Below are 111,985 nucleotides of genomic sequence, written 5' to 3'. Positions count from 1 at the left end.
ATGAGCACCTCAGACCCCACTGTTGTGGAGGATACTCTCCCAGGTTCATTGGCTTTGCTCCTTGTGGCAGGAAGACACAACAAGTGCCATGAATGTTTCAGGGTGACATGTTTCTAAACAAAGATGCCATTCCCTTTCAAAAAAATAAGGAGTGAGCCGGACGTGCTGGCGCACGCCTTTAATCCCAGCACTCGGGGGGCAGAGGTAGGAGGACCGCCATGAGTTCGAGGGCATCCTGAGACTCCATAGCGAATTCCAGCTCAGCTTGAACTAGAGCGAGACCCTACCTCGAAAATCCAAAAAAAAAAAAAAAAAAAAAGGAGTGCAACACAGGTTCCTGCATTCATAAATACTTCATACAGTACAAAAGTACTGGGGCCTTGACCTCCGGAGCCTGTGACTGCTCCATCCATAACAAATGCATCTTTGTAAACTAAGGACCCTGTTGTGGGGCAATTCTTCAGTGGACCCTAAATGTAATCATGGATGTCGTGATTAGAGGCCAGCACAGGAAGATAATTGTATTTTAGAAGACAGTGATGGGGATTGGAGATTTAGCTCAGTGGCCCTGGGTTCAGTCCTCAGCACCTGGAAAAATAATCACAAAAAGACCAAAAAAAATAAAAAGAAAGAAAGAAAGGAAAACAAGGGAACTAGAAAAGAGTGATGGAGACATTGGAGCAGAAGTGTAGTAACTCTTGGAGGATGGCAGGAGGGGCCACGAACTAAGGAATAGACAGGCAGCCACTGGTGGCTAAAAAGGCAAAGAGATGAGTTGGGACCTTCAAGTGGCAGCTCAATCCTGCTGGCACCTTGGTTTCAGCCGATTAAAATCCATTCAAATTTCTGCCCTCCAGAACTAAAGAGAATACATTTAGTATTTAAACCAGCAAATGGGATTAATCAATTAATAGTAGTTCTGAAAACACAGGGAGGGAGGGGTGGCCATAAACACCAGCCAGCCTCTACCTCTTAAGGAAGCACCAGGCATCGCCTAGGGAGGAGTGCTAACATTAGTCCCTTTAGATTCCCACAAAGAAAACACATCCCTTTTCAACAGCTAGACATAAATCCTCTCTGATCTCAAAGAGTAAAGTTCAAACGAAGCAGCTTTGCTACTTATGGCCCTTGGGGAGGAAGTTCAAAGAGAAAGTAAATATAAGACAGAAAGATCTGAGTGAGGAAGCAAAGAAAGTGTGGGGTCCAGAAAGAGCCCAAAGCCAGAAGCATGTCCCCAGTCCCACTCTCCATGCAGGGAAGACGCAAGGCTACCCTTTATGTAGGTACCTGTGACATGAGAATTTAAACAACTTGATTCCCAAAGTCTCGACCAACTCCAGGGTTTGGCTGATGCTGAGAACTCTGCCTGGGTTTTGAGTTAGTAACGTAGAGCAACTCCTGGGGCTCTGGAAGTTGACATTTCTACACTTTGACACTGGAGATATTTAACATGGAAGATTAGACAACTAGGAGCACACAGAACAAAACAGAAAACCATGAACTCGGGATTATTCAGTAAGAAAAAGAACAAAACACATCAACAACCTTTCCACGCCCCTTGGGTCAGCCCAGGAAATCCCTTCTCCTTGACTACCAACAGCTTCTAAAGGTGCAGGTGACCATTTCTACAGCAATCTGAAGACAGGCCTGTGGAGTTACAGGTAAAATACAAGCCTATTAGCACCACTAGCAAGAAAGATTTCCCTGATGATGGGGAAATTTATCTGTGACAATAAAAGGTAGCATGTGTATATATATATATATCTAGATATATGCATCTGCATATGCATATGTATATGTATGGCAATTTCAGTGTTAGAGGAAAGAAATTAAGGATAAAAATTGTGCCTAGAAACTAGCACACCAAGACCAGCTTTGTTCCAAATTCCTAAATCCATCTCTTTTTGTTGGCAAACTATGGCAACCTTAGCAAAAGTTGCTGGTTATTTCACTCTTTATAACAAAAAGCATGGTCATAGTTGTGCCTTAATAATTCTCAAGTCTTCTACATAGTTATTATTCATATAGAAGGATTTTTGTTCTGTTTGAAACTGTAACCAAAGAAACAAGCTGCCTAGGTCACTAAGTATGGCATTCAATTGAGCAAACATTATAGAGTCCAAACTAAAGTGGTTTGACCAAAGAATGGTAAGCTGTTCTCTGATTTGAGTGAGGTCTAGAGGGAGGCAATCCGGCGCTCATCTAAGGACTTCACAATAACATCAGGGTTTCAATTCCTCTACAGCCCTGCTCCTCCTCCATCATCCATAGCAAATGGCTGTCCCTGACAGGGCTGCTCAAGAGAATAGAGGTGACTCCTCCCACCTCCACTCAGTAACAAAGGAAGATGCAAAGAGTGGGGCTGGTCATTCCCTTTCAAAAGCTTGCCTTACAGTAGCATCTATCTACTTATGTTATACTGCCAGAGTGATGTCCCTGTTTATCCATCTCCACCTGCATCCCTTTGAAGCTGAATACTTTGCTGTCTTAATATCAGGATTTCTTTTAGAAATAAAGTAGAGGAGAATGGATACTGGGCCAGCAAATTGTCTTACCATTGAAACATCATTAAATGTTTTATTTGCCTCAATTAAAATGTTTGATTGAGTCTGCTAGAGCTATGTAAAAAAGAAGACTTGAGGGCTGGAGAGGTGGCTTAGTGGTTAAGGCCTTTGCCTGCAAAGCCAAAGGACCCAGGTTCCATTGCCCAGGACCCATGCTGGCCAAATGCACAAGGTGGTGCATGCATCTGGAGTTCATTTGCAGTGGCTGGAGGCCCTTGAATGCCCATTCTGTCCCTCCCTCTCTCTCAAATAAATAAATAAAAAATAAAACAAAATATTTAAAGAGAAAACTTTAGTAGTAGGACAGATTCAGAATGAATATTTTGTAAACAACTGGCAGGCTTAAACATAAAAGAAAATGAAAAGATTGAAGGATGTATACTAGGTTATATTTTATAAACATAGTGTTTGAATAAGGTACTCTCAAGTAAAAGAACATAGGTATTTCCAAGAACCTCTAGGATTTTTTTTTCTCCACAAATCTGCTGATAACAGATAAATCCACATAGTACATTTTACAAAATAGTACCCTAAAATTGCAAGGTGATAACTGCCAGCTCATGTCACAGCTGGGTTTTTATTAGGTCACTGAATCACCCTCTAGGGCAAACCTGTTCTGAGTGGTAGGGACTATGATTGTATCCATTAATCCCGTGGGATCCATCCCATTGCGGGGCCACTTTACTACGATATGAACTGAGAGGTATTATGTTTACTGGAACAGTATATGTGACTTTCGATAAAAGAAAAAGACAATTTAAATTCATACTGTGCATTTATATTCTAATAGCTAAAAGTCTGATTTCGTCACTGATGCTAGGAGCCTAATGTAGTTGATATAATTACAAGGTACCATTAAAGCACCTGAGAAGTTTGATGTCAAACTGGGGGGCTGGGATTGAGTACTTTTTCATAGAAAATTAAGTGAGAGAGGAATTCATGCAGTTGAGTCAATAGCAATCTCAGTATCTGTCTCCACCACCAGGCCTTTCTGTTTCTTGGCCTTGAGCCCACTGGTGAACACCAGACCAGCAAATGAAGGAAATTGACTGAAAGCCAGCCTGCAAACAACAATGACAGGCTTCTGAAGGGCTTCCAGCCTCGTTCTGAGAGATCAGCCACATCTGCCTGAACATCCTTTCACCAATGTTGCAATCTATCTTTCCCACTAAGGACAATCACTTCTGCTCGAAAATCAGTAAATAGCCTGATTTCAGGCCACATTGTTCTTAAGGCAAAGTAAATAGCAAATTGTTATAGTCTGGCCATAATCTTCTCTGGCATCTTTCAGGTGCACTGGTAGCTTCCAGATGCACTACCTGCAACACTTTGAAGAGCACTCCAGTTCATATCAGTAGAGCACATTATGCCAGGCATGAGTGTTTGAGCTTAAATCAACCACACATTGGAAACCATGAACTAAGGGATTCATTGTAATGCTAACAATGGATGTGTGTATGGCCAAATTGTACAAATAATTAACAATGTCTGGATCTAGTTTGAAGATGAAATATTTCTAGCTACAGCCAGCATTAAATATAGATTTATTAGGTGACATTAGCTATTTGGAAGCAAAATGGAGATGTTATCCAACAACAGGTCTTCTGTTGTCACCCAGACCCTATTCCTCTTTCTTACATTCCTGCCAAGACACCATCCTCTCCCCTATTGGTGGCACTTATTCAACATGGGCCCTGGAAAGAAATCACACATGGGGCAGTCCCAAACCCTACCCACAGCCTGGGTTAGGGTGCAGGGCAATGCATTGCGTCAGTGAAGATGAGATGAGTGCTTGGTGTCATGAGCCAGACGTACCTAAAGTTGTTACAGAGAAAACAGGTGACAGCAAATGATATTCCAAGAAAAGACAAGACCTGAGTATTTGTAGTGATATAAAATCACGTATGTTTCCCCTCTATAGAAATATGCTGTTTATTTTGGAAAGAATATCCCAACATACGCTAAATCATAAGAGTCTTAGAAATTTTGTTGTGTCCAAGTCCAGGATTTTAATAAATGTTCTCTACTGCTCCTAGAAGCAAAATGTCTAGGCCCTGCCCACTTCCTGTCCTGACCCAAGCACCATCAATGTAATGGACCCACATAGTGCTCTCTCTTGGGGAGTCACCCAACATGTGACCAAGCCTGAGCTGCTTTGTGTTGCCTGTTGGTTACTCACAGCTGTGGCCTTTTATTCTCAGACTTCTTGAGCAGTCCCCCAGAGCTGACTGTGCACCACAGAGTGGTGGCTTGCCATCCTTCCACATGCAGGGTGCCTCGATACATCCATTCTAATTCCCAGTGCATTGCATCCCACAATGCCTGGGGATCTAGTGCTTGCATTCCCATGCAGTGCAATGGCCGTGTTAACTGAAAATGGTAGGTTCCGTGTGGTGGACTCAGATGTACTGGAGGATTGTAGGAGTGGCTTACAACTGCAAACAGGAGTTGATCAATGAGGATGTGAGACAGAAGAAACCATGGAAGTTCCAGCAGTATTTGCAGCAGAGACTAGAGATCTCCCCTTGCTGGTTTTGGCTCTGACATGTGACTAGACATTGAAATCATATGAAAGCTTTTAAATCCTCTTGCCAAAGCTCAATCAGCAGTATTATTTAAGTCCTAGTGATTCTGGATGGGAGCCAAGGTTGAAACTTTATCTAAACCTGGAATCATCTAGAAGATGCTGACCACACATGGCTAGGCTCTCTCCTCAGATTTTCTGACAATGTAAAATTAGTTAGATTTGATGTGCATTTATAACAGTTTGCAGATGGCACTTAAGCCTGAGATTCTGTGCTCTTCTCATCCAAGGCTATTCTTCCCAGATCACACCCAGAGCAGCAACGTTCCAGAGCAATTGTTCTCAAACTCTAGCATGGGGTGACATCATTGTGAACCTCTTAAAAACATGAAGCCCAGGACTCTGTCAGTCAATTCTGATTCAGTTCTGATAGCTCCCAACCAATCCATCAACCAAGCTTTTCACAGTGCTGCTCCAAAGCAACAACTCCAAATCCAAGGTGATGTTTCTTTCTTTCTTTTTTAACCCCTGAGGGAAGCATTTGTCCATCTCTGTATATGTTTTTGGTTGTCACTCTGCAGTAAATGAGGTCGGGGCAGCGGGGGGGGGGGGGGGGTGGTGGTGAAGACAGACCATTATAAGTATCTAGTGGTATTGAGTTCCTATTCTTCTGGATTGAGATATTTCTTTTTCTTTTAATGGTGAGACTCACAAAACACAAGGTATAAGAACTTACAAGACGTGGGAGTCTCCCTTCCCCACCCCTGATTTTATAGAACCAGCAAACAATTGCTTGGGAGGAGATTATTTGGGAGAGCTGCCTACAGTTTGCATAGGAATTTTTCATGCAGTTTCCCATGGTGGAAGGCAGGCTTTTAAAGAATGCAGCTACCTGCCAGGCGTAGTGGTGCACACCTTCAATCCCAGCATTTAGGAGGCAGAGGTAGGAGGATTGCTGTGAGTTTGAGCCTACCCTGAGACTACATTGTGAATTCCAGGTCAGCCTGAGCTAGAGTCAGACCCTACCTTGAAAAACAAAAACAAAAAAATAATGCAGCTACCTGAGTCACCTATAAGTAACTCCAATAAACTTATTGGAGATTCATTTCTTTAATCTGTTGGAGTGGTTTATCTGAATAACACACATTTGTTCATGCATCCCTTGAAAAAGTCATACAGAAGGTGGATAGAGGCCAGGGATACAGTAACCCACAATGCATTACCCAGTCTAAATGTCAGTGGTGTCAAGTCTAAGAGCTACAGCTGCTGGTCCCTAGATCACCATCCTAATTTCTGTGAGAAAGAAATCATCACTGCCAGAGGGTAGCCCCCATCTCTTGATCAGTCAGTCTGCCAAGGTGGAAAGACCTTGTAGTACACGCATGACAGTTGGAGATCCAGACCTGGGAGAGGAGCAATGGAAGATGGCAGTGATCTGTTCTGAAAGTCCTGAGAACCAGGGAAGCCATAACTAGCTGGCTGAGGCAATTGTGCTCACTAGAGCAGTTGTGGCATGGGAGCAGGTGAAATATTCTCTCTCTCTCTCATGAAAGATGAAGTTTCATCTTTGCCAAAATTGCTGGAGATGCTACCAGCATGCACACAGCTGTGAACCTCATTCCAGGTTCTTGAAGCTGGGGAATCTGCTGAGCTTCCTGTGTGTACTAATTTCTTAGGTTTCCTTTAAATACACGCATGTTCAGGAGGTAAGTGGGCCTGTTTCTTTTCCTTATAAGCTGAACTAGACATTGCACATATGTGTATAAGGTTACATCATGTTTGGGGTTGGTCCAATATGAATTTTCAATCAGTCTCACATAGGTGAAGCATATTGGCTAGCTAAGGGGAAGACCAGTGGTCTGCCTGGTTTTATGGGATCAGCTTTCACTCTAGTCATTCATTGCTGTATCATCACTAACTTCTCCATGCTACTGAAATCCATTCTGCAATTGGTACTCCCTTGGGGAATATTTGTAGTTACTTTTGCATTGCTAGACAAATACCAGACTAGAAGCAACTTATGGGAGGAAAGGGTTTATTTCAGGCTTACCGCATCCAGGGGAAACTCTGTCATGACAGAATAAGCTGGCTCACTCCACATATTTCACAGGACAGTGAGAGAGAAAGAAGAAGAAAAGAAGGAGGAAGAGGAGGGAGAGGAGGAGAGAGGGGAGGAGAGGGGAGAGAGGAGAGGAGAGCAGTGGAGGGGAGGGAAGGGAAGGGAATGAAAGGGAAGAGAAGAAAAGCCAATACCAGCAAACACCACAGCCAGAGCTCAAAACCACTATTCACACACCTAGTAAGGCTAGACTACAAAATCTGCACACACATACACACACACACACACACAGAGAGAGAGAGAGAGAGAGAGAGAGAGAGAGAGAGAGAGAGAGAGAGAGAGAGACATCTCTTCAGCAGGACTCCATCTTCTGGAGACTCAAGTTGCAAGCTCAATCTTAATAAAAAACGTCTAATTCTATGGGGCCATACATTCATGCTATCACATTCTGTCCCTGCCCACCATACACTCAGGATCATCTCACAGTGCAAATTACACTCAGACCAACTTCACATGTCTCCATAGTCTTTATCAATATTAACACCATTCAAAATTCCTAAGTCTACAAATTGGTACTACCCACATTGAACTGTTAATTGGAGAGACCTACAAGGTCCCAAATCATGACAGGCTTCTGTCAAAGCACTTGATTACCTGACTGAAGTAAAAGGTAAGACCCTATTGCTGAAGACAGCATAGGCTGCTGACACAGATCACAGAGCAACCTGGCTAGAGCCCAAAGCGAGCCACTCTCCAGACAGCCTTCTAGTGCTGGAAAGTGCTGCATGAGCTACTAGGGGAAAGTGGCCAACAATAGTGTGAGCAAGCAGGGGTCTAAGTTACTCAGAAGCAGCCAGCTTGACAAGTAGTACACACCAGTGCAATGGTGGCACACAGCCTTCATGGGTAACCAATAGCTTTCTGATTGGCTAAGAGATCAACTCAGTAGAAAGGTCCCATACCTGGAACTGGGAACCAGGTCTGAATCTCATGGAGATGAAGATTCTACAATGTCAAGCTCCCACTAGCCTTTGGCTAAAACAGAGGCTACATCCATCAAAATCCCCCTTAATTAATATGCTTATCCATTTAACCTATGCTGACTTCACTCTCCACTGGAGAATCTGTTTTTCTTGTTCAGAAGGTAGTGAGACCCATGGAGATAAACCACCCCTCACTTCTCAGCCATGACCCACATGAAACCACTGAAGAACTGGGGAGATGAGCAAGAATGTGGCTTCCATGGTAAGCCTGACAATCAGCACCAGGGTATAGGAGACAGATGCAGAGGATACTCAACACATATCAAAACACAAATCCAAAGGCATGTAAGAGCTCATCACTGAAATAGACTTCAAACACACCCACCAAGGCTCAGGAAATTTTGTGGAAGAGGAGGTGGAAATATTGTAAGAGCCACAGGTTGGGATGTCATGCTCAGAGGCATTGCTTCCCCCCAATAACTGATTGTTGCTCACACCATGCAACCCACAACCCCATGGGGAGTATCAACAACCCCACTGAAGAGGATTCCTGCATGAAATTGGGGCAGGGAGGAGGGTGTTACCAACACATGATATCTATACATAGTATGTTTATACTAAAAATAAATAAGAAAAATTAATAAATAAAAATAAAATAGTTATATATTTTTTTAAGTTCCTAAGTCTCATCTGAGATTTAAGACTGCTACCTAACTGTGAGTCTGATAAGATCAAAACACAAGTTATTACTTGCAACACAGCAGGTAAACATCAGCCATCTGAAGTTGAAGCCCAACATCCTCACCCAGTGATGAAAGTCTCTGGATTCCAATTCTGAAAGGCTGTGGATTTTAATTATATCCCTCCATCTGGGCTGTCTGAGCTGACTCCATTGTAGCCACACCACAGTCCTGGTACATCCAAAACCTCTCCTGGTCTACACTGCAAACCAGGATTCATCTTCATACTGCGCACAATGACTTACTTACAATCGGCACCCACACAGGGACTTCAGCCCTGTCCCCCTTGATGCGGTTGCAGGTGGATCAGGTTCACCTTCGTGCAATCGCCTGATGGGGCCTCCACATGGCGATTTCTACCCTGCTTCATGTGCTGCGTCTTACCAGCAGCCTCTGGAACCATGATGCATGTTTAGTGTTTCTCTTCCTTATATTTTCATGCTTCCAAAATTACTATCAGGTATGTGGCATAGCCATATTAGTAAATACAGAAGATTTGCAAATCTTGACACTGAAGAGCTACATACAACTTTAGAATTCTTCCTTCAAGTCTCCTCCTTGCAAAATAATTTGCATTCTTACTCACTGAACCTGACATGTGGAGCTCAGCCTCTGGCATGTTTTCCATTGTCCCAGTGCAAAGCAATTGGTCCACCTTTTTTTTTTTTTTTTTTTTTGCAACTTCAGTAAGCTAAAACTACTCTCTATGCCAGTAACTTTAAACTTGCTTGAATTTTTCCTGTTATGAACTGTGTAGTTTTCATATGCGTCTGTTCTGTATGTTCTACCAACAATCCATCACTTTTAAATTCATCCTTAATCAAACTTTCTGGACATGGGTGGAAAATGCAGTGACCTTTTTGCCAGGAGCTCAGTTACAACAAAGTTTTTTGCCCTTTAAAAATTCATAAACCAGGCCTTCACAGCCCAGAATTCTCTCTTCATTTGGCATTTTTGAACCTTAATCAGAATAGTCCATCAAGCTCTACTTACAACATTTCAACGTCTCTCTATTCCAAAGTGCCAAATTGTTCCACATTTCCCCAACATGCATGTTCCAAAAGACCAAAACCCACATGGTCAGATTCATCACAGCAATGGCACCACTTTTCAGTACCAATTTTACTGTTTACGTTTGTGTTGCTGGACAAACACCTGGCCAGAAGCAGCTTATTGGAGGAAAGGGTTTATTTCAGGCTTACAGAGTTTAGGGCAAGTTCCATCAATGGCAGAAAAAGTTGGCTCACTCCAGCATGCACCACAGCAAAGAAAAATGCCAACACCAGCAAACACCACAGCTGAAAACTGTTCTTTACATACCTAATAGGGCTAACTGGACTACAAGATCCACCTCAGTGACACTTACTCTTCCACAGCAGTGGTCCATCTGCTGGAGACTCAAGTTGCAAGCTCAATGTTAATGAAAATTCCTTAAGTCTATGGGGCCATGCAGTCAAATTAAAAGTGTGTGTGTGGTGTGTGTGTGTGTGTGTGTGTGTGTGTGTGTGTGTGTGATCTCATTATCTATTTTTAATCCTCTGAAGTGTCTTATTAGAGTAGAAAAGTTTTTACACAAGGGGAAGGGCTGGAGAGATAGCTCAGTGGTAAAAGGCACTTGCTTGCAAGCCTGACAGCCCGGGCTGTATTTAGAAGTACCCACGTAAAGACACACACACAAAGTGACACATGCATCTGGAGTTCATTTGCAATAGTAGAAGGCTGTGGCACATGCATTCTTTCTCCCTCTCTCTCTCTCTCTCTCTCTCTTACTGTTTCCTGACTTTCCACTATGTTTCTCTCTTTAAAAAAAAAAAAAAAAAGAAGAAGAAGCAAATAAGAAAGCCCCACACTGGTTTCTATAGGGGCTGGAACATTTATGTGGGAGTGAGTTTAAGTAGAGGTCAGGAAGCTAGATGGGGCCGTGGGAGATGGGAAAAGGGAGTCTTAAAAGGGAAGACATAGGAAGGGCAAGAGAATACATGAGATATAATCATGGGAGGGAAACCATTGAGGGTGGGGAGATACAGTAAAGAAAGGGAACAGAGGTATGAGGGAATATCAACACAACACAAGTATGTATGAAAATGCCTTAAGAAACTCTACTACTTTGTCAAAATAATAAAATATCATCTAATGAAAATCTTATTAAATAGTGTAATTACTAGCAGTAAAGAAAATAGTCTTAGAGAGCTTTTTTTGTTTGTTTGGTTGGTTTTTCGAGGTAGGGTCTCACTCTGGTCCAGGCTGACCTGGAATTAACTTTGTCATCTCAGGGTGGCCTTGAACTCATGGCAATCCTCCTACCTGTGCCTCCTGAGTGCTGGGATTAAAGGCGTGCGCCACCACGCCCGGCTTAGAGATCTATTTTAAATGCTGTAGAACTGTAGCACAAGCCCAGGTGTGAATTTCAACATCTATTCTTTAACTTTGGCATTGGTACATGCACAGGATGAATCTCAGGTCCTCATGTCTGCACAGCAAGGGCTCTTGCCTAGTGATTGAGCCATCTCTCTAGCCCCACAACCTGTTTTCAATAAACTTTTTAATTGAGTGAAGACTTACAGAAATTTGCAAATATAGTACACAGAGTTCCTTTGTACCTCACCCAGTTTGCCCTTGTGTGTTTTCAAACAGATGGTAAAGTAATCTCAAAATGAGTGGGTCCTTATTGCAACCAAATAAAAAAAAGACACTGCAGCATATGAGCCAGTAATAGCAACCAGACCCTTGTGGGTCACCAGGTAACATGTTGTCAGAATAGTCCAGCTGGAATAAAACCCTGATGTCAAAGAATATAGCAGGAATTTCCCAGTGCTCTGTCAAATTCAGGGCTTGCACTTCTTTGGCTTTTACAGCCAAGGGTAAGTAAGTGGAGTTTGCGTGTGTGTCATGCCAGCTCCTCAGAAGGTTGTGTCTTACTTAGATAATCACATCCATTGGCCAGACATCCTGTTCTCCCCTATGTTTTACACAATGCCAAGTATATTGCAGATGGTTCTCCAAGTGCTAAATAATAACAGTGTCTCACTTCCGTGGGCTATTTGCAGTACAGTCATTCTTTACACTCATTCTATTAACTGCTGTAGTCTCGGTTCTTGGTGAGAAAGAGTGTTATGGATGACAAGATGGACATCCACTTAAAAGACATCTTCAGAAATAGAACTCCTTGCTACCAATCATTTCAAATTCCTACAGCATTTAGCTAGAGCAAATCATAAAAAGTTTTAACAGCTTGTCCTTTATGCTAGTTGCAAAATTTATATCTACCCCTCTACCTGCGTCTTCTCTGAGATCCTATCTGCCTGTGAGGACTAACATGACATAATTCTACTCAACTGTAATAATGTAATGGTGAAGAGGAATTTTCTGCTTGGAAGAGATTGTCTCATTACAATATGCTGTGACATCTTTTGGAAACCAATATCCTCTATGATGGGGAATGGCTGCAGATCAAGGGCAATCATTTCTGTGATTTATGAGCAGTGCAAGCAGATGGTTTTTTGAATATTTGGCCTTTTCCCAAAAACCTCATGCAAGCTGAGCTGTTGTATCTTATTGAATGAAAAGCCTCTGCTTCCAGGTGAAGGATGGGATGACCTGGAATCTACCTTTCTACTTGAAAACAGGGCAGAAGAGGCTGCTAACCTGAAGAAAGCTGGGGGAACTCTTTTTTTTTTTTTTAATTTTCTTAATTTTAAATTTTCTTTCTCGCAGATCCCATAATTACAGACCAAACTCTGTTATCCAAAATGAAAAAGAGCCAGATACCTGGTCTGGAAGGTGAAGATGTTTCACTTTGCTGTGATTATTAGATTATCAATTTCCTCCCCTCAAGACCTGTGTGATTCACAGGGAACACTATTAGCCTGGCAAGAATTAATTACAGTCCTGATAAAGGTGACCTTCTAAAGAAAGGCAAAAAGGCAAACAAGTCTTGCATGTGAGCCACCTGGAAGCGAGGAGGTCTGGCTAGGATCCTGAACAGGGTCTTGGGAGACAATATTGGACTTGAAAAGATCATGCTGGACTGTCTTAAGTTGTAGGCCAGAGTAAGCAAGACTTGAGCCTGAATCATGGGAAGACGACAGAGATAGCGTAGATGGTAAAGTGCTTGCAATGTAAGCATGAGGAGCTGAGTTCGATCCTTAGAACCCACATAAAACAAACACACAAGAAAGCTGTGCTAAGTGGTGTGTGCTTTTAATCAAGTGCTGGGGAGACAGAGATGGGAGGATCCCAGGGGCTCTCTGACCAGGCAGTCTAGACATCGTGTTGAGTGCCAGGCCAATGAGAGTGCCCCTGTCTCAAAAAAAAAAAAAAAGTAGTGATTTCACCTGAAGAATGACACTGGAGGTTGTTCTGTGGCCTCCACACACATGTCTCATAACATACGCTCACATCTACACACATGTGCACAAATATGCATTCATGTATCCATACACAAAGTGAGAAGTTTCTGAGGGGTAGAGATTGACAGTGGAGAAAGAAGTATAGTTTCATGTGGTTTTAACATCAGAAAAGTTGGACATGTTTCACATTGGCTCAGTCATTTCAGGTTTCTATGGCCAAATACCTGAAACCAAGATGATTATAAATGAAATTTATCTCTCAGAGTTCTAGAGGTTGAGATCATGCACTCATCAATGTGCTACTTGATGGATGTTCACATTGTGGACTCACAGGTGGTTCTCTCGATGTGGGCTCACATGGGGAAAGGATAAGAGAGGTCTCTGGGGACTATTACAGGATCCCTCACCCAGTCCATGATAGCTCTACCCTTGATCTAATTGCTTCCAAAAGCCTTACCTCCTTAGACCGTCATATTGGTGATGAAGTTTTAGCACTTGAATTTGGGGGACATAAGTATTGAAACCACAGTAATGCATTTGTAGCAAGTCAATCACAGTGACCTTCAGAAGAAGTGCACAGAAAAGGACTTTTTCTGCAGGCAATATATCCAACTAGCTTGAGATCTGCTTGTGCTGTTCCTGTAACTTTCTGTTCTAGAAAAATCAGTGGGGAAAATGTCTGAAACTTACAAGGAATCCAGTCATCTACATTCTTCCCACAACTGTGAAGCCTTTCCTCTCCTCCCTGTCTCAGAACCGGCACACTACAGCCTCCTCCCACACACAGCAGGGGATTCTGGAAGTTTCTCTATTGTAAGCAAAGCTTGAAGCAGCACTTTGCTCCCACTAATTTTTTTGGTTGTTTATTTATTTATTTACTTATCTATTTATTTAGGGGTGGAAAAGGAAATCTTCAGCACCGGTAGAGACAAAGAAAGGCTTTTGTCAAACCTAGTGTCACTAAATTGGCAAAGGTTGGATTCTCTTTTGTGGTGACCAGTATTCCATTCCTGGCTTGGCTCATGTGCTCTTGTCGCAAATGAGCATTTTTGCTGATTTGTCCATTTCCAGAACTCCAAAAACGAAAGAGAACAATTGTTAGGGATGTAGCACTGAGCAACTTCAGGCGATCTCAGAATTTCTATTCCATTAATGCTCCTTTTATCCAACACATTCTGTGTTTTCATCTTTTGCTTAAACATCCCCATGGCAATGTACCAAACATCTCTTGCTTGTCTGCCCTAAGTTCAGTACACAGCCCTGGGCTCTCCCCTCTGAGGACCACACACATGCCGGTTCCTCATGAGGCTCCTGCCAAGTTGGAAATGTGCTTGACATGTTAGCTGATTTTATCTTGGGCAATTTCTGCAGTTAATTCACTAATTGTTTAATTTTTGGTGATGCAAAATATTTATAACCATTTGATACTAAGCAAACATGAATGCAAACCAGTCTTGTAAATAAGTTCATGAGAAATTCCAGTCATTACAAAGAACAATAGCAAGGAAAACATTACTGAAAATGAATAGCCTATTGTCAAAGCTTTAATTAGAGGCAAAACTATAGTTGTAAATTTGGTGTGGATGCTTTTCTTATTTTAGCTAATATTTTAATTTGTATTTTCATAATATTTAATGGTGTGAAAATCTTTTCAGATGTTTACCTTCTATTTCCATGTCTTTCAGTACATTGTTGACTTTTACCTCCTCCCTTTCCCAGCCTTGCTGAGGATTAAACCTTAGGCTTTGCGTCCACGAGGCAGCTTGACTGAAGAAGCCCTGTGGAAACAGCCAGCTGGAATCCCAACTGTGGTCCTGGAGAAGCGCCTTCGGGGGCGAAGCTTTGCCACTGCAGGCCCTCCACACCACGGGGAGACAACAGCGACCTCTTCTGGAAATGGCTTACCCTCCAGCTCTTCCCAAGGACAGTTTTGCGTACCCTTGGATGATTTGTGGGTCTCCTTTATGTTGTTTGCCACTGGGGCAGGAAATAGGCCTACCCCCCAAAACCAAGGGTTAGTAGGGACCCCTGAGACTACAACAATGGCCGATTCTAAGACAGAAGGGCCACCTCTGTTCCAGTCGGCTGTCAGCAGCACATGACAACACACTGCTTCATCTTGTTTTACAGATCTCCACAACCACGCCCAGCAAAAAAGAAAACAAAAACAAACCCAAACTCAATAGTTTGTCAATGGTATGATTTTTATCTACTCTAAAGGATCTTTTTCAGGTAAAAATAAAAATTGGCTTTAACTTTAATGGGTCCCAGTTTATTATCTTTTTCCTTATAGACAATATTTGTCAAGTCAGGTGTTAGGTCTTAGACTCTCCTTTTTTTCCCCCTCAAATTTTGTCTTGCATTATGCATTTAGGTCAAAAATCTGCTTTGAGTTAATTCCTTGTATTCTTACAGTAAACCCTACTTCTCTATGATACATAATTCTTTCAAAACTGCTTAAACTAAATACTAATTGTTAAGATTTTTATTGAGGATTTCCACATCTATGTTCATGAGGTATGCCAGTCTATAGCTATCTTTTCTTGGCAGTTTGTCTCATCTTCTGGTATCAAAATAATATTAGCATCATAAAATGAACTCAGAATAGTTCCACTTTCTTCTAGCTTCTTGAAGATGAGGTAGTCAAGTAGCATGAATAGTCCAGTCATCCTGAACACGGCTATACTCTAGCAGTGAACACACATTTCTCATAAGTAATGCACCTAGCAGTCTGTTGGGAGCCTGGGACCTCCACCTGTAGTGGGCTGCAAACACATTCAGCCCCCTCCACACAATTCCCTTGGTAATCATTACTCATGATTAGTACCTATTCAAATATGCTCCTAAATAAGTACTGGATCAGAAAAGCATCAGAGTGTGCAACCAGCTTGGATCCGTTTTGGGTGTGCATATCCAGTAAGGTCAACTATGTCTCCTAAATGAATTTTTAGGGAAACACACATATACATCATCTTATGCCTATGTGTAATTGTGTATATGTATTTAGTATTAAAATCAGATGCATCATCCAGGCATGGTGGTGCACACCTTTAATCCCAGCACTCAGAAGGCAGAGGTAGGAGGATCACTGTGAGTTCGAGGCCACCCTGAGACTACATAGTGAATTCCAGGTCAGCCTGGGCTAGAGGGAGATGCTACCTTGAAAAATAAAAAATTTAAAAAAAAATCAGAATCATCATGGGAAGAAACATGTATAGTAGAGAAAACATTCTAATGCAAACATGCCAATTAAACCAGAAAATCACCCAAACTATGCTATCAATCAACCCATGCTTCCCTAAAACTATTATAAAGAGAAGCCCCAGACCACTTCCTCCTGCCCTTTGTTTACCTTGTTTGCCACTGGGGCAGGAAATAGACCTACCCCAAAACCTCTCCTTTGTCCTCTCCTTTGGCCGCGTATTAAACCTTAATTATCATTTTGCTCTTAATAACATGTCGGGCTGGAGAGATGGCTTATCGGTTAAGCGCTTGCCTGTGAAGCCTAAGGACCCCGGTTCAAGGCTCATTTCCCCAGGACCCACGTTAGCCAGATGCTCAAGGGGGCGCACGTGTCTGGAGTTCATTTGCAGTGGCTGGAAGCCCTAGCATGCCTATTCCCTCTCTATCTGTCTCTTTCTCTCCCTCTCTCTCTGTCACTTTCAAATAAATAAATAAATAATGAACAAAAAACATTTTAATAAAATGTCATGTTGTCTAACTACTTGTATGATTTCTTCAGTTCTTTAAGTAAAATGCCAAGAACCTAGAAACACCAAGAGATCACTGATAACAAGGAAATGATGTATACTTAATGTTAATCCTTTGAATATTTTTTGGAATTATCTAGTAAAAAATATCTGGGTCTGGTGCTATTTGAGGAGTTATTAAATGATAAATTCAATTTCTTCAATAGTTTAGGATCATTTAAATGTTTATCATCTTTCCATTTATAAAATTGACAAACTGATTGCCAGTTGGACCCATTCCAGTAAATCTGGGGGAATATGCCTCACAATGTGTATATTATATGTTAGTGAATATGTGAGGGAGAGTTTCACTTTAAGGTCTTTTGTTTTGCTTAAATATCATCCATTGAAAATATATTAGTGTTATAAGAAGAAAAAATACTGAAATGGAAGTTTGAAAGAGAGCATTAGCAGTTCAACAACCCAAAATATGGGAGCATCTCTATTTACTATAAAATACATAGATACAATATATTGAGAATAAAATGAAAGCAAAATGAAAAGATTTGACTGACAAGAGTTTAATGCATGGACTATTTAAAGTACTTTTAGGAGGGTCTCAGCAACAGTAGTGATCTAAGTCCTACTTTAGGCCTGAAGAAAATGGGCGTTATGAGCTTATTGAGTTCAAAGTTGAACTGTAGCTAGAGGAGGTCTGGCAGGAGCTGTGATGCTTGGTAGAGAAAGAATGGCGTAACCAAAACCCGAAGAGCCATGGAAACAGCACTATCCAATCAGAGTTTCAGCCGAAATAAACAAACTTTGGCAATGCCAGGAGCAAGAAAGCTAGGGAGAAGATCCCCAACACCTCTACTCTCTTTTCTTCAGACTTCCTACCAAGTCTCTTGATACTGAGACTTAATGAGAAGTCAGATGGTAGTCACCCAGTTGATCTAGGCCCCAGAGGTCCCCCCGGCTACCCCCGCCACCACCAGTGGTCCCAAGCACAGTGGAGAAAGCAATGGGACAGCCATCGTCTATGCCCCTTCAGACACCCCCTTGTCCTAGCACTTTTCTCTGGCCACTGCTATGGCAACCAACTGCCCAACAGCACCGTGGCTCAGCCACAGGCAGGTCTCCAGTACTTCAGGGATTCTAACCTCCATTGCACACAATGTCAGCACAAGACCAGCCTGCTGACCTGTCCTGCAGCATGCTCCACTTGTGTGTTCAAGGAAGTCAGCAGTTTCTGGGGTAACTAGACCAACTGGGGTTGGAAACCAATAGAGACATGTGCTCTCTCCATGGTTAGAGCAAACAGGCCTAGGAAAGTTCTGAGTAGTGCTACTTGCAAACCTGATCCCCAGTGGCCTACAGAAGCAGCTAAGATTCTACCACAGTAACTACTTCAGGATAAGCTTCACCCCTTCTTTGTTTCCACTCACTCTGGTTCCCTGAGATTCCTTCACAAATAAACTACCTCCCTGCATCTCTTCTCCCAGCCTGTGCTTTTAGGCAAAACAAAAGATAAAACATGCCAAGAATGTACAGCTCTGGAGCTACTCCAGTTATTTGCTCTTGTCCCAAGGAATACAAAGCAAGTGACACTATTCCAAAGCCCAAGTGTGGACTGTGAATGTCTACAGTGATGGTTTAGAAAGGGCTATGTTAGAAGTTTGGGGGAGTGATAAAATAAAGAGTATGTATGTTGTTAGGTCATCAGGTCTTATAAGAGCAAATTATAACACAAAGGAAATTATATGCAAATAGCCTAAAACGTGCAGCCACTACTGCTAAATAAATACATCCAAGTCCAGGGGTTTAGGTAACAATGTACATGATTGGCCAGGCATGATGCATACCTGTAATCTCAGTCACAGAGGCCTAAAGATTAGGAGTTTGAGTACAGAATGGCTATCCAGAGAAACTCTTGTCTCAAAAAAAAAAAAAAAAAAAAAAGGAAAGAAAGAAAAATAGATAATAACAACAAAAAACACAAACCATCACTCAAAAAATATAATTAATCAAGCCCAGGTTCCTGGTATCATGATCACAGATAAAATCTCAGACACAGCAAACTGAGCAAGAGAGGGATGAGAGGATGAATTTTGTGGCCACCACAGAGGTCAGGCCAGAGTCTACAGGATGGGAAATTTTCTCAGTTGCGTGGCTTCTTTCTCCTTTTGGCTGGAGAGTGTGCACAATCAACTCTGATTCAACAAGATAAAGGGAATGGTGTGAATCAGAAGTCAACAAACTCTTCCAAGAAAGGACTAGGTAATAAATATTTTAGGCCTTACAGGGTACATGTCTCTACAAAGGCAACCATAGGAAGCACATAAGTAAATGGGCCTGGCTGTCCTCCAATAAAACTTTATTTGCAGGAACAAAGGGAAGACCTGGTTTGGCCCGCAAGGAAAGCCCAGCCCACTTCTCTGCTTCTGTGCAAACACATCAATTGTATCTCAATTTCTATGACCTTCAATTAAAAGAAAAAAACCTTCATAAGCAAAATAAATAAACTCTCCAGCTGTTTTTAAAAATTTCATTTTCTGTGACTTAAGAATACTTGCTTTCAGTCAGAACCATACCCAAACATAAGCCCACTCTCCAATATCAACCTACCATCAATCATGGGGTATAAGAGAGCCTACACCTATCAAACTCTCTATCAAAAAAGTAAGTGTTATCTCAATTTTCCGGGTGCTAAGTTACTCTCCATTGGAGAATCTGCTTCTCTTTTTCAGATAGATGCAGATCCTAAGGAGAGAGCTGCCCCAACATACCTCAAAAGGGGCCCGACTGAAACTAAGGACAATTGGCGAAACAAGCAAGGGTGATGTTTTCCTGTGAACCGGATACCAGCACAAAGGGGAAGGAGACCAACACAGAGAAAAATCCACTCCTACCAAATCAGAGCCAGAGCCTCAGAGGCCCCCAACACCTCAGCACTGAAGCAGACCAAAAATGAACCCAACATGGCTCAGGGAAATTTTTCGGAAGAAGGGGAGGAAAGAATGTCAGAGTCACATGTTGGGTCATGATATGCAGAGAAATTTATCGAACCAATAACTGTGGGCTAACTCCACAATGCACGACCCATTACATCAACAAGGAAGGTCCAATGGGAGGGGATAGATGAGCCTAAACAATGGTACCAAACTGCCTGTATTTGCTGAAAAGAAAACTAATAAATTAAAATTTAAAAAAAAAAGAATACTTGCTTTCTACTTATTCATTTCAGATTAGCAAATTACTATCTAACTAATGTATTTTTCTATTTCGTGAAACATTTCAAATTTCATGTAAAACTACCACCCCACCCCCTCAAATGAAGTTGAAAATAAAAATTATGGAACCCTATCAGGAAAGTGCATCAGTTTAAAACGCACTAAGGAGAGCTAAAGCAAAATTGTCTCCTTTGTTTCCTGGAGGTAGCCTTAGGTTAAAAGGATTTTGTGTTTTCCTGAGAGTGTTTCGTGCTGGACTTTCCAAGAGCCCACTGGTTACACACGGTGGTAGAATACAACAGTGATTTAGCAACCCCAGGCCAACTTGTATAACAAAGCTAAGATATGACTGAGTAATTTCTTATCCATGGAGAAAGTAATCTGTAATTTCTCAGGTTAGAAGCTGATCAGAACCCAGATGCTAATTGCAGTCAAAACGAGTGTACTTGAGGTTTATTTCATCAAGTAGAGGACAGGCTTCCAGTACCAAGCTTTGAACCCTGCATTGGAATGCTGTAGCTTTTTCTAAAGCCAAACAACACACTCCGACATCACTGTTCAGTAGCACCATAGGTATCTCTGTGGGAATTTTGTAACAAATTACTGACAAGAGTTGGCCGATTTACTCCATAGTGGCAAATGCCATCAGTGCCTATGGTTGGAAAGCAATAGAGCGAAATCATAGCACACACTTGGGTCTGTTCATGCTAAATTACTGCAGAGCAACCGCCAACTAGCAAAGCAGCCACAACTGCATCTTTAGATTGTCCTCTGGAAATTGTGTCTTTGTCCTGAAACCTTAATGGAAAAATAAGTAATTCTTTGTCAAAGCTAGTTGTTTTTGTTTCCCCTGATACCCACACACTTAAATTTCCATCCAGTGATGATTTGCTCTGCTTGCCCCATCCATACTTCCAATCAAATGATGCAGAATTGTCTTAGGCAACTTCTTACAGCAGCCTCTCAACTGAATTAGTTTGTCACAGTAAGCAGTTACTAATGTCAAGTAACATTTCTAGAGAGGAAATCTGACAAATTTGACCAGATGTAAACAGAAGTCCTAGCCCAGAGTGATGCACTTTGGGGATGGTGAGCAAAGGGAGCAGCTTGCATGTGTCTAAGCATGTGAGATAGGAGGCCCACTGACTTCCTGTTCATTGCAAAAGAGCTCCTGAGAGACATAGCTGAGGAAAGGAAGTACAGGTGGAACACACAGAGGTGGGGGGGCAATGGATAAAACATGAAGTGAAAGGAATCGTCCCATTTAAGCATGTTTCTGCAGCTTCAATGAATGGTACTGGGATAACGTTCCAAAAACAAGAGCATAGGAGAGATAATCAGGATGTCAAGAGTGCAGTGATCCCACAGGGACATGATAGGACCCACATGAAGCCTGTGAGTGAGTGATGGATAAGACATGACAGACCAAATACAAAGAATTTGGCCTGGCATGCTTTGAAAAACAATGTTGCATCCATTGATTTAGTGCTGATAGCCACTCCGGGCAGTGGATTGCCTCAATTTTCCAAGAAGAAATATCAAGAAGGAGGAATGACTCATCTAAACTTACTTAGTACTGGGTCGAATGCAAACACAGTCAGGTCTGACCCACCCTGCCATCCTCAAACCCCTCCAACCTTTTGCTGCGTCAGCCTTCACTCCTTCTCCCACTGCAATGAACGTGAACAGTCGTTCTTAGCTGTCCCCTTCCATCAAGGGCATTTTTTTTTTCTGCCTGAAGTTCCCACTACCCAAACCTTCCAGAACAATAAGCCCTCAGACTCAAAAAGACTCTAGGGAGACCGTATTTCACTGAGGTCAGGCTTTGCAACCTGATGTAAGGCCAAAGAAGTTTCCCATTTCTTCTGCATCTGAATTCTCTACTTCTTGCTCCAGCTCTTCAGAATTAAGGGATGTGACTGTTATGCTCTGTTGCCATCTTGATCAGATTAGGAACCCAGTGAGAGATGTGCCTTCTGGGCAGATCTGTGAGGGTGTTTCCTGACAGATGAACTGATAAGGAAGTCCTCCCTCTCCATGGATGGCTCTTCCAGTGGGAGACTGTATTTAAGGAAGCCTGGTTGTCCATGCTACTCCCTCGTGCATTCATTTACCATTTGACTATCCGAGGTCACTGGAACCCAGCTTATATCCAGCCTTGGGGACCAAGCAGCTTCCAGGTTCTCTGACTCTCACTATCTAGTGTGCAAACAGCTATTGTTAGACTGCCCAACCCATATCTTGTAAGCTAATCTAATAAATCCCCCCTTTTACTACATGCTCATTCTATCAGTTCTGTTCCTCTAGAGAATCTTAACAACACAAGGGAGCAATATGACAGGCAGTCTCGAGCTGTCCTCTCCACTGTAATCTTTCTCTAGAAAAGGGTCCCCACTGCCATACACAGGTTCATGCTTCATAAGCTTGTTTTCCGCTAGGCATCTGGGAAGGCCGTGGAACCTACTGAAAGAAGTAGTCACCAAGGTGAAGCCTTATTAGAGCCTGACTGTGGGTTCCAGCTGACTCTGTGGACTTCTTAGTCTGCAGTGATGCAAGGAGCCTCAATTTGCATATTCCTGCCACTATCCCTTCTCTGCCATGATGGCCTGAAATCCTCAGCAACCATGAGGAAAATAAATCCCTCCTCCTTCAAGTTGCTTCCCTGTCAGCTATCACGGTCATAGCAACACAATGTAGCTGCAATACATGCTCGGACGGCTCTCTTATGACTCTCACTCTTCAACTATGTCAGTCTAATCACCTTTTCTCCAGCCAGACAAGATGGTGGACATCACACATACATATGAATCCCAGTTTAAACCAGGATATCTAGAGATGAGTGAAGTAGTGTGCTGAAGGTTGCTTAAGAGTAAAACAAAGGGGGACAGGAAATTAAATAACCTCATTTTTAAGCCTTTTTGCAGTTCAAATTGGATCTCATAAAGTATATTTGAGTACTTATGTGCTGTATGCTATGCACTAAAATGTGAATTTAATTTTAAAGGCCAACTCAGCAGGTTTAAGGCAATGCTATTCAAGAAAAGAAGAAAAAGGAAGAGGAGGATGAAGAGGATGAGGAGGAGAAAGAGAAGAAGGGAAGGAAAGAAAGGAAAGGAAAGGAAAAGAAAGGAAAATACTAGCATGGGTTGAAGCTAAAGAGTTGGCTTTGTTATTCCATAATAGAAAGAACTATAACAATTACATCTGCCCAAAGTCCAATCAACTGTTTTACATTTTTTTCTTGTGTAAAGGAACTGGGCCATGGCTGAAGACCATGCCTACAGTATGTGGCGGAGAGAATTCACACACAGAGTGGCAACATCAAAGGCCCATCTTACTCTGAGATATGTTTGATAGTGTCACTGCTTTTAAAATGTATTCTTTTGGATTTATTAATGAGGTTTTCTTAATTTCTCATGTATTTATCAGCACCTCATTAGTCAAATAGAAAAATCTCAATTATGGAGCATTTCTATCTGAAATGAACGTGCAACATCACAGTCATTTTTATCAGTGCATCAACTTCAGGGCAGGCAAGGCAATGGCACTGAGCAGCACATTTAATTGGATATTATGTGTCGCTATTATCTTCACTCTTTGACATTGTGTGTGAATGTGATTCAGTTATTCCACACAGACTCCATGCAATTAGCCATTATTTACTCAAGGCTCGATAATATAAGTACCCCAGAGACAGAAAGTTGTTTCTACTGGATTGTATTACCACACTCTGTGTCAGGCATTGGACTACTTCTGAAGTCAGAAGCTCCACTCACAGCACACCACTGCCATATGACAGTGGTGGGAGAGCCTTAGAGAGGAATCAGCTGATTCTCTTTCAGCTCTTTCTCTCCACCACCAGGTTGTAAGGGAGCAGCTGGGCTCAACTAGCACTATAACACAAGCCAATTGGCGTGGCAGCTTGGGACAGCTTAATTCCTAGATGGCATTCAATCATGCTCAGATAGGATGTCATAGAACATTAACAATGGCAGAAAGAAATTACAGACTTTAGGGAGCTTTTATTATGTTGCTCTAACATGTTGTAGGCTTGCAGGTAAGGCATTCTAGCACCTCCACATCTGAAGAGTTCATTCACATCTGAAAATGCTATTCCCTGATCACAGTGGGTATTATTTTGAAAATTAAAGGCCAAAATTACATGTTTCAAAAGTGATTGTTATTTTTCACCTTTCAAGAGTCTGGGATGAGTCTGGGAGACAAGGTGGTAGAAAGAATGTAAAGACCAAAGGAAGCAGAGGAGTGTTTTCAATACCGTCTTCCAGACACAAATTGGCTGCGGCATCCATGACCTCATAGTGGCTGATACTACCTACATAAGGCCTGCATAATATGAGGAAAAACATGATGTCATCCAAATAGAACAGGGACCAACTGGAAAGAAGGGATTCAGTGAAGGAGAGAGAAGGAAGAGGGAGGCAAAGGAAGGTGGTGGAGGGATTATGATCACAGTATCGTATGTGAATGTACAGAGGTGTCAATGAAAAGTTAAAAATTAAATAAAGTGATTTTTTAAAAAAAAATTGAGGAAGGACTCAAACTACCTGATTTCCATGTGCCTAGTGCCCAAGTCAAGAAGAAAAATGACAGAATAGGCATTTCCTCACATATTTTAGCTAAGTATAGAACACTTGTAAGATTCTAATTTTCTATACAACACGAAGTCTATGATCAATACTCCAGAAACAGAAATCTAACCTAACAGCTTTTTTATATTTTTAAAGTTTTTATTTATGAGAGACAGAGAAATGGTATGCCAGGGCCTCTAGCCACTGAAAACAAACTACAGATGCATGTGCTACCATGGCTTACATGGGTACTGGGGAATCAAACCTGGGTCCTTAAATTTTGCAGGCAAGTGCCTTAATCACTAACTCCAGCTCTACCCTCACAATTTTATGTTCAACGCAAACTCTTTTCCTTTCTCATCCATGACCTAGTTCATCTTTAAAACTCTTAATATACTAAACATAGAATGTGTGCACAAGAGTTGTCATATTTCACTAAGAGAATTTTTACTTATTGCTTAAAATACTTGTTTCAAACTTTTGACTCTCATGAGAGAGAATATGAAAACTAAAAGGAAGTTGTTCCCTTGGCTGCATGGCTCCATTCTGCCCTAACTGCTGTGCTTCACCTTTCTGATCATGTTACCACAAAGAGTAAAAGCCCATTATATAAGACAAACTGTTTATGGAATTTATTGGCATTGTGTAAATTGCACTATTCATCAAAACATACGGACAGCAAGCTTGTCTGTGATTGTTGAAATCTCACACTTACATTTCTGGAATTGTCAAGAAGAATATAAACAGGCAGGCACTCTGTCCTCTAAAAGTCCATGTGTATGCTAGGATCTGGTGCAGTTCTCAGGCTATGAAACTTGCAGTAACTCATCAGAACCAGTGTTATAGTACCAGTTAGGAAAAACAAATCTGGGGGCTAGTGAGACAGCACAGCTGATGAAGTGATTCCCCTGTAATCTTGAGGACCTGAGTTCAACCCCCCAACCCAAATTGGAAAAAAAAAAAATAAAAGGCCAGGTGTGTTGGTGCATGCTTGTAATCCCAGTGCAGAGACAGGTGAGTTACTGGGGCTCACTACATAGCCAGTCTAGACTATTTAGCTCCAGAAAAGGTGAATAGCAATACTAAGGGTTATCCTATGCCCTTCACATGACACACACATATATTAATGTTCACCTATACACACATGTACACACATGCACATACAAAATTAAAATAAATAATCTGCCTATACTCTTGTTCTACAGTGTTAACATTACTTTTTTGAGGAGGATAGGAAGATATTTTAATAATATAAATAAACGTTTTCCTTTCAAAATATAGCTCAAGAGGGAGGAATGCTGTTTTTGTTTTGTTTTGTTTTGTTTTGCTTTGTTTTTTGTCCTTAGTCGTTGTGTTCCTTTTACTTTTACCAACAATGTTTATGTAAGCTCCTTTTCATCAAATTTCCCTTTGAGAGACTGATATTTAAAATTCCATTGGTGTTCTCTGCTGCCCTAGTCAGAGCACAGAGAATTATGGCCCAAGCCTATCTGCAAAGTCAGTGTGCTGCCATAGACACCAGCCAGCTTTCCTACAAAGGAGCTTTGTGAATCATGAATCAAGTGAACAGCATAATAAAAGCACACACCTCTGGAAGTATCCATCTAATGCATTTTGGGGGGAAAAGAATATCTACCTTTTCACTTCTCAACCCAGGGAAGTAAATTCTGAAAGGTTTATAGTTGGTCAACCCTCCAGTTCTTTTCTTCCCTTATTTTTATGGGTCATTACTCCTTTACAATGCTTCTTCCCTAAGATAGCCTGTGAAAGGCAACATCTTGTTTGCTCCACACTTCCCCCACACCCCCTCAAAAAAAAAAAAAAAAACAGTGAGCATGTAGCATCCATTATTGCAAGCCCCCACAATAGAAGTACAACCACTGTGATAGCAATATAAATCAAATACAGGAAATGGGAAATGCTCACACAGACACAAAGGTTAAAAGGTCATTCCCCATAGCTGTCCAAGAATATTTCAAAGTGTTTTTATAATAAGAGGAGCTAATGGAAGTTTCTAGAATTTACTTCCAAATATAGCAATGATACAAACTTTATTTGAAAATTCCTTTTTAAATTTTTTCCTTATCCCTTTGCATATTCTATTATCTCTGTAATTTTATTAAAAATGAAATTGAGCTATGGCAATAAGCTTAAGAAAACATATTCAATCATGATAAAGGTATTCTTTAACATTTGTGCATAGTATTTAAAGAAGAATGAATGAGGAAATTTTACTCCTTTGTAGCACTCCTCAAAGGCTCAAAGGCTATGAATTTTCCCTTCTACCATGGCTTACTGTAAGTTTGGGGGATTTGACTGACTATTGAAAAGGCCAGTTCCAAAGGAGAAACAACACATTACATAAAAGATCAGGAGGGTCTCAATAGAGCACATCCCCCATAGAGAGAAAGCTCCATGAGGATTCTTGGCATGATACTCATGTACGTAGTTCATGGCACCAACACAATGTATTCCCCCAGCTTCTGTCCTTGTTGTAAGCCAAGGAGGAACTATTTTGGGTCTCACCAACCTCCCTCTAATTTGTTTTACATCTCCCTTTGTATTCCTTCATCTCCAGTCTTATAATATGCTTTCCTTGGAGAACCTCTACTTTAAAATGCAAAAGCTTATTTCCAAGATCCCTTGGTAAGTAGGTATGCCAGGGCCAACTTTGACTTATAAAGTCTTAGAATATTTCTAGATGTGTTTTTCTTTCCCTGTCATCCTCAGTGTTTACCTCCTCTTTCCTCTTTGTGTACCTAGATAACAGATGTGGAGCTAACACAGCCTACTTGTGATCAAGGAATTACCATGGAAATGAGAGCCAGCTGTATAACAAGACAAGACAATGAGAGATCCCTGAATAACAGGACAGAAGCACAGAGGCCAATGTATTGATATTGTAGAGCTCTGGGTCTGTCTAGAATAACTTTTTGTGGACTATTTGTAACTTAACTCATGATAGTTTGAATGTGATCGTTTGTCTAGATTCAGTCTAGCTGTAGGGGCTATGTCACTGAAGATGGACCTGAATTCCAGCCCAAAGATGCAAAGGGAGCAGTGGTAGTTCTGGCTATGCTTGTTTATAGTATTATTTGTGGTTTCTGTCTGCTTGGTTCCATGAAAGGGACCCAGCATCTTCCACCATTGAGGGAATTTCTCCTGGATAGGTAAATTTGAAATAAATTCCTTCTTCTCATGAACTGTCTGCCTGGTTGGATGTTCCTCCCAGCAACGTGGACCTCACTGCAACAGTTATTGTACCAGGAGTGTTATTACACTCCTGTGATGTATTTGTCCATGTGGATTTTGGTCATTCTTGTGTGCTGGAGAAATATGGATGGACTTGGTACTTGGGATTACAGAATCCTAACAGAATAGTAAGCCTAGTTTTACAGGCTATTCTTGTGAGAGTTTGAAAATGCTAAATGCAGAGAGAATTGTGTTAGCTTATGAACATCCAAAGGGGAAAGAAAGAAGGTGTTATAGTCCATTCAAGAGAATTGCAGACCACCACACTTTTGTAGCCAAGTGAGAATCCTTTCTATTAAGCCAGTGACTGAGAAGGGCTCATTCCAGAAAATGCTCTAAGTGCAGAAGCTCAGGGGTACAGCATTCTTAAAGGCGAAAGACAATAAAAATTACAAGAACATCAGTGCTAGATGTAGGTCAGGGTATTTTGGGAACTGCAAGCATTCCATTCCTTACCCTGGACTTATCTTGAGTTTAAACACCTGAGCAACACTCCTGGGAAGTCTTGAGGGTGTTAACAATGCAGACATGGCCTTCCTAGGTAGTAAGAAAGCTCTTTTGCAGATACTGAAAGGCAACCTAGCAGATAAGTATTAGCTTAGCTATTTTAGTGCCCCAATAAATGGAGTCAGAGCCTAGTTAAGGCAGTATGGCATCCTCTTAGCTTTTTCATTCCCCCATTTCTTTTAGGGACTATGGCTGAGGGCTAAATACTGAGTTCTGAGTATAAGACCCCACTACAAGTAGCAGGGGGCAGCTAAGTCAGTGAGTAGAATCCTCTGGTATCCCTGGAGGAGTATTTGGACTTTTTATATTGAGAAACTAACGGCCAAACAGAAGGACCACAAAGAGCATCAGGAGTGGGCTAGGAAGTGGAAGGAGTAAAGATCCTTACCATATGACTGACTACCTCTGATTCATACCGTTTAATAGGGTGTGTGCTGCTATAAGAAGCAGATAATCTTTCTAACCAGGCACAGAAAACACCAGTAGGGCTAGTGGGCATTTTTTCCCTTTTTTCTGGTTTCCCACCTTAAATTCCTCAAGCTTCTTCTGTATGTAGACTAGTCAGCTTCTGGAGTGAATAGAGAAATTCCATAGTCTCCTTGTCAGGGGCAGATATCCTCCAGAGCTTGACTTTCAGGAGAACCTCTTGGTCCCTGGTGACCTGCTAGCTGTTAGACACTGCCTGCTTGGCTCTGGTGTGATGAATTGGTATCTTTTGGCTAGTGGGTGTTGGCCCAATTCGCAAAGGGCATGTGGGTCCCCTTATGTTAAAAATGTTTAGGGAGCACCATCAGTGGCAGGAGAATCTGGCTTATCTTTGTAATTTTAAGCAAAGAGACACCATTAAGCATGCAGCACCACCAACATTAGCAAATACAAAAAGCCAAAACTAAATTGTTTTTACGTCTTAGGGCTGGGCTCCAGATTTGTCCCAAATATACTTTAAGGCTGGGCTCTGAGATCTGATCTTAGTGAAATACCTCATTTTAATAAGACATATCAAGGGGAGATACTGTAATAACACAAATCCATAACTATGAGGTAAACATATCCAGTGAGGGAAATTTCTGAATCTCAAAACAGTGGCTAACAAATCAAGGCCATGCAGAGGCAGAAGGCATGAGTTAGAGCTTAGTATTATAAGTCAGCATCAGTTGGGGTGCCTATTAGTCTGAATCTTTGTTTATATTGTAGTATCTTATAATTATATTCTCATACTGAGCATTTGAGACCAAGTAGGCAGCCAAAATTAGCTATATATTATACTCTTAGTGGTAATTTATGGCTCTGTAGGAGAGACTATTAGGAGTCTGTAAGGAGTTCCATGACTCTTTGCAGTGTGTTATCTGTTAGGATATGTCAAGACCACGCTAGCCAAGTTGTCTTCCTTCTCTTGAGAAGGTTATTGGACCAATTTTCCTCTGATGTGACTCTCCTATTACAGATAACTTACTTGGAGTCCATATCGGGGTCTCCATGTCCTCCCTAATCAAGAAAACAGGTAACTTACCAGAGGTTAAAACCTAATAGCGTCCTGCTGTCTCCTGCGGCCTTCTTACCTGGGAGCAGGAACCAAAACATCAGTTATCCTTTTAAATTTAATGTTTCCAATTGACTTTGGCTTTATATTTGGTTATTAGTCACTCAGAGAGACTATACACATATGATTAGAAAAACAGATCTAGTTAAAGAAGTACAGAACACGTGTGGTTAGAGAAGCAGATCTGGACAGAGAATGACAAGAAAGTTTAAAATATTCTGATTAGCTTTTAAGTTTAGTTTGTCAGATGACAGTGTAAACAATATCTGAATACAACCACATTTTATCATTTACTTATCAGTCAATTATAAATACAATAAGAACATGTCAGTGGCTTAGAAAATAATATTTTACCAACAACTACAAATCGATTTATTTGATCTAGACATCTTGTATTAGAAAAACAAAGACAACATAAAAACCTGGCATCTGTAGTTACTTGACCTAAAGTGTGGGTCTTCAATTGAGTCCCATTGGTCTATATTTCTGTTTTTATGCCAGTACCATGCTGCTTTTATTCCTGTGGCTTTATAATATGTCTTTAGATCAGGTATGGTTATTCCTCCAGAGGTGTTTTCTTTTGCTGAGGATATACCATTCCATATTAATTTTGAGATCCTGTTTTCTATTTCAGTGCAGAATGATGCTGTGGGTTTTTTTTTTTTTTTGGTATTGCATTAAATTAAATATATTGCTTGGGTACAATTGCCATTTTCACAATACTGATTCTGCCTATCCAAGAACAGGGAGATCTTTCCATCTTATCAAGTCCTTCTCAATTTCTTTCATGAGTGTTGTTATATTTTCATTATATGGGTCTTTTATATCCTTGATTGGTGTTATACCCAGGTATTTAATTTTTTTTTTTTTTTTTTTTTTTTTTGGTTGTTCAAGGTAAGGTCTCACTCTAGCCCAGGCTGGCCTGGACTTCACTGTGTAGTTTCAGGGTAGCCTCAAACTCACAGCAGGTATTTAATTTTTTTTGTTGCTGCTATTGAAAATGGGACAGCCTTGCTAACACATGATGTATCCATACTAAATATGTCCACAATAAAAAAAAAAAAAACTTGGCATCTGTGTTTGAAAACAACTTTGGCTAGTCTGTATACCTATTCAGGTACCAATGATCCCCCAAACTGGAAGCAGAACAGCAGAGTTTAAGATCATTTTTCACCAGTGAAGATCATTTGAACATAATGTTGTGTCTTAGGGCAGGATACATGTCCTAGGTATCAATATGTCTATAAATAATGAACTTAAGATATCATGAATAAGACAATTATTTAAGTTATACCTTGACTAAGACTGGTTGATTATACAGAGAAAAGCCTAGTCATTGTTGATTTTGACAGACATAAAGTAATTTTGTAAGCAAGTATCTTTAAAGCAATATTTATGACTTTTAGAATGTATGAGGTTTAGGCAAATGATTATTTGTATATAGCAGGTTTCCCTGGGACATGGGAAACTTCCTCAGTTTTTTTAAAAACAACTACAATGACTAAATCATTTTTTTAATAAAATTTGGACAATAACTTCAGTGATAATTACCAGAACCAGCCTGAACAAGACAGGAACCATCACAAAGTTGCATGGTTTTTAGATATAATAACCTTACAAGAGAACTAAATACTAATGAGCCAATTTCAATCTTAAATTAAGTTTTTTTCTTAAAAGATTGACAGGCTGGGCATGGTGGTGCACACCTTTAATTCCAGGACTTGGAAGGGTGAGGTAGGAGGATTGCTTAGTGTTCAAGGCCACCCTGAGACTACAGAGTGAATTCCAGGTCAACCTGAGCTAAAGTGTGACCCTACCTCAAAAAAAAAAAAAAAAAAAAAAGACAAATAGAGGACCTAAACTTGGTTGTGCACTCTAAAACCAGTCTTTTACAACTGTTATCATGATCAGATTCACATCAATGAGTTAAAGTTTTATGTTTTTAACCTGAATACTATAACATCCTGCAACCAGCCGAGGTCATTCTGTATTAGCCTGATGTAAGCCTTAGGCTAATAATCATTTTATATCTCTCAAGGAGTCTGTAATCTGATCAAGCACTTTAAGGCGAGTTAATCAACTTGGTCTTTAAACCTTCCATTTAAATTTATTTGTACTTTCATTTATATACTTTTACCTTGAAATCTATGTAACCATTTTGTAACAATCTCTCTTTTTTTTTAATCAAACATTTTACATCTAAGGATTCCTCTCCAGTTTATCCTTTTAGCCAGTTTATCTCATAACTACCAACAAAAACTTTGATTGTCCTTACCATTGAAAGGCCCAAGAATTCAGAAGCTCAGAAATACTATCACGCTCCAAGGGGAGCTTAAGCGGGCTCTCTGCATACCTCAAACTCCAGGCTTTACTCTCTGTTGGAAGCAAGTAAAGAATCCCTCTTCTCATTATATCAGAGCCCACTCCTAATATAAAACTAGGTAAAAGGGCATGAGATAGCCCTCAAGGATGGGAAATGAGTAATGAAGTGAACCACTTATTTGGTTTCTGTAAATAGCCTGCACTATAAGCCTTACACTATAAGCCTTAATAGCCCACACTGTTAGCCTTAGTAGCTCGCACCATAAGCTGTAGCAGCCTGCCTCAGACCACCAAGGTCATAGGAGGCTGATACCATACTCTGCTACCCCCACCTAAGGAATTACACAAGTGCTGACCTCCAAGGTCATAGGAGACTGGAACCACACTCTGCTACTCCCACCCAAGGACCTGCGCAAATGCTGACCACCAAGGTCATAAACTAATTGGCTTAGAAACTATGGGGTGGCACCAACTGACTGGCTAACACCCTGCGGGGCTCCTAATATTAGAAAATGATTGGTCTAAGGCACAGGCTTTGTTGGAAACCCTATAAAAACTGTCCTGTTCCTGCATTCGGGGCTCTGCAGTCCTCTACCCCTGTGAGGTGTACGACTGTGGGCCCCAGCGCGTTTGGAATAAAATCCTCTTGCAGTTTGCATCAAGACCGCTTCTCGTGAGTGATTTGGGGTGTCGCCTTATCCGGGCAGAGCGTGGGGGCCCCCTGCGGGGGTTTTTTCCTACACCATAAGGATTTTTGATATAACAATTTAAGTTTTTTTTTTTCTATTGGCCTCAAAATTTCTTTGACATAACTTTTTAGTAAAGAATAGACCAGAATTGAGTTATGCTACTTGCCCAGAATATAGATAAATAGATCAATTGATTTTTATCATTTTTTGATTTAGGAACCTCTTTTTTTAACATTTATGAAATATGTTTTTTAAAGTATGAAAGCAATTTAGAACATACTAGAAAATTTAATACTGAGTATCCCTGAATCTGAGCATCAGATAATTTTTAGATTGTTCTGTTAGCAGTTTCATAGAAGCATAGGGGAATAAAGTAAATTTTAAAACAGTTACAATAATTTTTTTTTTTTTTTGTAAGGAGTCTCCATCTGTCTGCAGCAACTTGGGACTCAACCATCATCATCCTAGGGCCAGGATCCTGAGATTCTCCATGCCAGTATCTCCACTCCCCTGCCTCTGCAAGGCAGGGAGGCCTACAAATCAGGGATATTTCCAGGGGTGGTCTCTGGGCCTGTGAGCAACTGGGGCCCCATATTCACTACCTGAAGTGGGAGGTGTAGAAGGGACAAGGCAGCAGCCACAGCAGCTGCAACTTCGGAGTAATCCCAGTAAGAGCACAGCTCGGCCATCTCTGGTCTGTCGTGTCCACCTGGGATCTAACTAGCCCCAGTGTCTAACTTGTTTGGACTTGTTCTCAGCCACTGGGGAGCACAGGAAGATAGCATAACCGCCACCCCACCCATGAGATCTCCATTGCAGTTTGCCTCCTTCTTTCAGCCCCGCCCCCACAATGTCCATTTGTGCAGAACAGGGGAAATGAAACAAACTTTGAAATAGATACAATATTTCTTTCAGAGCCCCAAATCATGAGAAAACTAAGGCAGGCACTCCTGGCATTAGCATAGAGCCAGAAGCAATTTAGCACTGAAAGCCCTGGGCTCTGGCCCAAGCATCTCAGTCACCTTTTTATAAACTTGCAAAGAGACATCAGCCACAGTTTGTCCCCTTTCATCTTTTAGTCCCTTTCCCAGTGTCAGGCCATGAGTGGAGAATTCTCTATTAGCCCAAACATGGAGGAATGTTATATTACTAGGGTTTCTAGCCTATATTGGTGTGGATAGGGTATTAAACAATTTACTGTAAAAGTCAATATACTAACAGATAACAAGAATTTTAGTGACCATACAACTGAACAGACAGGAACTAGCTCCCAGGCTTGACTCCTTTTAGACAATATATGTCTACCTGTTCTTGGGAGACAACAGCCTATAATTAATCTGATTTGACAGAAATGAATGTTAGCTCTACATTTACAACTTATAAATCTCTCTCCTCTATGGTAAGGAGAATTTAAACAAATGATTATAAAAGATAAAACACCAACACAACCAGTATTTAATGCTTCTGTGTAAAACTCTGAAAAAAGTTTTGTTTTTTCTCCCTTCTGTCTGAAGTATATTTTCCTGATTATTTTTGTTTGCTGTTTTTCTTTTCATAGACTTGGGCTAAGCCATCATCATTACTGAAGAGTGTGTTTGGAGGCAGCTGGAGAGTGGGAGATGATCTCTGGCCTTGAAGCTGAGCTGTGTTTTTTTTTTTTTTGTTTTTTTTTTCTCTCTCTCTCTCTCTCTTTCTTTTTCTAAATACCAGGGACAGATTGGAGTCCTCTCAGGGCTCCAGGGCAGCTAATGATCTTGTCATTTTATAACTTTTAAGAGTATGGAGAATCTTGATTTTTTTCCCCTATATATGATAGTTACTTTCAGTGTTTCCTCTGGGAGCCACTCAACATTAAAAGCACGCCACCGTCCTAATTCACAGAGGTCTTCAACTTTTCTGGTAACATCTTACTATTACTATATACTGAATATTCCCTTTTGAAGCATGGTTTTTTTTTTTTTCTTTTTCCAACAAGATTCTTTTTTTTTTTTTTTTAATAATTTAATTTATTAGTTTTCTTTTCAGTAAATACAGGCAGTTTGGTACCATTATTTAGGCTCATCTGTGATCTACCCCTTCCCATTAGACCCTCCTTGTTAATGAAAATGGGTCGTGCATTGTGGAGTTAGCCCACAGTTATTGGTATGATAAATGTCTCTGCAAATCATGGCGCAACATGTGACTCTGACATTCTTTCCACCCTCTCTTCCACAAAATTTCCCTGAGCCATGTTGGGTTCATTTTTGGTCTGCTTCAGTGCTGAAGTGTTGGGGGCTTCTGAGGCTCTGGCTCTCTGCTTTGGTAGGAGTTGATTTTTCTCTGCGTTGATCTCCTTCCCCTTTGTGCTGGTATCAGGTTCACAGGAAAACATCACCCTTGCTTATTTCGCCAGTTGTCCTTAGTTTCAGTTGGGCCCCTTTTGAGGTATGTTGGGGCAGCTCTCTTCTTAGGATCTGCATCTATCTGGAAAAGAGAAGCAGATTCTCCAATGGACAGTAAGTTAGCACCCGGAAAATTGAGATAAGACTTACTTTTTTGATAGAGAGTTTGATAGGTGTAGGCCCTCTTATACCCCGTGATTGATGGTAGCTTGATATTGTAGAGTGGGCTTGTGTTTGGGTATGGTTCTGACTTGTTTCCCAGCTCCAGCTATGGGTCTAGTACTACTGAGTGGATCATTTAGCCGAATCAAGAGCAATTGATTCCTCACCATGGCTGTGTACCACTATTGCACTTGTGTGGGCATCACCTTAGGTTATTTGTTGCTAATTAGGTTAAACAATGTGTTGCTTGGACAGATCTTTGTCATTTCCCCCAGTCGCCTATGTAGTGCCTTCTGGCACTAGACACGCTGACTGTCTGGGGACTAACTCTCTTCTGGCTTCCGGCCACGTCATTCCATTTTACGCGTCAGCTGCATATGGAGTCTTCAGCAATAGGGTCTTACCACTGGCCTTTGGTGGGTCATCAAGTACTCTGACAGAAGTCTGTCATTGTTTTGGGAAACCTTGTAGGTTTCTCTGATCAAAAGCTCATTGTGGATGGTAGGCCCAAGCTGGAAGTGGGGGTTAAAGGTCAGTGTCCACTAAGAAATTGAGGAAAAAGATAACTAATATACAAGAGTTAGAGAGGATAGAGATAGAGGGGAGAGGGGGAGAGGGAGGGAGGGAAGATGTAGAAGATTTAGGTCAGTTTTGATCCTACCCTCTCCAGTGTCTTGTAGTTCAGGTGTTTCCTGTAAGGGTCTAGTGAAGGTTCAGCCATTTGGTCTGTCTTTTAGGAAGTAGAATTTTATGGTACCATTGCTGTTTGTGTCCGGATTACTGTTTTCCACCCTTTGATTCCCTCCCTGCCCTCCCATCCATCTTATTGTCTAGTCCATGAGGTGCTTGCTGGGTATGTAAGGCATCTTGGGCAGATTCAGGTTAGGTGTTGCAGATGAGTGAGACTATGTGTCAATTTTTTTTCTGTGATTGGGTAAGTTCGCTGAGAATGATCTGTTCCAGGTTCAACCATTTTTCCTCAAATTTCTTTATGTCGTTTTTCCTTACTGCTGTATAGAATTCTATTGTGTAGATATACCACGTCTTTGTTATCCATTCTTCTAATGATGGACATCTGGGTAGGTTCCAGCTTTTAGCTATTACGAATTGAGCCGCTACAAACATGGTTGAGCAAATCTCTATGGCTTTTGGTTTGAAGGTTTTAGGGTAGATGCCCAGTAATGGTATAACTGGGTCTGTTGGTATTTCTATAGCCAGCTTTTTCAGGAGTCTCCATATTGCTTTCCAAAGTGGTTGTACCATCCTGCATTCCCACCAACAGTGAATGAGTGTCCCTACTTCTCTACATCCTCGCCAGCATTTATTTTCATTTGACCTTTTGATGTTGGCTATCCTTATTGGGGTAAGGTGGAATCTCATAGTTGTTTTAATTTGCACTTCTCTGATGATTAGGGATGGTGAACATTTTCTTAGGTGTGTGTTTGCCATTTGTATCTCTTCCTCTGTGAATTGCCTGATCAACTCTGTGCCTCATTTTGTGAGTGGGGTATTTGTCTTCTTATTGTTTAGACTTTTGAGTTCTTTGTAAATTCTAGAGATAAGGCCTCTATCAGTTGGATAACCTGCAAATATTTTCTCCCATTCTGTGGGTATTCTATTGGCTTTGCTTATTATATGCTTGTCTGTAAAGAAACTCTTCAGCTTCATATGATCCCAATGGTTGAGTGACTGTTTAAGAACTTGAGCCACTGGGGTTTTATTCAGGAAGTCTTTTTCCATTCCTATATCATGGAAAGTACTTCCTAAATTTTCTTCCAGTAGTTTTCGAGTTTCTGGTCTTATGTTGAGGTCTTTGATCCATTTGGATTTGAGTGTTGTGCATAGTGAAATGTGTGGATCAAGTTTTAGTTTCCTGCATGTGGTTATCCAGTTTGTCCAGCACCATTTGTTGAAGATGCAATCTTTTTTCCAGTCTATATTGTTTGGGCCTTTGTCGAATATCAAGTAGCTATAGTTGCTTGACCCAAAATCTGGGTCCTCAAGTCTATTCCATCGGTCTATACTCCTGTTTTTATGCCAGTACCATGCTGTTTTTATTACTATGGCTTTCTAATATAGCTTTATATCGGGTATGGTGATGCCACCAGAGGTATTTCTTTTGCTGAGGATGTGTTTGGATATGCAAGGCCTTCTACCTTTCCATATGAAATTTGAGATCATTTTTTTCTATCTCTGTGAAGAACACTGTAGGAATTTTAATTGGAATTGCGTTAAATCTATATATTGCCTTTGGTAGGATTGTCATCTTCACAATGTTAATTCTGCCTATCCAGGAGCATGTGAGGTCTTTCCTTCTTTTCAAGTCCTCCTCAATTTCTTTTATGAGAGTTTTTATATTTTCATTGTATAGATCTTTTACTTCCTTGGTTAACGTTATTCCAAGGTATTTTATTTTTTTTTTGTTGCTATTGAAAATGGGACTATGTCCTTTATTTCTTTTTCTGTGGCTTTGTCATTTGCATACAGAAATGCTACCGATTTTTGTGCATTGATTTTGTATCCTGCTACTTTGCTATAGGAGTTAATCACCTTCAGGAGTTTTGGGATGGAGTCTCTCGGGTCTCGTACATATACAATCATGTCATCAGCGAATAGAGCTAACTTAACTTCTTCCTTTCCAAATTGTATCCCTTTTATTTCCTTCTCCTGCCTTATTGCTTGGGCTAGGACTTCCAGAACTATATTGAAAAGCAGAGGTGAGAGAGGACATCCCTGTCTTGTTCCTGATCTCAATGGGAGTTCCTCCAGTCTCTCTCCATTAAGAATTATTTGGGCCTTTGGGGCTTTGTATATTGCCTTTGTTATGGTAAGATGTGAACCTGTCATGCCGATTCTCTCCAATGTTTTGATCATGAAGTGATGTTGTATCTTGTCAAAGGCCTTTTCTGCATCTATCGAAATGATCATGTGATTTTTATGTTTAAGCTTGTTTATATGTTGTATTACATTGACAGATTTTCGTATGTTGAACCACCTTTGTGTTCCTGGGATAAATCCCACTTGGTCAAGGTGGATAATGCTTTTGATGTGTTGTTGGATTCGGTTTGCAAGTATTTTGTTGAGGATCTTTGCGTCTATGTTCATTAGGGAAATAGGCCGATAGTTTTCTTTTCTTGTGGCATCTCTGCCTGCTTTTGGGATTAGGGTGATACTAGCTTCATAGAAGGAGTTGGGTAGCTTTCCCTGTTCTTCAATTGTGTGGCACAGTTTTAGGAAGATTGGTTTGAGTTTTTCCATGAAGGTTTGATAAAATTCGGCTGGGAATCCATCTGGTCCTGGACTCTTCTTTTTTGGGAGGATTTTTATTACTTTTTCAATCTCCATGAGTGTGATGGGTTCATTGAGGTGATTGATCTGCTCTGAGTTTAGCTTTGGTAGATGATATGCATCCAGGAATTTATCCATCTCCTCCACATTTTCCAGGTTTGTGGAGCAGAGGTTTTTGACATAAGCCCTGATGATTCTGTCGATTTCACTGATGTCTGTTGTGATCTCTCCTTTTTCATTTTGAATTTTGTTAATTTGGAGTCTCTCCTTTTTTTGCTTGATCAAATTGGCCAGAGGTTTGTCAATCTTGTTTATTTTTTCAAAGAACCAGCTCTTTGTTTTGTCAATTTCCTTAATTGTTTCCTTGGTTTCCAATTCATTAATTTCTGCTCTGATTTTAATTATTTCTTTCCTTCTGGAGCTCTTTGGGTTGGATTTTTCTTGTTTTTCCAATGCCTTTAGGTGGATGGTTAGGCTATTGATTTGGGATCTTTCTGTCTTTTTTATGAAAGCATTGAGTGCTATGAATTTTCCCCTGAGGACTGCCTTCATTGTGTCCCATAAGTTTTGGTATGATGTGTTCTCATTGTCATTCAATTCCAGGAATTTTGTAATTTCATTTTTTATTTCATTCACTATCCATTTATTGTTTAAGAGTATGTTATTCAGTTTCCAGTTGCCGTTGGGGTTCTTGTTGGTTTTTTTGTTGTTGATTTCTAGGAATATAGCATTATGGTCTGATATCATGCAGGGAATTATGTCAATTTTCCTAATTATGTGGAGGCTATCTTTGTGACCCAGTATATGGTCTATTTTAGAGAATGTTCCATGGGCTGCTGAGAATAATGTGTAGTCTGTGGACTTGGGATGGAAAGTTCTGTAGATATCTGTTAGGTCTAAGTGCTCTATGGTTTTGTTGAGCTCTCTTACTTCCCCGTTGAGCTTCTCTTTGGATGATCTATTACTTATAATGGTGTGTTGAAGTCCCCAGCTATGATGGTGTTGGTGGTTATTTCTGTTTTATTGTCAAGTAGGTTTTGTTTTATGAACTGTGGTGCCCCTGTGTTTGGTGCATACAGATTTATGATTGTAATATCCTCTTGATGGATTGTTCCCTTTATAAGTAGGAAGTAGCCTTCTTTGTCTTTTTTGATTGTTTTTGGTTTGAAGTCAACTTTATCTGATATTAATATAGCTACACCTGCTTGTTTCTTATTCCCATTTGCCTGCAATATTGTTTTCCACCCTTTTGCCCTGAGGAGGTTTCTGTCTTTAGTGTTAAGGTGTGTTTCTTGAAGGCAGCAGATTGAGGGGTCTAATTTTTTGGTCCACCCTGTTAACCTGTGTCTCTTGATGGGTGATGACTGTGAGATTTGACTTGATCCCTGTCATGTTGTGGTGGTAGAGGTGTGTTGGCATTTCCATGGAATTTAATTTTTTTGTTTTTTCTATCTACTCTGGGTTTGGTTGCTGTGATCTGCTTCTTGTAGGCATTTGTGTTTGGTTATTTGTTTCTTCTCTGTGGAGAATTTCCTGGAGTACTTTCTGTAGGTTTGGTTTTGTGTTCATATAATTGTAAAGCTGAGTTTTGTCATGGAAAGTTTTCCTTTCACCATCTATTATAAGGGAAACTTTTGCAGGGTAGAGTAGTTCAGGTTGAAAGCCATAGTTTCTTAGAGTTTGGAGAGTTTCATTCCAGGCCCTTCTAGCTTTCAGGGTTTCCATTGAGAAGTCTGAAGTAATTCTGATGGGGTTCCCTTTGAAATTGATGTGCTGCTTTTCCCTAGCTGCTTTTAGGATTTTTCCTTGGTGTCAATGTTTAGAATCTTAATGATAATATGTCTTGGGGAGTTTCTCCTTTGGTCTAGTCAGTTACGAGTTCTGTTTGCTTCTTGAATCTTGATGGGCCTTTCTTTTAAGAGACAGGGGAAGTTTTCTTCAATTATTGTGTTAAATAAGTTCTCCATGCCTTTGGTCTGAAATTCTTCTCCTTCTGGTATTCCAATGGTTCTGATATTAGGACGTTTAAGTGTATCCCACAATTCTCTCATGTTCTGTTCACAGGAACTTTTGAACTTACTGAAATTTTTGGACTCTCGAACTGTTTCTTCCATCCTGTCTTCCAAATCAGAATTTCTATCTTCCACTTCGCTGACTCTATTCTTGAGAGCCTCTAGTGAGTTTTGGACTTGTTCAATTAAGTTTGCATTTTCTACTACTTTCCTATGTATCACTTCCATCGCTTTGTCCAGCTCCCTTTTTGTCTCATTTTCTGATTTTCTTGATGATTCTTGGAAATCATCCTTGCATTTCTTTATATTTTCATTTAGTATGGCCAGCTGATTTTTAAGGTCCTCTTTTTTTTCGCTCTCCCTCAACTCTCTTAGCTCTCTTTGAATTCCTTCCAGCGTCTTATCATATTGCTCTAGCTTAGTGATAGTAGCAGCCATACAATTATCTATCCTTTGTAGCTTTCCTGTCAGTTCTAGCAGTAGTTTGGTCAGGGTTGCATTGTTCATTGTTTCCACTTGATGTTCTGATCCTAAACACTCTTCTATGTTTTGGTTAGTTGTGATCCTTGTTGGACTGGATGATCTGTCTGGGTTTTCTTCCATTTTATTTTTCGTGTTATTTCTTTTGCACTGTGGTCTACCCATGTCAGTGTATGGGCAGGTAGGTGGGTGGAGCAGCCTGTGATCTAGCTTAATGAGAATCCAAGGCAGCCTGGGGCAGTTGCAAGCAGCCTGGGTTTTTGCTAACTCTTGCCAAAGCCGCCTATCTATAGCCTGACAGGGGTACCAAAGTTGCCTAAATTCTCACCCAGTAATGCACCTAAGCTGCCTGCCTTTGAGCTTGAAAGGGGACTGAGGTAGCAAGCCCTGAAGGTGCCCAGACTCTGGCTGGGTACACTGGGGTCTGTAAACACTCTGTGCTCTCCCGCCTCAGGGGAGTGGGGGATGGGTGGCAATGTACAGGTAGAGGATGGCACCTGCGCTGGCACTAGTGACTCAGTGTGGACTTGTGTGGCTCTTGCTGTGGGAGTGGGCCCACTGCACGTGCAATTGTAGTGGAGAGGCAGATGATGTGGGTACGGAATCAAGACACAGCAGAGGCTGACCGGCGGCAAGTGATGTGGGCACAGCAGCAGGGGATCTGGCAGCCACCTATTCACGGCAGGGGTGGCCCCCTCTGGCCTGCGAACCAAGCACCACGTGGCTGGTCTACTCACAGGATCCGAGAACAAGGGCGAGGTAGGAGCTCTCAGCTTCAGTGCAGCAGGCTGACAGGTGTGACTGGTGGGTGCCCGATCAGAGCACAGCCACGGAGGATGTGCGGAGGGTGCATGGGCGGGTGAGCAGACGGGGGGCCCGGGGTGCGACGGGGTGTATGGTGTGAGTGGGGCACGCGGCGGGGGGGGCATGGGGTGCGCTGGGGCACCGGGCAAATAGGGTGGGGCGTGTGGGAGGCAGTAGGGCTCAGGGGGCTCTGGGTGGGGTGCCCTGGAGGGGCGGGGGGCGTGGGGCGCTCTGGTCGGTCTGGGGGGTCGAGGCGCACGCCATGGTCGCGGGGGTGGCACGCGTGCAGGGGGGGTGTGCAGGGCACCTGGCCATGCGGGGGGGGCACGGGGCGTGCAGGGGGGCGCAGGGGAGCATGCGGGAGGCGCGGGACGCTTGGGACGCCGCAGTGTGCAGGGTACTAAGGGTGCGGGGCTCGTTGGGGTGGGGGGGTGGGGCGTGGCACGCCTGGGCGCCCAGGGCGCGGGGAGCTACGGGGCGCTCAGGGCGGGCCTGCTGCTTGTGGATAGGGAGGGTGGGGCGCGCAGGGGGAGGGGCATGCGGGGCGTGATGGGCATGGGTTGCGGGGGTGTGTGGTTCCCTCTTTTACCCTAATCTGTGCCCTCCCTCTTGCAAAAAATTTCTAATTTCCCTTGAATACTTGCCTTTGTTTTTCTTCTTGTCTGTAGTGCAGCTAGGCAGTCGCCATCTTGACCGGAAGTTCCCAGCATGGTTTGTTTTTGATGATGCAGCAGGACAGTGAGCTTGGAGGACTTCCCCCACCATGAATTTCCCACTGTGGTGGCGCTGCAGAAGAGACACAGAGACAAAGCTTTGCTGAGCATGCAGTGCTCAGGACAGAAATCACTCCATAGCCTTAGGTCTGTGAACCACATACATACTCATACACACACATACACATCAAATGCACTTTTCATATAAACTCCAGACAACCATCTCACCCTGAAGTGATCTGAGCAGTTACAATGACTGCCATAGATATCCAGGCAGAGGGAGTTAATCCAGGAGGAAAGGGGACAATTTTGGGAGTCCCCTGACAAAGGTGAGAACAAACAACCGACAAACTCAAAGGGAGGAGTTTAGTGCAACTGCCAGTATAATCCCCCAAAAGGGATCAGCACCTTTCACATAATGAGAGCAGTGGAATTCTCCCCACAGGAAGAGGTGAGTACCCCAGGTCAATTTCTGGTCACCATTAAACCAAAGTAAGCTTGGAGGGCAGTCCAGCTTTCCTGTGGTCAAGACAAGATAACAAGACAGGACATTATAGACAGGACAAGACCCCCAGGGCAAACACTGTCCTGAGGGTAAGGTCCCTGTGTAAGAGACCAGTAATGCCATTGTCTGAAGTTCCAGAAACCACTGTTAAGATGTGGAATGAGCTACAGGGTTGAAATAAATCCTGTATTGGAGACCCCTGGTTTGCAATGGACACCCAAAAATATTTTGGATGTACCAGGACTATGCAATGGCTACCATGGAGAGTGGATGGCTTCAGATAAAATGTTTTCCTCTGGCAACTCAGCAGAGCTGGAGAGATGGAAATTGAAAATCTAGAGACTGTTGTCATTGGTTATGGAAGTTGGACATGAACTACAGATGTCTGATATTTGCCTACTGGTTGTTGATTTTATGTTGGTCCAATCTCTCCTTGTTATGCCCTTTTGCAATGGAAATGTTTATTATGTGTCATTATGTGTTGAAAGACAGTAATTAGTTTTGATTTTATATGACTCATAATTAAGAGACAGTTTCAAATGTCAGATGAGTCTTGGGACTCTGGAACAGTCTTGGAGCTGGTAAAAAGCTCATGGGACCTTTAAAGTTGAACTAAATACAATTTGCATTGTGAATCTATGGGGAACAAGGGTAGAATGTAGTAGTTTGAATGTGATAGTTTTCATGCCCCCATAGACTTAGTCAATTTTTAAACTTTTATTTTATTTTTTAAATTTTTTTATGAGAGAGAAAGAGGCCTCCAGCCACTGCAAATGAATTCCAGTTGCATGAGCCACCTTGTGCATCTGGCTTATATAGGTCCTAGGTAATTGAACCTGGGTCCTTTGGCTTTGCAACAAGTGCCTTAATGGCTAAACCATTTCTCCAGTGATTAAACTTTGTACTTAAACCCCTATCCAGCAGGTTCCTGCTAGAAGGGATGTGTCACTAGGGGTGGATCTAAATTCCAGCCATGGTGTGGACAGAGCAGTGGGAACTGGCTATGCTATGTCATGCTGGCTGTTGGTGGTTACTCCACTTGGATCTGTTAAAGGGAGATAGATTCTTCTGGTATTGATGGGATTTCCTCAGGATCTGTAGACTTGAAATCAATTCCTTCCACCTATAAACTGTGTCTGGTCAGATGTTCATGCCAACAATGTGGAGCTGACTGCAACATAATGCATCTTTAGTTAAGGCATATTTTAGTGCTTTCTACTACAAGCAGCTAACTCTAATTCTCAGTGGACATATCCCTTCATGTACTGTCCAAGATGGTGGAACAGTCTTATCTCTCTTGATGATCATCCTGCTGCACTATTATAGTCTTAAAGTTTATGTCTGCTTCTTCTAGAGTCTTTGCTTATCTTTCTCAAGGCACTATTTTCCTGTTACTTAAACTCTATTCTTAAAAAGAAAAATCTTTGTTGTGTAAGAATATTAATATACAGAACATAGTGGGACAGATAGAAAAGTTTGTTTTTTTTTTTTTAAGAGAATCAGAGTTAGGTAAATTCTTATTAAACTGGATATACAGACAGTGTTTAATTCTACTGCTTTTAAAGGACAGCACTGTAGAGACAAAAGCATTAAAAAAGAAAGCCATCTCAAGAGCATGAATCAGCAACTTAGAGAAACAGACCTGGGATACCAAGCTCTGCAAAATGCTGGACCAAAGCAAGCATCACCAGGAAGTCAGGGAAGGCTATAAGCCAGTGATCTCAAGGAATCACATGACCTCAACATTTCTAATCATAGATATAAACTCTAGATGTCTGTATTTCTGTAAAGAGTAATTTTCTAAGCCCACATTCATGATGAATAAAATTACAACCTGGGCTGAAGAGATGGCTGCAGTTAAAGTTGCTGCTAACAAGCTTATGGTCCTGAGTTTGATCTTTCCCAGCACCTACATAAAGTAGAATGCAAGGAAATGCATGCCTCTATAATTTCAGAGTGCCCATGGCAAGGGGAGGTAGAGCCAGGAGAATGCCAAAGCTCATAGGCCAGCCAGACTGGCATTTCAGTGGCAAAAACAAGAAAGACCCTGTGTCAAAGAACATGGAAGGAGAGGACAGAAAACTCAAGGCTGTCCTTTTCCCTCCACACAAGTTCATGTACACAAGCACATATGCATACATACATGTACATACATTTTACATACATACATGCATACAAATAAAAATGTTTTAAAAATACAAGTATGATCTAATATGTCATCCAATATGGATAGAGTTTCAGATATTTTGAGCAAAAGTTCAAACTAATAATATCAACCTTACATTCATTCTTGATACGCATTGAAATAAGTTCACAAACTTACAGGACACAATATACCACCATAAAATCCCCAATTTATGTCTCTGCCATCATGGAAAAGGCACACCATCCTATTCATTTTTAAGTTTTATTGTCTTGGCTTGGCTCTTCTTTGTTTCCATACAAGGAAGCCTTGTTATGTAATGAGTCTGTACGCACTGAGATCTATATCATGCTAGGAATAAAAATGTCCTATGCTGGGAACCTTCATTGAGGCCTGCAGCTAAATCTACATATACATATTTACTAGCTCTTCTTTTTTTTTTGTAGTTGGATATTGTTATATGCAAGGTACAAACAGATTAAGCAGTACTGCCTTTCTGTTAAATCAGTCTTCCTTTCTCTTCCCCAAGAATGTAACTTCTGCCTGGCATGATGGCACATGCTTTTAATGCCAGCACTTAGGAGGCAGAGGTAGGAGGATCACCATAAGTCTGAGGCCACTCTGAGACTACATAGTGAGTTCCAGGTCAGCCTGGGTTAGAGTGAAACTCACAAAGATCAAGAATATAGCACTTTTATGTCCTGTTTATAGCCAACACATTGTGGAATACTTACTCTGCTCTTTATTTAAAATTTATTTTATTTTATTTATTTCAGAGAAAGAGGCAGAAAGAGGCAGAGAGAGAGAGAGAGATAAAGAGAGAGAGAGGAAGGGAGAGAGAGAGGGAGAGGGAGGGAAAGAATGGGCACACCAAAGCCTCCAGAGGCATGCACCACCTTGTGCATCTGGTTTTATGTGGGTACTGGGGAATCTAACCTGGGTCCTTTGGTTTTACAGGCAACTGCCTTAACTGCCAAGCCATTTCTCCAGCCTACCTAGTATATTCTTATTAAACATTTTTTTGGTTACATTTAGTATGTTCCATGATTTTTTAAGCATCAAAATTTCATTTAAATGTCCACAATTAGTCCATGATAAAAAATGATATAAATCATGTTTGTTATGAGATTCTTGGCTCTTTAACTTTTAAATCCATTTTCTTTGTATGGTTATTATAATTCTTTTTTTAGTGACCACTCCAATTATCCATGGTAGTCTATACCTTCTATTTTGTAAGGGTGGGTGGAGAGAAATATAATATTCCTTACATTCTTCCTTCAATAATCAAGCAGATCCTGCTCCTTCCCATATACATTCCTCTGGAGGAAATTTCATTCAGGGATAGAGATATTGTCTCCCATAACTCTTGTCTTCCTCACAAGATGCCAGCTCTATCCTCCTTTCCAACCTTCAGGAAATAAAGAACTACTCAAAGAATGCAAAATTAAAATGTGTACATTTTCCAAAAGCTTTGTGAGGCTTTTGATCACTCTTCTACTTCCTCTTATCTTCTACCCTTGTTTTCTCACCAAGATGTCCATTAACTGTTATGCCTAGATCTTACCAATGAGTGATTATAAGATGTGGCTGCAATATATCAGTCCTCACCCACTCTTGTAGGGTTTTAGCTGCTCTCAAAGCACATTCTGATGTCTTTTAAGAATTACTTTAAGATTTACATATCTGAAATAGCTCCCTAATGAGTTTTTCCCCAGGCCTTTTGGTCAAACTTTGATTGTCTGGCCCTGGGTCATGAACTGCAATGAAATTCAGTGGCAGTTACTCTCACCCCAGGGCAGAAACACTGTTTTCCAGGTCTTCTCTCTGTCTCTAGCAGTGAACAGCCTTCTACTTCCTCACAGACTAGTCACAAGTCTGGATGCAGTTTGTAGAAAGAAAGAGAGAAAGGAAAGAAGGAAAAAAGAAAAGAAAATAGGGACAGAAAGAAAGGAAGGCGATAGAAAGGAGGAAGGGAGGAAATAAGAAGGAAAAAAAGAAAATCTACTTATTTAAAACAAATTCTGAAACTAACATTAGCTGAACTCTTGGAAGTAACATTCCTGGGGAAAAGAAGGCATATTGAACAGAAATAAATGCCTGGATGCTGCAATCTCAATGAAGTTCCCAGTCAAGTCCAGAGCAGGCCATGGAACTGTGTTATGATGTCAATGTAGCTCTCAATCAGGTCCAGGATGTGCCGGTTGCATGTGATCTCAAGGAAGTCTTCAGTCTCATCCATAGTGTGCCAAGGAGGTGCACTGGTACCTTAGAGTTGTCTGAAACTGGGGCAAGTGGGCCAAGATGCCTTAGACTCAGAAGTCACGGGATAGAGGTTTCTCGGAATGAGGGCATGACCGTGGTCTGATTTTTTGCTGACTTTTGCTCAGCAGCATTCCCTGCAGTGGAGAGAACAAACTTCATTGCCAAGGTAGAACTTGGACTTCAAATTATGATTCTAAACAAATAACTGTTTTATATGTATTACCAGCTCTTCGCATATTGAGTGACTTTTTCACATTCTCTTCCTAAAAAACAGTCTTTGTTATTCTTTGCTGTGACAAAGTACATGAGGAAAGTAAACATAAAGGATAAAGCATTTCAGAGGTTTCAGCTCTTGGTCGTTTGGTCCCATCCCTGTGGGCCTGCAGTTAGGTGGAGCATCATGATGGAGGTCATGACAGGGCAGAGCTGCTCACCGCATGGCCTAGGGAAGTGGGGAAGGAGCTGAGGACAAGATACAGCTTCAGGGGTATGCCTGCAGTGGCCTACTTCCCCCAGTTAGACCTCACTTCTTACTAGCTCATTCAGCTGTGACACTATCAATGTATTAATCCACTAATGAGGTTAGTACCTTTATGATATAATCACCTCTCAATTTTGCCACCAACTGGACACCAAGGCTTCAAAGCACGAGCTTCTGGGAACATTTTATATCCAAATCATAACTCCCTCTCCTTTAAGTCCATCTCCAGTCCTGCAAATACCCAATCTATGATGGTACTGTCCCTTCCTGAATATGTGACAGTTGTTATAAAACATACTAAACAGGAGATATATCAATATGTTGAAGACTTAAAATATTAATGATCACTTTCTAGAGCTCATGGAAAAGTTCACATTACAGAAATTTTACAGAGCATTTACAAAATCTTATCAAAATAGTAGTCATTAGTAACAACCACAAAATATGATAGAGATAGATAATAGATTGAAGTATATTCAAAGTCAGGATGATTTCAGCTTGCTACTGAATTCACTATTTTACATTAGGAAGGATATTTTATATCTAGCCATATGTCTTATAGCATTCTGCCTGATATTATTACAACTACATTAAATTTCATAGTGTTAGTCCTGTATGACATATTTTCTTTCATCCATTTATTTGCAATCTATATTCATAGTTTAAAAGGATCTCTTTAGAAAGTATGTATTTGGATTTTGCTTTTATTTGTCTTACAGCATTGATGCACATGTAGTAACTAATATAGTCACACTAAAGAACATTTCAATAAGGATTTCTCTCTGGCCTTTGTGGTTTTTGTTCCTATTGTTGTGCTTTTCTGCCTCCTTTAGACCTAGTCAAATTTACAAGTTTGCTTCCTTTTGGTTCATTTTGTTTGTTTCTTACATATTTTTGTGCCAAAGAGTACCATTATGTATTTATCTTCATAAAATAATTCCCAAACATTAGTACTTACATAACTTCCAAATAATACAATAGCATTGTGTTTAATTCCATCTTATGTCACTTGACAATTATAGTGACATATATTGCATCTAAATTTTATAAGTTTCAGTGATATTTACAGTACTTTATTTCAAAAATATTTTTTTAAATTTTGTTCATTTTTTATTTATTTATTTGAGAGCGACAGACATAGAGAGAAAGGAGGATAGAGGGAGAGAGAGAGAATGGGCACGCCAGGGCCTCCAGCCACTGCAAACGAACTCCAGACGCGTGCGCCCACTTGTGCATCTGGCTAACGTGAGACCTGGGGAACTGAGCCTCGAACCAGGGTCCTTAGGCTTCACAGGCAAGCGCTTAACCGCAAAGCCATCTCTCCAGCCCAACAAATATTTTTATATTTACTTCTATATTTATACTTCTTCTTGTCTTTTATTTATTCCTGTAATTCTAATCATCCATGAGGCACCTTTTTTCTTATGTAAAGAATTTCTGCCGGGCATGGTGGTGCACACCTTTAATCCCAGCACTCGGGAGGCAGAGGTAGGAGGATTGCCATGAGTTCAAGGCCACCCTGAGATGACAGAGTTAATTCCAGGTCAGCCTGGACCAGAGTGAGACCCTACCTTGAAAAAAAAAAAAAAAGAATTTCGTAGGGTTGGAGAGATGGCTTGATGGTTAAGGTGCTTGCCTGCAAAGCCAAAGAACCCAGTTTTAATTCCCCAGGACCCACATAAGCCAAATGCACAATGACGCATGTGTCTAGAATTTGTTTGTAGTGGCTGAAGATCCTGTTGTGCCCAGTCTCTCTCCTTCTCAAATAAATAAATAGATAATAAAATAAAATATTTTAGAGTTGGGGAGGTATGTCAGTGGTAGAGAGTGTACTTATGAAAAGCTTTAGGCTTGATACCCAGGGATGCAGAAAATCAAAACTTTTCTTTAGCACATTCTACAGTTTGCACCTATTGATGACAAGTACTTTTAGATCTTATATAAGAACTTCTTTATTTTTCAAGTAAATTTTAGTAGCTTCATATTTAAATTATGTAACATGGTCTTCACCCGGATTCCACTACTATTGGTATGTTATATAATCATGAGGACACTTTAAAGGTAAAATATTAATACTACTGATACAGAATTTTTGGGTTCAGGAAGGGTACCACAAGTTTATAAACTCCAATTTTGGGACTTGTTCTATTTTTAACAAAGAACTGATTAAAAAAAAAAAAATCACCATCCAGACTGGATACAGGTAGAGGCTGGACTTACAGGTATCCCTGTGACCTAAGCAAGGAAAGACAGGCAGAAAGAGACAGACAGAGAAAGAGTGGGGAGAGAGGCAGTCTTTATATTGATTGAAAATGTATTCTTTTGACAGACTCAGATATGCAAGGGGAAGACTCCCATTGGTTTGTAGATTTGGAGGGAGGACCCTATGGCCAGCCCACCTGGGCTGTTTATCTAGGTAGCATGCTAGACTGTGGGAAGCAGGGGTGATAGAGATCAGTCTCCATCAGACATGAGTTCCATTCCTACCAAGAGTTTCATTTTCAGGGCAAGGTGCCTGTGGGGCAGCATCTCATGGTTCTCTGTGGGCCTCAATCTCAATTTCTAACTAAAGCTGCCTAAAAGAAGCTAGCTTTCTCCTATTCTCCTTCACTATCATTCACAAAAGTTCAGGTTTTTGTCACACTTTCCACTAATGACCTTCTTCTACTGCAGAATCCAGAGTATGAAAACACATTGTAACTAGTTTGCTGTTGAACTACCCAAAGTGTAGTCTAATATTTGCTAAAGTATTTTTAATGTGTAAATTTCAATTTTATTGGATTTTATATACTCTGCTTATATGGTAAAATATTCAATGCTTTCATTAATTTTGTTAATCTTTTTCTTTAATTTTTGTTTTTGGTTTTTTGTTGTTGTTGTTTTTCGAGGTAAGGTCTTACTCTAGCCCAGGCTGACCTGGAATTCACTATGGAGTCTCAGGGTGGCCTTGAACTCATGGCGATCCTCCTACCTCTGCCTCCCAAGAGTGCTGGGATTAAAGGTGTGCGCCACCCCTCCCGGCTTTTTTTAAAATTTTTAAACACATTTAAAATGTTCAATGTCTTTGTTAACTATGTACAATGCCTGATTTAATAAGGAGTCTGATTTTAATCATGAATTAGCTGAGAGTCTAGGTTTGGTCATGATTATTAGTCATTTTACTCTATATTTTCACATTGTCATAACATTTATTTCCTAGTAAGCAAGTATGAAAATAACTGCACCTTATTTTTATTTCCACAGTGTTGGAGGTTGTACCTAGGACCAAATGCATGTTAGCCAAGCATTGTACCAACAAGCTATAAACTGAGCCCAATAATATCATCCCTCTCCCAAGAAAGTTGTCTTTTCCCCACCTGGCAGGTAAGTTAAAAATTGATTACTTAAATTTCAAAAGTGACTGTACTATATGAGGTCAATTGTTCACATGTTCCTTGCACATATGTATCCTGGCATTTTTGTTTCAGAATCTGGAAAGCCTTTGTCCATCTTCTTAATCATAAAAAGCTATGGGTGATTCATTCAGTTCTATCTTTTATAAATTCTTAGCTTAGCTCTATAGTTTGCTGCTCCAAATACATGAAATATATTGATCAGATAAATATTTTGATACACAATTTAGCCATAGCAAGTTCTTCTTAGTGTTAAGAAACTGAAAGTAATTTCACTCTCCCTCCTTGTGAATTCATGACCGAGTCCCCACTTTTATGACCAATAGTCTGCATCCTCCATAGATTGAATCAGTTACACTGACTTATTATTGTACGACTCATACTTTTTCATCAATGACTGAGACAAATATTTTTCCTATCTGATCAGACAATGAAATGGCTGATAATCATGAACTCAACAAAGAAAGGTGCAGCCCTTTGTGGAATTTATTTTCATCTATTTCTCTTTACTTTTTAAGCATCCTCTCCAACATCATTTAAAACACCATTTTTGTTTTGTTTTCTAAAATAGTTTTATATTTTATTTGTTTATTTGAGAGTGTGTGTGTGTGTGTGTGTGTGTGTGCGTGAGAGAGAGAGAGAGAGAGAGAAGCAGATATATACAGAAAGAGAAGAGAAAGAGGGGAGAGAGAGAGGGAATGAGCATACCAGGGCCTTAGCCACTGCAAACCAACTCTAGACGCATGTGCCGCCTTGTGCATCTGGCTTACATAGGTCCCGGGGAATTGAACCTGGGTCCTTTGGCTTTGCAGACAAATGCCTTAACCACTTAGCCATCTCTCAAGGCTTGTCTTTGTTTTTTAATTTATCTTATTTTTAAAGTTGTTTCTGTGGCATTGTGAAAGGGCTTCCCATGATCAATAGTGTTATTCGTGTGAGCAAAATTCAAATCCCATTGTATTCAAACAGAATTACTTGAGGTCTGTGTTGGGAAACTGGATTGCAAATGGTCCTATAATGCTAAGAGTCTGAAAATAGTAGTGGTAATCTAAAACATATAAAATAGTTGGCATTTCCAATCGACCCAAGCTGTGGCCTCCCTCCAAAATGTGGCAGCCAGAGAGCAGTAGACACTTGTGTGTCATGGCACTAGGTATGCATTTCTGGGGTGAACACTCTTCCCTGTCAGTCTAGTCTGTAACTCCTGTCCCTTTATAACTACAAGCAGTGCCCCATCCACTCACAAACATATGGCAGGTTTAATGAAATATTAGAGAATCTCACTGTAGCTTATGTAGAAATATGATAATGTTCCTGTTTTCACTGAACCTCCTTCTCATCTACGCTTGTTTATGTCATTAGATGGACTACATCACACAGGTATGTTGGGGTTTCTGGCCCTGGTATACCACTTGACAAATGCCAGAGCAAAATGAATGACTCCAAATATTCCTTGGTAATCCACATCTGCAACTCTTCAGAAAACTTCATTTTCTATCATGTTCATGTTTGCCTCTTTAAAACAAAATAAAAATAGAGAACTAACTGTTCTTACCTAATTATCTAACTGCTCACTGTTCCAATTCACTAAAGGTAAAATTTAGTTCAGTCTTGTTAACACAGTCTCATATTTTATCATTTTTTTCTTCTAAAACATTGTAATTTTCTTTAAGCTTAATGTAATAAATAATTGGAAACAGTACCAGAAAACAACTTTTGAATTTCCATCTTTTTTATAAGTATCAGATAAAACATGTTTTATTCAATTCTCCCTGGAGTGATGTTTGGAAATGAGACTGAATTATTTGCAGATGACAAATTTCAAGCCCTAAAACACAGGGAGATCTTGTTGGGTAAATCACTTGAGCCATCAAGTTTTTCTTAAAGTGTCTCGATATGCTTTTGACTGATACCATCTGTTCTCTACTGAAAAAAATTATTTTACCTTGGAAGGTATTCATCAAATTATAGGTGACACGTTTGTTTGAGAATATACTAGACCATCTGGTGCTATAAAACTGTTTCTGAAAAACAGTGCCACCTTGTCTCAGCTATGTAACCAGGCTTCTCAGAAGCTCTTTCTGTAACTCCCAAAAGAGTAACATGCAATATTTTTGCATCTTGGCTAAGGAAGCAAATAAATAAAAGTATTTACAAAGAGATTTTGCTATGCACTATATCTTACAGCTATTCACTAAAAGGTTTTCAGAAGAGCAGAGTATGCAGAAGAAAGGAAGGAAGTTGGGCTTAAGGGGATTCCATATGCTGAATAGAAATCCACTAAATTAATGGGGAGAAAAACTTCCTATATTCAGAAATTTTTTAGAAGAGCTAGTTACATTATCTTATTGATAATCACAAAAGCAAAATTTTTAGTATGCAAACATATATCCTATTGCTATTAGAATTCTACAGCTGATACTTAATGTTGGAACAAGTCAATTTATTTTTATTAGGGGTGTTTTTCTGTTTATTAAAACAATGCATGAGAATGCCAACACTATAATCTCACCTCTAATTTTCAATTTGATCTCACTAAACCTGCAAAACCTCAAAACAAATACTCCTCTACTATGCAAATGAGCCAGCTACTCACTAGAATAAAGTTTCTCTAAATCAGGCCAAAATTTCTATTTAATGCTGTGAATTAGAGCAATAGTTCCAAAGATGCATATTTCATCTCACAAAACTCAGTAAACTCATGACGAATTGAAGAAACTGTCAAATTTTCCTATCAGGGATTTTCATATTATCCATTATATTTAAGTGGTATAGTATCAATTGATTCATTTAAAATATTTGCTGCGGGCTGGAGAAGTGGCTTAGTGGTTAAGCACTTGCCTGTGAATCCTAAGGATCCTGGTTCAAGGTGATTCCCCAAGACTCAGGTTAGCCAGATGCACAAGGGGGCACAAGTGTCTGGAGTTCATTTGAAATGGCGGCCCTGGCACATCCATTCTTTATCTCTCTCTCTGTCTCTCTTTCTCCCTCTTTCTCCATGTGTCACTCTCAAATAAACAAAAGTAAGCAAAAAAATTTTTTTTAAATAAAATATTTGCTGAGCACTTACTATGGGGCCAGTACTATCATGCACTAAATACATAACAATGGGCAAAATTTATCATGACTCTCCCATAGGGAGCTTAACATCTAGTAAGTGAGAAAGGAATTGTTTAAATAATCAGCAGCAAAAACATAATCTAAACTTATAGATGTAATGAGTTAGAGGTAAAGTACATATTGTGAGGGTATTACATGAAGTAAAGAATTAATCAGGAAGGCATGCAATCATCAGTTTGTGAGAGGAACATCTCTGTAAAGGGGGAGGAAAGAGAATTGTAAGCAAAAATAAATAAATAAAATCCTACGCTTGACTCAGGCCTACATGGAACCTCGGCATGCTATACCTCATAATTCATGTCTGGGAAGGAAGGAGCACTCTCCATGAAATGCTGTGATAGATTTCCACTGGCTTTAGCAGTCTGGACACGTGTAACTCCGTTGTCTGCTGGTGGTCATAACCATTTCTTCATTTCTTTTTCTAGTTCATCCCTGAGTATTGAATCATCGTTCCTCTCTATAACTATCAGTCGCTACTGAGAAATGTCTACATGACCTGTGAGAGGCCTGTTAAATTGCAGCAAAACTGTAATAAAAGGTTGACATGAACTCATAATTAGTGCCAGAAAAGTATTCACAGCAGGTTTTGAGGATTTATCAAGGTTAGCGTCTCTCCCAAAGACCCAGCAGGGCCGAGGGGCCTGGCAACTATGAAGATCTATTGTGTTGCTAGAACCATCCAGTGCTGTGCTTCTGCTGGGAGCTTTCACTAAAATCAGAAAAGCTAGACTCATTCTCATCAAAGCCCAAAGGTCAGTGTGTTTGTTTTCTATCGCTCCCAGAACATTATTGTAAATTAGCATCTCAGAACAAGGCTGCGGGGCTCCTTCCTGCACAGGTAGTGCCGAGGGAAGGACCAGGCCTGCTGGTTCCTCCTTAGGGGTTGAGGGGATGATGAGAGTCGTTTGACTCAGAAACCTCTCCTGGCCACCGGAGAAAAACCACACTGAGTCGGGAGTCTTTGCAATGCAGGAACAACTCGCTTTATTACTCTGAGCAGTTGCCTATATCATGTTGGGGACGAAGGTGGGGATTTTAGGATGGGGGAAGAGGTAAGGGCCAATAGTAAACTTTAACTATTGAAATGGTAATTACAATTACCATGAGGAAGTAGCAGGCCAGAAGCCATTAGGCATCCTGCTGAGTCATAGCTGGCCAGAGACAGGTCGCCAAACTTGAGCTAGGCTCAGGAAGTTCCATTAGGCCTCATGCCTGGGCCTTTCAGGGCCCAACACAAGGCAAGTTCATTACTTTTATGATTTTTTACATGAGAAGTCCAGCTAAGGGATGGCACAGCCCAATCCTGAAATCCAGGTGGATGGCTGCACTCTTCCTAAATAGGAGTGAATTCTCTGAGACAATTCAAGTTGTTGGGCAAATTCAGTTCACTGGGTCAGCAGGAAGCTTCTTTCAGCATATCCATTCTCTTACACCTCTTTAATTCTGTTGCTCCCCCATCTTGAAGCTGTCAACCATACACCAATTTATTCCCACATTTCAGATCTGAGTTCCCTTGCAGCTTCATCTTTTCTATGCTAGGTTAGAGAGAAGCTTCTCTACCTTTATGAGGATAGATTATGTGATCCAAAGTACCCAGGATAATCTTCACTCTAAAGATTTAAACCATAATTACCTCAGCAAATTCCTTTCGCCATGAAACTTAATGCATCCAAGGAACCAAGAAATATGACCTGGGCATCTCTGTGGGGAATAGTATTCAGCCGTTCTGCAAAAAGGATTATACCAGCCATTGTACAAGATGACTGACTGCCTTTGAGACTCTGCTCCCAGTCAAGAGCTGAGACAGGTTGTTTGGTGGTACAGTTTGGGTCCTGTCAGTGATACAGAGATGATGTGACATTTAGAGGATATGAGATCCTCCCAGGAAGGAGACTGAGATGTGTGGAACCTTCGATGCTTATGGCTGAAGCATCCTAGGGACTTGTAAGGAACTCATGATTGTAGGTGGTCCTCTGCCTGCTGTGTTTGACTTTGGGTACATTTGCATCTGCATTTTTGTAAAATATGGCACTTGACTGAGAGTCTCTGAAAGCTTCTCTATGCATTTCACAAACCACTGCAGGCCTTTACATGTCTGCTCCGCAGGAGCCTCTGAGAACCTTGCAGATGTCCAGCTGACTACTCACAGAGAGCAGCTGCTCTCTGACTTATCTTCAGGTTCCTTTATACTCTTAAAAAACAACTGAACTCTTAAGCAAGTGCTTTATGCTCTAAAACTTGTAATGATTTTCATTTATAGTGGTACTTTGGGTAGATATTGCCAAGTAACAAATTCTAACCATATTTAAAGAATTTTTAAAAGAGATTTGTATCTTCTTCCCAACAGATTGGCAAACTAGATCACCTATTGGTTTCACATGAGCTCACTCATGCAGACTGTTCATCCAGAGAGAATACTATGCTGGAAAAATCTACAGTGCCCTTGGTCACAGGTCACACAGGTGAACAATTATCACTGGGTACCTTGGTTTTCACCTGCGTGTCTTCTCATCCCCTAAGGACTAAGGACTTTCTTATGTGACCTTCTCAGGACCAAATTCCAGGAAGGTGAAACTGGAAGTCACATTTCATACATCAAAGCAAGTCACCAACTTTGAAAGAAAGGGTTACAAATATTCTATTTTTTTTATTTATTACCAAGATAGCTGTGTTTTCTTTCTTTTTTCAATAGAGGTGGCTTTTATTATGAAACTACATATCAGAAAAGTACACAAAAATTTATTACAGCATTATTAAATATCATGACCTAGAAGAAAGACATGACAGAGTGTAGTAGACAGCATTAGTCACTGGGATGAACTTCAGAATGAGATATGGTTATGGGGGAAGGTATCTATTGAATAAACATGGGAAGTTCTATCATGGCAGAAGGTGGCCTGCTTCCACAGGTCCAAGCAGAGAGAGAAACACACCAACACCCCGGCACCATCAGCAAGCATACTTAGGAACTTCAGCAAAGCTCTGTCATTTTTGCATATCTTTAGACTGGAATTCCAAATTCACCCCCACACCTTAGGGCTGAACAATTATCATCCACCCAGTGACACCTCCTTCAGCCAGTTGGCTGCAGATCTAAATTACAAGTTTTTAATAAACTCCTGAATCAACCAGGGGCCAATTCAAACCACCACACAGAGGAACTCTAACATTATGTCTTTTCCCAATAACTTTCTGTCCCTCCCAAAGTACTGTCCTAACCTTTATGCAAATGTCCTCATTGTTTTTTTAAATAATTTGATCACATAAGAATGCATCTGTAAAGTTTTTTGTGGAGCATTAGCTCATTGTTCGATGTGTTTGTTGGCCACTCACATGTTTTCCTTTCAAACCAGGCAAGGTGGTACACATCTGAAATTCTAGCACTCATGAGTCTGAGGCAGATGGACTACAAGTTTAAGGTCAGCCTAGATTGCATAGAAATCTGGGCCAAAGGAGGTTGGAGGGGAGTTTTAGTTACAGGATTATTTGTCTATAAGAAGATATGCTAGCTGGGTGTGGTGGAACACACCATTAGTCCCAACACTTGGTTGGCTGAGGTAGAATGAGTTAGAGATCAGCCTGAAACCCTGACTTGAAAAAAAAAAACAAAGAAAAATCAACAACAACAAAAAAGATGAACTATACTAATCAAGACCGAAAAAAAAAAAGATTCAAATTGCTAATATTTTTAAAATTAAATTTCATACTTTTTATAAACTTTTATTTACAAGGGAGAGAAAGTTGGTGAGCCTGGGCATCTAGCCACTGAAAACAAACTCCAGACTCATGTGCCACCTTGTGCACATACACTAACTTGGTGTGTGCATCACCTTGTGCATCTGGCTTATGTGGGCTCTGGGGAGTTGAACCTGGGTCCTTAGGCTTCACAGGCAAGTGCCTTAGCTTCTAAGCCATCTCTCTAGACCCAAATTTCACACTTTAAAAAATATTTTTATTTCTTTGAAAACAGAGAGAGAGGGAGAGAGACAGTGAAATGAGATAGACAGAAAGAATGGGTGTGCCAGGGTCTCCAGAAGCTACAATGAACTACAGACACATGTACCTCTTTGTGCATCTGGTTTTATATGTGTACTGGGGAATCAAACCCAAGTAGTTAGGCTTGACATGCAAGTATCTTAACCACTGATCCATCCTCTCTAGCCCCAAACTGCTGATTTTGAACTGGAAAAACCTGGTTTTAAACCCATCTTGGTATTTGATCATATCCATAAAAGAAAGGCCAACTGCAGATAACGAAGTCCTTTTTGTACATCACTTCCTTTAAAATGTTTTTATTAATTTATTTATCTGCAAGAAAAGATAGAGAAGGCACACACACACAGAGTGGGGGGGGATAGATGAAAAAAATGGGTGCACCAGAGCCTCCAGAAATTGTAAACAAACTCCAGATGTATGGGCTACTTTGTGCATATGGGATTATGTGGGTACTGGGGAATCGAACCAGGTACATTAGGCTGGGTAGGCAAGCACCTTAACCACTTATCCATCTCTCCAGCCCTCACTTCCTTGTCTTGCAACTACAAATGGAACTGTACATGTGAGCTGGGGTTTTCAAGATCATCTTTGGTCTGGAATGCTGCACAGAGAATCCTTTCAGGCTCATGTGAATTTTCTCAAAATGAACTGGAATGTTTTTCTTTTAAAATTACTATAGACAATTAAAGATAAGAAACATGTTCTTTAAAAAAAACTATTAAAATAAGGAAATACTACAAATATCAATTTGATAGTCTGTTTTATACAAACTAAATTAGCTAGTTATGGAAGAATATCCCAAAAACACACTCAAGAAAATTTCTTGTCTTTCAGAAATTGGACATTGTACCTGTTCTAATACAATAAGGTTTTAAAACATTTAGTTAGGACATGAATCATTTTTTTTAATTGTACAGCTATAACTCATTTGATTGTTACTAATTAAAAACACTGAATTTTTATATCCAAAAATGCATTCTTTTTTCAACTCTGAGAAACTTTACTATCTTTTCTATTTATTATTTCCTCCATTAACTATCTTTTCTTTCTTTTTTATGAAATGTTTTATTGACAACTTCCATAATTACAGACAATAAACCATGGTAATTAAAAAACTGAATTTTTATATCAAAAAATGCATTTTTTTCAACTCTGAGAAACTTTACTATCTTTTCTGTTTATTATTTCCTCTGTTAACTATTTTTTCTTTCTTTTTATGAAATTTTTTATTGACAACTTCCATAATTACAGACAATAAACCATGGCAATCTCCATCCTCTTTCCCCTTTGCAACTCCACTCTCCTTCATACCCTTTCTCTCTCTCAGCCTCTCTTTTATTTTGATGTAATCATCTTTTCCTCTTATTATGATGGTCTTGTGTAGGTGGTGTCAGACACTGTGGGGTCATGGATATCCAGGCCATTTTGCATCTGGAGAAGTGAATTGTAAGGAGTCCTACCCTTCCTTTGGCTCTTACATTCCTTCCACCACCTCTTCCACAATGGACCCTGAGCCTTAGAAGGTGTGACAGAGATGTTTCAGTGCTGATCACTCCTTCTTGGCACTATGGTACCTTCTAAGTCATTCCAAGGTCACTGCTACATGAAAATAGAAACTTCTCTAACCAAAAGTGAGAGTAGCATTAATATATGGGTATGAACATTAAGAGAAGTGCTTACCGGGCAGTTTGGTGAGCACAGCATATACATTTAGCCAGACACAGCACATGTTACACTCCTAGGGCTCATGCCTTCCCCAGTCATAGGTTTTCAGTGTCAGGCATGTATTCACTCCCATGGAGCAGGCCTCCAGTCCAATTAGAGAGTGGTTGGTTCCCCCATAACAGACATGTCACTATTGCATCCATTGGCTCAAATTTAAAGCTTGCAGTGTTCCCACTGTGATTTCTCTCTCCCCCATGGAACTGCAGGCAATGCAGCTTTTTCCAGATTTTTGTCAGCTGGTCCACAGAGAGGAGGTTTTCAGCTCAGCTCAAGCAGGATTTTTCAGTGGCCTTCCCGCCCAAGTATGTGGAGTCTTCACCAATAGGGTCTTACCATCTATTCCTAATGGGAAGCCAACAGTCTCAGTCATGGCCTGGAATGTTTTGGTGAGTATCAGGGACATCCTTGGCCAACAACTCACTGGAATGTATCCAATCCCTGGCCCACTACCTTAGAGATATTTGCTCAACCATGTTTTTTGCTGCTCTATTCACAATAGCTAGGAAATAGAACCAACCTAGATGTTCCGCAACTGATGAGTAGATAATGAAGATGTGGTTCATTTATACCATGGAGCTTTATTCAGCAGTAAAGAGAAATGAAATTTGCAGGGAAGTGGATGAATCTGTAAAGGATTATACTTAGTGAGGTAACCCAGGCCCAGAAATCCAAATGCCACATGTTCTCTCTCATATGTGCATCATAGCTACAAATGTTTGGACTTCTATGTGAGTTGGAATAAAACTCAGTAGCAGAGGCCAGTAAGGTAGAAAACAGATATAAAGGGAAAGAAAAGGAGGGAGGGGGTACTTAATAGGATGGTATTGTATATATGTAAGTCAGAGAACAGATTACTGGGGCTGGAAAGACCTAAGTGAGTGCAGGAGAAGAGACTGAGTAAAGGAAAGGTGGGGGGAGGGCTAATCAAAATCTAAGAGGGTATGAAAAAGTCATATGGAAACCTACTTTTTTTTGGACAACGGCATACATCTAGAAGCCATAGATTGTTACTAGAAAATTTTCAGTGTCAGGGATGGGATAACAAAAATGCGTTCTTGAGTACTAGTCTTAACCTTGAGAATCTACTTAATGTGTTTTCTTTTTCCTAACTTACTATAGAGAGAATCTGCTGACACCTTTCCCTCCTATACATTATTATGACTTTCTCTCTTACCTTCTTCAGTAAACGGTAACATGATCTTTAACGAGTCTAGTGTTGTCCCTTACTCATGTCTGATTTTCCAAGAATCACAGAGCCAGATGATTATATGGCTGCAAGATGAGGTCATGAAGCTTAGTGCAGAACATATATTTTAGGTTCTTATTTCCCACCCCCTAAATTGCTATGTGGTCCTTTTTTCAAATGGCTTTTTTAAAAAATGGACCTAAAAAATGGACCTAGAGACAGTTCTGAAGATTTATGAAAGATTGAGAAATTTTCTTGAGTGTGTATTTTGGGATAATCTTTCATAACTAACTGATTTAATGACTGTATAAAACAGTCTATCAAATGGGTATGAAGTTGTTTGTGTTTTCTTTAAAACAGGTATGGTAAAATTTCTCATAGGCTGTGTTTGCTCACTAAAGCAAAGGTAAGGCATCCTCAAAAAGATGATATAAGTCTTGAGGATAAAGTGCTTTAAAAATATTTTTCATGGGTGGACAGATGGCTCATCAGGTAAGAGTACTTTCTACTCAAGCATGAGGCTTTGGAAGAGGCCTGAGACTTCCAAGTATGACTCCTGACACCCTACATAAATAATGGGTATGGACATGTATGTTTGTAGCTCGATACTGTATGGAGCAAAGACCTGAGAATTACTAACACTCATAGGACCACCAAAAAGAAAAGAAAAGAAAACCAGGCATGGTGGTACACTTTTTAATCCCATCATTCAGGAAGCAGAAGTAGGAGGATCACCATGAATTCGAGGCCAACCTAGGACTACAGAGTGAGTGCCGGGTCAGCCTGGGCTAGACTGAGAACCTACCTTAAACAAACCTGGATTGGATCTGGTACTACAAAAGAAATACTGTTTTCATGTGTAATGAAGGCCACAATGGAACAATTAATAACATTTAAACAGTCTTTAGATCAAATAGCAGTATTGAGGTTATACCAATGTCTTGTTTTAATAATAATGCTATGGTAATATAAATGAATGTCCTTATATAGAAAATAAATGTTTTAGGACTACCATGGAATAAATTTCTACTTTATTTTGAACTACTCCAAACACTTATGATTCTGAGATATGTTTACTTGGAGAAAATAACAAAATAGTGTGATAAAATGTTAACATTTTTAGTATTTGTGTGAAGAATATATAGAACTTCTTTAAATAATTTTGATAGTTTTTCTATAAACCTAAAATAATTTTCAAATAAAAGATTAAGTATATCATTTTAAATTATTGCTCATAATAAAGATTCTAAGTTATAATCTCACAAATTCAAACATGTCTACATGACACTTTGGAGAGACAGTAGCAAATTGCTGAGTCTGACTGTGTCACTGACTTACACAACACTCTGATAGCACTGATCCTAATGACAGCAGTGTTTTAGCTGCTACTTTTAATGAACTGGATTCTGAAATTGGCAGCTTAATGAAAAGCTAGAATTTAATCAGCAAAGAACCATTTTAGATGAGATTCAGGCTACTGCAGAACATTGCCAATATAACATCTAAAAGGACAATAAGAAATTTGTAAAGCAAATGTTGGTTTGAGAAATGCAGCAGTTAAGAAAATTCATGCAAGAGCAGAGATTTCTGAATTAGTTCAAATTTAATTCAAAAATCCCCAAGAATTACCACTTTACATCCATTTCCATATTTGCAATGAAATGGATCATTGGAAAAATAAATGCCTAAGTAGAATCAATAAGCTCTACACTAAGTATGTTCTGGAAGCATTTCCATAGTTGTCTCTAAAAAAAAGTCATGTTCCCTTTATAGAAAAGGAGAAAAGTCTCTAAAGAGAGAAAAATGAATTTCAACTAATTGATGGACGTTCCTAAGATATAAAACACATAAGTAGATAAACATCAGGCTATTCTTAAAAGTTCTATTATATTGGGAGTTGAAAGGCCACTTAGTAAATAAAGCACTTGTGTGCAAACATGGAAACCTGGAGTGTGAATCCCCAGAACACATATTAATACTGGTAAAGGCTTCCAACCTATAATTCAAGCACTCAGGAGGTGGAGACAAGAGATACAAGGGGTAAGTTGGTTAGTTAGTCTAACTTTATCAGTGAGTTCTGGGTTCAAGTGAGACACCCTACCTCAATAAAACAAGGTGGGCAGCAATTAAAAAAGATACTGGTGGCTGACCTCTGACCACTGCACACACACGCATGTATGTGCACCCACATATATGTGCCCACACACCTGCACACATGCAGACATACCACATACACATGCAAAAAATCTGCTGTTTTGCCATTATTCAAGTATTTTCAATTTAATATATAAATATTTTCATTGTTGATACATCTTTTAGAAGTAAACATTTTATGTAAAATTATAATAGTTAATACTTAATTATGGTAAACATTGGAACAAATTAAATATAATTATGGAACAAATTCAAACACCATTTTAGTTCATGTATCACTAGTTTATATTCTGATGAAGAGCCTAATTAATTGGAAATAATTTATGTCTTATAGATCAGATAAGTAATTAATAATAACACAAATTATAAGATTTCAGAGATTATACTGAATTAAAAATGAAAACCTTTAAATATTGTTCTTATAAACTTAAAGCAATGATATAAATCACATAAACCCACACTTATCTTATTTGCATTTTCTAAGTAAAATTTCAGGAATAAGTGTTTAATACTAAGTAGACTTAATTGTTCTTTAATGTCAACTTAAATTGTATTCTAAGACCTTTAATTAACATTAAGACTTCAGACTTAATTAACTTTAACACCTAAGGCTTTAAATGTTCAAGTAATTAAAACAAATAGAAATTGCTCCTTGTAACAGAGAATGTTTGTAGCACTTAGAAAGTAGGGGAAGAGGCACTAATATCAAGCAAAAATACTTGGCCACTCCACAGTAATTTTTACTTACATACTGTTACTTACTTTCAAACACATTTGTCCTTCTTAGTATTAACTTTTTAATAAGACAAAATTAGAAGAGTGAAAATATAGCTTTAAAGCAGGCTAGGTAAGAATCACAGAGAGGAGGATTCAAGCAAAGTACAATATTCAAACCAATGACTTAAGCTGAAGCAATGTCTTTTTCATATTTTATGGTTTATCTATACAAACCCCAAAGAAAGGACCAGATTATTCAGAAGTTGGGCACAAGACATAGATTATTTTTCTTAATCAAATCAATGCATATAAAGGGTTGTTTCAGATAATAGTGAATAATGGAAGTATTCAAACAGGAGGTGCCTCCTCCAGCACCATGTCCACGGAGTAGGATGGGAGAACATCTTGTGTATCCAGGCTGGACAATGACTCAAAGAAGGTGTAAAAACACCAGTGATGTAGACAGACAGAGCCTGCGGCACTACAAAATGGATGGCAGATAGTGACAGGACAGATATCAGCTTCCACAAGACAAAGAACAGAAAGAACAGCCAGTCCAAACCAGAGACCCTGTCCAAACTCCAGCCGAAAGAGGCTGTGATGAACTCCACACTCCTAAAAGTCCAGATAAAACCAAAGAAACCCAAAATGCTACATACCAGAACCAATGCAATACCATTGAGCTTTATTCCACTTACTTGAAAACTTCTTTGCAGACAGGATGAGGTCACAACAGATAAAACTCCAGTAACACTGGGAAGTGTAAGAAAATGCATTTCTGTGCATCCGAGTTTATGCAAGCATGTTTTGCTATAAACATTCTATTTAACTATTAATGTTTTCTAAACCAACTTAACTTCCTCTCTGTCTTTGGCTTGGCCTTTGCTTTTGGCACATACCACCCTCAGGCTTCAGAAGACCAATACCCTTTCTTATTCTCGGTCGGATGGTGGACTGCCACATACATCCATGACATAGCACAGACTCACTAGTGAAGTAAATTAGCTACAAACATACTTTTCATAAACATGATCCACTTTGAGACTCTGGTTTCAAATTGTTTTCAGTTCTAGGGACTTTTTTATAAACTTTCTTGGATTTGCTTGTTAGATACCATCAAACTAATGCACAGTCCAAAAGTCAAAGAGGAGAAGTGAATTGTGCTTGTTATAATAATGTTGCTCAATTCATTAAACTCTCTGAGTCCTATAACAAAAAGTTATACAGGGATTTACCATTTTAATTGCCATTAGTCTTTCCTTGTGTTGAAATAAATCAACTGGAACTCACCTGAATTATATGACAAATTTGTTGCCCAAACAATAGATAGTCTTTTTCTTTATTTAACTACTAACATTTCCAAAGTGGGCCATGTTTTAGTATTCTAAAACTTCTAACATCTTTAAAGCAGGGATTCTGGCTGGTTTCCTCCTTTCTTGTAGATCTTGGTCTCTCCTGCTTCACCGCTGTGGTTAATAAAAACCTACACACCTTCACTTTTCAGAAGAAGAGTGCTGTAGTTTTGCTTAAATCCCTCCCTTGGCTGGTTTGGTGTGACTCCTATGCCATCATGCCACCATCTTACCCAAAAGTCCCATAAATACTTTAAGAAACAGATTTTTAAAATAAGTTTTTAGTGATAAGAGACATAGCAAAAGAGATCATGTCTATAACTGCGGGCTAACTCCACAAGGCATGACCCATATACTGCAACAAGGAGGGGCCAAGGGGAGGGGGTAGGACATGGATGAGCCTAACAATGGTACCAACTTGACTGTATTCACTGAGTACAAAACTAATTAATAAAAGAATTAATAAATTATAAAGAAGAGATCATGTCTATAATTATGGCTAAGGCTATATTTATGGCTAAAGCTTTGCTTTATTTAAAAAGAGCCACATAGACTCTAAGATTAAGTGGGAAGTAGGGAAGAATCTTAGTGATGAATTCCTTAGTGATCAACCTTAGGAAAGAGTACATAATAGAAGCTGGATGGACAGAAGATTTCTCTTTAAACAGTCAATGGTTGTGTCCTCTTGGAATATTTGTACTCCAGTTTAAATGCCAACTATACATCAGCCTAGAGCAGGTTAGATAGATCATGCATTAAGACTTTTTATCCACAGGTTGTACACAAGACTTAGATTTTTTAAATCAAGAACATACAATGAAGATCATGTCAGATAATATTAAATAATGCAAGTATGCAAAAAAAGAGTAAAAAGCTAGTAAGAATAGTCTGAAAAGATGAATTTAAATTGGTCTGAACTATATGTAAAGAGCATATAAGAGAATTCCAGCCAGAAATAAGAAATACAAAAATCCTGATCCACAAGAGTGTGATTGCTGAAAAAGGAAAGAGCAGTGAACAATGAGGTTGGAAAATAGCAGCTCTGGGGTGGACTTCCAGGTCATATTACAGCCATGGAGTTAGGTGCAGTGGGAACCACTGAAGGGCTGGATGAAGATAGCAGTGCATCTAAGTGCATTTTCCAAGACTAGATGAAAAAGAAGAGATTCTAGAGGAGTCAATTAAGGTGTTATTTATGTCATTCTAGGTAAGAAATACAGCAATATGTGAAAATAGCACTCTAACTCAAAATTTGCAAAATAACTTTTTGAAAATGTCTGTAAAGTTAAAGAAAAGAAAAAATGTTAAGAAATAATTTAAAATGAATAAGGCTCAAATTCACCAATATAATATACTGAATGTACAATTATATCTGCATTCTACATATAAATTTCAAAATAAATATTGAACTTATGCTAATAAGAGTCACAAAGAAATATTTCTACCAAGTTGCTAGAGTTCGAAAATCACTTTTAAATACATCAAGTGATAAGATCAGGACTGGTAAAGATATGGTAAAGCAATTATAACAAAATGTGAGAGGTTCTGTTAGTTAGACTGTCATTACTGTGGCAAATGCCTGAAAGAAACTACTGAAAAGAAACATTTGAGAAAAGGCCAGGAAAAGCTAGAGACAAAGTATATACCATTCCAAGGGACATTCTCAGTAACTAACATCCTCCAACTAGAGCCTTCACCAAAAATTTCCACCCTTCTCATAGAGACATCAAATTGGGAAACCATGTATGGAAAAATATATATATATGTCTCCCATAAGCCTGCATACAGTGCAACTTTTTCCAGCTTTCAGTTGACTGGGCTACAGGGAGAAGATTTTCTGCTCAGCACCAGCTTGATTTCTCAGTGACTTTGCCACTCACGCATTAGATTAATATCTTGATCAAGTTATATCCTTCATAATCCAACCAATAACCTCTCAAAGTAGCATCCACTGGCTGGGAATAGACTTTGACTCATGAGCTTTTTGAGAGACACTTCATATCCAAACAAGAACAAGACAGAATCTGATTGTAGTCATCTGGTGGTCTCTGTAAACTTTCAACCTTGCTACATTTGATTCTTATGGTTATTAAATTTTAAAAGCCATTGATCTAGATCCATACTGCAGGAAAAGATGGAAAAAATTCCCCAGTTCATTTAAAAAAAAGCAAAAACTAAGAAAAGATAGGCTTATTGTGCCTATGAAAAAAGAAATAAGCATTTTATTTTATTTAAGAAAATATTTTGCTTGTTCATTTGCAAAAAGCAAGGGAGAAAGAAACAGAACAAACGCAACAGGGCCTCCAGCCACTATAAACTAACTCCAGATGCATGTGCCACTTTGTGCATCTGGCTTTACAAGGGCACTGGAGAATTGAACCCAGGTCATCAGTCTTTACAAGAAAGCACCTATAGCCTCTGAGCAATCTCTCCAGCCCATCAAATAAATAATTTTAAAAACAAAAAAAAAGGTTCCCTTTGATATTCTTTTATAATAGAACCAAATAAGATATGACACCAAACATCATGAAACAGATTTTTTTTTAATCACTTAGTTTTGTATTCAGCGAATACAGTCAGTTTAGTACCATTATTAGGCTCATCCATAACCTACCCCCTCCTTTTGGCCCCTCCTTATTGAGGTATATGGCTCATGCATAGTGGAGTTAGCCCACAGTTATGGGTAGGGTAAATGTCTCTGCATATCATGACCCAACATGTGGCTCTGACATTCTTTCCACCCCCTCTTCTACAAAATTTCCCTGAGCCATGTTGGGTTCATTTTTGGTCTCTTCAGTGATGAGGTGTTGGGGGCCTCTGCTGCTCTGGCTCTCTGATTTGGTAGGAGTTGTTTTTTCTCCATGTAGATCTCCTTCACCCTTGTGCTGGTACCTGGTTCACCAGGAAAACAGCACCCTTGCTTGTTTTGCCAATTATTCTTAGTTTCAGCCAGGGCCATTTTGAGGTATGATGGGGTGGCTCTCTCCTTAGAATCTACATGTATCTTAAAAAGAGAAGCAGATTCCCCAACAGAGAGTAAGTTAGCACCAGGACAAGTGAGATAACCCTTACTTTTTAAAAGAGAATGTAATAGATGTAGGCCCTCTTCTAGCCCACTGTTGATGGTAGCTTGATAATGGAGAGCAGGCTTATGTTTGGATATGGTTCTAACTTATTTCCCAGCTCCAGCTATGGGTCCTGTACCACTGAGGGGATCAGTTAGCTGAATAAAGAGAAGTTGGTTCCCCACCATGACTGTGTGCCACTATTGCACTTGTGTGGACATCACAACAGGTTATTTGCTGCTAAGTAGGTTAGATCATGAGATGCTTGGACAGATATTAGTCATTTTCCCCCAGCCACCAATGCAGCACCTTCTGCCACTGGATGCAATAACTGACTGGGGACTGACTCTCTTCCAGCTTCCAGCCATGCCATTCCATTTTACATGTCAACCACATAAGGTGTCTTCAGCAGTAGGGTCTTACCACTAACCTTTGATGGGTCATTGAGTACTCAGACAGAAATGTGTCATTCTTTTAGGAAACCTTGTAGGTCTCTCTGATCAAAAGCTCATTGTGAATGATAGCCACATGCTGGTACTGGGAGTTACAGGTCAGTGCCCACTATGAAAAGGAAGAAAAAGATAACTAATATACAAGAGTTAGAGAGAAGGGGGGGTGGGATAGAGGGAGAGGAAGGGAGGGAAGCTGTAGAAGATTAAGGTCAGTCTTCCTCATACCCTCTCCAGTGTCTTGTGGTTCAGGTGTTCCCTCTAAGGGCCTGGTGAAGGTTCAGCCATTTGGTCTGCCTTTTAGGAAGTAGAATGTTATGGTACCATTGCCATTTGGGCCTGGGTTTGTGTTTCTCACCCCCAGCATTGCCCTCCCCACCCATCCTGTTGTCTAGTCCATGAGATGTTTTCTGGATATGTAAGGCATCTTGGGTAGATTCAGGTTAGGTGATGTAGATGAGTGAGACTATGTGGGGATTTTTTTTTTTTTTTCTGTGATTGGGTAAGTTCACTGAGAATGACCTGCTCCAGGTTCAACCAATTTTCCTCAAATTTCATTGTGTCATTTTTTTCTTAAAACTGTATAGAATTCCATTGTGTATATATACCACATCTTAGTTATCCATTCTTCTAATGATAGACATCTGGGTTGATTCCAGCTCTTAGCTATTACGAATTGAGCCGCTACAAACATGGTTGAGCAAATTTCTCTGGCCTGTGATTTGAAGGTTTTAGGGTAAATGCCCAGTAAGGGAATAACTGGGTCTGTTGGTATCTCTATAGTCAGCTTTTTCAGGAGTCTCCATATTGCTTACCAAAGTGGTTGTACCATCTAATATTCCCACCAACAGTGGATGAGTGTTCCTACTTCTCCACATCCTCACCAGCATTTATTTTCATTTGATTTTTTGATGTTTGCTATCCTTATTGGGGTAAGGTGGAATCTCATAGTTGTTTTAGTTTGCATTTCTATGATGATTAGGGATGATGAAAATTTTATTAAGTGTGTGTATTTCTTCCTTTGTGAACTGCCTGTTGAGCTCTTTGCCCCATTTTGTGAGTACTGTGTTTGACTTTTTTCTGTTTAGAATTTTGAGTTCTTTGTAGATTCTAGAGATTAGGCTTCTGTCAGTTGGATAACCTGCAAATATTTTCTCCCATTCTGTGGGTAATCTATTGGCTTTGCTTATTGTATGCTTGTCTGTAAAGAAACTCTTCAGCTTCATGTGATCCCATTGGTTGAGTGACTGTTTAAGATCGTAAGCTACTGGGGTTTTGTTCAGGAAGTCTTTCTCCATTCCTATATCATGGAAAGTACTTCCTAAATTTTCTTCCAGTAGCAGTCGAGTTTCTGGTCTTATATTGAGGTCTTTGATCCATTTGGACATGAGTGTAGTGCATAGTGAAATGTATGGATCAAGTTTCAGTTTCCTGCATATGGTTATCCAGTTTGTCCAGCACCATTTGTTGAAGATGCTGTCTTTTTTCCAGCCTATAGTGTTAGGGCCTTTGCCAAATATCAAGTTAATATAGTTGCTTGACCCAATGTCAAGGTCCTCAAGTCTATTCCATTGGTCTATACTCTGGTTTTTATGCCAGTACAATGCTGTTTTTATCACTATGACTTTATAATACAGCTTTAGATCAGGTATGGTGATGCCTCCAGAGGTATTGCTTTTGCTTAGGATATGTTTGGATATGCAAGGCATTCTGCCTTTCCATATGAAATTTGAGATCATTTTTTTCTATTTCTATGAAGAACACTGTAGGGATTTTAATTGGAATTGCATTAAATCTATATATTGCCTTTGGTAGGATTGCCATCTTCACAATGTTAATTCTGCCTATCAGGGGCATGGGAGGTCTTTCCATTTTCTCAAGTCCTCCTCAATTTCTTTTTAGAGTGTTTTTATGTTTTCATTGTATAGATTTTTCACTTCCTTGGTTAACATTATTCCAAAGTATTTTATTTATTTTTTTTTGTTACTATTGAAAATGGGACCATGTCCCTTATTTCTTTCTCTGTATCTTTGTCATCTGAATATATAAAGGCTACTGATTTTTGTGCATTGATTTTGTGTCCAGGCTATAGGAATTAATCACCTTCAGGAGTTTGGGGATGGAGTCTCCCGGGTCTCTTATATATACAAACATGTCATCAGTGAATAGAGCTAGCTTAACTTCTTCCTTTCCAAATTGTATCCCTTTTATTTCCTTCTCCTGTCTTATTGTTTGAGCTAGGTCTCCCAGTACTATATTGAAAAGCAGAGGTGAGAGTGGACAACCCTGTCTTGTTCCTGATCTTAATGGGAATTCCTCCAGTCTATCTCCATTATGTATTATTTGGGCCTTAGGATCTTTGTATATTGCCTTTATATGTTAAGATATGAAACAACCATGACAATTCTCTCCAATGTTTTGATCATGAAGTGATGTTGTATCTTGTCAAAGGCCTTTTCTGCATCTGTCGAAATGATCATGTGGTTTTTATGTTTAACCTTGTTTATGTGGTGTATTACATTGACAGATATTCATACGTTGAACCACCCCTGTGTTCCTGGGATGAATCCCACTTGGTCAAGGTGGATAATGCCTTTGATGTGTTGTTGGATTCAGTTTTCAAGAATTTTTTCAGGATCTTCGCATGTAAGTTCATCAGGGAAATAGGCCAGGACTTTCTTTTTTTGTGGCATCTCTACCCAGTTTTGGAGTTATGGTGACATTAGCTTCATAAAAGGAGTTGGGTAGCTTTCCCTATTCTCCAATTGTGTGGCACAGTTTTAGGAAGATTGGGTTGAGTTCTTCCATGAAGGTTTGATAGAATTCAGCTGAGAAGCCATCTGGTCCTGGACTCTTCTTTTTGGGGAGGTTTTTTTTTTTTTTTTTTTTTTTTTTTTTTTTTTTTTTTTTTTACTCTTTCAATATCTATGAGTGTGATGGATTCATGGAGGTGATTAATCTGCTCTGAGTTTAGCTTTGATAGATGTATGTGTGGTGGTTTGATTCGGATGTCCCCCATAAACTTAGGTGTTCTGAATGCTAGGTTCCCAGCTGATGGAGATTTGGGAATTAATGCCTCCTGGAGGGAGTGTATTGTTGGGGGCCAGCTTATGGGTATTAAAGCCAGTTTTCCCTTGCCAGTGTTTGGCACACTCTCCTGTTGCTGTAGTCCACCTTATGTTGGCCAGGGGGTGATGTCCACCCTCTGCTCATGCCATCGTTTTCCCCTGCCATCATGAAGCTTCCCCTCGAGCCTGTAAGCCAAAATAAAACTCTTTTTCCCAGAAGCTGCTCTTGGTTAGGTGATTTCTACCAGCAATGCGAACCGGACTGCAACAGTATACATCCAGGAATGTATCCATCTCCTCCACATTATCCAGTTTTGTGATGTAGAGTTTTCTGAAATAAGTCCTGATGATTCTCCCAATTTCACTTACGTCTGTTGTGATCTCTCCTTTTTCATTTTGAATTTTGTTAATTTGAAGCTTCTCTTTGTTTTTGTTTGTTTGTTTGTTTGTTTGTTTGATTTTGGCTTGATCAAATTGGCCAGGGGTTTGTCAATCTTGTTTATTTTTTCAAAGAGCAAGCTCTTTGTTTTGTCAATTGTCTTAATTGTTTCCTTGGTTTCCAATTCATTAATTTCTGCCTTGATTTTAATTATTTCTTTCCTTCTGGAGCTGTTTGGGTTGTATTTTTCTTGCTTTTCCAGTGCCTTTACAGGGATGGTTAGGTTATTGATTTGGGATCTCTGTCTTTTTTATGAAGGCATTGAGTGTATGAATATTCCCCTGAGGACCACCTTCATTGTGTCGCATAAGTTTTGGTATGATGTGTTCTCATTATCATTCAATTCTAGAAATTTTGCAATTTCATTTTTTATTTCATCCACTATCCATTTATTATTTAAAAGTGTGCTGTTCAGTTTCCAGGTGCCGTTGGGATTCTTGGTGGGTCCTTTGTTGTTGATTTCTAGCAATATAGCATTGTGAACTGATATCATGCAGGGAATTATGTCAGTCTTCCTAAATATGTAGAGGAAGGCTTTGTGACCCAGTATATGGTCTATTTTAGAGAATGTTTCATGGGCTGCTGAGAAGAATGTGTTGTCTGTGGATTTGGGATGGAAAGTTCTATAGATGTCCATTAGGTCTAAATGATGTATGGTTTTGCTGAACTCTCATACTTCCCTGCTGAGTTTCTGTTTGGATGATCTGTCTATTACTAATAATGGTGTATTGAAGTCCCCAGCTATGATGGTGTTGGTGGTTATTTCTGTTTTATTGTCAAGTAGGTTGTGTTTAAGAACTGTGGTGCCCCTGTGCTTGGTGCATACAGATTTAAGATTGTAATATCCTCTTCATGGATCGTTCCCTTGATAAGTAGGAAGTTGCCTTCTTTGTCTTTTTTGATTATTTTGGTTTGAAGTCTATTTTATCCAGTATTACTATAGCTACATCTGCTTGTTTCCTATTCCCATTTGCTTGGAATATTGCTTTCCAGCCTTTCACCCTGAGGAGGTGTCTGTCTTTAGCGGTGAGGTGGGTTTCCTGAAGGCAACTGATTGAGGGGTCTAATTTTTTAATCCATCCTGTTAGCTTGTGTCTCTTGATGGGTGAATTAAGGCCATTAATATTTAGGGTAATGACTATGAGATTTTATTTGATCCCTGCCATATTGTGATGGTAAATATGGGTTGGTGTTTTCATGGACTTTGAAATTTTTGTGCCTCTCTGAGTTTGTTTATTGTGATCTGCTTCTTGTAGACATTTGATTTTGATTATTTGTTTCTTGTCTGTGAGAATTTCCTGAAATACTCTCTGTGGTTTTGGTTTTGTGTTCATATAATTGAAAAGCTGAGTTTTGTCATGGAAATTTTTTCTTTCACCATCTATTATGAGGAATACTTTTGCCAGGTAGAATAGTTTGGGTTGGAAGCCATAGGTTCTTAGACTTTGCAGTGTTTCATTCCAGGCTCTTCTAGCTTTCAGGGTTTCCATTGAGAAGTCTGGAGTAATTCTGGTGGGGTTACATTTGAAAGTGGATATGCTGTTTTTCCCTGGCTGTTTTTAGGATTTTCTCTTTGGTGTCAATGTTTAGAGTCTTAATGACAATATGTCTTAGAAAGTTTCTCCTTTGGTCCAGTCTGTTTGGAGTTCTGTTGGCTTCTTGTATCTTGATGGGCCTTTCTTTTAAGAGACTGGGGAAGTTTTCTTCAATTATTTTGTTAAATAAGTTCTCCATGCCTTTGGTCTGAATTTCTTCTCCTTCTGGTATTCCAATGATCCTGATATTAGGACATTTAAGTGTATCCCACAATTCCCTTGTGTTCTGTTCACAGAAACTTTTGAACTTACTGAAATTTTTGAACTCTCAAACTGTTTCTTCCATCTTGTCTTCCAAATCAGAGTTTCTATCCTCCACATGGCTGACTCTATTCTTGAGAGCTTCTAGAGTGTTTTGGACTTGTTCAATTAGGTTTGCATTTTCTACTACTTTTTTATGTATAATTTCCATCCCTCTGTCAAGCTCCCTTTTCACATCATTTCCTGATTTCTTGATTCTTCTTGGAATTCATCTTTAATTTCTTTATGTCTTCATTTAGCATGGCCAGCTGATTTTTAAGGTCTTCTTTTTTATCAGTCTCCCTCCAATCTCTTAACTGTCTTTGAACTCTTTCCATTTTCTTATCTCTTAGGTCTAGTTTAGTGATGGCAGCATCCACACGATTATTAGTCCTTTGTTGCTTTTCTGCAAGTTCTACCAGTAGCTTGGTCAGGGTTGCATTGCTCATAGCTTCATTTTGGTGTTCTGACCCTAATGACTCTTCTTTGTTTTTATTACAGATGTTCATTGTAGGACTGGGTGATCTAACTGGATTTTCTTGCATTTGATGTTTCATGTTATTTATTTTGCGCTGTGGTCTGCCCATGACAGTGTATGGGCACATAGGTGGGTGGATTAGCCTGGGCTCAAGCACAATCAGAATCTGAGGCAGCCTGAGGCAGTTGTTAAGCAGCCTGGGCTTTAGCTCTCACTTGCCACAGCTGCCTAATCTACTGCCTGGCCAGGGTGCCAAAGTTGCCTGAGCTCTCAAGCTCCAAAGCTTCCTGTGCTCATGCTAGGAGGGACACTGAGGCACCAAGCACTGAAGCATCCCAAACTCTGTTGGAGAACACTGGGACACAGAAGCAGTCTGCACTCCCCCGCAACAGGACAATTGTGAAAGACAAGTTATGGGATGGCACCTGAGCTGGCATAAGCAACAGAAACAGTCTGAGCTTGCCTGGCATTTGTTGTGGGCCTGGGCTCACTGAACGTGCGGTGGCTGGAGCAGTAAGTGAGTGAGTGGGCAGAGCAGTCTAAGCTTCCACATGCAGGGATTGATTGGCCATGGGTGCCGTGGATATGGTGGCTACTTGGGGAAAGGGGTGGGCTACCTGCCCGTGCAGGGATCAGCAATTCCCTAGTTTTCCCCCTCTGTGCCCTCCTACTGGCAATCTATTGGGCTTTCTTTCCCCTAAAAGACCCAGTGAACCCTTAATGCCTTGCTTTGCTTTCCCTAGGATCTGCGGCTCAGCTAGGTGGTCACCATCTTGGCCAGAAGTCTGGTGCATCATTTTTTTTTTTTTATATATTGACATCTTCAATACTTACAGAAAATCAACCATGATAATTCCCTCCCCTCTCCCACATTCCCCTTCACAGATCTATACTCAATCATTTCCCCTGCCTCTCTCCATTAGTATTTCTTTTATTTTGATGTCATCATCTTTTCCTCCTATTATGAGGGTCTTATGAAGATATTACCAGGCACTGTGAAGTCATGGATATCAAGGTTAATTTCTGTCTGGTTAATTGCAATGTAAGCAGTCCTCCCCTTCCTTCAGCTCTTACATTCTTTTCACCACCTCTTCAGCAATGGGCCCTGAGACTTGGAAGGTGTGATAGCAATGTTTTAGTGCTAAACATTCCTCCATCATGTCTTCTCAGCATTATGGTGCCTTTTGGGCCATCCCAGTGGTCACCACTATCTGAAAAGAGAAGCTTCCCTAACAAAAAGTGAGAATAGCATTAATGTGTAGGTATAAATATTAAGTAAAGTTCTTACAGGGCAGTTTGGTGAGCATAATGTATGCATTTAGCCAGACAAGAGCAGGCATTACACCAGAAATGCTCATGACCTCTCCCACCATAGGCTTTTGATTAAGTTTTCAGTAGCAGACATGTATTCCCTCCCATACAGAATGGGTCTGTCCAATGAGAGAGCAGTTGGTTTCCCCTATAACAGACATCCAACTATTGTACCTGTTGGCTCATTGAGCTTGACTGCCCAAACTTGAGATTTGCACGGTCCACTATTTTCACCACTGATGGCTTCTGTCTCCCATGAGGCTGCATGCAGTGCAGCTTTTTCCAGCTTTCTGTCATCTGGTCTATAGGGAGGAGGATTTTGGCTCAGCCCCAGTTTGATTTCTTGGTGACCTTGCAGCCCAGGCATGGAGTCTTATCATATATTCCTGGTGGAAAACCAAGAGCCTTGGCAATAGCCTCTAGTATTTTGGGGGCATCAAGGACCTGCCTGGCCAACAACTCACTGGAAGGTATCCCATTCAGAGTATGGCTTCTGTGTGTGCCATTATCCAAAAAAAAACCTAGGTTATTATGTGGCTTATTCTCAATACCCTGGATTTTGATTACCCCTCTCCACCCATATTTCCTTTACTTAATCTCTTCCACTGCCCTCACTTAGGCCATTCCACCCACAATAATATATCCATCTACTTACATATATACCATACCAGCTGCTCAAGTCCACCTCTCTACTGCCTCCATTATACCCCATTTTTAGTTTACTGGCCTCTGATACCAGTTTATACTCCAACTCACACACAAATCTGAACATTTGTAACTAGGACACACATTTGAGAGAAAACATGCAACGTTTGGCATTCTGGGCCTAGGTTACCTCACTTAGTATAATCCTTTCCAAGTCCATCCATTTCCCGTTAAATTTAATAATTTCATTTTTCTTTTTTTATTTTTCTGTTTATTTTTATTTATTTATTTGAGAACAACAGACAGTGAAAGAGGCAGATAGAGAGAGAGAGAATGGGTGTGCCAGGGCCTCCAACAATTGCAAATGAACTCCAGACGCATGTGCCCCCTTGTGCATCTGGCTAATGTGGGTCCTGGGGAATCAAGCCTCGAACTGGGGTCCTTAGGCTTCACAGGCAAGTACTTAACCACTAAGCCATCTCTCCAGCCCATAATTAAATTTTTCTTTACCACTGAATAGAACTCCATTGTGTAAATGTATCACATCTTTATTATCCATTCATCTGTTAAAGGACATCTATACTGGTTCCATTTCCTAACTATTGTGAATAGAGCAGCAATAAACATTGTTGTGAAAATATCTCTAAGCTGGTGAGGAGTTCTTAGAACATCTGCCTAGGAGTGCTTAACCTGGGTTATATGGTAAATCAACTTTTAGCTGTCTCAGGAATATCTACACTGATTTCCACAATGGCTGTACCAGATTACATTCCCACCAAGAGTGTAGAAGTATTCCCCTTTTTCTGCACCCTCACCAACATTTATTGCCATTTGTTTTCTAGATTATAGCCACTCTGACAGGAGTGAGATAGAATCTCAAAGTAGTTTTAATTTGCATTTCCCTGATGGCTAAGGATGTAGAATACTTTTTAGATGTTTATATGCCATCTGCATTTCTTCTTTTGAGAATTCTCTATTTAGTTCCATACTCCATTTTTAAATGGTTGTTTGCTTTCGTATTCTTTACTTTTTGAGTTCTTTGTATATTCTGGATATTAATCTTCTGTCAGATGTATAGCTGGCAATAACTTTCTCGCACTCTGTAGGTTATCTCTTTGCTCTATTCACAGTGTCCTTTAGTGTATAAAAGATTTATAATTTCATGAGATCCCATTGGTGGATTAGTGATATTAATTCCTGAGCAGTTGGGATATGTTCAGAAAGTCATTGCCTCTGCCAATATGTTGAAGGGTTTCCCCTATTTTTCCTCTAGCAATTTCAGAGTTTCAGGTCTGATATTAAGGTCCCTGATCCATTTGGACTTGATTCTTGTGCATGGAAAGAGACAAGAGTGTATTTTCATCCTTCTAAATATATTCAGTTTTCCCAGCATGACTTGTTGAAGAGATTGTCTTTTCCCCAATGAATTTTCTTGGCATTTTTTGTCAAGGATCAGATGGCTGGCCCCAATCTGATTTCCCAGTGCATCAGTCTGTAGTGAGTAGGCTATACCTCTGTTTCCCACCTGCCCATCTGAATTCCTTGCCGGGACAGTGTGTGGGTGGGCAGGGTAGTCTGAACTGAACCCTATTTCTAGGCTACTTCCACCTTCTCAGTCTGAGTTCCTTGCATAGACAGTGTGTGGGGATGCTCAGCTGTCTGGAGTGAGTACGCCACACCCCTGTTTCTGGGCTTCTCCCACCTTCCCATTCTGAGATCTTTGCATGGACAGTGTGTGGGCTGGTGCAGCAGTCTGGTGTGAGTAGGCCACATGCCTGTTTCCAGGTTCCTCCCACCTCTCTGGACTGGGTTTCCTATGCTGCTCTATGTGCTGGAGGGCACTGGTGCTAAGTAAGCCAGATGCCTGTTCCCTTGCTCCTCTCAGTCTCCTGGTACTGGTAGGTCACATTGTGCCTTGCTTGGGGAGGCCTGGTCCCTGTGTGAGCTGTGAAATCAGTCTTTTGCTATGGTAGCCTGACTAACCACTGGATACCAACATTCCTGTTCACCTGAATCAGAGGATGCATGAGCCAAAGGACAAAAACTTTCTTCCTCCTCAATAAAATAAAAGAGTCTTCCTAAAACGGGTAGACAGTCATGCAAAAAAGAAAAGAAAAATATAAGCCTATATCGTTGATGAATTTAGAGGCAAAGATCCTGAATAAAATCCTTGCAAACTGAATTCAACAACACATCAAAAGCATTATCCTCCTTGATCAAGTAGGCTTTATCCCAGGGATGCAGGGATGGCTTAACATACAGAAATAGGTCATCATAATACACCACTTAAATACACTGAACCATAAGAACCACATGATCATCTCAATTGATGCAGAGAAGGCCTGTGACAATATACAACACCACTTCATGATCAAAATACTGGAAAGAATAGTCACAGAGGGTTTATATCTCAAAACAATAAAGGCTATATATAAAGCTCCTAAAGCCCAAATAATACTTAAAGGGGGAAAACTCAAGGCATTCCCACTGAGATCAGGAACAGGACACGGGTGCCCACTCTCACCACTACTCTTCAACACAGAACTAGAAGTACTAGCCCAAACAATAAGACATGAGAAAGAAATCAAAGGGATTCAAATTTGGAAGGAAGTAGGTAAATTAACCCTACTTGAAGATGATATGATCCTATATATAAGTGACCTAAAAGCTTCCTTCTCAAAATTTCTAAAGGTGGTAAATTCCTTCTTCAAAGTGGCAGGATATAAAATCAATGCACAAAAATCATTAACTTTTCTATATTCAAAGGACAAATATACAGAGAGATAAATCAGTAAGGATGTCCCGTTTTCAGTAGCAACAACAACAAAAAATACCTTGGAATAACACTAACAAAGGATGTGAAAGACCTATATAATTAAAATGTTAAAAAAAAAAAAAAAAACTTGAGAAAGAAATCAAGGAGGACTTGAGAGATAGAAAGACCTCCCCTGCTCTTGGATAGGTAGAATTAATATTGTGCAAATGGTAATTATACCAAAAGCAATATACAGATTTAATGCAATACCAATAAAAATACTAGCATCATTCCTCACAGAGATTGAAAAAGTGATCTCAAAATTTATATGGAATGGCAGAAGGTCTTGGATATCCAATCATACCCTCAGCAAAAAAATAAAAAACAAAACAAAACACTCTGGTGGTATCACCATACACCATATACACCATACCCAATCTAAAGCTATATTAAAAAACCATAGTGAGCTGGGTGTGGTGGCACATGCCTTTAATCCCAGCCCTTAGGAGGCAAAGGTATGAGGATCCCTGTGAATTTGAGGCCACCCAGAGACTACATAGTGAATTTCAGGTCAGCCTGAGCTAGAGTGAGAACCCACCTCGAAAAAAAAGCCATAGTGACAAAAGCAGCATGGTACTGAAATAAAAACAGGAATATAGACCAATGGAACAGAAATCAAGACTACATCTGCTTGATCTTTGACAAAGATGCCAATAAGGTAGACTGGAGCAAAGACAGCATCTTCAACAAATGGTGTTGGAAAATTGGATGACTCAATGTAGAAAAATGAAATTACACCCCCTCATTTCTTCATACACAAAAATTAAGTCCAAATGGATTAAAGACCTCAATATAAGACCTGAAACTCTTCAACTACTGGTGAAAAAATAGAAGACACTCTCCATGATATAGGACTGGGAAAAGGCTTCTTGAATAAAACCCCAATAGCCCAGGAAATTAAGCAAACCCTCAACCAGTGGAATTTCGTGAAGCTAAAAAGTTTTGCACAGACAAATATACCATAAGCAGAGCCAATATATTACCCAATGAATAGGAGAAAACCTTTGCCAACCATACCACTGAGAGAAGTCTAATATCTAGAATCTGCAAAGAACTCAAAAAAAACTAAATAATAAAAAATTAAGTAACCCACACCAAAAGTGGGGCAGAGAACTACATAGTGTGTTCTCAGAGGAATAATTACAAATGGTTAACACATACTTAAGAAAATGTTTAACATCCCTAACCATTAGGGAAATACAAATTAAAACAACTATGAGATTCCACCTTACCCCAGTAAGGTTGGCAAACATTAAAAAAATCAAATGAAAACAAAAGTTGGCAAGGCTGTGGAGAAACAGGAACACTCATTCACTGTTGGTGGGAATGTAAGTTGGTACAACCACTATGGAAATCATAAGAAGAGTCCTGAAAAGGATGAATATAGAATTACCAACAAACTCTGTTATTCTCTTACTGGGCATTTGCCCTAAAAGCTGCAAATCTCAGTTCAGTGATATTTGCTCAACCATATTTACAGTTGCTCAATTCATAATAGCTAAAAACTGGAATCAACAGGCACTTGTGTTGATTTAGCAATTGATAAGAGTGGGACATTGAAGTCACCCACTACAATTGTGTTTGGTGTTATCTGTAACTTTAAGTGTAATAGGGTTTGTTTGATGAAATTGGTAGCCCCCATGCTACATTCATATACATTTAGGATTGCAATGTCCTCCTGTTGGAGTGCTCCTTTAATCAATATAAAGTTACCTTTTTTTAATCTTTTCTCATTAATGTTAGTTTGAAGTCTATTCTGTCAAATATTAGAATAGCAAGCTCTGCTTGTTTCTTAGGCCCATTTGCTTTAAATGCCTTATTCCATCCTTTCTCCCTAAGACAATATCTATCTTTTATTGAGAGATGAGTTTCCTGGGGACTACAAATGGCAGTCTGTAAGCCTGTGTCTTTTGGTTGAGGCATTGAAGCCATTGATATTAGAGTTATTATTCACAGCATGTATTTATTCTCTCCATTCTTGTTGTTTTGTAGTACTTCCTATTTCCCTTCACTCACTCATTTTAACTGTTATTTGAGTATGGTTTGTTTTTCACTGTTTCCTTGTGTGTGTGCTTTGCCTTCTCTTCAGCCGAAGAATTCCTTCAAGTATTTTCTGCAGAACTGGCTTAGTTGTCATAAACTCTGTCAGCCTGTTTTTGTTGTGGAATGTTCTTATTTCTCCATCAATTTTGATAGATAGCTTTGCAGCACAAAGTAATCTTGGTTGACAGTTGTTATCTTTCAGAAATTGGAATACATCATTCCAAGCCCTTCTGGCTTTGAAAGTTTGCTTTGAGTAATTTGCTGTTATTCTGATGGGCTTGCATTTATAGGTGACTTGCTTTTTCTCTGTAACTGCTTTCAATATATTTTCTTTGGTTTGCTTGTTTAATAGTTCAGTTATAATATAGCAAGGAGAGGTTCTTTCCAGGTTTTTTTCTGTTTGATGTTCTAAAAGCTTCCTGTACCTACATTGGCATTTCTTTCCCAATTCTGGGAAAATGTTCTTCTATGATTTTGTTGAAAATGCCTACTATGTCTTTGGAGTGAAATTCTTCTCCTTGGACTATTCCCTGAATTCTTACGGTTGTTCTTTTCATAGTGTCCTGGATATCTTGAAATTCCCATTCATACCTTCCTATTAGGTTATCTTATTCTTTGTTAGACTGGGTTAGATCTGCCACCTAGTCTAGTTTAGACATTCTGTTCTCTCCTTCATCCATTCTACTGGTGAGACTTTCCACAGAGTTTTTTATTTGACTTACTGTGTTTGTCAGTGTTAGTTTTCTGCCTGGTTTTTCTTCAGTATTTCTATTTCCTTATTCATGTCTTGTAATGACTTCATTATTTCATTAAGCTGGCTTCCTGTGTTCTCTTTCAGGAGTTTGTTTTCTAATTTAATTCCTTTGTTTTCTTCTTTGATTAATTTTATTTCTTTGAGTATAGATAAAATCATTGTTTTGAAATCTTTTTCAGGTATTTCATATAAAACAGTCTCATTAGGGGTCATGGCTGATGGATTTATAATTTTGGTGGGATTTAATTATCTTTATTCTTTGTGTTTCTTGTACTATAATGTAGCAACTTTTGCATCCTGAGTTGTTTTTATGCTTGGGTTTTTGTACTTATCTGCAGTGGTCTTAGATGTGTAAATCCAACTTTATATCCCTCCAGGATATGAGTTTAAGATGCCGAGTGTAGCTCCTGTAGCGCAATCCAAGCACAGAGGTAATCTTAGGTGTTGAGTTTGCCTGCTATTCAGATATTCTAGTGGGCTGGGTGGAGTCGTTTACTGGCAAAATTCAACTGAGCAATATATACATTCAATAAAAACCAGCACAGAGGATGCAAGTGTGGGGATCAAAACAAACAGATAACCCTATAAAGCCAAAATCCTTAAGGGTATGTGTTGTTCTATCCCCTTAATCCTTCTTGTCAGCTGGCTGGTTGAGATTTCTGTTCTGAAATTGGTTCCAGGTCAGCCTGGATCTGAATCAGACCCTGCCCCCAATGACAGAAGAAAAGGGACAAAGGCCCTGTGAATCTGACAGCATCAAAGGCAACAATAGTCAACCTCCAAATACAGCTTAATTATGAATGGTAAAGCCAACCAAGAATATGTAACTAGCAACCTGCCCTAACAGGGAAAGAGAGATTAGCACTTCCAGTGTAGACCTATATAACTGCTATTTTTGTCAGTCTGCCTCATTACCTTTAGGGGTGCCTTCCAGTCTTACCAATTCTGAGTGCCCACCTCAATCCCTCCATGTTGTGCTATAGATCTGGTGCTCTGATCAGATGTGCTGGATGCCTTGCCAACAGGGGCTGAATGCATTCTCCAGAGGTTTGCAATTCTTATGGTTTGGAGATGGGAAAGTTCAGGAAGCCTGGAGTTGTACTGGAACTGTTCAGCTGATCCCACCTGTATCCCTTTCAGCCACTGCTTAGCTGATCTCCCTGTCTCCCCTTCACATTTCTTAACTTTTCAAGGAGGCTGATGAGGTTATTTGGTCTCTGCTCCTGCAGCTCAGCACCAGGATGGGCAGGTGTGCAAATCTGCATGGATTGACCCCACAAATGCTTCTGTGGGATTCTGGCTGGTTTCCTCCTTTCTGGTATATCCTGGTCTCTCCTGCTTCTCTGCTGTGGCTAATAAAAACCTATGCACCTTCACTTTTCAGAAGAAGAGTGTATTTTGCTGTGGTTTTGCTTAACTCCCTCCCTTGGCTGGTTTGGCATGGCTCCTATGCTGCCATCTTACCCAGAAGTCCCACAAAAAATTTAAGAGATAGATTTTTTAAATAAGTTTTTAGTGATGAAAGACATAGCAGAGGAGATCACATATATATTTATGGCTAAGGCAAGTGTAAACTGTATCAATGATGGCTGCTTCCTGAGGATTGGGCACATAATCTATACTTAGAAAAACTTGCAAAGAGGCACATAATCAGAAATGAAAAAGGTAACACAGGGGAAGACAGTGAAACAAGGGAAAGGAAGGGAAGATATCTTGAAGAGTAGGCTTAACTTTTCTAACAATATAATTTGAGCCAAATGTAATGTATTTAATTACTATTCTCAATCCTAACTGCTTATGAACAGTGACTTACATTTTATACATTTTATGCAAAGCCAAGACTGGTGCATAATTTCTGTGCTGCAAATAAATCATTTATCTATGTCTACTTAAAGATTTCAAAATGATGAAATATATTAAAAATAAATCTGCTCTTATAAGTCAGCATAATACTACAGATGAAATAGAACTTGCCAATGACACCAAGACAGCAATTATTAGGTTGAGCTGTACAGCACAGAGCAAAGGATGCATACAACATGAAAAGTAAAAATTATCTTAAGTATGTAAAATGGCTTTGTTGATGTGCCTCATCCTTAAACAAATAAGTGATGCTGAATACCATTATGTAGAAGCCATATTTGATTTCCAGGTATAACCAATGTACTGAGAATGGAGCAAGCTGAAAAGAGTTCTGAGAATTCCATGTACATTTCCCATCAAAGCATTTCCAACAAGGAGAGAGAAAGACAAGCCAATCTCTTGAAAAATAATTTTCATAACTGAGAGCAACTGAATTAAATGCATTTTATATAACAGTATTATGATAACTTCAAGTCACCATCACTCTGCAGAAAAGATTTACATGAAAGAACTACCTGCCAGTGTATGAGCACTCTAATGAGGGGAATGGGGTTAGAGAAGTAGAGAACCCAAAGTGCTTGGTAACATCCTTTGCATTGCTCAAACAATGATGTTAAAGGAGAAGTATAGTAGACAGCTTCACATTCCTGAGATGAACTTCCACACCAGGTACAGCTATGGAGAAAGGAATTTATTGAAGCTTACAGATCCAGAGGAAGTTCCATAATGGCAGAAGAAACTGGCTCTGCTTTCATAGGCCCAAGCAGAGTGAGAGAGAGAGAAGCCACAAGCTAAAGCTGAAAAACCACACCACACACACAAGCACACTTCAGGCACTCCAGGCACTTTGTATATCTGTAGACTGAAATTGGAAATCCACTACCACTCCTAAGATCCTCCCAGTGACACCTTCTCCAGTCAGGTGGCTGGAAATCCTAGAAGTTTTAATAAATTCCTGAATCTATTGGTGGGGGTATTTATTCAAACTACAACAGGAAGTCACAGAAAACAATTGAAAGTTGGAATAAATACAGATCAAGTAATAAGAAGCTAAATCAAAGTAAGTTCACCTATCTATGTCTGAATCCAGGTAGAATTTTCTCATAATGACACAGGGATAACTAAGTCACAGTACAAATATGACCACAGCAATTTAAAATTTTTTCATTTATTACCTTGTTTGTTTGAGAGAGAAAATATAGGCGTGCCAGGGCCTCTTGCCTCCACAAATGAACTCCACACCTATGCATCTGTCAAACCTTGGGCTGGCAGACTTTTCAAGCAAATGCCTTTGACTGCTTAGTCATCTCCCAGCCCAACTCAGTCACCAATTGCAATAATCCAAATTCCTTAGCATTATAAATAAAGTCCTTGATTGGTCTAATCTGCATCTTTAGATTAACCTGCTCTCCACCTATTCTTTCCCTATATATCCCATGTTTATCCTCGAGGACCCAATTAAAGAATGAGTTACTGTCTGGAATTCATGTGGGATAATCATGTCTGAATCACATTCCTTACACCCAATACTTTGCAGAATCTTTAACTGTAAAACTCACCTTACCATGTTGAATTTGACTAAACAATCCTCTTGCCACCCTGCAGTGAGCAACTTGAGGAAAGACAGCTTTGCATTTTCTGCATGATCCACATATAGTAGGCCACTAACAGGACAAACAGAGAAAGTAAATTGAAGAAACTAAAATATGAAAGAAAAAAGAGATCCACTCAGTGGAAAGGAACCCATATCTGGAACTGGAAGACAGGCCAAATCATTCAGACAATGATTTTGTTCCCCTATATCATGGCCCCACTAATCTTGGGCTAAAAAGGGACTATACCCATCAAATTCTCTCTAAATTAATAACACTAATTCCATTTAAACTGTGCTGACCTTATTCTCCCCGTTGGAGAATCTTCTCTTTTTCAGATGGGAGCAAGACAAAAGGAAATAAACTGCCCATCACACTACAGCCAAGCCTCAGATGAAACCACAGAGGAAGTGGGGAGATGAGCAAGAGTGTTGCTTCCATGCAGAACCTGATATCAGCACCAGGGTGAAGGAGACAGACACCGAGGATACTCAAAGCCTACCAAAGCAGAAGTCTAGAGGCTCCTAAGAGTACATCACTGAAGCAGACTTAAAACACACCCAACATGGCTCAGGGAATCTTGTGGAAGAGGGGGCAGGCAGAAAAATTGTTAGAGCCAAAAGTTGGGACATCATGCCCAGAAACATTGCCTCTCCCCAATAACTGACTGCTGCTCCCACAATGCATAACCCACAATCCCCACAGGGATAACCTGTGAACCCAGTGAGGAGGGCCACTTTGGAAAAGGAGCAGGGATGAGGGAAAGGATGATACCAACATCATGTGATGCTTCCATACTAAGTATGACCATAACTTAAAAAAAAAAAAAAAGAATCAATTAGATACCCCTAGGAACATTTTATCGCTAAAACATATGATCTCATGCTTCAAATGATTTGGGCTGAGCCCTCATAAGCCTTTGAACTGCAGGAGGTATAAAGTAAACTGCTGGGGCTTGGTAGATGGATTGGTGGGTAAAGTACTTGCCACAATGATGTATAACACAGGCATCATAAGTTGAGTTTAGATCCCCAGCACCCATGTCAATGCTGGGCATACATGTGGCGGAGACAGGATGTCCCTGGAGCAAGCTGCAGGACTCCCCTTAGAAAGTTGGCCAGCTAGACTAGCTGAATTGGTGAGCTCCCGTGTCAGAGAAGAGACCCTGACTCAATCAAGAGTGAGTAGCCATCAAGGAAGACACATCTGACATCAGTCTCTGTCCTCCACACACATGCAAACATGCTTACATACATGCAAATACAAAACACACACACATTGAGCTGGAGAGATGGCTTAGCAGTTAAGCGCTTGCCTGTGAAGCCTAAGGACCCCGGTTCGAGGCTCGGTTCCCCAGGTCCCACGTTAGCCAGATGCACAAGGGGGCACACGCGTCTGGAGTTCGTTTGCAGAGTCTGGAAGCCCTGGCGCTCCCATTGTCTCTCTCTCCCTCTATCTGTCTTTCTCTCTGTGTCTGTCGCTCTCAAATAAATTAATTAATTAAAAAATCAAAACACACACACAGATATATACATATACCACACATGTAAAACATAAACTGTTAAAATCCACACATTATTCTGCTCTCTGATCCTGTGATGATTCATTTTTATTTAACTTTGTTTGTTTGTTTGTTTGAGGCAGGGTCTCACTCTAGCCCAGACTGACCTGAAACTCATTTGCTGCCCAGGATGGCCTTGAACTCACTTTGATCCTCCTACTTTAGCTCCTGGGAATTAAAGGTGTGTACTGACACACCTGGAAAGTGTTGCTTATGTTGATTGTCAGTGTGACAGGACCTAGAAACTAGGAAACCAGCCTCTGAGTATGCCTATGAGGAGTTATCTTGATTAGGTTAATTGAGGTACAAAGGCCTGAAAGGGAGTACAGTTAGGGTGACTGGACCCCTGGAAGTAAGAAAGTTTGCACTTGCTAGAAATCAAAGATGATCTGACTTCTTATCTCTTGCCTACTTCCCTAGACCTGTTTGTCCACAAATAACCAGAAACCCCCCTGGGAGGGAGGTCTTTTCATTGTGGTTAGTCTAGTTCAGCTTCTGGAACTTGCTGTCAGGGCTTGCCTCTTCCTGAGATAGCCCCTAGCTCTAACCAACCAGCTATCCCTCTGGTTCACCTGAGCCAGAAGACAGTCCACCACTACAAGGTTATAAATACGTTTATAAGGGAAGGGCTGGCTTTCTGACCACCTGAGAACTTCCAGCTGTGGGTGAGTTTGAGCAAAGACATGGCTGTTACACTTAGTTATTTTTTTCCAAGCATGTTTGTATAATAAACTACCTTAGAATAGATCATATGGCTTCTGAGGGGAAAGAAAGAAGCCTTTCTCCTAATTTGATAATCAAGATGTTTGTCTATTAAGTCAAAGGTTAGGCAGCTTTGCAAGCAGCCTCTTATACTGGGAGTTTCCTAAGCTTGCAACTTGTCAATAGCAGTAAAAATCCACAATGTGCATGTTCACCTGCCATTTTCCTTTCCTTCACCCCCATGGAACTCAGTAGGAGTAAAAAAGAAATCCATGGAAACAGGAAGTCTATGTTGCCTTCTGTATTATGAGTAATAATGTCCTCTTCTCTGGCCCAGGAATCTGATATCTGATGCTTTTACCAGCATCATTCAATAAGCATTAGAGTGAGACCTCGGACTCCTTGATAATGTGTAGTGTAGTATAGTGTAGTGTGTGTGTGTGTGTGTGTGTATGTATGAGTGTATTTACATAGCTGTTTTAGGATCTCCTTAAGAGCAAGAATTGCAACTTTGCCTGGTGGTGCAGGCCTGTAATCCCAGCTACATAGGAGAGACAGGCACCACAATGTGAGTTCAAGACCAGCCTGGTCAACTTAGTGAGACAGCCTACCTCAAAATAAAGAGTAAAAAGAGGTCTGGGAATATAGCTCAGTTGTACAACTTTGTGTTTAGCATTCAAGAGGCCCTGGATTCAATCCCAAGTACCACGCACCAAAAGAACAAAAAGATTGCTTCTATGTCATTCATGTATCTCTAAGACTTAACCGAAATAGAGTATATGTTAGCTGAATAAAAGTATTAGGGGGACTTCCGGTTAAGATGGCGTCGTAGGTACCACGCCAAAGCAGCCTAGGGGGGAAAAAAGACCAAAAAAACTCAGCAAAATACACACTTTTACTAAAAAGTGAGGTGTATAGGAAATTGAAGCAGCAGCGGAGAAGTAGGAGAGATCCAGAGCATCCAGAGCCCGCACAGGCTGGAAAAAGCGGCCCCAGCAGCTCCGCCAAACGCTGTGGCGGCGGCGGGGCACAGCAGAAAGCCGCCAGACTCGGCTCCAGACGCAGGAAAAGCCAGGTGCGGGCGCTTCCCCTCACACCGCACTCTCCGCAACTCAGGAAACGTGAAGGGAGAGCGGCAGTGAGCAGCGGAGGAGCAGACCGCGAGGTAGAAGTTCAGGTCAGCTTTGGAACACACTCCTATTCAGTTCATCTTGCACTATGAGTATAACTGGATAAATGACTCTGTGTGTGCAGTTGCAATGGTCTGAATGTTACTGTTCCCTCACATTGGGGTTGAAGACTGTTTATACAATGAGATGATATTAGGAATTAGTACCTTTGAAAGGTAATAATGCCATGAAAGTAGAGCACTCATGAATGGTATTAGTGTCCTAAAAGAACTCCTCAAAGTTATCTAACTTCCTACCACAAAAAAATGGAGGAGGGAGTTTGCACTTGAAAGAGAATTATTACTAGAACTCAATCATGCTGGCTTCCTGATCTGAGGCTTTCAGCCTCCAGAAGGGAAGAAAATAAATGTCTGTGGTTTCTCAGACTCCCAGTGTATGATATTTTGTTACAATAATCTGAACTGACTGAGACAGCATGCAGAGAGTAAAACCACCATAAATCACAAAAATTGGGGCCCAAGAAGTTTGGATCTGCGTCTCTCCTTTTTGAGTATGAGATTGAGGAATGAAACACTACATTGCTCACGGTAAGGAAACCTTGTCCCTGGCTGAGGAACCAAAGAAGTGGGCAGTTCAGTGATAGGATAACTAAGGGAGGCATAGGATTAGAAGAAAGATAATTTAATTAAGCCACATCTCTGTAAATCTCCTGGGGCTCCTGAAGCTGTTCTCAGGAACTGAAGAGAATGGGCTTCAGTGAAGCTGGAGGCACCTGATTGGGTACATCTGACAGATAAAATTACCAGAGTTTCAGCTTCAGTGGAAGTAACTGAGTCATGGTTACAAGCAAGCCTCCCCAGAGAGTCTTAGAAAAATTAAGGAAGGGGAACTTTCTAATAGAGTAGAGGAGGTTTTTAAAGCCATTGAAATATAGTTGTAAATATAAATGCAATTCTATTTTATCCACAAGCTTGTGAAGCACAGGGTACATTTCATAACCAAAAAAATATATATCAAAGTACAAAAGATAAATTTCAAGGCAAAGTTTACAGCTTTTCCTCTGTGAGACAGACTATCTGTGATGTTCTTTCATCGCAGTTAGTTAAATGAGGGTTCTGGTGGTGGAGTGACTCAGAGATAACAAAATAAAGTCATAACATCAATATTCTCAAATGTTTGGGGATATATTTGAGAACATAAATATTAAACATAGAAAAAGGTATTCAACCTGCCCTTCAAGTGCAGCCAGTAGGCTTCCCTTCACCATACCCTCTATGTTTCCAATGAATAAACAAAACTCTCAAGGACCAATGGTCCACAGAAATTTGCAAATGGCTGCTAACTTCATGAGGTTTCATTGTAATTGTATTTCAAGTTATAAAAAGAAACATGTTCTTACTCTAAGACAACATTTTTTCTTATTGCCTGGTATGTATTATGGTATAAGGGGCTCTTAGAAAGTCTATCAGATAAAGCCTTTTAGCATCTACCCAGTGTTTCCATTGCCAGGTAAATTTCAGCAATTTATTTCATTGAAGGAAAGCTTTGTTTTATAGGTACATTGACCTACAAGGTCAATTGGTTACTAATGCATAAAATTAACATTGTTTATTACTCTTTTCAACATGGCAGGTAAGAAGAGAGATTTGTAATAATCAAAACTGTCAGTAATGAATCAAGAGCATGACATAGAGATTTTATTGTTACCAAAAAGCTTCACAGAATTTGAAGAAAAGAGGAGAATATAGTAAAACAGATGAGACAGATCCACAGGGACCTCATAGAGTTGACCAGTGACCTAGTCATAAGATCCACGTTAAAGATCTAAATGACTTTCTTAAGCATGAAACCGCCTTTCTTTTCTTATTAGTGTGCCTGTCACAGTTAAGTTAGATGATAGCCACTTAGGGAGCTCTCAGAACTCTGCTTTTCCATTATTTGATAGAAGTACAATATTATCTTAATGTACCAAAATGAAAATCCCACCAAGAAGTGAAAAGTTGATAGAAAGAGTAACTATTCCCCTGGCCTATCTGATTAACACCTCTATTTTTCTTTTTTCTTTTTTTTTTTTTTTACCTTTTTAAAAAAAAATTATTAGCATTTTCCATGATTATAAAAAAATATCCCATGGTAATTCCCTCCTTAACACCTCTATTTTTCTTAAGTTCAAAGAGCTATTATTAGAATATTGTAGTGCTGTGCAGTTAAGTGTGGCAGATGGCATATAGGAGTGAGTGGTGTGTAATTTACAGTAAACAAATTCTTTATCTTTGACGGGTCATGGGGAGAACTAAAATGGTCTCCAATTCGATCAGGGAATTTGCGAGGAAACACTGACATGCAGATTCACTAATTAGAGTGAAATGTGTTAAAAAGCTACAATTATCCCAATGGATGGAACCTTTTCCCATGAAGATTAGAAAAAACAACCAAGCACCATAGGCTGACAGCAGGATGCCATTTGTAAATGTGCCCCCAGATTGGCTAACACCTGTTTTGAGGAGAGATTCAAATCTTCAGGGCCTTTACCTTGGATTCCTCTGGAGAGCTGTGCACTTCTTGATGGTATGTATAAGTGTGAACCCATCAGCTGTCTTTAACCAAATGTATGAAGGGAAAATGTAGCAAACATTTCCTTCTATCCTTCTAAAGGAAAGGAACCTAACTCAGTGGGAGTTGATGCCTACAATAGTCAGTAGGTTTGATATCATCAATTAATGTTTCAAATATTGCAGAATTTGAACTTCTACCACTGCACAAAGTGGAAAGGGAACATAACGCAAGTATTATAAAATGCTTGCTTCAATAACAGTTGTTTGATTCTATATTAAAACAGGGCAAGGAATATTTATCAAATTGTCAATAAAGTACAAGAATATGATAGTTCAAGGCTTGAAAGATGGCTTAGAAGTTAAGACATTTACCTGCTAAGCCAAAGGATTCTGGTTTGATTCCCCAGGACCCACGTAAGCCAGATGCACAAGTAGACGCATGCATCGAGTTCGTTTTCAGCGACTAGAGGCCTTGGAATGCTAATTCTATCCCCACCTTTCTCTCTCTCAAATAAATAAACAAATAAAATATACTTTAAAAAGAATATAAAAGTTCATGCAACAAAGGAATGATCCAAATAATCCAGAATGTATTCCATCTGAAAATAGTCCATGGGGATTACTCATGATTTGGGCCAGATGAACTCACTCAGCATTGCACTAGAGTGTTCTTAAATACCTTGTAGGAAGCTGGGCATTGTGGCACACGCCTTTAATCCCAGCACTCGGGAGGCAGAGGAAGGAGGATAACCATGAGTTCAAGGCCACCCTGAGATGACATTGTAAATTCCAGGTCAGCCTGAGCTAGAGTGAAAACCTATCTCGAAACCCACCCCTCTCCTCCCCCCAAAAAAACTTGTGGGAATTTTTTCCAAAGGGATAAAAAGTCATTGCACTGACAAACATTGATTTAGATAATCCAATACATTAAATTTTAGATATGAGGTTACATGTAAGAATACCCTACAATCTGAGGAGATTACCTTCTCAAGCACACTCCAGGCCCCCAGGTATAAAGGAGTTGTCTGAGCCCACCTGCTGGTTATCACATCACTGATGACAGTTTCCTCCTGAAACAGGTACATGACTTGTGTTGGTTACTTTACTCGTGGCTGTGATTGAACATCTGACAAGAATCAAGTTAAGGAAGGAAGGGTTTATTTCAGCATACAGTTTAAAGTTAATCCATCATGGAGAGGAAGACATCATGGCAAGTGCTTGCATGAGGTGGCTGGTCTCACTCAGTCCACAATGAGAAAGCAGAGAGCAATGAATGCTTGTGCCCAACTGGCTTGTTCATTTTTATTCAGATCATGGAATGGTACTTCCCATATTTGAAGGGGGTTTTTCCACCTCAGTTTACCTAATCAAGATAATCCCTCACCACGACGCTGAGAAATTTATCTCCATGGCAATTCTACATTCTGTCAAGTTGATACAGAGAATAACTATACTCACATGTATATTGTTTCTGAACCTTGAATTAGCATATAAAGAGATAACTATCAGGGCTGGAGAGATTGCTTAGTGGTTAAGGCACTTTTTGCGAAGCAAAAGGACCTAGGTTCGACTCCCCAGTACCCATGTAAAGCCAGATGTACAAGGTAGTGCATGTATCTAGAGTTTGTTTGCAGTGCTAGAAGCCATGGTGGGCCCATTCTCTCTCTCTCAAATAAATAAATAAAATATTTTTAGAAGTATTAAAAAATAAAAATTAGTAAATATCAAACAGGCATCAGAACCATTTTTAAAATTTTCATTATATATGAAGTTGGTGAAAGAAAAAACTATCTTCAATTTTTCAAATGTATAACTCACAGGAGCAAGACAGTCTGATCTGGGACTTTATTTTAGAGTTGTTTTAAGTGTCTGGATTTTGATTTCATTGTGACTCTAATCACTGAACTTTATCCTTTCTCTGATCATTTGATAATGGAAATATGCACATGCTCAGATGTGAAGCACCTCTCTGTTGTGGCACTTCTTTATGAGAACAGCTTTATGCTTCCAAGCAGTTGCTTTGCATTGTCTCCTGATGTGCTGGTGTCTAGCTATAAAGGGGTAGACCAAAAAAAAGTGAGGTGACTTCTGAGCATTGGATAGAGCAAGGTCCTGGGATTAATGAGAATTTAAAGTCTCATTCACGTTTAGAGGCTTATAAGTGGAAACCTACCTACACTGCTTGTTAGCAATGCCAGGTTCCATGGGTAGGTCCTGCCGTCACTCCAAGTGGATGGCTTCATTGAAGGCATGAGAGTTCTGTCCTCACAAACCTGGGGGTTGACTTTGTACATGGTAAACACAACTACTGTGCTAATGAATGAGACCCACAGCAACATCCCTGGGAGCCACAGGCTAGTTTGTAATCCAAATTGTAAATGAACAAAAACTTGGGATTGCCAGAATGCTTATCCTTCACGTTGTTTTGCATGAGAAGATATCATGTAGAAGCACGATGCCACTTCCTCCCTTTCCTAGAATGGTTCACCAGCTGTTTGGGGAGGAGAAACTATCAGATTAGAATTCCCAATGAGATGGAGCTTCTTGATGAGTCTCTTGAACAATGATGACTTAGGGGACCCAGTGAAGACAGCCATAGCACTCAGTTTCTATATGGGAGGCATTGGCAATTGCATTTCTTCCTCTCATTGAGTCACATTCTTCAAGCTAACAATAAACAGAATTTTCAATTTCATATATCAGATTTATATAACTCTTTCATAAATGGTTCTATACTCAGATGGAGAAGAAAGCTTATTTATTGGCCTACTCAGACTTCCATACACACTCCACTTGTTTTTATACTTAAGTCATTATAAAGTATCAAAATGAGAACATGCACTTCTGTGTATTTTCTTTGCCACTATCTACTGGCTTATAAAATGCATTCTTGCCAGAAAAACGGAGGGACAACTAAACACACTTATGTAGCTCTTATAAATTCCTTCACATACATTACAAATTCCATGAATATTTTCAAATTTGGAAGAAAAGGATTCACATTTTTTAACACCTTCATCAGGATCTCCCATCTCATATGACTAGCAGCTGGAAGACCCAAGCTTGATGGCTCTACTAGACTACATGGGGCCCCTGCCTGGCTTCACATGTGGGTACATGCCTACTGCCTGAACCTTGATAAGAGATAGTGTCTACTCTCAACCCCACCTGACTAAACACTTTTCCCCCATGTTTTCCTTGAAGCCAGGTCACATGACCTAGATTCTGCAAATCAGACACACACACACACACAACTTTGGTTTCAAAGCTAAGTGACAATGAAGCAGGGAATGTTCAGAATTCATTGATGTTACAGGCAGTCATTGCATCTGTTTTCCAAAGGTGGGAACAATGGACTGTTTCAGCACTATGAGGATTTCTTGGGTGAATCAACAGGGCAGTTTCAGTCGAGATTGCATGCTCAGCAATACTTTTGATATATAGACTCCATCTCCAGTTATTCATCAGTTCCAGTGATGGCAACCCATATCATAGTCTTAAAAAATTCATTTCTGCCCATCGTGGTGGCACATGCCTTTAATCCCAGCACTTGGATGGCAGAGGAAGGTGGATCACCATGAGTACGAAGCCACCCTGAGACTGCATAGTGAGTTCCAGGTCAGCCTGGACTAGTGTGAGACCCTACCTCGAAAATTAAAAAAAAAAAAAAAAAAGAATTCATTTCTGGGTTGGGAAGATGGTTCAGTGGATAAAAACTCTTGCTGTGCAAATGTGAGTATTGTAGTTTGTGTTCCCAGAATCCATGCAAAAGCTAGATTCTGTGGTGGGTGTTTGTATTCTAAGGGCATAGATGAAAATGAAGGAAGGCAGAGACAGGCCAACTAGGCAAGCCAATGGAATGGTGAAAAATAATGACAGGCCCTGCCTAAAAGTAGAAGGTAAGGGTCAAAACTTGAAGTTATCTTCTGACCTCCACATACATGCTATGGGACATATGTGCTCTCTCACACACACATGAAAATATACAAAGACTCATACACACACATACACACTGAGAGAGAGAGAGCACAAAATCTCATTTCTGCTTAATGTAATCAAAGTTGGTTCTCTTGCTTGAATGGAAGAAGCCTAATGATGCTTTGTGCACTTAACACCATCCCAGTTGTCTGGATGAACATGCTCCTATCAGTTCAAAGCAACCCTTGATGGGTAAGTCCTGGTCTTCAGAGGTCTTCCCTCTTCCTGTCTCTTCCAAAGAAAGCATCTGGGTCTGCACATCCACTAGGTCAGCCATTAGACACAGTGGCTCTTGTGCATTCGAGGTCTGACTATTCTAAACTGAGATGGGCTGCAAGTGTGAAATAAATACATGCTGAATTCACAGGCTCAGAAAACGTGTGTGAGTGGGGGGGATAAATGCATGAATATGTTCTGATGCAGCACCCCTTACATTTAACCTCACCTGCTGCACCCCCTAGGCTTGTCTGTTGCAACCAGAAGAAAATATAAGGTCCTTCTCTATCACTCACCCACCTGTTTTTTCTTCGCAGCAAAGTCTCTCACTCATTCAGAAGCCCCAGCAATTTTATGGTCTTGGCTCCCCCACAGTACTGAAATACAGAGCAGTGTGGCCATTTCCGGCTGTTTTATGTGGATTCTTGAGGTTTGAATTTGGGTTGTCTCAGATTCCCTCTGGTCCTCATGCTTATGCAGGAAACACACTTAGTTGCTGAGCTACCTTTCCAGCCCGACTCAGTAAAATTTTAGAAAGACTTGCAAGACATCTCTTTAGTAATGTTTTATACCAATTTTATGTTGAAATGGTAGTTTTGGAATCTTTGGTTAAATAAAAATATTTAAATTAATATTAAAATAATTTCTTTTTTATAATAGCTACCAGAACATTTCAAATTGCATATATAATTTGCATTATCTTTCTAGTAGAGGGGCTTAGCACTTAAGGTGCTTACCGGTGAAGCCTAGCGACCCAGGTTCCATTCCCAAGTCTCATGTAAGCCAGATGCTCAAGGTGGCACATGTATCTAGAGTTTGTTTGCAGTGTCTAGAGGCCCTGGTGTGCCCATTATCTACCTACCTATCTATCTAATCTATCTATCTATCTATCTCTATCTCTTTATCCCTCTCTCTCTTTCAAATAAATAAATAAGTAAAATATTTGTACTTGAAAGTCATATGAGTGAGCAAAGGTCATATTTTTATGTGTCCAATTATTCTTATGTAAACAGTGATTCAAATGTCTAGCCATTATAAACAATAAACCCTTATTTTCCACAATGTAATTTTATAACTAGATCATTTTTATTACCAATATTTCTCAATAAGCACTGTTTATTAAAGGTCTGCGTGCCAGGCACAGTGCTATATAATTTGTATATGTTATTACAGTTAACCCTTATTATCATACTATATAGAAAAGCTATTAGAAGGAGGATATAAATTAGGATATATACCAAGAAGCTAAGTACTCCAAGTGTTATCAATGAATTGTTAACGCCTGGCCTAGAACACAGTTTAGTTTGTCTTCTAGAACTCTTTTTCCATTATCCTCTGGGTCCCCCTCCAACCCCACTTTAGCAGCCATTCACAGGAAAGCTTTCAAAATAAATCTACAGCCTACAGATCAGTAAAAGGTGTTATTTTAATTTATACTTTACATTCCCCTTTGATTTTCTATTTCAGAAAATTAGGGTATTTCCTCAAAGTTATTTTAAAAAATATATTAATTAATTTGTTTTTATGGCAAAGAAAATGACAGATACAGAGAGACAGGGAATGGGCATGCCAAGTCCTCTAGCCACTGAAATGAACTTCAGATGTATGCACGACCTTGTACATCTAGTTTTAGTGGGTACTAGGGAATCAAACCTGGGTCCTGACACTTTTCAAGCAAGTGCCTTAACTTCTGAGCCATCTATCTCTCCAGACCCTCTTCTAAGTTGTTTTTTTTTTTTTTTTTTCTTTATGACAGTATTGCAGGTTGTCCAACTTCCTGGAGTGGAAAATAATTAACTAACACAGTGCCTGAATCAAATGTAGTTACCTATTGCTAATGTTTTTCAGTCTAGCCTTCTAGCTCCAGTTGAACTCTGAGTTATTTTAAGGCATAGATATTTTTAATTTTCTAGTTTAATCAACTGGTTCTCTAGTTCATATAAAACTCTGAACCAGCATCGAAAATAACTTTATATTATATACCAATAAATGGGTGGTCAAATAACTCATATGTAAGAAGTGGCTTTAGAGAGACATAAGTTCTGGTGTGCTAAAAATTTTGGAATACGTTGATGATTATGGCACTTCTGGAATGATTACTTTGTATTTTAGGTACCATACATAATATACAGAGCATTTGAAACCATAGATAAGAGGTCAGTAAAAAAAAAATGTAATGGGGCTGGAGAGATGGCTTAGCAGTTAAGCACTTGCCTGTGAAGCCTAAGGACCCCGGTTCGAGGCTCGGTTCCCCAGGTCCCCCGTTAGCCAGATGCACAAGGGGGTGCACATGTCTGGAGTTCGTTTGCAGAGGCTGGAAGCCCTGGTGTGCCCATTCTCTCTCTCTCCCTCTATCTGTCTTTCTCTCTGTGTCTGTCACTCTCAAGTAAATAAATAAATAAAATTTTTTTAAAAAGTAATGCCACTACTTATGGGTACAAAATACATGCTCAAATGAAGTTTATTTAACTTAGTTCTTAATGTAATAGCTTCAGAACTTTTGCAAATTATAGATGAATTTGTCTAAGTACATATACAGCCCAAAACAATACTGTGTTTGCTACTGATTCTGGGCCAGTGTAATCAGTAATGGATCTGTAGTATCAAAGTTTCTGTTGAAAGGTTTCAATAATGAAAATCTTCACAACTTGTAAGTTTCATAACCTCAGAGTGCAAAAGGGCTGGGATCTGAGAAAGGGGTCCCAATGTCTTTTGGAAATAATGAAATAAGTATATTAAATTCTCCTAAGCAGCTTTATTTGATCAATATTAAAAACATAATTATATAGCTAGTGGTTTCAAAATAGTCCCAAATGAGAGACCCAACAAATATATCTTTATATTTATGGTCTTATTCAAAAAAGAACATAATCTAATGGTAGAGACCAAGAGACAAGTGACTTCACATGGAGGAATTATTGCTTTAAAATGATTGGAGAAGGTTAAGAAGCCTCAGATAGGGACAAGATTTGGTGGATGGAAGGAAAGAGAACATTGGCTATATAGATACAGCCAATGAGAGAGAGAGAGAGAGACAGAGAGACAGAGAGAGAAAATTTTATTTCTGAGACAACTAGAAGTAAAGAGAAAACAAAGTTGGTTATAATATAATGTAAGGGAAGTGATAAATCAAATAGACTACATGTATGGTATGTAATATTTTGAATGCCAAGTAAAAGATTTTGAATACTAGCTACAATGCTATACAGTAATATTAAAGAATTGTATGCAAAATTATGAGATGATACCTGTTTGGTAGATTAAAAATTACTGAAAAATCAATGAGGAAAATGGGCTATAAAACACATTATAAAGCAAACATTGACATAACTGGATTTTGGTAAAGCATCAGAATGAAGGATGAATCAAAATTGTAAGCCAAGTATGAAGCCTGGAGGTATGGGAGGAGGACTCAAGTATGAATAATAACACAAGTCACCTAGATACTATGAGAGAAAGTCAACTTGAAAGAATAAGCTGTGAAATTTTATTGGTCCTGCATTAATAATGATTAATAAGACAACTAGAAACAAGACTGGGCAAAAAGCCACTGGCCCCACCTGGACCCCAGGCCCCCTTGCTCACCTGTGTGCTGCCTGTCACCAGGACCCTACACATGAGTCCAGTCACCACAGCCTAGTCCTGCACCTAGACCCTAGTACTTGCCCTCTGGCTCATGCCACAGCCATGTGTGTCCTCTGCTAAGTTGCATTGGCCTACTTGTCTGTTTATGTGCCATTACTATGTTATCTCTGTCACAATAGCTTGGAAGTGTAGTCTCAGGCCAGTTAATGTGATACCTCTGGCATTGTTCTTTCTGCTTAGGATATATGTGGCTAGCCAAGATTTTTGGTGTTCCCATTTGAATTCTGAGGTGTGTGTGTGTGTGTGTGTGTGTGTGTGTGTGTGTGTGTGTGTAGGAAGGAGGAATTTTGATGGGTATTGCATTGAAGCTGTAGATCACTTTTGAGAGTGTAGCCATTTTTATATTATTTCTGCCAATCTAGGAATATGGAAGTTCTTTCAATTCAAGTGTCTTCTTCAATTGCTTTTTCAGTGCCTTAAGAGTTTCTTGCAGATGTCTTTCTATAACAATGACTTCCCCACCAGTGCCTATACCATCCCAAGCTACAAGCTTTTGACCAGGTTTATAGTGCCAGATGTGGATTCCCCCTTGTAAAATGGGCCTCAAATTTAATCACAAAGTGGTTGGTTTCCCCTCTCTCCCCACCCCTATAACAGTCATGCCACTATTTACCAGTAGGCACATCTTACCTGGTAGGTCAGTATTATAGCACAAAGGGTCAATAGATGGGTAAGCCAGATAATTGCTGGTCTCCTCCAAGAGCATGTGTAGCACATTCAGGCTGTCCTGAGTATAGTAGGAAGGAAGCTTTCTATCCGCTTCCAGCTTGATTTCTTTGTACTCTGCCACCAGAGCATGTGTCTTTAGCAATAAGGCTTTAACGCCTAGTTCTCGTTGCAACCAAGAATGGTGGCAATACCTTGGATCATTTTGGTGGCCTCAAGTCTCTCCTTGACCAACAACATAGAGAGTAATCCACTCCTGGCCCTGGGGCACTGGGATTTTCATTTAACAAGTTTTGGCTTCTGAGGCCATAAACTACTGATTTTTGTATGCTGAATTTGTATCCTAAAATTTTGCTGAAAGTTTTATCAGACCTAAAATTTTCTGGTGGAGTCTGTGGGGTCTTTTAAGTATACAATTATGTCATTTGCAAATAGGGATAGTTTAACTAAATTCTTCCTAATTTTTATCCTTTTTGTATCTTTCTTTGAGTTCCAGGTCAGCCTGGAGCACAGTGAAACCCTATCTCAAAAAATAAAGGCATCAGCAACAAAAATATCAGCAAGATCTCAAGTAAATAACTCAATGCACCCCAAGGATCTAGAAAAAAATGAGAAAAATGCAGAAGAGAACAAGAAATATTAGAGAAGACATCAAATAGAGGCTAAAGAACAATCCATAAAATTAATCAAAAAAGCTGTTTCTGTTAAATGATTCACAATATTGACAACTCCCTAGCCAAATTAGCCAAAAAAAGGGAGAATACCCAAATTAATAAAATTAAATATAAAAGGGAGTCCTTATTACAGACTCCAGTGAAATCCAAAAGATCATTATAAGATACTTTGAAAATTATATTCAAAAAACCTGGATTGAATAGAAAAATTTTAAACTCATATGGCCTACTAAAATTAAGTCCAGAAGTTATAACTAATCTAAACATACTCATAACAAGGAAAGAAGTTGGAGCAGTAATTAAGTCTGCCCATTAAGAAAAGTTGAAGACTTATTGGATTCACTCCTGAATTCCTTCAAACTTTAAGGAAGAACTAATATCAGTATGTTTTAATTTTAAACTTTTTTTTTTTTTTTCTGAGGTAGGGTCTCACTCTGGTCCAGGCTGACCTGGAATTCACTATTCAGGGTGGCGTCGAACTCATAGCGATCCTCCTACCTCTGCCTCCTGAGTGCTGGGATTAAAGGCATGCACCACCACACCCTGCTAATGTTAAACTTTTTTAAATGTTTGTTTGGTTTGGGGTTTGTTGTTGGTGGTGGTTTTGTTTTTTGAGGTAGGGCCACCCCCTAGCCCAGGCTGACCTGGAATTTATTATGTAGTCTCAGGGTGGCCTCAAACTGACAGCAATCCTCCTACATCTGCCCTTTTAAACTTTTCCACAAATCAGAGAGAGGAGAAACAGTCAGGTGTGATGGCTCATGCCTCCAATCCTAGCATTCAGGAAGCTGAGGTAAGAAAGAAGGGAAGAAGGGAGGGAGAGAGAAATAGGGGAACACTACCTAACTCATTGTGAAGCCAATATTATCTAAATATCAAAATTGGATACACACACACACACACACACCAATTTCTCTGATTAACATAGATTTTTAAAAAAATATCAGGAATGAAATGCAGAACACTCCAGGCTAGGCTAGGCTAGGACAGGACAGGATAGGATAGCAAAAAGAAAACGAATAGCTTCAAATTAGATTTAGTTGAGATGGGGAGGTAATATGATGGAGAATGTAATTTCAAAGGGCAAAGTGGGGGGAGGGAGGGTATTACCATGGGATATTTTTTATAATCATGGAAAATGTTAATAAAAATTAAATTAAAAAATCAACTGGTTATAGCTGCCTGGATTAACATCTGTGTAAAAAAAAAAAAATAGATTTAGGACCACACTAAGAATCTCATACATCAGGGCTGGAGAGATTGCTTCATGGTTAAGGCACTTGACTGTGAAGCCTACGGACCCAGTTTCAATTCTCTGGGTCTCATATAGGCCAGATGCCGAAGATGGTACAACCATCCAGAGTTTTTCAGTGGCTGGAGGCCCTGGCATGTCCATTTTCTTTCTCTCTCTCTCTCTGTCTCTCTCTCTCTCTCTCCCTCCCTTTGTCTCAAATTAATAAATAAATAACTGAAGCCGGGCATGGTGGCACATGCCTTTAATCCCACCACTCAGGAGGCAGAGGTAGGTGGATCACTATGAGTTCAAGGCCACCCTGAGACTACATAGTGAATCCCAGTCAGCCTGAGCTACAGTGAGACCCTACCTCGAAAAATCAAAAAATTAAAAAATAAATAAATAAATAACTGAGAAAAAAAAATCTCATACATCATGACCAAGATGGCTCATCTAAGTGATGCATGATTGATTCACCATATATAAATCACTAAATGTAATACAAAGTAATGACCAGAAATCACATGATCATCTTGATAGATGCAGAAAAGCATTTGGTAAAATTCACCTTGCCTTCATGATCAAAGTCCTGAACATAATAACAGCTATATATGGCAAACCCATTCCTTTATGTATTTTTTATCTTTAAGTAAAAGTATGTTTTAGAGTTCGTTGAAACTTTTTCACCAAACACATTATGCTACAATGACAAATATGTAGGGATTTGGAGCATTAAATCCTTTTGAACCCTTTTTTAAAGTATTTAATTAATTGTTTTACTTGGGAGCAAGGACAGGCAAATATATAGAGCAAAAGCATAGACCCTCCAGGTCCTCCAGCCACTGCACACAAACTCAAGTTGCATGCACCACCTTGTGTATGTGGCTTATGTGGGTACTGGAGAATCAAACCTGGATCCTTAGGCTTCACAGGCAAGTGCTGGAAGCTAAGCCATCTCTACAGCCCCCTTTTGAGCCTTTAAAAACGTCTTAATTGAGCCAGTCGTGGTGTCAGGTGCCTTTTATCCTACACCACCAGGCCTTTAATCGTAGCACTAAGGAGGCAGAGGTAGGAGGATCACTGTGAGTCAAAGCCACACTGAGACTAAACAGTTAGTTCCAGATCAGCCTGGGCTAGAGTGAGACCCTGAGACCCTACCTCAAAAAAACGGAAATCCAGGCATAATGATAGCACACGCCTTTAATCCAGGCACTCAGGAGGCATAGGTAGGAGGATTGCCGTGAGTTCAAGACCATCCTGAGACTACACAGTGAATTAAGGTCAGCCCGAGCTACAGTAAGACCCTACCTCAAAAAAATCAAAAATAATAATAATAATAAATAAAAAACAGAAAGAAAAAATTTAACTGATAGACTATACATAGTTATAGGATACACTGTGGTATGTTTGCATTATATATATCTCAAGTGGAATGATACACTCAGAGTTATCAGCATACCCATCACCTCAGATATTTATTTTTGCTTTGTGTTGGGGGCATTCAAAATCTTCTGTGCTAAATATAGATAAGCTATAAACATAAAATATTTATAGCTGTCCTTCTAGACCATCAAATATTAGAACTTAATCCTCTTATATAACTGTAATTTCATACCTTTTAGCTAGCCATTCTGTTTCCTCCCCTGTCTCCCTACCTTTCTCAGCCTCTGATAGTAATTATTCTGTCCTAAATGACTTATATTTTAGGGGATAAATTTGGGAGGATTTGTCTTTGATTACATACTTTGAATTAAGCTTCAATAATAAAGATTAGGACCTCTTCATTTGTCCTCTGTTTGCTATCTAAAATGGCCTTCCAAGATCATTGCTTTAATTCAAACAAGTTTGAAAAATAGGGTCTGAGGAATTTAAATAACATGATTTTACCAATTATTGGTGGTTCTTTATGGTACATTTTAATAGGCAATTAATTTACTTAGACTTTTTTTCTTCCTAACTCATCTCTCTATAAGGTTTAGCTTGATTCAGTTGGAAAAATAAAAGTACATAAAATTTTTAAGAAAAATAGGCTACTATTACTACATCATAGCTATTAATATTATTTATAATTACTACCCTCTTGTAAAAGAAACCTCTTGCCAAAGGAATCACAAAAACTACTGATTTTCACTCGTAGGGAGATGGATTTGTGGATATTAATGTCTCCTTTTGTCACATCATTTTATTTTATCCAGCAAAGTAGAGAGAAAAGCTAAACTAGGCAGAACAAATAGAAGTTCTTTGACTTGTGTGACAGAAAATTCCCCCAGGTGGAAGTTTCAAGCAGCTGTAATAAATCTTGATTTAGAGAAGTATAATATTTCATGATAGAAGATATTTCATTTCCCTAAACTACTGCAATGCACATGACTACAAAAGAACAGCAAGAAACATGAAATTTTCATGTGCTGGTAAAAACAGTGCTGTTATTTAGAATTTCTAAAAAAGGAACAAGGTAATTTGAGAAGTTAAGATGAGACTGTATATTGTGAAGGAGAATAAGTGCCTGCGTTGTGGTATATTTTTTGCTTACTTGAAGATTAGCGGATACACTGGACATGCACTGTGTGACAGTGGTGTTCTACCTCATGTGTGCATATCCACAAGTACTTCCATCATTGACATGCCTCCAGCAACTAAGGCACTAACCAAATCTAGATGACATCTAAATGACCTTCACTGTACTAGAGGTTAATATTCAGTTGGAAATCAAGCTCGTTTCCTTCCCTTTTCCACATTTGAATATAATTTAATATAAATCAGGGTTAGGGAGATAGTTATCTTAAACCTAATTGATTGCCTTGATAGAGAAAATGCAGTTTTCACTTGCCAACTCCTCACTATAAACATTCATATTCATTTATTTAAATTATGCAGATTTAGTCCGAGGAAGATTTCTCCGATTGCTTAATGCCCATATGCCAGAGGCCACCATGAGGGTACACTGGGATATAAGAGCACTTCAGAAATGCTCATTACGTAGTCTGTGAGAGCTAAACTGGACTGTAAAGGAGGGGAATGTTATCAATGGAATATTCTCAGAGAAAATAGAAAATGGTTGGGGTTATGTAAGATGAAAATGAGAAAAAAAATATCCATTTCTGAAAATAATATAAAGTGAAATGAAAAACTGCATAATACCCAACTTATGTAGAAATTAACTCTTGGATGCTTAGTCATGGAAAATGAAACTATGAATGTCTGTTGGGAAAAAAAGTGGCCATAGAGCATATATAGCAGAAAGTGGCCCTGAGTCTCATTTAGAGAATTTTTTAGTTTTTTTTTTTTTATTCGTTAGTTTTGTACTCAGCAAATAAAGTCAATTTGGTACCGTTGAAGGTTTGTTTTTGTTTTTTTTTTTTTGTTTGTTTGTTTTTTTTTTCAGTTTTTTGAGGTAGGGTCTCACTCTGGTCCAGGCTGACCTGGAATTAACTCTATCATCTCAGGGTGGCCTTGAACTCATGGCAATCCTCCTACCTCTGCCGTGCGCCACCATGCCCGGCTATTGAAGTGTTTTCTTATTTTTATTTGTTTGAGAGAGAGAGAGAGAGAGAGAGAGAGAGAAAGAGAGAGAATGGACACCCCAGGGCCTCCAGCCACTGCAAACAAACTCCAGATGTATGTGCCTCCTTGCACATCTGGCTTACTTAGATGGGTCCTGGGGAATCAAACTGGGATCCTTTGGCTTTGCAGGCAAATGCTTTAACTGTTAAGCCATCTCTCCAACCCCAATTTTTTATTTTGCATATGCATCATGAAATCCTTCCTAAGTTTAAAAAAAAGTCACATGATGAAGAGCAACAAAAATGAAAAACAAAATACAAGAAAGCAGAAAAACTAATATAAAACCAACAGTTAATGCCTCTGTTGTGGGGAATATACACCTTTGGATATAGATAGTGATACTGCTAGAGAGAATCTTAATTTAGCATCATTGTAAAGACTACACTGATTCTTGCATAGCTCAACAAGAGCAGGAGAGAGTTTGCCTCTTGAAGACCCAAGCACTGGGATGAAAGGGAAGTGAACTAAAAAAAACTAGGACTGGACTAGTTGGAAAGAAAGGGCTCGGGGGAAGGAATATGGAGGAGAGGAGACCAAAGAAGGTAATGGATTATGATCAAAACACACTATATACATTATGAAAAATGCTAACAAAAATGTTTTTAATTAGTATTTTTTAACTTTACTTTTATTATTTATTTGAGAGAGAGAGAGCAAGAAGCAGAGAGAAGGAGAGAGAGAATGGGCATGCTAGGGCCTCCAGCCACTGCAAATGAACTCCAGATGCATGCATTCCCTTGTGCATCTGGCTTGCATGGGTCCTGGGGAATTGAAATAAGGTCCTTTGGCTTTGTAGGCAAGCAACTTAACCACTAAGCTATCTCTCTAGACCCTAAAATTTTTTTTTTCAATAAGAATTATTTCTAGGAGGACAGGTGGGTAGGGTGAAGAGAGTTGTGTCCTCAAGGACTGCCAGTAAATGGTCATGAGAATATTAGAAGTCTAGCCTTATGAAATGACACAGGAGAAACCAGAGGTCCTTGGAGGTAAGCCAGTAACATGCAAGTACTGTAATAATAGTTGTTTATAAGATTGTTTGGGGGTGATAGAACATGCCTAAGGTGTCCGTTATTGATTGTTGTATACCAAACTACCACCCAAAATTATGGCTAAAAATAATAAGCAATTATTATTTTATAGTCACTACTTCTCAAAAGTTCTCAAAAGAATCTTCAGATGCTGCAGCCACCCTAAACTGACAAGCTCAAAGCCACTGAACTCTAAATGTCTCTTTGTCCCCAACCCACCTACCAGCACAATGTCCTAGACAGACAGCTGCTAATTTAAGGCAGAATTAATTATAAGTGACTAGGTGACAGATGCTCTGCGTCTGGACTCCCAACTGCAAAACTCCCATGTTCTGGGCACAGAACTGATATTCTGCAAAGTCGCCACTGCCTGGCTGTGCTTTACATGGTGGGTGGTTGCTTGCAACCAGTTTGGGCAAACCACTGTGACTTAACCTACTTTCTGCTCTCCCAGCTTGCTGTTCTCTTGCCGGTCCTCTTCTTTCCCTGTGGCTAAGGCCTATTTGTCATCTCCATTAAGACAGAAGAACAAGGGTCTGTACTGGAGTACCATTCCTCAATGCATTTCACTAAAAGCCAAACAAGGTTCTTCAAAGTGAGATTGTAAAGAGAGTAAGATGTCTATTTGAGATTTTTGGCTGGGTTTATGATTTGCCAGCTACATAGTGTTAAAAAAAAATGCTCACAACCTGACAAACCTTATCACTATTCATGTGGAAGAAAAAACTTGGAATTTTTTAAATGTTCACGTAAAAAACGATGCATTTACATTTTATAAAAGTGCACAGTACTGCATATTTTAACAAGAAAATTAATTATTTGACTATAGTTACCAGTCTGCTCAGTGAACTAGTTTAAAGAATTCTCCATGGCCTATATTTGTTAGAAGTCCTCAGTGTATGTGCAACATAGGAGAAAGAGGGGTTGTCTTAGTGCTTTAGCTCATATTTCTGGAGCTCAAATAGCTCATGTATTAGCCAATAATATGTTCATATTTTTCATTTTTATAAACCCATGTTCTTGAGATCAATCCAGCATATTTTCAATCTTGGATTGCAGTGAGATAAAAGCTAACAAACATTGCCCATTGCAAACTTTGAAATAGATTTCTTAGTCATTTTGGATGGCTACAACAAAATATATCATGTGGTATAAACCACAGGGATTTGTCTCTGTCAGTTTCCAAAGCTGAAGCTTGAGGTTAAGGCTTCAATCCTGATGTGGGTCCACTTTCACAGTGCAGACTGCTCTCTTCTCTCTGTATCCTCATGGTAGAAAGAGAATGGGAGAACTCCTTGGGGTCTCTTTCATAAAGGCACTAATCCCATTCATGAAAGCTCCACACTCATGACCCTAATTACCTCCTAAGACCATCTCGCTGGGGGTTAGGATTTTGACATAAAAATTATATAGGAATAAAAAATGGCATTACAGTGCTTAGGAATACCAGCTTATGCATTTTGCCTATTTACATGATTTTGTTTCAATGAGTATGACTCAGCAAATGTTATTCCTAGACCATGTGTCTTACCCACCCAACTACTGAGACACTTCCAGTTCTCCCTTATATATCATACTTTTAGCCTTCCAGACCAACTTGGTGTTATAATTATGTTCCACACTGATGACTTGCAAAATATATTCACAAAGAAAATTTATTTCAGTCACTCACTATCTTTCAAAGGCCATTCTATAGGCAAGATCTCTCCTGGTACCTGGATGAAAATTAAGAGGAGCCCCTTGACATTTCTTGTACTTCTTCAGTAATAAAAATTTCTATGGCTTTTCAAATCTCACAATGGTCCTCAGTAGAGTAATTACATGATTTATTCCTATAGAATGGTCAAGATCCAGTCTTGCTTTAAAGTTGGAACATGCGTTTACTTGGAAACTTTTACATTATGGTTTTATGACTGACTTTGAAATATGGTGTCAATTTTCAACCAAAGTTTTTCTTCAATGGAAACTTCCATGATGACATACTTTTAATATTGCTCCCTCCCTCTTTTGTGCTCACAACCTTTAAGAGTTACAATAGAATTGTCCCAATATTAGCCATCAGTATGTTTGTTATATAAAAGCATTTTTGTGAGAAAAATGAATTAAATTGAACTTATCAGCAGATTTATTTTATTCACCATGCAAATAACAAGATTTACTTAATTTTTTGCTTACCCCAAAGGGTTATTTGTTTTTTCCAAATGGTGACAATAAAAAGCCTACATTTCACTGATAGGATCTCTGTGGAGCCAAAATAACACAATTTTGTGTTAGCAAAGCTCCACCAATTTTCCTTTGAAAATATCAAGCTTTGTCTTCCTAGTTGCTGCTTGTTCTCTACTCCCTCGATTCCTGATCTCCTATTCTATGAATTACTCTCACCACATTGCATCCTGATTTCTCATCTTCCGTCTCCTACTGTTCATGTAATTTCTCTGTACAGTTTCCAACCCACTGCTTTATTTATCCCAGTTGTCCCCACTACAGCAAAACCCACTACCCTTGTGTGACCAAAGTTCCTCCAAGTCTCCACTTTAGTGTGTGAAAACTCTCTGCCTCAATGTCTTGCTCATTTTCTAAAAGAAATTAAAGTATGAACATCATATGTCCTTTACCAGACTCTGTGCTCAAGGTTCCTCTTCCTCTTGCTCTTAACATGGGGAGAGCAGAAACTAGTGAGTGTGAGAGAGCCAACTGTCTGTCCTCCACCACTCATTTGCTTCCCTGGTGTGGTCATTCCACATTGGCCACGAAAACAAGCCATTCATCTCTGAGTCACATAAATAAATTCTATTTATTTATTCCACACCATGGAATCTATTCTCTGGCTGCCTGAAATTCAGCCTTAAATTGCTTACCTCCTAAACTTAGAATATGCTTTCTCTTTTTTTCCTGCTATAAGCCAGAGATAGAAGAATTGTCTAGACAGTCAGAAACATCTCGTCCATCATCTATTCAGTTTAACAAAATACTATTATCTTTTTGAAACTCTTTACCAAATTACGTCTCGGGCCTCATCATAGGTAAGTAAGTGCTAGGTTACATTTGAGCTCTGGGACTATGAAAACATACACTGAAAACAGAATGAAAAAAAATAGCAATTAATAAAATAGTATTTTTCTAGTAATGCTAATGGTAACCAACAATACAGTAAACTACATTACTCCCAAACTATACAAATTCCTACCACATGAAATTCTAACCCGTCAGTACAGGTTGAATGCTGACATTACAGTGGATGCAGAAGGTGAGTAGGTGAACAAGTCATCAGGCAGCCTGGAGTACTTACCAACTCATAAGAATTCCCACAGCCCTCTTTCTTGCCTGTATATGTGTGTGTACCTGTATGCATGTAGGTGCACATATGTGTGCTGATGCACATGCTACACATGTAATGTACTTGTGTGGATGCCAGAGGTTGGTGTCCTGTCAGGTTGACAAACAATATAAACCATCACAGGTCAACCCCTGAAGCAGAGAGCAAAGAATGCTTATGTGCAGCTCATTCTCTCCTTTTTGTAGGGTTCAGGACACCAGCCATGGAATGGTACTGTCTACAGTTAAGGTGGGTCTTCCCACTTCAATTAACCTAAACTTTATAATTCCTTACATCAAGTTGGCAACCAATACCAACCATCACACTAATTAAACCTTCTTCTCAGCCCTCCTTGCTCACGTCACCCCTCCAAGTAGTATTCTCCTTTCCAGCATATCTGAGTGTTCACTTTTCTCTGTCAAACCTTTCTGAACTAAAAGGATTTCCTGTGTGACTCGTTTTGAGAAATGATTTCGTTAGAACACAACTCCCAAGGGTTGCTTCTTTGTTTTCTTTTGATTTCAATTCCTGCATAGCTTATGAGCAATAATAATGATGTCCTTTTGTTCAGGAATTTTCAGTGATGATACTGTTTATATAGCAAACAGCCCTGTTATCTTACAGAACTTACAGAGATAGTATTTCTTTCTGAGCCAAAAGGCAGGCATGCTTACTGCCCATTGTAAGAAGAAAAACATAGTTCCCTTAGCATGCTGTTCTCTTCCTGTCCCAGAGTCCAGAGAGTATGCAAGCATTCATCCGCTCCATTCATTTCACTTCTGTAGGATGTGCAGGCAAGGAGAACTGATTCAAATATGTTACTAGTCATGTAGCTTGTTGTCATATAAGTAACAAAATCTTCATTCTTTGTATTGGGAGGGGGTGGTCTCACATTTTCTGCCAGCATCCATGAAACTGTGTGGCAAGTCTTAAGTTCCAAGTGAGGTAAAATCTCAGACCCTACACAGTTCTTGATGCTGTCATTCAGCTATGCGTCACATGTGGAACTATAATGCCCTCCCTGTACTTTTGCTTAGTTGAGTCTTCTAGTCAGTACTCAGTTCTTCACATTGTGAGAGGTCCACAAGTATTTCACTGAATGACACTTTAAAATATTTTTGAAAAGTGAACCAAATGTTTGGGCTTTGTGCCTTAGTAAGGAAAGTCTAAGAAAAGGGCTAAACTTCTGGACAAAGTGAAAGGATCCATAAAATCTACCTTCCAAATCTGATTTCTGAATGTTCTGCAAGCAGACATGGCTTAATTGGCAAATAGGGTACAATACTACTATCCTCATCACCTCCAAGTAATTCTTTGCCTCTCGTAGTCCTAACTGGCCATGTCACTGCTAGGAAGATAGTTAGCCTGTGGCAGTTAAGCAGTTAAAAACACAGAGCTTTGGGCTGGAGAGATGGCTTAGCAGTTAAGCGCTTGCCTGAAGCCTCAGGA

At 39.7% G+C, this 111,985-nt stretch overlaps 1 long non-coding RNA gene across 1 annotated transcript; it reads left to right on the top strand.

The window, feature by feature from the left end:
* The first annotated feature begins 42,950 nt into the window (after positions 1-42,950).
* LOC123464003 lies at positions 42,951-86,797 on the top strand. The gene is made up of 3 exons (XR_006639295.1): positions 42,951-43,024; positions 51,512-51,631; positions 86,606-86,797. It is a non-coding gene; the product is annotated as an uncharacterized LOC123464003 (long non-coding RNA).
* Positions 86,798-111,985: the final 25,188 nt, after the last annotated feature.

This window comes from Jaculus jaculus, chromosome 10 (genome assembly GCF_020740685.1).
Source record: "Jaculus jaculus isolate mJacJac1 chromosome 10, mJacJac1.mat.Y.cur, whole genome shotgun sequence".
Taxonomy (NCBI): domain Eukaryota; kingdom Metazoa; phylum Chordata; class Mammalia; order Rodentia; family Dipodidae; genus Jaculus; species Jaculus jaculus.
Note: the sequence above shows the minus strand (reverse complement) of the source record. Positions and strands in the feature narration are given on the sequence as shown.